At 41.1% G+C, this 144179-nt stretch overlaps 5 protein-coding genes across 14 annotated transcripts; 3 read left to right on the plus strand and 2 right to left on the minus strand.

Annotated features, from left to right (window-relative positions):
- Positions 1 to 11950: 11950 nt before the first annotated feature.
- Positions 11951 to 14284, minus strand: LOC131224891 (protein FAR1-RELATED SEQUENCE 5-like). Its single transcript, XM_058220336.1, has 2 exons — positions 14053 to 14284; positions 11951 to 13821 (listed from the first exon to the last, which is right to left on the minus strand). Exons 1-2 carry the CDS (start codon positions 14243 to 14245, stop codon positions 11951 to 11953), a joined length of 2064 nt encoding a protein of 687 aa, XP_058076319.1. The 5' UTR covers positions 14246 to 14284.
- A 5184-nt stretch (positions 14285 to 19468) lies between these two features.
- On the plus strand, positions 19469 to 50982 carry LOC131225918 (nuclear intron maturase 4, mitochondrial). 7 transcript variants are annotated; one of them, XR_009161616.1, is made up of 6 exons: positions 19469 to 19929; positions 22010 to 22953; positions 28274 to 28437; positions 28882 to 31409; positions 48009 to 48110; positions 50387 to 50982. XR_009161616.1 is itself a non-coding variant. In XM_058221531.1 (2 exons), exons 1-2 carry the CDS (start codon positions 28290 to 28292, stop codon positions 31182 to 31184), a joined length of 2451 nt encoding a protein of 816 aa, XP_058077514.1. In that variant the 5' UTR covers positions 25673 to 28289; the 3' UTR covers positions 31185 to 32163. The 7 variants fall into 7 exon arrangements, 1 of the variants encoding a protein (XP_058077514.1); XR_009161615.1 differs by lacking the exon at positions 22010 to 22953; XR_009161618.1 differs by lacking the exons at positions 22010 to 22953; positions 28274 to 28437.
- LOC131225920 (uncharacterized) lies at positions 40905 to 41991 on the plus strand. The gene is made up of 3 exons (XM_058221532.1): positions 40905 to 41184; positions 41311 to 41441; positions 41558 to 41991. Exons 1-3 carry the CDS (start codon positions 40947 to 40949, stop codon positions 41654 to 41656), a joined length of 468 nt encoding a protein of 155 aa, XP_058077515.1. The 5' UTR covers positions 40905 to 40946; the 3' UTR covers positions 41657 to 41991.
- Positions 50983 to 53607: 2625 nt separating the features above from the next.
- LOC131224819 (uncharacterized) lies at positions 53608 to 85085 on the plus strand. Of its 3 annotated transcripts, none has more exons than XM_058220222.1 (7): positions 53608 to 53826; positions 53958 to 54017; positions 70552 to 70576; positions 82800 to 82877; positions 84506 to 84610; positions 84694 to 84855; positions 84924 to 85085. In XM_058220222.1, the coding sequence occupies exons 2-6, from the start codon at positions 54013 to 54015 to the stop codon at positions 84808 to 84810; spliced, it is 330 nt and encodes a 109-aa protein (XP_058076205.1). In that variant the 5' UTR covers positions 53608 to 53826; positions 53958 to 54012; the 3' UTR covers positions 84811 to 84855; positions 84924 to 85085. The 3 variants fall into 3 exon arrangements, with proteins under 3 accessions (XP_058076205.1, XP_058076206.1, XP_058076204.1); XM_058220223.1 differs by having other exon boundaries at positions 84694 to 84811; positions 85010 to 85085; XM_058220221.1 differs by having other exon boundaries at positions 84694 to 85085.
- Positions 85086 to 96421: 11336 nt separating this feature from the next.
- LOC131225155 (UDP-glucuronic acid decarboxylase 2-like) lies at positions 96422 to 106512 on the minus strand. 2 transcript variants are annotated; one of them, XM_058220613.1, is made up of 7 exons: positions 105900 to 106512; positions 105252 to 105398; positions 102310 to 102389; positions 101995 to 102078; positions 101811 to 101885; positions 100463 to 100555; positions 96422 to 96923 (listed from the first exon to the last, which is right to left on the minus strand). In XM_058220613.1, exons 1-7 carry the CDS (start codon positions 106510 to 106512, stop codon positions 96723 to 96725), a joined length of 1293 nt encoding a protein of 430 aa, XP_058076596.1. In that variant the 3' UTR covers positions 96422 to 96722. The 2 variants fall into 2 exon arrangements, with proteins under 2 accessions (XP_058076596.1, XP_058076595.1); XM_058220612.1 differs by having other exon boundaries at positions 105252 to 105394; positions 105896 to 106512.
- Positions 106513 to 144179: the final 37667 nt, after the last annotated feature.

Genomic DNA, 144179 nt, shown 5'->3' on the forward strand with positions numbered 1-144179 from the left:
CCCTTTAACAACTAGCACCATGGATTGGGTAGAGTTCCTAATTGGTGCACATACACATCAGAGCCAGTTGTTAAATGGAACCTTATGGCCGGTGAACAAAATCTTTATGTCTAGCCGTGGACTTTGTCCGTGCAATTGACGTTCAAAACCTCATCGAAATCTCAAGAGAACAAACTCCTCATCATTTCAAGCCAATCCGAACAAGCATATATAATTTATTATTAAACCTATGTCAGGACGATCCTAGCAAACAGATGATGCGTGAAGGGAAGGGAGTTAAAAAATAAAATAAAAAATAAGAGAACCCAACTGACCTTCATAGTTTGTGACAGATTTGCATTGGAGCTTTCCATCCATACCAAATCCCGCAAAGTTAGTTCCCAAAACAGGAAATCTCTCCTTTCCATCCTTTCTTCCACTCTGAAAATCTCTTACCCTCTTCTCACTGTCAAAGATAATATACCAAAACCACCATAACCCAAAAGCCAGTAATTTCCACATGAAGTTTCATACACAAAACCAATGCAAACACAAAAGTTAAAGCCAAATGAGAAACAATTTCAACACAATAAGAAAACCTCCCACCTAAAATTCTCACACCAGAACCACCATTTTCATGAGAAATAAAGCAAAAAAGAAGAGCTTTTCAGCTTCTTCATTTAAAAAACCACTCAGCAAAAACTCAGCTGCGAAAAAAAAAGACTGAAATTCCACCCTAATCAGACCATTTCAACACCAATTCAAAGATTCAAAATTCCCACCTTTTTTTTTTCCATACAAAATCTTCTTGAGAACAAAACCCACATGCAAAAACATGAAATCCTTTTTCCATACACCTTTTTTTTTTCCCATACAAAATGTTCTTGAGAACAAAACCCACAAGCAGATATTTTCTATCCTTTTTTTTCCCCTGTTCCCTCTTTTATCATGTGCATGTGAGGCTGAATAGAACAAAACCCACAAGCAGATATTTTCTATCCTTTTTTTCCCCTGTTCCCTCTTTTATCATGTGCATGTGAGGCTGAATAACTGTATGCATACCAAATCAATACATATTCTGATATAGGTTAAGAATAGCAGCATTCAAAATCATGATTCATTGAATTACTTATCGTGAATGTATCACTTATAAAGATTCAGCAGTACAATACTAAAATTCTTATCACCATGGATTGAATGTATCACCTGTTGCACCATTAAAGTCAAATATCGGTTCATATTAACATGATATAGCTCATTGTTTTCCACCTTTGAATGTTAAGATAGAGTAATCTATAAATGGAAGAACATGTAATTCTGAAAAAGAAAAAATAAAATCAGAAATTTTGGAGAGATTGAAGAGGGATAAACACAAACCACAGAAATGAAAGAAGGAAAAAAAAAAGATCAATCTTAATATGAGGGTGCTGTTTTTTTTTTTCTTGTATATATTATACACACACACACACACACCCCACATGAGCAGTCGAAGCCATGATCTCAGTGTCTACCACTAAGCAACCTCCACATCATTCATCCGTTTTGACATCTCATTTCAGGGCATGAACCTCAAATGAAGCAGATCCAAATCTCTGGTTGACCATACAACAAAAAAACAGTGGTGATTGACCATTAAAAACTTCTCATGGGCCATGAAAGTTTTGGATCAAGCTAAAATCTGTATGGTCACTTCATCTAGGTCTTTCTGTCCTTATAAATAGGTGGATGTCAAATAAACATATCGGTGACCGTCAGGAAGTTTTTTAACTGTGGATATTCAATCGCTAATATTTACCGTGTAGTCTACCTAAGATTTGGATCTTATTCACTTATAGGATCTCAAAATGGATGGATGGCATAGATGTAAGGCACATATATCAAGGTTGGCCCCGGGATCCACCGAATTCGTCCGATCCAGGGATCCAAGGCAAGCCGGGTACTATAATTTGGGCCATAGTTTCAGCCATCTGAAACGCCGAAATCACGCACACTAACATAATCCAGAAAGGAAATATCACATCCATCGAATGATTGGTCTTTTCATTTGAATGTGACCATTGCTATCATTTCTTACTAACCATCTATTTTATAGATAGAAACAGGAGGTTAGAATTTTACCAAATATTATATTTTTAATTTGTGATCCACCATTGTGAGCCTTACTAAATCAACGGTTAGGATTACTGAATCATGTACCCAGTTGGTACAAAAAAAATTTTAAAAAAAAAATTGAAAATTCAAGCGTAATGCAAACGTTCGCGGAGCCAGGATTGTAGAATATTTATCTTTATAACCTCTTTCTTTTCCCTAAAGAACTAAGCACACAAATGATTTGGGTCAACTGATCAGGTTAATGGATCCCATCCAATGATAAAGAAAACATGCAGTAAGGTGCCTAGTTGGAAATCTATATTAAGTGAGAAACAAGAAATTAGAAAAAACCAACTTATACCAGTTTTGTATATAACTGAATCAGGTCTGATTTAAACTTGAACCTGACCTACATACACATTATTGTTAAAGAACTATGGTATGAAACCTTGGGGCCTCACATGTACCAATTGGCAAGACAAACTATATGGCAAAGTGGAAGATTAAGTTAGGACATTACAATGCTAAGAGTCTCAGGTTCGTGAGCTCCTTACTACAAAAGAACAATAGATGGAGAAATCAGGAATTAATTGCTGCTTTCAGCTTGTTTATGAAGAGAAAATGGATATTCTAAGTTTCTCAGCATTCCTCTAGTAATTGAATGGGCATTCAGAAGAAGACGATATGAAGAACGCGAAAAACAGAGATAAAATAAATAGTTAAAAACTTTACCATTTCAATATTGAACCTTGTAGTGGCAACATTGATCTATGCGGCTAAAAATACATCAGCCTGCATAGAAAAATATCAAGTTAGTTGGGCCTTTGAGGTCCTCAGATGATAGTAGAAGAAGCCGGAAAAACTCTTGAAATTAACCATCAAGCATTTTCAAAATTCCACCTAATGTGCATTTAGAGGGACCGAATCACATCTAATGTGCAAGTAGGCGCAAGCTCCTCCAAGGATTCTTCAATCTATAACCGAGGCAAAATAAAATTCATTTGTAATGATGAAACAAGTTGTTGTTTCAGGGTGATATTACCATGGAGGAAAATTCACATCTAATGTGCAAGCAGGTGCAAGCTCCTCCAAGGTTTCAACTAGGTTGCTTTTTCAGCTTGTACTTGTGATATTGATTTGCTCCTAGCAGGACAGATCATTATGAATTTCCAATACTGAAATATGACAATCGGAGTATTTAATCACAAAAGTAGCAAATAATGGAAATTCCAGCAAGTTTATTCAATTTCTATGATCAATAGTTGGACCATTTGGGTAAGACTACTAAAGCTAAAATGGACAATCCTGCAAGCGAACCTGTTAGAATCCTGCTCCATCATGTCCTAAATGCTTGAATCAATGAGTTGGTAAACCTATCACTAAAGATCAACTTCCCTATGGAAGAAGATACCTAGGAGGGCATGCACAAATAGATCTGAATTCTCTTAAATGCATTGATTGAATTGCAAGTCCTCTGGCACTGTAAATAAGGTCTGGAGAAAAACAGCAAAAAGAAACAAAAAGATCTGAATTTTAAGCATCACCATTACAAACAGATCAGATCTTTTATGTGTAGGATCAGATCTTTATATGTGATAAATCAGATATTTATTGAGTTGAATCATGCCATATCTGAATCCGATATGAATACAAACGGATCCTGATTTCAAGATTTGAATTTGATCCAATAGATCCCATTGATAATTCAAATTCAACACTTCAAACGCCGTCTCTTCCAGCGTGAAAGCAAATACTAGCAGTCAAGGTACTTCAATCACAAGACTTAAGATAATAAAGCAAATACTAACTAAAATATAGCACTTGCTTTGAATCTGATGTATACTAGCAGTAGATAAAGAAACAGATGATCTGTTCCATTCATAGAACCATTCCAAACACACATGAAGAAGAGGAAAGAGGATCACTAATCAACAAAGAAAATGAAAAAGAATTCACCCACATCAATCATCAGACACTACCATGAACATCAACACCATAGCTAAAACCTCTGCAAAACCAATTCATAGAATGAAAAAAAAAAAAAAACACTAAAAAAAGCATCTACAAATCAAATCAATCGAAGTTCGATCTCATTGGCATATCAACTGATAAAGTCAATGGTTACTTGAAAAACAATACCTTTGAGAATGATGAAGGCAAACTTGAAATGATGAGTTGAACAGAATTGTCTGACTGTTACAATATGTGCGCTATTGCCCATCCAAGTGGCAGGCCACCAGATGAAAAGACCCAATCAATCACCATGCATTTTAGAAATGTATATCATAGGTTCATAACAGCATTTCTCAATGAAACTTTATGCAAATAAATATAAAGAGGACGAAAAAAAAGGATACTTACAGCAATGAAACAACGAATGACAGACTCAACAGTAGGCTGTCACCTTGTTACTACCAACATAGCTAACAAATCATGTTACTACCTCTACTCAGCTTTACAAATCATGTTTCACCAATCATTAAGGCTCAAACAAGGAATTTGAAATAGGAATTCTCATCGATTTAGCAAAATCTTATAAATTGTTTGTCAATCTACCTTTTGGGATTTTTGAACCATCTTGAGAAGAGGAGTCCTTATCCCAAGTGGTCATGTCTCATCGTCAGCTTCATTCTTTATTTCTGTATTATTCTTTTCTTGATAAAATATTATCAGCTTTGAATATGGTCCCTTCACGGCCATCTTTTTTAGGCCATGGTTTTGGAACACGTTGAGATGGTGCATATTCTACAACAGTCATATATTGGGAACCTGAACAAAGAGTCAAACCTTGTTATATTTTTTTAAAAACAAGATAGAAACAATTAAAGAATTTATAAAATCTTAAAAACATAAAATACAATTTGACAAAATGATATGACAAGGTAAAAAGGATGGCTAAATGAGACATTAATTGAGAGATAACAAGGTCCTCATGATTTAGGACATGAATGGTGTCCCAACAAACCCATTTTGTTGAAATGGAGATGGTTCATCGATCTAGACTATTCAAGCATGACGGGAATGCACAAAATAATCATATCAACAGCAAAACTAGATCATGAGAAGTAGTTTCCCTATATCTTCCACAGAATGCACATCTCACCTCTCAACGACATTAGTTTTATTCAAGATCTTCAAAAAAGGTAGACAGCATAGAGCAGGTTTAGACTGGTTTGCATAAGCAGCTTCCTAATTCCTGAAGAGATTTCAAAAGCAAAATTAGTTCTATTGCCTTGCATTGAAGATCCTACAATTCCTCTGCTCTAGACCAAGGTGATGTTTCAAGATTTACAAGCAAAGCAGCAAGTTAATACTATAAACTACCTGCCTAAGATAATTCAATGCTTGTCTTTGGAAACATCTTTCTCAGGGACCTGAGATTCCAACCTTGGGTTTCATCTTCTCTGCAGCCCTAAAAAAAATAAGAAAAAAGAACAATCACAATGCAATGATGAGTTCTTAAGAGATGTTTATGGTGAAATGATTAAGTAACTGATCACAACCACGAGTTCATGCACAGCATTTGAGAGCCACACAAATACCAAAAATGAAAAATCTATCATCAGAATAAATTGTATAATCACTTCATGACATCAACCATGACCAACAGACTTGAGATCATGTCAAACCAAAATCCCTGAAAATTGTTCCATGGCTGGGCAACAAACAAGTATGACAAAAATCATCACCAAGAGTTCAAATCTTCATGGATATGAGAAATTTCACTTTTGGGATTTTGCAAAACATGAACCGTAGGGATGCCACAAATCTCCCAAAAAACTATGCATGAGTTGTACAGGTCAAAAATCAGGAATTGGATTTTGTTTTTGAATTTTTTTTTACTTATCGAAGAAAACATCATCTTACCAAAAAAAAATAAAAAAAAATCATGATAATTCCTCTTAAATCATCCTCCATTAGGTGATATGGTTCTTTTCATTCATGGAGACCACTGGCTGTATAGTGTGCATTGGCAATCTTATCGCATCTCATGTGTTTTCCCTTCACTTCAATGAACCAATTGTAACAGTAGTGATTAAAAGCAAAACGAGAGGCTCCTATTTCCAAATCCAAGATTCTTTTCTTTAGTAAATATCAACAATAGAATATATTTAAACATATATGGGGAATGCTAATGTCCCAACCTTCATGGGGATGTTAGCAATATCCCCAAAGCTCTTGAATGACACATGGAACAGCCAAACATGGATCAGGACTGCAAAATCAAACCAATACTACAATAACATCAACTTAGTTTTGTAAAATGGTGTTGTACATATACTAAATAATAAAAATGAAGACACAAGAACATATCAAATATCCTTTCAAATGCCATAAAACATCATTAGCCGTTGAAGACTAAACTCAAAACATGAAACAAGCAAGATGTGTTATACAAACAAAACCACATGACTGAGCATCTATAATCACAATAAATCTTCATAACCATCGCCACCATAAAAAGCACATCTACGTCAATAACAACTGAACTAAATCCTTCAATCTCTATAACAACTACAAATTACAGAAAAAAAGAAGAAGAAGAAGAAGAAGAAGATGAAGAAGATCAAGAAATAAAAAAAGACCCATTGAAAACAATGTATCCAACAATCTTAAAACTACATGATAACAAATCAAATTTCAGCATAATAGGAACTGATTATCACAAACTCTTCTCGGACAAAACTACCTCAACCACGACATAAATTTGAATCTTTAAATAAATTTCTACTCAATAAAAACACAAATGATGCATGCAATCCACCACCGAGTAGGAGGAACAACAAAATTCATAAACAGAATCAGTTCAATATATTGTAATTAATAATCTCAAATCTAGAAAAACAACTCAGTATCCTCTAAAGTTATCAATAAAAAGAATTACCTAGTAGCTCGAGAGAGGAAGACGGAGAGCCGGCGGAGGCAGCGCTGCTGAAGAGCCGGTGCTGTTGAAGGAGGTGTGAGGGCGTGGGAGCTCGAGAGAAGGGGAGGGAGAGGGAGAGGGAGAGGGAGAGTGCTGACGGAGGGAACAGACATAGAGAGGGGATTGGGAACAAAGAGAGAGAGGGATGAAGATGAGAGGACAGGTTAGGGTATGGAGTGAGAGAGAGAGAGAAATGGGGTGACACTTGGGCGCAGCCCCGTTTTGAGTGCGCGCCCAAATTTGGGCGTAGGGGCGTGGACGGTCCTCTCAGGGGCTCCGTGGGGCCCACCATGATGTATTTGCATTATCCATTCCGTCCATTAATTTTAATATATTATTTTAGCTCATCATCCCGAACATAATGTAGATTAAAGGCCTAAGTGGACCACACCATAGGAAGCACATGCGATTTAATCTCCATGTTTCCTACTGTGTGGCCCACTTTAGCCTTCGATCTAGCTAATTTTTGGTTTCATGCTTTATAATAATATTTCAAAATAGAAGGAAGGATTAGATAGAAATCGTATAATTTTTTAGGTTGTATAGAGGCCCTTACACTACTGTTGATTGTTAATGGTGTGGCACATTTTCAGCCACGGACTAAAATCGTAGTAATTATAACTACGGTTTATATCCGTAGCAAAAAAGTAACGTGGTCTGAATCCTTTGCCCCTTTTTTTGGTAGTGCAGCTTCTATTTAAAAAAAAATAATTTAATAATGGCTTACCATTGCTAGTGCATGCCCTGATACATCAACTAATCTAAAAATTTCGAATTCAACAATAAAAGAAACGTGCACAACAACTTTCATGAATCAGATCATCCAAGTTATTCCCAACTGTATGAAATTCTTTACCCGTTGTAAACACTTTACAAGCTAGCCAAAATAAATAATGACTCTCCCCCTTATCTTCTTTTTCTTTTCCCTCCCTCTCGTTTTCTTTTTTTTTGGTTTTTTTTTTTGGAATCCGTACTTTGCTTTTAGTTTTTTGTTTTTTTTTTAGTGAGTGGTGACGTGGACCAATCAGGACTGGGCAATTAGGGAATCCCTGTTTACCAAATAACAGAGGATCTATACTCATTTATATAATATTATCTTTTAAATTTTAAATATGTAAACAAAAAAAATGCACGTTACAATCAAATATAATAAACATTGGCCTGCACATATACAAACTTTTTACTGGCATTTCCACATGCCTTTACTGGCAGTTACACAAGCATTTACCGACTATTTCACGGCGTCCCAATGCAGGTAAGATAAATTGTTTTTTGTATTTTTTTATAGGGTTGGAAAATTTCCAAATATAAATAAAAGAAGTGGCAGACACCATGTAAGAGAGTACAATCTATATCAGAATAGGTACATGCATCTACGGAAGTGATACAGTTGATGGACTATTTGATGAGATTATACTTAAGGCATTGATATAATATTATCCCAGTATGATGGGGCTACGCTTGAGCATGTGATACAGTTGATGGACCAAGTGATGAGGTTACCCTTAAGGATATGATATAGTTGTGTGCTAGTGTGAAGTAGTTATACTTGAGAATATGATATGATTAATAGACTATATGATAAGGTTGTACTTGAGGATATGATATGGTTATGTGGTGGTGTGATATAGTTCCACTTGAGAATGTGATATAGTTATCGTACTATGTAATGAGGTTGCATTGGAGGATATGATATGGTTGTGTGATAGTATGATGTGGTTACATTTGAGAATATGATATAGTTGATATACCAAGTGATTAGGTTGCACATATGCATATGATATGATTATGTGACAATGTAAAGTGGTTCCAGATTGAAGAATGCGATACGGTTGATGGACTATTTGCACTTGAAAATATGATATGATTGTGTGAGAGTGTGATAAATGATCTTCACTTGGGAATATGATATGGTTGATGGACTATGTCATGACATTGGATAATCCATGGTTGTGTGACTGTGTGATCATGTTACACTTGAAAACATGATATAATTGATGGACTATGTGATGAGGTTACGCTTGAGGATATGATATTGTAGTGCGACTGTGTGATGAAGTTACACTTGAGAATGAAAGAAATTGAAGGACTATGTGATGGGGTTACACCTGAGAATATGATATGTGGTTGCGTGAGTGTGATGTGTCCACTTGAGAATGTGATACAGTTGATGGACAACGTGATGGAGTTGTACTTAAGGATGTAGTATGGTAGTGTGATAGTGTGATGAGGTATGTATTCACTTGAGAATGTGATACGATTGATGGACAGCATGATGAGTTTGCACCTAAGGATATGATATGGTTGTATGATAATATGATGTGGTTACACTTGAGGATATTATATAGTTGATAGACTATGTGATTAAGTTGCACTTGAGCACATGACATGGTTGAGACGATAGTGTAATGTGATTCCATTTGAGAATATGATACAGTTGAAGGACTGTGTGATGAGGTTGCACTTGAGGATATGATATAGTTGTTTAAAAGTTGGTGTGGTGGATCCACTTAAGAATGTGATACAATTGATAGACTATGTGATGAGGTTGTACTTGAGGATATGATATGGTTGTGTGAGTGTGAAGTGATTTCACTTAGAAATGTGATATGGTTGTTTATTTTGGCAAAGATTATAATTTATTTTTCTATTTCCAGTTTTCAATCTTCATTCATTTAAAACCCTTAAAAGAAATTACATTAAAAAAATAGCAAAAAAGTAAAAATAATAATAATAATAATAATCGTAGGTGATAAAGCAAAAGTAATGGTTACCTAGATAAATTCAAGTCACAGAATTTAGTTACATAAGAGGTCATGTCAGTTGGTAAATAAAATGTCATGTTTAGATGTTGAATAGAGTTATATAGGATACTGTACATCCCAAAACAACACCAGCCCCGACCTGTCGAATACTAATTAAGGAAAGAAGCATCAAAATCAAACCCAACAATTAAGATGACAAAAATTATAATTCAACACGTAAGCTTGGATATGTGATATTCATTATACAAGTATGTTGTGTTTGTAAATCATCAAAAGTAAGTACCGACTCAATTGAAGAGCCTCAAGAGCCTCCAATAATCTCTAAACTTGTCACTTGCATGACTTCAACTTCCTTGATCGTTATCGCATCTCAAAGGAAAAAATTCAATATGTAAACAGCATTTCATTACATCCATAAGTAGAATTTCAATATGTAATTTCATCATTTTTCAAAATTACTGTACATGAATTCTTGAAGACCCACAAAAAAGAAACATGCCTCACATATCATATAATGCATTTAAACAACACAAAATGTACATTAATTCAAGTGGGCCCCACAAAAAAAAAAAGGAAAAGAAAAAATAGAAATGGAGTTCACCTTCCTCGTGTATCGTATAATGGACCTATAGCTGCACAAAATGTACATGAACTAGGATAGGCCCCACAAAAAAAGACCCCACCTATCGTATAAGGCATGTATATCATACAAAATGTACATTTGTTATAAACCAAAAAAGAATAAAAAAATATAACCATTCTGAATTCTTAAAACATGCCAAAATCAGGGCATCCTTCGACTTGAACAATTATCCTTAACACAACTGAATTACCCTCCTGCAGCATATAACGAAGGAGTTGTTGCTTGAACTTCTTATCTGCCAAAGCCCATCCAAAACTGAATTGCCCTCCCGTAGCATATAATTCAAAATGAAGTTCATCCTCATGAAGATCCCATTAATAACAACACACCATTCTTAATTCAAAGCAATGCCTGAAAAAAAAAATGAATGAAAGTAACATATAATTACACATTTAATCCACGTTTTGTATATTTGGGTTATACACTTGGAGAAGTATATATTTATATTATACATGAGAATGCAAAGAGATTTGAAGACAAAGATGATAGGGTTTTAACGATAGTGTGATTAGGTTGCACTTGATCATATGATATGCATTTATGTAAATGTGATGCATTTACATTTAGGAGTGTAATGAAAATGAAGGTGTGTGTGAGTTGGTTACACTTAAGAATGTAATGTGGTTGTAGTATATATCTGAGTTAGAATATGTGATGGGATTACCATTGAGCGTGTGATGTGGTTGATTGGGATTATAACTTGGTTCCACTTTAGGATGCAAAGGGATTTTCAATTAGAGTGGTCCCATTACACTTGACAGTATCATATTGGTGATGAAGTGTGTGTTGAGGTTCAACTTAAGGATGTGATATGGATGGTGGAGTGTGATTGGCATACACTAGACGATCTGTTGTGCATTATAAGGAAGTGTGATGTGATTACACATAAGGGTGTGATGAGGATGGAGTATGTGATTATACTTAGGGGCTAAGATATTTTAGGAAAAATCTAAAAATGATATAAGAAAATATTAGATACGATGAACCTTACCATATTCTATTTCGATAAAGGTCGTTGTTCCTCTGTTCCAAATTTTGAATTACTGTCTCTTACCATGAACTGTTGGAATGCACCAGATGTAACAGGATACTACACAGTCAACATTTCATAAATTTCGAGTTAATTTCATTAAGATATAATTCAAATCAAAGTTCAAATTGAATAACAACTACTTTTTTAATTACTAAAATACCTAAGTTCACATATGCATACATTTTCATTTTACAAAACTAAACTATATCAGCTTTCCTTAAATGTTATTCATTACCTGGAGTAATTGTGTAAAGTTGAAATTATCAAGCATATGAAAATTTGAATCAACTTCATGCTGGATATATGGATGTGGTTGATCCATGGAAGGAAACAGCTGTGGTTGACACCAAGAAGGAGAGAGTTGCGGTTGAATCTGTGCTTCCGGTATATAGTATGTGGTCATGGAGAGAGGCCCGACATTATTGTATCCCTAACATAATGTACAAGTAAATATTAAGTTCATTGGAAAATTTCAATTTCACTATAAAATAAATTTTCATTACTCTTAAGGGTAATCAAAATGTTACCTGAGCAAATGGAGATTGAACATTAGAGCGTACTAATGTGGGCTGTTGACTGAGATGGACTGGATTTGGTGTATCTATTTGCTCTTTCTGTCGACATCTCTTCGATTTTCCTCTCTCCAAGCTATTCTTAATTCTACGTCTACCACGACAATTCTCTTTTCTTTTAATTTCATGAGCTTTTTCTCTTACTTCAATGATTTCAGCGCTTTTTCTTTTGATATAATAACTTTCCATTGCTTTCTCATGAGCTTCTTTTTTAATTTTAATGATTTCACTTCTTTGCTGCACATCACCATCTTCGAATTTTACCCGATAAGCTTGAATGCCTTTTTCATTACTCAGGCTTTCAACATATGATGAGGGTTCTTTTTCATTTTCTTTTGCTTTCAAAATCTTTTTCAAATCTTGCAACATCCATTCTAAATGCTTGGAAGCACATTCAAATGCTTCTTCACTTTCACAACCCATTGTTGCTAATTTCATAAAATTGCAAAGTAAACTATTGTAACGCCGGGATTGTGATTTCTTGCTTTTGTCAATGGAGTCACTTCCACTACTTAATGAGGAGAATGAAATTGAAGCAGCTTCTCGAGTCCACCTTTTCAAGATGTACTTAGCCGGGATATTTGTGAGGGTATGATTCGTAGCTTTTAATGCATGGGAACACAAAATACCCATGAATTCAAACTTTCTACAGCTGCAAGTGATGGACTCGTCCATTGAGTCAACGGTAACAATGTGAAGACTTTGATTTCTTCTATTCAAAACTTGATATTTTCTGACTGTACCAGACTCATCTACTTGTTCCACTATTTGATCAAGGCTATCACCAAATTCTGCTTGAAATAATTTGAAAATAGTTGGTGTATATACACTAGCTGCGTGCTTTAGGATGCTAACAGGAAAAGTTACAATTGGTGAACTTTGAGTCATTTTGAAATTGGCTTCTAATTCTGCATTTCGTCTATCATCCACCAAGCGTTCGAAATGTTCAAAAAATCTGATTATATTTTGACCAGGATGCAAGTATTTCTTCAAATCCTTATTTAAACTTTCACAACGCTGCGTGCTCTTCATATCTGCACAAAAACTATTCTTTCCATATACTAATGCCCACTTCTCCTTTTCATTGAATAACTGTTGTAACCATATATTATCTGTGAGATTATATTTCATGATCATTCTTTCCCACGCTTCAAGAAATTCATGCTCCTCATCAAAATCATATACACATCTACTAAAATCATTGCCAAACGACTTGGAAGAACAAAATAAATGACTTAGATGTTTGCAAGCATTCTGAAACATATGCCATACACAAATACGATGAACCGTTCCAGGTAACTCTATCTTGATGGCATTTGACATAGCCTTATCCTGATCTGTGAGAATGGTTTGGGGTTCTTTTTTACACATTGCATCACAGAATGTTCTAAACAACCATTTGAAAGAATCGATTGTTTCATCGTAGAGGAGTGCAGCCCCAAATATAACTGTCTGTCTATGATGATTAACACCAATAAATGGTGCAAATGGCCGTCCATACTCATTTGTTTTATACGTTGTGTCAAAGCAAATCACATCTCCAAAACGTTCATAATCTAAAATCATTCTTCCATCTGCCCAAAAAATGTTGGTGATACAATCTTGAACATCAAATTGAATACAATAAAAGAACATTGGATCTTCAGCTTGCTTTCTTTTAAAAAATATCAAAAGACCTTCATTATCAAATTTCTTCATTGCTTTCACCCTTTTCGTCCGTAAATAATTCTTGTAATCTACCAAATTATATCCAACATTCTGTCGACCACCGGCTTGTTTAGTCATGAAATCATATGTCGCTTTTGGCTTTATACCTGCATTATCACAATTATCGGCAACTACTTCTTGAGTAAATTTCCGTTGTGATCTCAACAAATGAGCTTCTTCAGGAGATGCAAGAATATGATTATGATCAATCTTAATATCAGTAACACGATATTTTCCGTCAACTCCCAATCTAATTTTCATATGTGCCTCACAACCTGTTCTTGTTTCATCCCGATGATGCTTCACATTAACATCACGTTTATCAAATGAACGTTTACCTTCTTTGGAACAAACAAAATCTCTCATTTTCAATACACCTGTCTTTTTGTCTTTTTTTACACTATGCTTTCGAATACTGAAACCGACTTTCCTTCCGAAACTATTGTAGAAATCATATGCATCTTTCTCTGTTTTAAACTCCATACCAATTTCTGGATTCGGTACCTTCTCATCCATGTCTGGATCATCCATACCAACTTTCACTGCTAAGTCGATCTCTATATCACGTCATGAATGAGGCAAAGAATCCACCAGGCATGGAATGCAAAAAAGCCATAAGAGCTCTATTTTCAATTGACCTATAATGTCAAGAGAAATTTAACATGAGGACTGATTAAAAAAAAAAAAAAAAGTTGTATAATATACATAACCCATCATCTAACATAAAACACTTCAAATAAATCTAAAAAATCTTTAAATAAATCTACGGGGTCACCATTAAGAGCAATCGATGAAAATTATCCCCAAATCCTATATAATCTGTGGGCCACTAGAGTTTTGAATGGCCTAATGAATGACCTAGAATGATCAATCAAAGTGGTCTTATGAACATTTTAAGAGGAGACATCCTTCTTTTGCGGCATGGTTTAAGTTGCAAATGATTTACAGGTGCCTGTCCTGTTTGGCTTTAAGCAGTAAATGATTTACAAGTAAATAATTGTGTGCATTTGGATAGCCTGTAAAGCATTTTAAGTCTTGTGAATGGAGAACCATTCGAGCTTGTAAATGAAATCCAAACTTTTTGCCTATAAATGCCGCAAATCATTTACAGTCTGTAAAATGATTTACGGGCAAAAAAGGCCATCCAAAAGCAAGAGGATTAGGCAATCAGGGAATCCCTGTTTACCAAATAATAGAGGATCCGGACTCGAGTTTTTTTAGACCTGTCTAGTTTTTGAGTTATATAATGAGCAGGACGTGGATCACCTGATGCATGGTTTGGATTCTTCACACATTAAAGTAGGCCCCACAAATTGAATTGAAATACGTCTGAGTATGTGATCATTCCCTATACTTATTATCCATACCATGATAAGTGCTTGGCTTTTTTTGTAATTTAACAAAACAATCAGGGCAATTAAGTTGGTTGGAAAAAACAATCTGGTTCCCTGTCCATCACATGGTGATACAGGTACAGCAATCCAGACCATTGAAATTATTGCTTCCTTTTTAAATGAACCATCCACATTCTTTTTTTTGCATGGCCCAGATATCCTACACACATGACATGTTGGCAGGGAACACAGGGCTAGATAATGCATGTGATCATTCCTAGCAGGTAAAAAATGTACTTGTTTAGCAGCACAAGATCCACATGCTACAACTGCTGCTTCACAACATCCATGCTTAAGATCTTGTGAAGTGATTCAACATCCACCACAACAATAATCCAATCCAGATTTATGCCGACTTCCTCTAACTCCGCTACAAACTTATCTGGCTTCTCAAGCCCGGATGTCTACAAAACACACCCTCCTTTAACTTTTTGTATGAAAATTTTGGAAATCCGAAAAGCATTGGACTAAACATTCAAAAAATTGGACTTTGAATGTATGCAAGTGAGGTAGGCAACGGAACCAACGGAGGAACAATACCTCTACGAGGAGGCAGTCGAAATTGTGCTTGCTATCGACAATCCGCTGCAGAAATTGTCTAAAAGGCCCGCCCACATTGCAACAACCGCAGCCTAATGGAAAATAGAAGGAAACATAAGGGCAATTTGGTAGTGAAAAAGGGAGGTGGTGAGGAATTTGGAAGAAGGAGAAGGGTATTTTGGGGATTTACTGACCGTGGGTGAGGGAGACTGTGGAGAGCTTGAAACCAGCGTTGAGGTGGGTGGAGTCGTGGAGGAGCGAGTCGACGTCCGAGTCGGCGAACTCGTTGACGAGAAGGGCGAGTCGGAGGTCACGAAACACACCCTCTCTTTCTTTTCCCTCCCTTCCCGTTTTCTTTTTCTGATTTTTTTTTTTTTCTGGTTAACTCGGCAGTGACGACTGGAAGTGGAAGTGGGTCCTTGGAAAGAGCCCTCTCTTCCCGTTTTCTTTTTGTGTTTTTTATTTTTCCTTTGTTTTTTTTAATAACGGTTTGGCGTCCGGAGCTTTCTTTTATATATTTTTATTTTTTAAGTAAGTGGTGACGTGGACCAATGAGGATCCGGGTAACAGGGATTCTCTGTTTACCTGGTAACAGAGGATCCGGACTCATAAAAATATTAATAAAGGTAGATAGGTGATGCGGTTTGCGTCCTACCCACAGTGGGGAACGGGCAGCAGCTTTGAGCAGCAACCTTGATGCATGGTTCTTATCCACATTATCCATTCATTTTTATTTTTTTTTAATAACAATTTAAGGTATCAGACCAAAAATGTGACAAATCAAAAGCTCAAGTGGACCACACCACGGGAAGCAGCGGTGATAATGATTCTCACTGATGAAACTTTTGTATGACGCACCGCGATGTTTATTTGCCATCCAACCTACTCATATAGTTACATAGACCTTATTAAAGAGAAAACACATATGTCAGCTGTAACCTACCCCAGTCCAATTATATATAGGTTGTCATGTTGAGGGTTGTCATATTGAGGACTACGTGGAATCCACGTGATATATATATTTTATCCAATTCAACTATTTTGACAAATTATTTTAAGACAAAGTTTGAGAATAAAAAAGGTAAACCAAAAGTTTGAGTACACCACACCATATGAAACAGTGAAATTTGAAATATATGACATTCACTTGATATATTTGTTGTATGGACTTATATTGGAATGCCTGCTTAAATTTTAGGTGAATTTAGAGTTAGATGAGTTGTTTTCCTTTTCACTCGGCACTAGCCTCACCTTTAGCTTGCCTGTTTTGATTTTTATTTCTTTCTCACTTCCAGCAAGTGTTTGAATCATGAATTACATAAGACAAGCTAATTATACCTCAAGCAACTAATATTGATTTCTAATTATTAAGCTAAAGTGATTAAATAACTTTATAAAAGGGTAATTTATAATTTTATCATAAACCAAAATCTCAGATAAGTTACTTCTTAAATGTTGTTAGTATAAAAAGTAACTTATTTGTCAGTATCAAGTTCTTGGTCCTTACCATGATGTGTGTATTATATCCACCTTTTTTTATCCATTTTTTTAATATCATTCCATGGCATGACTTAAGAGATGACCATGTGATAGAAAGCAGTGGGGAGAATGGCTGCCGCCTCGGAAACCTTCTTAAGGCTTATAATGATGTTTATTATCCAACCTATTCACAAGTACAAGCAAACTGATGAACAAAAAAGGAAAAAGAAAAAACAAATATCAGTTTATTTCAAAACTTCTTTAGCCCCTCCGAGAAGTTTTCAAGATTTCCCACGGCTTTTTATGTATGGTCCACATTAGGTTTGGATCCGTTTCATTTTTGGTATCACACCTTGGAATATTTTTGCGAAATGTATAGATAATTTGGACATTACATATACATCATAGTGGGCTGCAAAGCTTGGTAAAATCAACCAACACTACACAATAGTTTCCGTATCTACTCCCAGAGCGAGATTCAACCTTGGAACCAGCAATGTGGGTGAGACCCTCACAGTAGGGCCCACCTCCGTATATCCAACGTGTATCCACGCTGTCCATCTTCTTTGCCAACTATTTTAGGGTTTTTTTTCCCAAACAAGAAGCAGATAAAATATGAAATGGAGCAACCATAGGAAACAGTGGTCAGTCAATACCTACCATTAAAAACTTTATAAGGTTCGTTGTAATGTTTATTTGCCATCCAACGCACAACAAAAGGAAAACACAAATATTGTGGCCCACAGTTTTTAGTGCTCAGTGACCATTGTTTCCTATGATGTGATTCACCTTAAATTTCCATCTAATGCATTTTGGGACAATGCCTTGGAATAAGTTTGCAAAATGGATGGACAGTGTGGATATCCAACGCATACACTGAGGTGGGCCCCACCATCAGGGTTCCACCCACATTGTGGGGTCGCAGCTAAAATTCCATTTCCGGCTGTTTGGGCCCATCAAGGAGAGAGCCAGGGAGAGACGAGAAATATTTAAGGGGTCCTTTGGATGCCTGTAAATTATTTAAGTTATAATCGGAAATTCGGAATACAAGGAATCAAATTCTAGGTATAAAGTATTTACCGCCTATCTTCTTTTGCTTTTAAGTTATAACCTGTTTACACGTAAATAGTTACCTGAGTTTGGATAACCTATTAAGTGTTTACAGTATATGATTGGATATTCACCTATGACAAAGCCTGGAGTGGTAAATACTTTAAAAATTATTAATTAACATGTAAAGTCTTCATTTAAAATGTATTATTAGGATAAGCCTGGCTTAACAATGGCTATGCCTGATTCTTACAATAAATCAATCATTTGGTGGGCTATAAAAGTGAGCCTACTAATACAAATTCCATAAAATGTTGAAAAGCCATTGAGTATAAATTATTAACAATAAACCAACATCAAATTAATAGAAACTAATATGTTTAAACATGTCTTCGATAATCCAAATATAAAACAAGATTACCCCATGTCAAAAGTGGGTCCACACGTATCTCTATATGGCATTTAACCTGTGCACAATGTTGCCTTTACCCAAAATCAGGCTAATAAAAACATTGATTGTTGGACTGCCATGTGAATTTGGAATTTTTGAATGGTTGCCCATTGCTTTATGGGGCTAGGCCCACCATACCAAGTTATTCAAGCTGTTCATCATGGAGCCCATGTTGGGATTTTGGTACATACATAACCCATTCATTCAATTCAAACCAAATTGATGGTAGCGAGGGTCGCATATATTTTAGAAGATGACAACCTACCGTATCATGCTCTCCCAGGCATAAGAAACAGATGGACCACACCATACTAAATAATGGCGTTTGACTACTAAAAACTTCTTATGGGCCACAAAAGTTTTGGATCAAGTTGATGATTTTTGTTTTTAAATCTTCATCCAGGTCTGTGTGACCCTATCAATGGGTTCGATGGGAAATAAACATTACGGTGCCATTAAGGTGGGTCCTAGGAAGTTTTTAATGGTGGGCATTCAATCACCACTCTTTCCTATGGTGTGGTCCACCTGAGATTTTTATCTGCTTCATTTTTTTATCTCGAGCCTAAAACAATCTTGCAAATGGATGGATGGAGTGGATATACGACACATATATCAATGTGGGCCCCACAGTCAGGGCCGCACCTAATCCACTCCTTTATAACAACAAAAATAGATACATACGCTTGAGGGTTTCAGCCCATGGAAACTGAGAAACTGAGACAGTAGAATTTTCAAGAAGGTTTCTTACCCTGGATGAGGGAGGGAGAGAGAGAGGTCTGTTCTTCTTCTTCTTCTTCTTCTTCTTCTACTACTACTACTACTACTACTACTTCATTTTTTGTTCGTCTTGGCACCTTGCATCGACTAGGCGTTGGAAGAAGGAGAGGGTGGGAATGCCGAAGCCGCAGCTCTCCTCCCATCGGAAAATTTCAAAAATTAGAACCGTTGCCCGAAATCCCTTTACATGTAATCTGAAACATCCTTTTGCCATGTTTCAGATTACAGCCAAAAGCTGTAATCCGTTTACAGGCAAATGCACCCATCCAAACGCCCCATGTAATCTGATTACCTGTAATCGGATTACAAATTACGGATTTTACAGGCATCCAAACAACCCGTAATGAAAATTTCACGGAGTGTCCGACTTCTCTGAAATAAAATGGCTGGAATAGCTCTTTTCTTGGATTTACTGAAGAAGAATCACATCCTTGCATGCACATTCTCGGCAACTGCAGCTGCTTATGCTGCTGCCACTGTCCCGTTGCAGTAGGAAGGCCTTTCACTTCAAGATTCTTCGTTGGGTACGTCGATTGAATTTCATTTTTTTCTTTGCTTCTTTTATCGATTACTCTTTTTCCTGTGATTATTGTTTTTTCTTTTTCCCAGTTGTGATTTGATTCAAATTGGTTTTTTAGTAATGGTAAGTGGATTCAAATACTCTGCGTGAAAGGGTATTTGGCCAGAAATGGCATTTTGGAAACTGTGTCATCCAAACACACCTAAAACTCAAAATTTGGACGAAAAACGCGTCCATTCTTCCACGCAGTTTTTGGAGCCATCCAAACAGCCTTTCATGATTTGTAGATTCCAAACATCAAGAATTATTTTTCTTGAAGCCGAGCTGAATAGAGCATTAAAGTTGAATAGAAAACCTAGATTTTGGTGTCATCCTAATGAGGGAGGTTGGCTAATTCACACATGTATTAGGCAGCCGAGCAGCATGCTACTGCATGTGACAGCGTGGAATAGGAGTGTGAGATCCAAGTCGTCCATCAGGTGGGTCATACTGGGCATATGCCCCAGCCCAAAAATCAAGATGGCTCACTCATCGTATTGACGAAGGGGTTGTTAGGATCAATGTTCGAAATATCGGTATCGCATTACGTATTGCCTTATTGGGATACGGATACGTATCGGTTATCGCATGAGATATATTGGGTGTAATGTATCGCTATTGTTGGAAACATTAGGAAATTGGTTGATTTTTTCAATAAAACTTTACTAATTGTTAAAAAAAGACATCAATATAAACTTATAAATCAAAACATTACAAAAAACAAGTACATATAATGGGGTTTTCTTTGTATGTGGTCCTAATCTATGCATTGTCTAACTGAATTGATGCAAGTATATTCAATGTCTATTTATATAATTTATAAATGTAAGAAGACGTGGAAACACAAGCAATACATTCAAGCGCAAAAGAAGAATCACTAGATTAGGTTACATACATGTTTGATTTTATGTTTGGACACAAATTGCAAACAATTTGCGAGAAATTTGGAAATTTTGATTTTTTTCAATTTTCCACAACTCTCAGCCCATCTCCTCCAAATCTCAAAATCGAAGCTCCCAATCCATTATTTTTCATGCAAAACATGAAAAATCATGGATTTGTAACAATTTGACACTAATTTAACATGATTTGTAGAAAATAAAATGATCGAAATTCGAAAATGCTCACCAAATCGAATATGTGGGATATATCCTACTACCTGTGCGTTTCGTATCGCACATGTGGGATACAAGATATATCGGCCAATATCATCGATATTTAAAACACTGGTTAGGATGCCTGTAAGTTATATAAGTGTGGTGTTTGGGGGAGGAAATTCCCTTGTAAGTCACACATAGGCAAAACTGCCAGGAAACTTCATGGGGCTGGGGGTGAGAAGTCACGTCCCTGTAAGTGGCTTACAGCTGAATGTCACTTACAACTTAAAAAGCTTACATGCATACAAACAACCCCTAAAATCTTAAATAGGAATCGATGGTTTCTAAAAACTTGGCCAAGGCCAATTGGGTATATGCCCCAACCCCAACAGACAAACATATAGAAAAAAAGGCACTTTGACAGCCTCGCTGGTGTCTGTATCTCAAGATATAATGTTGAAAATTTCAATTTAATAGCAATATTATCTCTGGGAGGTATGATCTTTTTATTTTTTTTTAAAATTTTTTTTATATATAAAAATTTTGGAAAGGCAACAACTTTATTAATAAACTGCAAAGAGTGGGAAAGAATATCTTATGACACATGGCATACATGTAACTCAAATTTACCTGTTAAAATCCTATGAAACTGTAGATAGGAATAACCACAAAGTCCGAATAACTGACTGATCCTAACATCTGATTCATGTGCATTTGTTTGTTGAATTCAGACCATTGGCTATTTTTAATGTTAGCTGTTCATGAGGTTCCAATCAATCTCCAGGTAGAATATTAATTCAGCGTGATTGTAGTTGATTGACGCCTGTGAAGAATAATTTGAGCTATATTACTATTTATGCAACTTCTAATACATGCATTTGAACAATCGCATTTGGCGGTCACAAAGCTGGCTAGATTGCTCACCTTGCTGGATGTGATCTACATTAGGTTGAATGTGAAGAATAAGAGGTATTGGATTGCCCTCAGCATCATGGAGAGGAGAAGATTCCGTTAAGGTGACAGTTTTGCTAGTTGGCATGTTGAAATCAGATATTCACTGTGGATAATTTGAAGAAAAGAGGTTTTCATCTTCCGAATGGTTGCATTCTGTGTTGTGCCATGTGGATGAGAAAAGCATGGCCTATCTCCTTACTTGATTTCCCTTCACCAGCAGTTTATGGGATATGGTTTTAGCCAAGTTTGGGGTTATGTCAGTGCAGCCAGCATTGATTGGCGCAATGCTAGCGGGTTGAAGGATAGGGGCATTTGGGTCAACAAGTTATGGAAGTCGGTTGTGAAGTCCTTAATTTGGAGCATTTGGCTAGAGTGGAAAATCAGATCTATCTTTGCTTTCTAGGTGATTCTGGGCCAGGCTTATGAATGGAACAGCAACAACAAGACAATGTTTGGGTCGCAACTGGCGTTGGAGATCAGGAATTTGGGAAGGTCCGGTATCACTTGGATGGAATCCCCTGAAGTATCGTGAATCCTGGCAGCCTTCGCCAGTCTATGTGTGATGGTTGTTCTCCTGGCAACCCCAGGCCAGCCGGTGTTGGTGGAATTATCAGAGATCAGAGAGGCGTGATGTGTTTTTATTATTCAGGCCCAGCAGGTATCAGATCATCTAATTTTGCTGAAGTACAAGAGGTCACACACGGCCTTAGACTCTCTGTATCCTGGAAAGTGCTGCTCTTAAATTCTCAAAAGGGACTTGAGAACTGCCCTGGGCTTGCTTTCTTCAGGGAATTACCATCGGGAGTATGCAAATCTGTTGTATGAAGCCTCAGATTGTAGTTCCTCTGATTCAGTGTCTTTTAAACTTGTTAAGAGGGATGTGATGGCATTGTGGACAGGCTTGCAGAAGACAGCAATAGTGCAGATTATGATTTTGGGTACGCTGCTTTAGAGAGTTTGTTGTAGGCCCGTTGGCCTCCCTTGTATTTTACTTTTTGTTTTTGTTTTTAATAAAATGATCACCATTCATTAAAAAAGGAAAAAAATTGCATTTTGCTAGAGTAAGTGAATCACTCATGCATCTAGTTCTTTATTGGAAATCTTAGTAATTCTTGATGTTATTGCTATTGTTTTAGTTCCAATTCCAACCTAAAATGAATGTAATCATGATTCGTACTGGTTCTCTGCTCTGAAATGAAGTGTGGTAACTAAAATATCATGTTGCAACTTAATTATTGCAATCAAAATCAGTCTATACCCAAACAACGGCAGTCAGTTACAACACACGCACACTCACGTTGGGGTAAAAACTAATCCTTCCTAGTTTACTCTAACCTCCCACAAATTGAAAATATTTTTGGGTTTAGGATATGTCTCTCTCCCTGGGAATGTATCAAACTGCAAACCATGCACACAAGGTGATCTTTTATGTGAAAGTGTAAGTTGATCACTTAGAAACATTTCTTCAGTCTTAGAAATGGTGGGCAAGGTTACATTTGCCTCTTATTCAAGAAATGCTAAGGGGATTTGTTTGAAGGCCAATTGAAGAGGGGCCATTCATCAAGTGGGTGGTCCCACCGTGAAACATGCCCAGACCCAGAAATTAGGTTGGGTCACTCCTCAGGTGGGCCACGTGTATGTTGAAAATAGACCATTGGTATTTGATGTAGGACACGTGGTCTAAACTAAATATGATGCAAAGAGATTATAAATGGATTAAAGAGCAATTCAAAGCATAAAATATACTAACCTACCACAAATCTAAGAAATCAAATAAACAATAAAATTCAGATTTCAAACTAAATCACAATCCCACAATAAATTAAACCATATAAAACATGAATTTCAAAAGGTAGAACTTCCACTTTAGCATAGGCATAGGTCTAATTCAAAGGGGCTGATTTAGTCTTTATAGAGTTAGGGGCCATTTGACACGATGGGTTTGGGGGGATTTGAGGGGATTTCAAATCCCCTGATATGCTTGGCACCATAAACTAATTGGGGGTTTCAAATCCCCTCAAAGAGGGGGTTTGAAATCCAAGGTGAACGCTTGGATTACATCTAAAATCCTTCCAAGAGTTGCATGTGTAATATGTGTATCGCTAGGCTACTAATATATTGGGCACATGGCCCACCGATGATATCCCCAAACAAGCAAATTATCAACTGCATCACTATAATTACTTTAATAGAATAATCTGCGCCTTCCAAAGATTGTCTATGTAAATCGACGGTTAAAAATTGTTGGTTAGTCACTTGGATGTGATCCCATGCTTGTGGCCCATCCGAGACTTGGAATTTCATCATTTTCGGGCAAAGTATATATTTCAACGGGCTTATTACAACCACTGTGTCAAACATTACATACACACACTAACTAGAGATATTAAAGTTGATTTAGTAATTAAATTCAAACTCCTGTAAATATAATATGCACAGATACTTTTAGATTGCTTGGGATTCTGAATCCAGGGTGTCAAACACCCATGGATTCCGAATCCACGCTCCCAAACAAGCCCTTAGAGATATGGGAATCTAGGGTTAGGGTTTCTTAGGGAATTGGGGACTAGGGCTTGTGGAAAATTAAAAGAACTAGGGTTTATAGGTGAATAAGAATTAGGGTTTTAGGCTAGGGTTCAAGGGATAGGAAAATGGATTGCAGAAAGGGAAGAAAAACGGAGAGAAGGGGTTGACCGTACGGTTGTACGACCCTATCCGTATAGCCATACGGACTGACTAGTACGAATAGGTAATTCGTAAGTGTAGGGGCTGATGGTTATGGATTGAGTTGGGTTTGGTGGAGTGAGGAATAAGAAAAAAAGGGGTTTGGGGCAATGGGTTTAGGTTTACAAGGAAAGAGTAATGGCCTGTTTAGGAGCATGGATTTGGAACCCCCTGGATTTGAAATCCTCCTCTTGTGTTTGGCATCTTGGATTGGGAATCAACTTTATTCCAAAAGTAGCTATGCATGGTATATTTACAAGGGTTTGAATTTAATTACTAAATCAACTTTAACATCGCTAATTAGTGACGCATGTAATGTTTGACACAATGGTTGTAATAAGCCCATTGAAATATATGCTCTGCCCGAAAATGATGAAATTCCAAGTCTCGGATGGGCCACAAGCACAAGATCATGTCTGAATGACTAACTAACGATTTTTAACCATTGATTTACATGGACAATGTTTGGACAGTGTTGATCATCATGTTAAAGTAATTATAGTGATGCAATTGATAATCTAATTGTTTTGAGATATCATTAGTGGGCCATGTGCCCAATAGAAATAGTCCGGTGACACACATGTTACACATGCCACTATGGAAAGGATTTTAGATGTAATCCGAGCTCTCACCGTGGATTTCAAACCCCTATTTGAGGGGATTTGAAACCCCCAGTTACTTTATGGTGCCAAACAACCAGGGGATTTGAAATCCCCCCAAATCCATGGTGCCAAACGACCCCTAAAGGGATTTAGGGGTTGGAAAAGAAAAGTAAAAGAAAAGAAGGATGTGAGAAGAAGATGAGAAAGACGAGAGAAATACCTTTTCAAAGAGAAACAAAGAGGATAGATTAGGCTTCACACCTTGGCATCACACCTTCAATCTCCATTTACAAGAGATTTTTTTCATCTCAAAGCAAGAGAGAGTTTATTTATTTATTTATTTTAAATATTCAAAATGTTCAATAATAATGGGCTAGGGGTAGGGCTAGACATCCAAGCCTTGTATAGTCTCAAAAGGGAATTTTACAAAAATGCGTTCTTAGATGAAAATCCTCACATCAGGATGCTCAATAAAATAACATTTGTTCCTAACCCCCTAATCTCAACAAAATATCAAAATACATTCAACATGAATAATCAACTAAATAAAAATAATATTCTAAAACGTCCCAAAGTTTATTATCAATGTGATCTAAGATCACAATGATCCAACCGTCCGATCAAAGTGTCCTCAAGATCCAACCGTCCGATCAATGTGTCCTCGCAATCCAATAGTGCGAACTCCTAAATAAGCAACCCACACACATCTTCCTAGTATAGGGTCTTCGAAAATTCACAATCATGCATGTGGGGTCTTCAACGTGGCCCACCTGGGCCCATGTAGTGGGCACTAAGCCTTTCTGGTGGAGGATTGCCTTTTCTGGCATGGAGATGAGAGGACTTGGATCCCTCCTTTGAGGAGGGATTCTTAGATAGAATCCTTAAATTCCCTCATTTCTCTTTTGCTGGATATCAAGATTGATAAGGAATCACAAGACTCCATGTGTTGGAGGAAGGCAGCCTCAGGAGCATTTTCAGTTCGCTCTCTTTATGCCAACCTCGTGAAGGAGGGAGATCGCACTACTTCTGCCCCCACTTCGGAGATCTAGAAGTATGATGCTCCCCCTAAAGTTGTGGCTTTTGGTTGGCTAGCGGGGAGGAGCAGAATTCTCACTATAGATGATCTCCAAAAACGGGGCATGGTTCTCCCGAATATCTGTATTTTGTGCTTCAGTCAGGCAGAGACTGTGGACCATCTTCTCTTCCACTATCCGTTCTCATTCGGAAATTGGAATCAGATTCTCTCTCCCGCGTCGGTTACCTGGATCATGCCAGGGTCAATTGAGGATGTCTTCATTGCATAGCACGTTTAGGATGGAGGAAATATCAAGAGGAGGAAATGGCGTATAGCTCTTTTAGCGGTGCTTTTGTCAGTCTAGGGCGAAAGAAATGACCGTTGCTTTTGTAACAGGGGAGGATCTGAGGCTGGGGTTTTCTTGAGGATTACCCAATTCCTGCGTAATTGGGCTCAGTGATGTTTTGAGGGGTTCCTCCTAGTGGTGGCACTTGGTTGTTGTTGTAATTTTAGTCTTTTTAGGTTTTTTTCCTTTTGTCTTTTAGGTTTTCTTTGTTTTTTTTAGGTCTTTTCTGTTTTGTTATCTTTGCTTCGTTTTCTTTTCAATAAAGTATCACTTTTCAAAAATAAAATAAAATTGTAGTGGTCACCAAGCCAAAGTGAAACTGGAGTTGATCTCCTCCTCCTCTAGTATACTCTATGAGGTGCTTGGATGTCCTCATCAATATTTGTCTCCAAACATGCATTATTCTCATGCACGTATTGCGTACCTAATGAGCAGACCAGCCTAATTTGGGTCAGGGCATGTTCACAATGGGTTGAGAAGTTTCCTTTAGGTTGATAGATTACAAGCTTACTCTTGCATTAATACTGCAGTTTAATATATTTACATTGCCACTTTTTTTTTTTTTTTTTGAGAAGTCACGATAAAGATTGTATTAAAAGAAAGGAATTACAGGGAAGAGAGTAGATTGTCTGCTGAGAAAGCAGAAGAAACTAAACTCCAAGGAAAAGAAGGTCATAGCCCTTCAGAATTTCAACACGAACATTGCCACTTTGGCATAAGCATGACATTAAAAGCTTATGTCATGGAAAAATAAATCGTGGAAATTCACTAGTTTACAAATTACAATTGATGATTGTTTCACCTTCTCTTGCTAATGATAGTTATGCTACAAGAACTCTCTTGCAGTTTAAAAAATTGCCTGCCACCAATTACAGTGACCAATTACAGTGCTGCTGTAGTTTAGCAAATAAATCAGCTATCCATTTAGTGTCATCATGCATCTGCCATTGGACATTAACATTAATAGCTTAAAGCAAGGAGATATTAAATTGTCAATGTTCAAGAGCAGTCCTAAATCCTAATTGATATTTGTTTACTACACATTGTCTTTTGGGGTGTGTTCAGATTGGGTGACTAGGGAAAGTAAAACATAGTTGCTAATCTTTCAAAAAATAAAATAAAATAGTTGCTAACATAAGTGAGTGTAAAGTTCACATACGCATGGAGGAAAGGAAATACCTTTCACCTATTTTTTTGCTAGAGAATTGTAAAGTGTTGTGCTCTCCCTTTTCATTTTCTAGTGTTTGGGTTGCAATTTTGAAAGGAAAACCTCTTTATCCTCCGATTTTGACATTTAAAATATCATATCAGAGGGAAATTTCTTTTCTCACCAATTGATTTTTTGAAAAAAAATAAAAAAGGCTCTACTCCCTTGCCAAGGAAAGGAAATAAACTTCCCTTCTCTTTTTATGTTTCTCAAACTGGGGAAATGTCACATCAAAGGAAAACTGTTTGTTTTCCTTAATTTCCTTGGTTTTCCCTCAATCCAAACAGGCCCTTGATTGATCTTATTTGTGTTGATTATACTGCATTTGAGATTGTTATGTGTTTGCTATATTTTGGTCATGCAGGTCTTGATAAGCAACCATGGGTTCTCGATTCTTTCTAGCACAATTACTAGGAAGAGTGTGGTTTGTTGGTTCACCAACTGATCACAAGCGAGACTCAATGAAATGCATTGTCCATATGCTGCGGGGTGCATATCATGGTGCCAATTTGTTGATGGCTGATATGGGTAATTGTCTGGAAGCCTAAGCTTTTTTCTTTTTAGTCATACTTAACTTTGTCATAAATGTGGGACCCATTTTTTCGTGATCCATATTGTTTATATGGTGGGCCCAGCAGTGGATGGTAGACACCCCAACGATCTCCTCCACAGGATGATCCTAACTGTCTCTCTTCACCAGATGGCTAAGAGTATCTTATAGGGGATATACTAGGTCAACTCATTCCATGACAGGACCCACCTGGCCAACAGCTTGGGTTAGCAACAGCCAGGCCTCACCTGTGCCATTGCTGGATCCAACAAAATTCTTGCTGATTTCTTTTGATTGACCCTCATGCATACCTTGCCAAAGTTTTACAAACACACACACACACACACACACACACACACACAAAATAGTTAAATCAATCGAATGCATGAAACCTTATTTAATCTGTTCTACTATTCTTGCAGCAAGAGATGAAAGTGAGGGAAATGTTCATGCTCATGAAGATGATGTTTCCCATATATCCTTGGCAAAAAGCTTAGCCTCTCTGCCCGATGAATTCCCTATTCCCAATGAGAGAAAACCTCTCACCCGAATGGAGCTCAAGAGATTGATTGAAATCCGTATGAAGAAGAGAGTGAAGGAGCAACAAATGGACGGGAAGTTTCATGATCTTATGGCGAAAGTGATTGCAAATCCAAGAACTCTTCAGGATGCATACAACTCTATCAGACTCAACTCCAACATTGAATTAACATCAGACAGTGATGATCTCTGCTTTGTATCTTTGGCAGAACAGCTCTCAAGCGGGGTATTCGACATCAAAGCAAATATTTCGTTGTTCTCGACAAAGAGTGGAACGAAGGAAGTCTTGGTCCTTCCTAACTTGAAATTGAAAATCATTCAGGAAGCAATCAGGATAGCCATCGATGTTGTTTACCGGCCACACTTCTCTAAGATTTCGCATGGCTGTAGAAGCGGAAGAGGCCACCATTCAGCTCTACGGTACATATGCAAAGAAATCCGTAATCCCGATTGGTGGTTTACATTAAACATGAACAAAAAGGCTGATTCTGCCATTCTTAACAAACTCATCTCGACGATGGAAGAAAAGATTGAAGACACTGGCTTATATTCAATACTCCGTAGTATGTTCGATGCTCAAGTGCTGAACTTAGAATTTGGGGGTTTCCCGAAAGGTCAAGGCCTTCCGCAGGAAGGAGTTTTGTCGCCGATTTTGATGAATATATATCTTGATCTATTCGACTGTGAGTTTTACCGCATGCGCATGAGATACGAAGGTCTTGGTCAGGATGTTGATGTAGCCCAAGAAGGTGAACGGCAATCCAATCTACGCCGTTGGTTCAGGAGACAGCTGGATGATGATTGTGATGTGCATGCAGAGGAAAGTTCAGGTTTAAGACTCCATGCTTGTCGATGCATGGATGAGATATTCCTTGCAGTTTCTGGATCCAAAGAGATTGCTCTCAGTTTGAAGGTCGACATTCAGAACTACTTGACGAACTCTCTCTATCTAGACGTGGATGCCCAAGCAGAGATATCGTCATTTGATAGCCCTCATGGGGTGCAGTTTCTTGGCATGGTTGTTCGGGCGAGCATAAGAGAAAGCGCTGCAGTCAGAGCCGTGCACAAGTTGAAGGATAAGGTTCGGCTATTTGCAGCTCAGAAGCAGGAGCTCTGGGATGCTGGGACAGTTAGAATTGGAAAGAAATGGCTGGCCCATGGTTTAAAAAAGACCAAAGAATCAGAGATCAAGCATTTGGCGGATAGCAGCTCCATCTTGAACCAGATCTCCCATTTTCGCAAAGATGGCATGAAAACCGACCATTGGTTCAAATTTCTACTTAAGATATGGATGCAAGATGTGAATGCAAAAGCTGAGGATAATGAGAAGGCCGTTTTGTCCAAATATATTGCTGAACCGGCATTGCCTCAAGATCTTAGAGACTCATTTTACAATTTTCAGAAGCAGGCCCAAGAATATATTACATCTGAAACAGCTACTACTCTTGCACTGCTGTCGAGTTCTGGCATAAATGATGCCAGCTCAAGCTCTAGTGCTAAAAATATAACCTCCAAGACAGAGGTTTCTATTTATTTTATAAAGAAGAGTCTGGTGCGCTATGGTTTGGTCAACAGAGAAGGCTATCCTCGGCGTGTTTCCCCTCTTATTTTACAAGATGACATTCAAATCATATATTGGTTTGAGGGGCTCGTGCGCCGGTGGCTTAAATGGTATTGCGAGTGTGATAACTTTGGAGATGTCAAGCTCATGATTGTTGAGCATGTTAGAAATTCTTGCATACGTACGCTTGCGTCCAAGCATCGGATGCAAGAAATAGAGATCGAGAAGCAATTTGAGTCGGAGCTGAGCTGCATTCCTTCAACCCAAGAGATAGAATCTGATATGATGGCAATGGCATCAAAGTTTCAGCTTTATGATGGAGATGAGTCATTGATGTATGGAATCACTTACAGTGGGTTGTGCATGCTATCATTAGCTAGGATAAGTGATCCATTGCGGTCCTGCAATTGCTATGTCTTTGGATGCTTGGCTACAGCAACGGGTATCTATACACTTCATGTGAAGGAAAGGCAAAAATTCCCTGGTTGGAAAACGGGGTTTTTGATGGCAATCCATCCCAGCTTGCACAGAAGACGAATTGGGTTGTGCAAGTTGCATGTTAAGGATTTGTATTTGGGTTATATATCACTTCAATGTATCAATTTTGGCGCTTCATGCAGATGATTTTCATGATTGTGTTCATAAGTTTTACTTGGTGACCATGTTAATGCTATGATGCTCAACAATAAAGACATAGGTGTTGGACTCATTTTGGAATGTGACGGTATGGGTCTGACCTTGTTTTTGAAGATTCAGATATGGGATGGCACTCTTCTTCAAGTGTTTGACTAGCAGAAAGAGGGACATTTTAGAATCTCTCCCTTTTCCGCTTTTCTCTATTTAAAAGGGGTATGGGACAGCTCTACTGCTTATTTTTTTGGAGGCCCTTGCTACATGCTTGTTTTGTCCGTGTTTGGATTATGTGGATATGAGGAATCATATGACGCTCAACCTGATGCCTTGCATATTACTTGGGTTCTCAATTTGCACAAGTGGGTCCATGCTACATGGTTCAGTGCTCCAACCCATTGGTCTGTTGGGCCCCACCATGGATGGGCCATTCCCTGAAAATATCTTTCATTTGAAGAATGTAGGCACCAATTTGGGCCTTATTCAGTTGAATGTGGATTTGTGAACTGTTGATGTATATCTCTTGTCGTTTTGTCGGGCACAAAGTGAAAGGTTTGGATTGTTCAATTGATGAGATTTTCTGGGCAAGGTCCATCCTTGATGGATGCCAGCAGAGCACTCTATTGGATTAGTGAACCATGGGAAAGCTTCAATGGAGCCGGAGTATCTTTTAAAAGGATATCCAACTTTGTCTAACATATACATGTGGCTTGCCGTAGGTATCTATACACACACAGCCTTACACAACACAGTCTCCACTTATACAAATTGAAAATCCAAGTATCCTGTGCAAGACCTCGGGTAGAGGATCATATAATTCCTCTATAGATATCTATAAGGGTATTTAATGTATTCTTATTATCTTTAGTGTATTCTCATTATTGATTTTTTCCTTAAATTTAGCTTTGAATGCAACATGTGTTCACATATCATATATCTTAACATTGTCAATGAGAAGCAATGCATTCCTGAATATATCTGTACAAACATGGATCATCATCATCTAAGCCCTATCCCATTTAATTGGGGGTTGGCCTGTACAAACATTGATGAAAAGGAAAATTATGCATCTGCTGAAATTTTCCTTCGTCTTTTTCCATTTCAACTCGCCTTTAAGCCTACGTGCATTTAGGACCGGTGGTTAGCAATGGCAAGCAGTTGATCAAGAACTTCTCAATACACTAAGGGTGTGTTTGGTCTGTGGAATAAAATGGTATTGAATCGTATTAGATGGGATTAACATCGTTATTGCACAATGATGTTGTCAGACTTTTAAAAGTCTTCAATGTTTGGGGCTGCTTGACCGGTCAAGAGGCTGGCTCGACTGGTCGAGGGTCCACTCAACCGGTTGAGCACCACTCGACTCAAAGTCCAGCGTGCTACTTATTTGGGTGTCCGAGGCACCGACCGGTCGAGGGGGTCCCTCGACCAGTCGAGGCCTCGGCTCGACTAGTCGAGGTTACGCAGATTCTTGAGCGGATTTGGTGCGGACTGCGTAAATTTGAGGCGGTTTCGTAAGGATGTGAAAGGGAAGTTTCCTAAACTATAAATAGGAGTCCCTGGGGCTATTCTAAGGTATTCTAAGGCTCCCTAAAGGTATTTTAAAGGGTTCTAGGGTTATTGAAGGGTGTAGCAAGGGTGAGATTCGAGGTTGTTCGAATCGGGTAAGTCCTCTCTCTTTGTAATTTATGCTTTCATAGTGGAGATCTGTCGCTTTGTGCCATGGTTTTTTCCGCAAGGGTTTTCCACGTTAAATCTGTGTGTTCTCTTGTGTGTGCTTGGTGCCATTGGATTGCTATCCTAGATCTAGATTTGTGTGATTGTGCAACACAAATCCTCAACAAGTGGTATCAGTAATAGCACGTGTGTTATTCTCAATAATTTTAAATGTTGGTGTATATATCCATTCAATGTACCACCGTATTATCAACCAAGCATGGCATTAATCTTATCCATGGCAACGGGGGACAATCCCTGCCATGGGGTAATAATTATGTTTTTTTTAATCCCATCCCACCTAATCCCTTCTAATCCCACCGCCCAATTAGGCCCTAAGGGTGTGTTTGGTCTGTGGAATAAAATGGTATTGAATCGTATTAGATGGGATTAACATCGTTATTGCACAATGATGTTGTCAGACTTTTAAAAGTCTTCAATGTTTGGGGTTGCTTGACCGGTCAAGAGGCTGGCTCGACTGGTCGAGGGTCCACTCGACCGGTTGAGCACCACTCGACTCAAAGTCCAGCGTACTACTTATTTGGGTGTCCGAGGCACCGACCGGTCGAGGGGGTCCCTCGACCAGTCGAGGCCTCGGCTCGACTAGTCGAGGTTACGCAGATTCTTGCGCAGATTTGGTGCGGACTACGTAAATTTGAGGCGGTTTCGTAAGGATGCGAAAGGGAAGTTTCCTAAACTATAAATAGGAGTCCCTAAGGCTATTCGAAGGTATTCTAAGGCTCCCTAAAGGTATTCTAAAGGGTTCTAGGGTTATTAAAGGGTGTAGCAAGGGTGAGATTCGAAGTTGTTCGAATCAGGTAAGTCCTCTCTCTTTGTAATTTATGCTTTCATAGTGGAGATCTGTCGCTTTGTGCCATGGTTTTTTCCCGCAAGGGTTTTCCACGTTAAATCTGTGTGTTCTCTTATTTGTGCTTGGTGCCACTGAATTGCTATCCTAGATCTAGATCTGTGTGATTCCGCAGCGTAAATCCCCAACAAGTGGTATCAGAGCAATCGTTAGGGCACAGATCTGAATCTGAGGGATTAGTAATAATGACAAGCACCAGGTATGATATTGAGAAGTACTCACGAAAAAATAATTTTGAGTTATGGAAGATCAAGATGATGAGTTCCTTAATCAAGCAAGGCGAAAATAGTGCTCTTGAGGAGCGAAAGTCTACTATGACTGATGATGAATGGAATACTCTTGATAAGAAGGCTTTATCATCGATCCGTTTATGTCTCACGGATGAGGTTCTCTACAATGTCATGAGGGAGAAAACTACGGCTAAGTTATGAGTGAAGTTAGAGGATGTCTATGTGAAAAAATCCTTTGAAAATCGCATGCTCTTGAAGCGGCAGTGGTATAACTTCCAGATAACAGATGGTGGAGATCTGGAGGCTCACATCAACAACTTTAATAAATTGGTTTGCAAATTGCTGGATATGTAGGAAGTGATGAAAGATAAAGAACAAGCATGTATGTTGCTGAATTCTCTCCCGGCGTCTTATGAATCATTCAAGGACACAATGTGCTCCACGAATAAAACCCTGAGTGTCGACACTGTTATCTTAGCCTTTCAAGGGAAGGCTATGAGAAAGCTTAACGTCGATATGGGGATATCTTCTGATGCATTGGTTACAAGGGGTATGAATTCTGAATAAGGTACATGTTCTTCAGGTTCTAGATCCAAATCCAAAGGCAAGGGCAAGGGAAAGGTAAAGTGCTGGAACTGTGGGAAGGAAGGACATGTGAAGAAGGATTGTGAAAATCCTAAATTGAAGAGAGAAGATTCTGAGGCTTCATATAGGGAGGCCAATGCTGCCACGTCTGATGGATCGAGTGGATGTGATGGTGATGTTTTGTCTGTGTCTACTATCAGGCGGCCATATGATGATCATAAGAATGAGTGGATGCTAGACACAAGGGCATCTTTTCACATGACTCCTCATTGGAGTTGGTTCACCAGCTATAGGGAGTGCGATGGTGGACAGGTATTTATGGGCAATGACAGTGCCTGTAATGTTGTGGCTGTTGGTACGGTGCGTATTAAGATGTTTGATGGGGTGGAGCGTACCCTGACTGATGTCAAGCACGTTCCTGATTTGAAGAAAAATCTGATTTCTCTTGGTGTACTTAAGGCAAAAGGATGCAAGTACACAGGAATTGATGGTGCTCTTAAGGTATCTAAGGGGGCACGGGTAATCATGAAAGCGTAACAACTTGATAACTTGTATAGGTTTATCGAGAGCACTTCAAAAGGTGGATCTGTAGTGGATGTAGTGGATTTCACTTCTGCACGTGTGTGACATGTTGGGCATGGCCACATGAGCGGGCAGGGCAGGAAGGCTGAGACGTGCAGACAGGGATATAGAGCAGGTGGAGCAGCCACTTGTGAGAAGAATCACACAACATGATTGCAGGATATCGGCGAGGTACATAAACGACTCCAGTATCGCAGGGGATTCATCTTCTATTCAGATGGCTATAGGTGAGCCTGGTGCTGAGAAGTAGAAGGTGACTATGGGCGATATGATAGACTCATTGTATCAGACCGACACATGGGAGCGGGTGGAGCTTCCAGTGGGCCGGAGAGCGGTTGGATGCAGGTGGATCTTCAGGAGGATACAACATAGATACAAGACGAGGTTGGTAGCGAAGGGTTATGCTCAGAGAGAAGGGATCGGCTTCTCAGAGATATTCGCGCCGACGGTATAGTAGGTGTCTATTAGATCCGTGATTGGCGCTGGTTGGCCAATGTGATCTTGAGCTGGAAGAATGGATGTGGAGTATGCACTTCTGCAAGGGAAAGTGAAGACCAGATCTACATGAAGCAACCAGAGCGGTTCGAAGTTAAAGGGGCTGAGAAATGACTTTGCAGGAGATCGTGGTTCGACCTGTCACCTAGGTAGTGGTTTGATTCCTTCATGGTGAATCAGGAATTGATGACATGTAGATCGCCAATTATGACATGTCTGAAATCAATGTATTGAAGACTCAGTTAAGTGGGACATTCAGGATGAAGGATTGGGGGGCTGCAAAGATGGTTATCGGCGTTGAGACTGAAAGAGGAGTAGGCTTTGGTTATCTCAGGCAGAATACCTTGGGTAGGTATTGATCAAGGAGGTGATGGGCCAGGTAAAGCTGGAGAGCGTTCCCTACGCGTCTCTCCTCAAGTTTTCCTCAGGACATGTTCCAAAACAGATGAGGAAAAACAGGATATCTCATGAGCCTTATTCGAATGCGGGTGGCAGTGTATGCCATGGTTTGAAATAGACTGGTTATTTCACAGGCTATCAGTGTTGTGAGCAAGTACCCCGGCAAGCAATATTGGGTAGCGGCGAGATGGTAAGAAGACTACGTCTTTCCTTTTGAGAAGACAGGAGCAAAGGTGGTTGAACACGTGGATTTTGATCCGGCAAACATGCTCACCTAGATCGTTCCTGCAAAGAAGTTCAAGTTCTGTGTAATTTCTCTGGGCTTGACGATGGCATAAAAGGACGGAGTGTGCACAAGAAGCTATGATGCAGAGATAAGAGAAGAGGGCAGCAAGATACACAATTGAAGATTGAAGACTTGGTGGAGATTGTTGTCAGACTTTTAAAAGTATTCAATGTTTGGGGCTGCTCGACCGGTCGAGGGTCCACTCGACCAGTCGAGCACCACTCGACTCAAAGTCCAGCGTGCTACTTATTTGGGTGTCCGAGGCACTTGACCGGTCGAGGGGATGACTTGATTGGTCGAGGGGGTCCCTCGACCAGTCGAGGCCTCGGCTCAACTAGTCGAGGTTACGCAGATTCTTGCGCGGATTTGGTGCGGACTGCGTAAATTAGGCGGTTTCGTAAGGATGCGAAAGGGAAGTTTCCTAAACTATAAATAGGAGTCCCTAGGGCTATTCTAAGGTATTCTAAGGCTTCCTAAAGGTATTCTAAAGGGTTCCAGGGTTATCAAAGGGTAGTGTAGCAAGGGTGAGATTCGAGGTTGTTCGAATCAGGTAGTCCTCTCTCTTTGTAATTTATGCTTTCATAGTGGAGATCTGTCGCTTTGTGCCGTAGTTTTTTCCCGCAAGGATTTTCCACGTTAAATTTGTGTGTTTTCTTGTGTGTGCTTGATGCCATTGGATTGCTATCCTAGATCTAGATGTGTGTGATTTCGCAGTGCAAATCCCCAACAAATGATTGCATGTCTAGAAATACCATGGTATTTTAGCCATCTAATCTCATGTTTGGGATAAAATTCTTGCTACAGGAAAACATTGGTTTAAGCAAAATCTTGTTTGGTGGACCATGTAATTGTAATCAACGGACAAAATTCACAACAGATGTCATTCACTTGTACACACATATAACTAGAATGTCACGTGTAAACGGTGTATATGGATGAGCGACATAGATAAACGCATGCATAAATGTGGGGCCCACATGTGTAGTGGATTTCAAAATCTACGGAAATCCCGCATGGGACCAAATGCAATTCCATCCCACCTAATCCCAACCTTTCTCATCCTCCCCAAATGTTGGAAGGAATTTGCACGGGACCAAATGCAATTCTATCCCACCTAATCCCATCTAATACCCTGCGCCAAATGCCCCTAAGGGGATGGAATTATATGAGATTAGGTGGGATGGAATTGCATTTGATACCGTGCAAATTCCATCCAGCGTTTGGGGAGAATGGGAAAGGCTGAGATTAGATTAAATGGAATTGCATTTGGTTCCTCTTGGATTATGAGCACTGTAGCATTGCTTCTCGCCCTTGTGTTGGGAAAATTTTGAAAAAGTTTGTTAATGTCAGCAAGTTCTGTAGGTCCTGTCATTATGTCCGGGTAATATCCACACCGCCTTCCTATTTTTTGAGATCATTTTAGGGCAGGGGCCCAAAAATCAGGCAGATCTAAAGCTCAAGTGGACCCCAACATAGAAAGCAGTGTGGATTGAACGCCTGATGCAGGACATGAAATTCAAATATGATGTGCGAGATTTCAGGCTTAAGATCACGTTAGTTCAGAAACAATTACACAAATTCCATATCCCACATGAAATCCAAACCATTCAATTAAGGGGAATCTATGCGGGTCCAGGCCTACACAGGTTAGGGTTTGATTTGTTAAAATTATAAACCAAACGATGCTCAAAGATAAACAGTAATCAGTGTTGTCATGTGTGATCGCATATGCGAATATGCGATCTGCGGCAGTGGCATATGCAATCCCTGCACATATGCGATCGCATATGCCACATGCGCCAGCATATGCGATCACATATGCGATGTATGCGATCGCATACTGCATATGCGATCGCATAATGGCCAACGGTCAGATTTCTAACCGTTTTTTGACCAAATTTTTTTTTTTAAATCCGGATTTTTTCTCTATAAATATGCATTCTAAGCATTCCTACATGCAAAAGAAGCTCAAATTCTCTCTCCATTATCTATTTCTCTTACTACATCCTCTCTTACATATTTCTAATTCTAACTTCTAAGCACTCTACAGTACAATCTACATTCTACATCCACTCCTCTCCATCCATATTCAATTTCCATATTTCTTTTCTTTTCTTTCAACTTTGAAGAATCAAGAATCAAGGAAGGGTACAAGAATCAAGAATCAAGAATCCAAGATACATGATACATCATACCATCCATATTCAAGAGTCAAGAGACTCCTCACTCCTCTCCAATCTCCATCCACTAAGTTTTCTAAGTTCTAACTTCTAAGTTTCTAATTCTAACAACTTCTTTCTATCATTTTTTTTAAAAAAATTTTGTTTGTTAATTGATTTGTTACTTTGTTTGTTGTTAGTTGTTACAACTTACAAGTTTGAAGTTACAACTTATAAGTGACAAGTTACAACTTACAAGTTACATTTTACAAGTTATAACTTACAAGTTACAAGTTACAAGTTATAAGTACAAGTTACAACAAGAATTCAAGAATCAAGATCAATACTCAAGTGAAGGGGCAAAGGTGAAGAGAAGACAAGTAGACAACTTAGACAAGAATTTGGAAGTTGAAAGTTGGAAGTTGGGAACCTCTTTTAGATTTGTAATTTTAATTTTATTTGTGTAAATCTCTCTCTCTCTCTCTCTCTCTCTCTCTCTCTCTCTCTCTACAAGTGTAACTCAACTCTCTCTCTTTTTCTCATTTTCTTTTCCCTCTTCTTCTCCCTTTCTACAAGTGTAAGTGTGTAACTCAACTCTCTCTCTCCCTCTTCTTCTCCCTTTCTAGTTTCTACAAGTGTAAGTGTGTAAGTGTAACTCTCTCTCTCTCTCTCTCTCTCTCTCTCTCTCTCTCTCTCCCAAGTCCCATCTTTTTAGGCTCTTTAGTCTTTACTCTTACTTACTCTCTTAGATCTACTTCTTTCTTACTTCTTACTTCTTCTTCTTAGTCTCTTACTTTAGTTTTCTTTTTATTTGTAGTTTACTTTCTAGTTTTTAGTTAGTAGCCAGCTAGTTACTTTTTAGTGCTAATACACACACCACCATCCACCATCGTAATGTCTTCTTCCCAATATTCCTCTTTGAAGCCCAAGTCGAATGACCCGGGTTGGAAGTATGGGCACTACCGTAGTGCTACCGAAAAGACTCATATAGTATGTGAGTTATGTGGGTATATGAGTTCCGGTGGCATTGCAAGACACAAGCAACACCTTGCATATTTACCGGGGTCAAATGCAAAAGCATGCGATAAAGTTACTCCAGAAATTCGAAGGGAGATCGTTGAGTATATGGAAAAACAATCAAGAAAGAAATGCGATGGTGCCCTACGTCAGGAGGAATATATGGAACAAGATGCATATGAAAATATAAATGTAGTTAATGTAGATGAAGCTAGTCCCACTCCCTCTACTTCGACAGGCCGGTCTAGACCACAAGTACAATCATCGAAAAGAGCCCGAGGGCATGGGCCCATAGATAGATGGTGTGGACCACACCCCGAGGGTATGGTCGACCAAAGGGGTAGAGGGAAAGGGCCGGCTCAAACAACTTTAGAGAACCGGTATAAACAAAAAGGATAGGAAAACCATAATTCAATATATTGCTAAGTGGTTTTACCAAACCGGCGTTGCTTTCAACGCCGTTAAATCGAAAAGCTTCAAAGTAATGATTGAGGCTATAAGTCAATTTGGACCTGGGCTTAAACCTCCTTCATATCATGAAATGAGGGAGACATGCCTAAAAATTGAAGTTGAATATACACAATCCTTCATAGCTGAATATAGGGAATCATGGAAAATATATGGTTGTTCACTAATGGCCGATGGATGGACCGATAGATCCGATCGGTCTCTCATTAACTTTTTGGCAAATTGTTTAGCTGAGACAATGTTCATGAAGTTAGTGGATGCGTCGGGCCATTCACACACATGAGAATATTTGTTTAACTTACTAGATAGTGTAGTTGAAGAAATAGGTGAGGACTACGTTGTACAAGTAATTACAGATAACGCAGCCTCGTATGTAATGGTCAGTCGTCTTCTTATCGAGAAGAGGGGACGTTTATTTTGGACCCCCTGTGCGACTCATTGTATTGATCTTATGTTAGAAGATATAGGTAGATTATTTATAAATGTGACTCCAAGGACTAGAAGAATCACGGTCTTTATGTACATACACGCCCTTCTTCCCAGTCGAATGAGAAAACACATTGGGGGTAACTTGCTACGTCCAGTAGTCACCCGTTTCGCTACAGCCTTTTTAACACTACAAAGGCTGCATGCAAAGAAATCAGAACTTAGAAGCTTTGTAGTGTCGGTCGATTTTACAATTGGGCCTTGGTCAAAGAAGGTTGAAGGGAAACGGGTTCAACAAACAATTCTTTCTCAAAGTTTTTGGACTCAAGTGGTAAAGGCGCTAAAATCATCCGAGCCCTAGTCACTGTGTTGCGATTGGTGGACAGGGATGAGAAACCTGCAATGGGATACATATATGATGCGATGGAGAGGGCGAAAAATAAGATCATGGACCATTTTAACTACTATAGAGACCCTGATTACAGGCCAATTTTAGATATTATATATAGAAGATGGGGCAGCCAAATGTCATCCCCATTGTATTTGGCTACTTACATCCTTAACCCAGCCTGTTTATTCGTTTCTGCTGATCCAGCAGAAGCACTAACTATGCATATGGTTGGATTTATTGATGTCTTGGAAAGAATGATTCCAAATAGAGGAGAACAAGACAAGATCTCAACTTTGCTGGACTTCTACACAAAAAGTGAAGGGATATTCTCAAGGGATATCGTAATAAGAGATCGGACAATGAAATTACCCAGTAAGTACTTCTATGAATGAATGTTAGTGTACTGTTAACTGTGTACTGAACTCTTACAAAAAGTTTTTCTACAAAGTGTCTCTAAGAGACTAAGATTCTAACCTATACTTAAACTGTTTTTCTCAGCTGACTGGTGGGCTGCCTATGGAGTGGACCCGAACAGGAAGGATCCAGCTCTAAAGAAGCTGGCTATGAAGATTCTTGGACTCACGTGTTCTGCCAGTGGTTGCGAGTGCAATTGGAGCACGTTCGAAGCGGTAAGTTTAGAATGTTTAGTAATTGTTTTGTTTTTTTGTAAACATTAATGTTTTAGTGGCCTAAACTAAATTAATTACCTAAATAGCTAATGCCAAATGCGCTTTCTTTCTTGCAGATTCATACCAAGAAAAGGAATCGCCTTGAGCAAAAAAAAGCTCAAAGACTTAGTTTTCGTTCAATACAATCAAAAATTGCGAGAACGATTCCAAAGTAGGAAAGAAAAGCCCGGTTTCTTTAACCCTATCTACTTAGACGAGTTGGATGTAGATAATGAGTGGCTCGTAGAGACGGAGGACCCGGTATTTGCTGGAGAGGAGCTGGCATGGACACAAGTTGAAGATGCTGCATATGGATCGACACTTGGTGAAGGTAGTAGTACCACTCGAAGGCGAAGGACGGGGGGAGCCATAGGGCGACTAGTAGCCGTCAACCCGTTGATGAGATTGAGGAGATTGAAGAAGGAGAAGGTGATAATGATGATCAAGCTGAAGATCATCCACCATTGGATGTTGATGAAGTATTAGTACGTACATGATGATGAAGAAACGGAAGAAGAAGAAGCGTATGTGGAAGAAGGAGAGGACTCGAATGATGATGATGATGATGGTAGTGGTGGTGGACCTGGTGGTGATGTGCCACAATGGATGCTAGATCAATGTATATGATTAATGATTATTGATTAGATAAATAAAATAATAAATACATAACTTCTTAATTTTGTTTAATGCTTGTCTCATAAGTCTAAGTGTGTTGATGTTGATGTTGTTGATTGTTGATACTTGATAACTTGATATATTATGTATTGTATCATGTACATGTAGTGTTGAATGTTGAATATGGATATTTGATATTTGTTATTGTTAAATGTAAAATGTTAATTGTTAAGATTTAAGAAGTTAACTATATTGTAATTTGTAAATGTATCATTATCATATGTATGTAATTGGTTGGTTTTATTTTTTTTTTAACTTAAATTAAATGTAATTCATGTCCCAATGACATATAGTAATTTATTTTGATTTTTTTGATTTTTTTTTTTTTGAAATTTCAGATTTTTTTTAAAATTTTTTTGAAAAAATGCGAAAAATAAAATAAAATGCGACTGCATATGCGACTACAGGATTACATATGCTATTTGACAACATTGGCAGTAATCATCCACACATGCACAACAATCAGTCCCTAATCCAAGGAATTCACCAATTTCAATTCAAGGAACCTTAGGGTGAGAAAATGGGCAAATGGATTAAGGATAATGCAATCTAGGGTTAGGGTTTATGAAAAACAGGTATGAGAGGGTAAAATAAGAAGAAAACCTGAACTGGAAGACAGTTCCTGCGCGTGGACAACAACAATGGCCTAGATGCACGTGCGTGTAATTACGGCCGCACCTGTGTGGGACCCACTATTCAAAAAAAAATCACCTTGGCCCTGGTCGGCCAGGGATGGACTCCAAAACTCCTAAATTTCAGCTTGATCTGATGCACGGTTTGTGCGTGGTGCTCCGCCGAAGTTTCAGCCCTCTTGCAGGGCCATATTCTGGAAATCTGTTGTAGAGAGAAAAACGGCTGCAACTATTGATGGATTTGCAAATGGAATGCTTGTAGGAGGAGAAATATAGATGGAAGAAGGTGGGAACGAATCGGGATAGATGTGGCTTCACACCACGGTAGTTAGCCCTTCGAAGAAGAGAGAGCTTCGTTCACAATTAGGTTTTTATAACTCGGAAAGGAGCAGGAAAACGCAGCAATTTTTATTCATCTTCATTCAATTAAAAGAACTACAAAAGTGGCCTATTTATAAGAAAATCCTATACCCCAAAACTTGCGCCATGTGCGCAACCTATTACTTGGCGATGAAGTAAACTATAATAAAAACCAATCAAAGAAATCTAAAGCGTTCATGATGTTCTAAATAATATAAATAAGCAAAACCTAAAGTATGAACTTAATCCGACTAGTGGGTCACGATTATAAGATCCCATGATGGGCTTTTCTTGACTATCGGGCCCACTCTTTTGAATCAAAACTTCGTCTTCTAACTAGAAGGTCCTCCTTGGACGTCGTCATCGAGCCAAATCGATGGTGGGGCCCCCCCCTCTCCTTCCGTACATGTGTAGGGGGGCAGCGTGCGTGCGCGTGTGTGCATGATGTCCCCATCAATTCTCCCCGGCTGCGAAGATTTCGCCATTGGTGAAATAAAACTCTTGAATCGCTTCAGGATGTCAGGATCAAGTCTCTAAAGCTCCTCGTCAGTGAGCCACGCGCTGTCTGAAGTTGAGCGTGACTTCCCTTTAATTAGGTACTTCTGAAAATCGCCGTCCGACGTTGAAACTATCTGATGGTCCAGGATATCCTCTATTTCCTCTCTGGGTGTGTGAATGTTAGGTATGGGAGGCAGAGGTTGGGAAGAAAGGTTAGGAAGAGTAGATATGGGAGGTAGGGGTTGAGAAAATGGGTCGGGATGGGTAGGTATGGGACGTAGAGGCTGGGAAAATGGGTCGGAAATGGTAGGTATGGGAGGTAGAAGCCGGGAAAATGAGTCGGGACATGTAGGTACGGGATGTAGAGGCTGGGAAGATGGGTCGGAAGGGGTAGGTACGGGATATAGAGGCTGGAAAGATGGGTCAGAAGGGGTAGGTACGGGATATAGAGGCTGAGAAGATGGGTCGGAAGGGGCAAGTACGGAATATAAAGGCTGGGAAGATGGGTCGGGAGGGGGCCATGGATCAAGGGATAAATCTGGAGAATCAGGATGGGTGGACGAAGGGCCAGACAAAGTATCAATGGTCCTCTGAAAAGTAACTAGATCCTTCACATTGAATGTGGAACTAATTCCCATAGAAGGTGGAAGATCTACCTCATACACATTAAGACCGTTTCGTTTTATAATTTTGAAGGGTCCAGCGCTACACCCGTGTAACTTACGAACGACCCCCGGAGGATATCGTTCGAGCCTGATGCGGACCATCACAGAGACCTCAATATTGAATTCCTTGAAACGTTTATGCTGGTCTGGAGAAAATTTGTAATGTTCATTACTAGTAGTGATCTTCTGCATGATTTCTTGATGTCATGAATGAATGTGATGCGCAAGAGACTCTGCAGGCTCTGATGGCCTATGGGACGGTGACATAGGGACAAGATCAATAGATTTCTTAGGTTTATAACCAGTAACGACTTCATAAGGATTGAGACCTGTGGACCTATCGACAGAACTATTAAACGCAAACTTGGCTGTATGTATTACGGTGTCCCATGTTCTGGTGCGCTTTATATTCCTCCTAGGGGGAGACTCATACAATAGATTATTAGGAAAAACATCATGTAACTCATCCACTACTGGAATGGCCTTAGTGGGTAACTCTACACTAGCCTCTGGTGCACTCTCTCCAGCCACAAGGCTGCACATATTGTACCCCTCAAAATAGTGGTTTTGATGTCCCTCATGGGGTGGGTGCATGAGTGCACGCCCATAATTGATTCATTAACCAACTCCATTCATTAGTCTATCCTCCAGGCAACCTGCTTGAGATTGGACATCTACCCCAATGGTGGGGTTTGTCCTGGCGATGGTCTCCATTTCTAAGCGCTTATCCAAAGACTCGATCTGTTGGGACAACTTGTTTAGTGACTCTAGCAGTTGTTCCATGTTTAGTGTAGGGTACAAACCAAAATTCAGCAATATAGTTGTCAAAATAAAAGTTTTTTTTTTTTTAAAATAAAAATAAAAATAAAGAAACAACCTAGTTTCTAAAAACGAAAAAGTAAAGTTTCTGAAAACAAATTAGGAAAGTTTCTAAAAAAGCAACCTAGTTTCTAAAAACGAAAAAAGGAAAGTTTCTAAAAAACAAATTAGGAAAGTTTCTAGAAAAAAAACAAATTAGGAAAGTTTCTAAAAAAAGCAACCTAGTTTCTAAAAACGAAAAAGGAAAGTTTCTAAAAACAAATTAGGAAAGTTTCTAAAAAACAAATTAGGAAAGTTTCTAAAAATAGAAAGTAAGCTAGTTTCTAAAAAAGAAAAAGGAAAGTAAACTAGTTTCTAAAAAAGAAAAAGGAAAGGAAATTAGTTTCTAAAAACAAATTAAGAAAGTTTCTAAAAAATTAGTTTCTAAAAACAGAAAAGGAAATTAGTTTCTAAAAACAAATTAAGAAAGTTTCTAAAAAATTAGTTTCTAAACATAGAAATAGAAAGCTAAGTTAATTTCTAAAATAATTCAAATAAGGGGATAATAGAAAATTTCAGCAGCTTATGTCAGGGTTTACGGACCTCTGAATAGCCATATATGATGAGAATTGATGCGTAATGGACATAAACAACTAAACTCGAAGCACGTAATGCATTCCCCTATAAGAACCCTAAGCTCTGATACCAAATTTGATGTAGGACATGGAAAATTAAATATGATATGCAAGATCTCAGGCTTTAGATCATATTAATTCAAAACAATCCATATTAATTCTACATCCTACACAAAAGCTCAAACATTCAAGTAAAGGGAATCAGGCTTAAGATCACGTTAGTTCAGAAACAATTACACAAATTCCATATCCCACATGAAAATCCAAACCATTCAATTAAGGGGAATCTATGCGGGTCCAGGCCTACACAGGTTAGGGTTGGATCTGTTAAAATCATAAACCAAACGATGCTCAAAGATAAGTAGTAATCATCCACACATGTACAACAATCAGTCCATAATCCAAGGGATTCACCAATTTCAATTTAAGGAACCCTAGGGTGAGAAAATGGGCAAATAGATTAAGGATAATGCAATCTAGGGTTAGGGTTTATGAAAAACTGGTATGAGAGGGTAAAATAAGAAGAAAACCTGAACCGGAAGACAGTTCCCGAGCGCGGACAACAACAATGGCCCAGACGCACGTGCGTGTGATCACGGCCGCATGTGTGTGAGACCCACTATTTAGAAAAAAGCCACCTTAGCCCTGGTCGGCTAGGGATGGACTCCAAAACCCCCAAATTTCAGCTCGATCTGATGCACGGTTTATGTGTGGTGCCCCGCCGAAGTTTCAGCTCTCCTGTAGGGCTAGATTCTAGAAATCTGCTGTAGAGAGAAAAACGGCTGTAACTATTGATGAATTTGCAGATGGAATGCTTGGATGGAAGAAGGTGGGAACGAATCGGGATAGATGTGGCTTCGCACCACGGTAGTTAGCCTTTTGAAGAAGGGAGGGATTCGCACCTAATTAGGTTTTCATAACTCGGAAAGGAGCAGGGAAACACAACAATTTTTATTATATTCATTGAATTAAAAGAACTACAAGGGGTGCCTATTTATAAGAAAATCCTATACACCAAAACTCGCGCCATGTGCACAACCTATTACTTGGCGATGAAGTAAACTAAAATAAAAACCAATTAAAGAAATCTAAAGCATTCATGATGTTCTAAATAATATAAATAAGCAAAACCTAAAGTATGAACTTAATTCGACTAGTGGGCCACGATCATGAGATCCCATGATGAACTTTTCTTGACTATCGGGCCCACTCTTTTGAATCAAAACTTCGTCTTCTAACTAGGAGGCCCTCCTTGGACGTCGTCATTGAGCCAAATCGACGGTGGGGCCCTCCCTCTCCTTCCGTACATGCGTAGGGGGTGGCTTGCGTGCGCGCGTGCACGTGATGTCCCCATCAACGCCTACCACTGAAAACTTCTTTGGGGCTACTGAAATTTTAAGTCAAGCTGATATTTGTGTTTTCCCTTCATCCAGGTTTGTTTGACCTTATGATCAGGTTGGATGGTAAATAAGCATCACGGTAGACCCTAGGAAGATTTCATTAGTGGGCGTCATTGTCCCAACTGCTTTCTATGTTGTGGTCCACGTAAGCTTTGGATCTGCCTCATTTTTGGGCCCATGCCATAAAATGAGGTTGCAAAATGGAAGGTGCGGATATAATACACACATGTTATTCTCAATAGTTCTAAATGTTGGTTGGTATATCTATTCAATGGCCAACAAACGAATGACTGTATGCCACCATGACACAAACACGGCAAGGAGTTATGTTTGTCCCATGGTATCTCACGGTAATAGAAGACAATCCCTGTCACATGCAATAATTACATTGTTTTAATCCCATACCACCTAATGCCGTCTAATACCATGTGCTAAACACCCAACCAAAGGGGGCTTTGTTACATTGTTTCTGCTTTGATTCTATGCCATTTTCTTTCACTTACTATTTCCTTCTGACCAAATGTCTCCTTGTGATTGACTTTACCATATGATGCAGCTATAAAAATTTTACTCATGCTGAAATTACATTATCGAAACTCCTGCTTGGAAGTGATGCATCAGCCAATCCCAAGCTAGGTAGAGTAGGGTTGATGTCAGGTGCACAGCCAGTTGTAGAAATTTTGCCAATGAATCATGAAATGCCTATTTTGAATATGATTTACAAAATAGGATCCATAAAGCCAACCCCACATATCTGGGACAAGGCTATGATGATGGTAGTAATGCAAGTGGCTGTGGTTGTGATGATGATGATGATGGTGATTATGAATCTCTCCTAACGAAAAAATGTCTCAAATTGATGCAGACCGAGGTGGTGTCGCAATGGCAGCACATTGGGTTGCAGCAGTAGGATGGCACAATGGTTGGCAATGCCAGTTAATTACTTCCCTTGCAGACCATTGATCAGGTACATCGGTGGGCTTCCTTTTGATCTGCACGGTCCACTTGGTTGAGGATGGTCTGTGTGTCCTTGTAAAAAATAGTGTGAGCTGAATTCTTGCCACCAAACTTTGGTTGAGGCAGTCTTCTGTTTTTTAGTGATGAAATAAATAATCAATATGACAGCATCGTCAATGCAGACCAGAAGAGGAATAGGGCCATGAGCTAAACAATGAACAAATATGATCAAACCAACCTACAACAGTGTCTTACCAAACCAAGGAGAGTACCTTAAAACCAATAAAAATAGGGATTATGGGCTTTCATAAGGGTCCCCTTTGAACAAGGAGTCTGGGAGTGGAATATTTGATGCGAAGTCTGGATTTTGCGGGCTCACCATCTCACACGGAGCCAGCTCAGCTGACACTATCCATTTTGCATGGTGGATTGTGCCCTGCAAAATGCATGCAGATAATTTCCATTTTTCCCCCCATAAAGGCTTGATCCTGCAAACAAGAAGCTGGTATTACAGTGGAGGGGGAGGCTCTGTGAAACGTTAATTTTATGGCAAAAATCTACTCGCAGGATTCTTGTCCAAACAGACCTGTTTGGATTGGGAGGAAACAAAAGACGAGAAAGGAAAAAGTAAACACTTTTCTCATGATGGGACATTTCACTATGTTTGGATAGTAAAAATTGCAGTGGATCCCACATTGTAATCATTACACTTTTCCATAGTCAATTTTCCCGGCACAAGATATGAGGTGAGTATGATCTCACAAAAATAAGATTTTCACTTGCTATCCAAACAAGATCCCCAAAAATGGAATCTATGGTTCAAGGGTGCCATGGAATCCTTGGGAATCCATAATTGGATAATCACTACACTTCTCTTTTCCTTTTTTGTTCCCCCAATCCAAACATCCCTGGGTAACAAGACTGGCATTTAATAGAGAAGGCTTAGAGGTGGATGGATATGAACTTCCATACTACAACAAAAAAAAGTCTTCTTGATGTATATAGGATAAAAGCGAAACCAACAACAATGATATGATAACAGTCATCTTTGCAATTGGCATGCGTATCACTTGATAACTTCTCTCACACATTGTCTTTTAACTTCTTTCTCAGCCTGCATTTTTTTAATCACTTTTTCCATGCTTAGTTGATGTTTGTTTTGAAATTCTGGCATAGGCTTTCTTCTATTGCTTTCACTGGTAACTTGATTTCTGTGTGAGATGAATTTGAATGCAATGATATTGCTAGACATGGGTGTTTGGTAGGCAGTTTCTTGTTTGTTTTGCCTCTTTTTTTTTCCCACTTCCCACATGTTTCGGTTTGTTTTGTAGTCTTTTTTATATTGGCTGATGAAGTTGGTCCAGATTAATTGGATTGCTCTCATTTTTATGTTGTTTCTTAGATGAACCGTTTGGCATTGATTGATATAGTTCTTGTGCCATTTTTCTTTTTCATGTGGATGTTTAAATTCATAGCATTTGGGGTGTAAGTAGAGGTGTACACGAGTCGAACCGAGCCGAGCTTTGCCCAGCTTGTGCTCAACTCGGACTGCTCAAGTCCCAGCTCGTGCTCGGCTTGGCCTTTGAGCTTAGAACAAGAGCTCGTGCTCGGCTCGTCTGAGTTCGAGCCGAGTTCGAGCAGATTTCGAGTATGCGGCTTACCGTCGGTCAGACTCGGACTAGCAAGTTGCGGCAGGGGCAGGGGCGACCCCCAGACAGAGAGAGAGAGGGAAGAAGACGGAAAGGGCGACCGGGCAAGGCAGGGACCGCCGGACTGAGAGAGAGAGAGATGGAAGGAAATGGGGAAATGAGGAAGGGTTAGGGTATTTTTTGAAGGGGAAGGGAAATGGGGCGTGCAGCGTGCGGGTAGGGTATTTTTTTTGAAGGGGGTAAAGTAAATTAGGTTTTTTTTTTTTAAAGGGTGTATATATTTATTACACACACACACACACACACACACACACACACACACACACACACACCACCGAGTCGAGCCGAGTTCGAGTCGAGCAGGGGCAAGCTTGAGCTCGGCTCGAATACGTTTCGAGTACAAAAAAACAGCTCGACTCGGTTCAAACTCAGCTTCGATCCGAGTCGAGTCGAGCGAGCTACCGAGCTACCGAGCTTACTCTGCTCGTGTACAGCTCTCGGCGTAAGTGGCTTCATCTTCAATTTGTATTCCTGTGACTTAAACTTCATTTGGCTTTGGTTTCCGATGATCATTTTTTGTTCAATTCCTTTCAGCATTTGTTTTTTCACCTTTTGCCCATCAATTCATGTATTGCAGGAGCTGAAAAATGAAGCTCAGTCCAAGCAAAGGGCCTCCTCGGAAAAACACCATGCAATGTGCAAGGGTCTGGCTATGGGAAGCCTCAGATTACACATTGATGTTTGATACAGCAGGATGGAAGGCTTGTAGATGACACAAACCATGTCTTGTGTGAATTGAGTTTGTTATCATCTGCAAGTTGTCTGGATTGAAAATTCAATCAGTCAAGCGAAAACAGTAGGTACTGAAAGTGACAAACAGGACAAGAAACCAAGTTGAATATGACTGGCTTGGGCACCCATCTAGTCGTCTTGCTAAAAGCATACAAACACATACCCTTGTAGGCTATAGCTGAAGAGATGCGTCATACCAGTTATAAGCTTGCAACTGAAGAGATGTGTGGCCATCAGCTGCAAACACATGCAATGATTTGCAATATCTTTGCCCTCCCACCATTTGTCATCATTTGATCCAACAGGGATTCATGGTGAAAAAAAAAAAGAAGAAAGAAGAAAAAAGGATGTTCTCGGGAGATATGGATGTATAAATATCAAACATTTCTATTGTAGATTTTCATTAATCTATATATTAATACGTAACTGCCAGATTACTCATATGCTTTCTATTCAAATTGCTCATATGACTAATTGCTGTATGTTTGGACAGCTAATTATTGTTGTAGATCAATGTGGTGTGGATGTTACATTCCTTATCTTGAAGGAGCTCTTCGGCTGGTTTTGTTGCGACAGGGACCAGTAGTAGCCTCCTTTTATGTGATCCGTGCCATTTAGTCATTGGCAAATGGATTGGAATATGTTTGATATGGTTGCCTTGCATATATGAGAGCAGATTGGGTGAGACTCCAGTCTCACCCAAGACGGTGTACCGTGGGGTTACTGTGGGGCCTGCCTTGATGTATGTATTACGTATCCATATGTTTTTCCATATCATTTTAGGGCATTATCCCAAAAAATGAAGCAGATTCAATTATCAGGTGGACCATACCATAAGAAACAGTGGTTGATTGACCATTAATGGGCTACAAAAGTTTTGGATCAAGCTGATATTTGTTTGTTTGTTTGTTTTTGTTTTTGTTTTTGTTTTTTTTTTTTTTTAATAATAAAAAAAAAAACCCTTCATCTAGGCTTATGTGACCTTATCAACCGATTGAATGGTAAATAAACACTACGGAAACATTAAGGTGTGCCCTAATATGTTTTAAATGGTAGAATGGTCAATCACCACTGTTTCTTATGGTATGGTCCACCTGATAATTGGATCTACTTCATTTTTGAGATAATGCCCTAAAATGATCTGGAAAAATAGATGGATGGCATGGATACATAATACATATATCAAGGTGGGCCCCATGGTAAGGGCCGCACCATCTTATATGTAGCTGTCTGATTCAAAAGTAGAGCTTGAAGTAAAACCAGTAAAATTCAAGTCCAAGGTAGAATATTTGGTATGTAATTTCAATAGGAGAAGAAGGATATTCCAAAAACAGTTACAAAGTAAGGGCCATAATAGTACCATAACAACATTGTGATGATGTGGTCCAATTATATTGCAACAAGCAGGATTTCTTCGCTTGTGTCAAGTAGAGGATCGGGATTCATTTTGGTCCCACTATGCACCATCACAAATATGAATTCGGATCGTCTGCATGCTACAAACGGAAAAAATTCTACCTATTAAAGGATAAATAAACCACATCATCACATTGCATTTAATTTTTTCTACCTATTAAAAAATAAATAGACTACATCATCACACTGCATTTAACGCAGCAATGCTGACAACGTCAATGATGATTGACACCCAGATCCATGGCTCAACTGGCAGACTGAGTGGAGATTCCTCGTTTCAACACTTCAGGTCTTGGTATTGATCCCCACCGGGGTGGCTAACATGGAGTGTGTGTACTGACATGGGTGTGTACTGACAAGCTAACCCAAAAAGAAAAAAGCGTCAATGATGATTGGACCAATAACGATGAATAATTGCTGCAAGTAGAGGATTTAGATTGGACCAAAATATGTTTTTCGAAATTAAAAAAGAAAAAAAAAGAAGGAAAAAAAGCCGTAATGGCTGCTACGGAAATTGTAGCATCATGACGGCCTAGAGAGAGGGCGGTAGGCAATCGGCGTGATTTAAATGGCAGCAGATTAGGTGAGCTCAGGGTGGGGGCCCTAGTCCGCTTTGATGTATGTGGTGTATCCACGCCGTCTATTGGGTTTTCCAGCTCATTTTAGGACATGGTCCAAAAATTAAAGCAGATCCAAATCTCAAATGGACCACACCACAATAGACAATGGTGGTTAAATGGCCACCATTTAAAAAAAATTCCAGGGCCTACTCTAATGTTTATTTGACATCCAACCTGTTGATATTCTCACAAAGATATGGATAAGGGAAAAATACATACATCACCTTGATCCAAAACTTTTGCGCCCCCAAGAAGTTTTTAATTGTGGGAATTCAATCCCTATTGTGTGGTCCACTTAAGATGTGGATCTGATTCATCTTTAGGGGAATGTCCTAAAATGATCCGTTAAACTTGATGGACGGCGTAGATATATGACACATACATCAAGGTGGGCCCCACACTCAGAGAAACGCCCACTAACGTGTTACCCGGGCAACGCCTAATCCGCCACCGATTTACATGTTCACACCTTCGAGCCACCTGGTATTGGGTACCCGAGACCGGTTTGTAGGAAAAGTAGGAATGCTGACACGGAAATGTCCGACAGCTTGTCGCGATGGCCGTTGAGTTCCTGATACCAGACACGTGACATGCAGACTGTAGGATCCATGCCGTCCATCCAGTTGGTCCTGTCCGTTGATAGCTGTTAGCGTAGTATCCCTCTAGATGGACCATCACATGCATATGCATGGTGTCTTTCAAGTGGGCGGCTAGTGTAAAAATAAATTCAACCGAACAAACTGATGGATAAGATTGTCCAGTCAGAGCGGTTTTTTTCCTGTGGGACCAACCAAGGACAGGACCCATCAATGGAGGGCCCGGATTCATTTCCCACTGGCCAGGCAGTCACAAGTCCACGTTTCTTTCGATAGCGAAACGCCACTCCCTCATTCGGCGCGGTGGATGGGAGTCGTCCTCACTTGACAACACGTGGCACGCGTGCGCGAGATCTGGGTCTCCCATTAGGTGGGCCGCACTATCCACGTGCAACGGCCCAAAAGTCAGGCTGATCAGGTCATCAGGTGGGCCTCATACCGTCAGTCAATATTCCAACCATCCATTTCCCACTTGCATTGCATCGAGCTTCCACACGTGTAGCGTTTTCACGTGTGACCGTGAGTGTTCTTTCTACACAGGAACTCGCTCGGCGGGAAGAAGCGGGAGAGGAGTACTCGCATCGCTTCTTTAACGTTCCTCTGCTTTCAGAAAAGCGACATAACAGGGAAGAACCAAACCCTAACCCTCGCAGGTCTCGCTCTCCCCCAAAGCCCTAATCCCCCCCTCTCTGTCTCTTCCGAAAGCCCTAACCCTAATCGATATTTGCTTGCTAGTTCTGCTTTATAGTGTATAGATTCTCACTCTATCTCTTATTCTTTGCAGAATCTCTTGGAGGAGAAAGCTTAGAAAGGAAGATCCAGTCGTATTCATTACAACGATGAGGTCAGTAGCGTTCTCTTTATTATTGTTGTTGCTGTTGCCGCTTTTGTTGCTACTGCTGTTGTTGTTGAACTCTAAAACTGTGTTGATGCTTGAAACAAGTGGTGGAAGTAATTTAAGTAAAGAACTAAGAACCGTGCCCTGCTGTAGTTGTTCGTTTTGGGCTCAGATACTGGAGTAATCGTATGATTCTCTGGTGTCTTTGTGCCATGAGTCTGTACAGGTGGGGCCGGTCATGTTCCTGCTGTGGATGCGCCATACCCTGTAAATCTCTCAGATGGAAAGATCGTCGGCATTCAATGTTTGATCATTTGTTTCTGTTCAATGTCTATTGTTCTGTGTCCTTTTCTTAGTTGCCTGTTTGTCAGCCATCATCAGAAGGGCTAGATCGTTGCATCGGGGAAAATAAGAGTCACGGCCTATTGACATTGAGGCCATCAAAGCAATGGTCTGGATCATCAGACCATTGGCTCCACTTTTGCAGCCGTGTAATTTCCTTCCTTTTGTAATAAATTCATCTTTCATCATCATCATCATGTAAAACTTACTCTAACGATTTGGGATTGGCTCAAATACATGGCTGGTTGGCTGTGCTGGTGCCAGTTGGTGTTAATATCAGCCTCTACCATGGCTGGTTCCAAGATCCCAGGTAAAAGAGGAAACTTGATGCTTAGTTCACTGTTTATTGTAAAACTTTTGTAAATCTACTATTTAAAAGCCAATCCCAAAATTACTGGGAGAAGCTAAGATGATAATGTGACATTTTACCTCTGTATATTGACGCAATGCAAAGAAGAAAAAGAGGAGATGCAGTTGGAGGCCTGGTCTCAATCCCTAGAAGCAAATGGGACCTAAGGAGAGCCCATCTCGATCCCCAACGGAGCCTAGAAATGGTTCCAAGTTCCAACAACAATAGACAAAAAAGGTCACCGTGGGAGAGCCTTGTCTAGACCATAGTTTTCAGACCACACTCAGGACTTGCTTGACTCCACTCAGTGAGGTCATATCTTTGGGCCATGGGCCTGGAAAACTAGTCAGAACATGGTTTCTGTGTGACCTTGCCCTAGTTTTCAGAGTTAACTTGGACCAAGCAGGTCAACTCGAGACTTGTAATCTTCGCTTACTGGCATGGTTCAGCGTCAGCGGATGCGTCCCTGCATCTGCCTACTCCATGTTGGCTTACTGGCACGGCTTCAGGTTGGGTAGGGTCAAACCTAAGGTGTGGAAAATGGCGATTCTGGCTATTTGGTGGGCGATTTGGAAAGAAAGGAACGACAGATGCTTCAACAACTCTCATTCTCCCCATCACGTTGTGGGTTCAAGGGCTAAAAGATTAATTAATGAATGGGCAGCCAATGTTTCTTATCTTAGGGACTTTAATTTTCTTTTTCTAGGCTTGTAATCTTCGCTTCTGCTATCTCAGCAGTTGCCCTCTATTTTTTCTCATCGGTTTTTATATATTCTCTCGTTACTTTTATTTTTTATTTTTTAATAAGCAGGTCAACTCGAGACTCACTGGAGTCCATTGACTCCACTCAATGAACTCATATCCTTGGTCAATGGGTCGGAAATCTCGGTAGAATCTGGTTCTTAAGTGACTTGGCCCTAGTTTACAAAGTCGGCTTAGACTTAGTTGACTCGACCTGGTTTCAGCAAATCACCTGAGTTGACCTAGGGGCACTTTAGTGACTTTTAGGAGAACAATGGAAAAGCTTAAATTCCTTCTTTACAGTTTACGTATGCATTGGTTTACTTTTAGGAGTTTTGATTAGCTGTTGTTTTTAGGTTTAGTAAAGACACAACGCATGGCCACACACATTTGGGCCCATGTCCATCTATGTCCAAGCATTTCATGTGGGTAGAGCCCAATGTCTAGAGAGAGATGTCCTGCTTTGTAGGAGGAAGAGAATGCTCATCCACATGCCACCAATGCTACTACCCTACACCATGGAAATCACATTGCAATCAACCGGTCCTTCTAAACCTTGACCAATCATCATATATTGTTATGTGCGTGTCAAGTCTTATAGGGTACCTGGTGTTTGAAACCTCATGTCCTTGTCTAGGTTATGTAGATTGCATTGATTCCATAAGTTATGCATACTATTTACTCAAATATTTTGATGATTTGATTGGTTCAAAAACTGCCTTATATCTTACCCATTTTTCTAATTACATGCTCGTGTAAATCTCCTGGAGTGAAAACTTTCTGGTTAATTTTTGAATTCGTATATGCCAGCTCCAATTAACCATCTAATTTAGAGTATCAATTGAAAATTTTGATCCACCTTGAATCAAATGGGCAACTAATTTGCATGAAATCTAAATTGATTTGATTCACCCAATTGATAGGATCTAGTGTAATTCAATGAATTTTGCATCATTATTTCTTCTGCATTTCAAAGCACTAAATCTAAGAAGTTATGCTGCCATGTTGAAGTATCATTTCGGATGCTTCTTTACACTGGCCCTCAATCTAGTTTTCTGTTAGCCAGGCACAACCTTTGTGTCTTCTATAGGTAGGGCTGTCAAGGCCTAAAGTTGGCTTCGGCCTAGATTTTGAATTGTTTGGGCCAGGCTTGTCAGGCTAGGCTCATCATCATCACCATCATCATCTAAGCCTTATCCCAACATAAATCCTTTTCCACCATTCCACTCTATCAAGGTCCTTAACTTAGGTTAGACCATCTGCCGTCAAGTCTTTTCTTACTACCTCCACTCATGTTCTTTTGTTGAGCCCTCAACTTATACCAACTCACTCCAAACTTGCATAGTTCTTGGTCTCCGTTACATATGACCAAATCATCCAATCTTACTTTCCCTCATTTCCCCCCCTCATCTCGTTACCCATTGGTGCTACTCCTAATTCCCCTTTAATGCATTCGTTTCTAATTCTATCCCTCCTTTTCTTGCTACTCATCCATCTCAACATCCTCATTTCAACTGCACTCATCCTATGAATATGTTGTTCCTTAACTGCTTAAAATTTTGCCACATAAAGAATGTCTGGTCTTTCGCTTAAAATAAAAATAAAAATAAAAATAAAGAATGGCTGGTCTTATATCCATTCTATAAAATTTCGCATTCAGTTTAAGTGGTACCCGACAATCATATAAAACTGTAAAGGCACATCTCTATTCCACCTTGCTTGAATTCTATTTACAACATCCTTCTCAATCTCTCCATTCTCATGGATTATCAACGTAAAATATCAAAAGTAGTCAATTTGGAAAACTTCTTGATAAGCATTCTTAATTAATTCCTTGTTCCCACTCTTATTGTTACTAAAACTGCACTCCCTATACTTAGTCTTAGTTTGACTAATGTTAAATCCTTTAGATTCTAAACCACCCTTTCATAAATCTAGCTTGTGTTTACACCCTCCCTTGTCCTGTCAACCAAAACTAATTCTTTTTTTTTTTTTTTTTGAAAGGTGGAGCAAATTATTAAAAACAAAAACATGAGCTACAAATAGTAAAAAAGAAGAACAAAAACAAAACAAAAACCACAGAAAAAGGAAAAAGAAAAGAAAAAAGAAACACTAAAAAGGAGACAAAAAAAATATACATTAGACCTTAGACTCATGCCTAGGAAAACTCAAGATCCCAACACCACGCAGAAGACTAAGGGGCCCAGTCTCTAAAGAAAAGGAGCACCCTGTTGAAAACCCCAACAGAGGAAACACTCGTTCCAAAAGCAATACAAGTTTCTCTCATTCCACACGACCCAAAGAACTGTTAGGAGGAGAATTCTCTAGTTTTTCGTTCCAATCAATCCTCCTAAGTCAGCATGCTAGTTGCAAAAAAGGTTGCCAATGGACTCCGGCATTGCCTAGGCTACTCCAAGCGTTGAAGGACTTTGTGCCAGACATTCGAAGAGAAGGCGCAATGGATGAAGAGGTGATTAATGGACTCTTTCAAACTAAGCAAGGAAACATTCGTAAGACACATCCCTCTTTTCCTCAAGTTGTCTATAGTTAATACTTTGTTCCTGCATGCAAACCATGAAAACTCAACCACCGTAGGAGGGGCTCCGTTGGACCAAACCACTTCCATGTGGCAACAAGATGCTGATGGTCGGGAGGAGACAAATTTTTAGAAGGACTGCACTGAAAAGGAACCCGAAGGAGCCAGAGACCAGACTTTTTTTTTTTTTTTTTTGAGAGATAACGCATATCCATTAAAAAACGAAAAGAAAGAGCACAAAAGAAAAAAAGAAACAAAAAGTCTGCCGAGGTAGTAGACAGCGACAAAGAAAAGAAAATAGGAAAGGAACACAAACAGAAAAAAAGAGCAGCCTCAAACAACCACAACGACCAAGATAGAGAAGGGCAGAAACAAAGGGAACCCAAAAAGAGCTAAGTCCCCAAGAATAGGAGATCGCAATCTTTTAGTTTGTCATCAATGGAGGCCCATTCAATTATGTTGCGCTTGGCCCTGAAAGCAACCACCTGAGCCGAATTGGAAAAATCTATAAAGCATTTCCCGTTTCTTTCTTCCCAAACTGACCACCAGATTGCTAGAATAGCCATCCTCCAAAGACGAGTAATATAGTTGCCACATTCCACCCCATTCCACGTACAGAGCAGCATATCGACCGAATTGGGAAAACCTAAGACATGTTGAAACGCGAAAGGAGATCCGACCAGATTTTTGAGATGAAGGGGCAGCGAAGCAACAGATGGTCGACAGATTCCTCGTCCCGCATACAACATAGGCAGATGTTTGTTAAAGCCATACCTCTTTTCCTAAGGTTGTCAACAGTAAGAATCTTCTTTTTACAGACGAGCCAAGCAAAAGCCGACAACTTAGGAGGCACGGGATATTTCCAGCAAAAATGAAGAGTATCCTCAGCAGTGGCAGAATTGCTATTGATAAGAAAATTGTACAGGGATTGAACTGAGAAGTTGTTGGATTTTTCTAAATTCCAAACAATGGAGTCCTTTTCAGAAAGCATCGGGACAGAAGCATGGATGCATAGCATCATCTCTGAATACTCATCGATTTCCCAGTCGTTCAAATTGCGACGACATTTAATATTCCAAACAGCTTTACCTTTGGTGATAGTGCAATTGTTAGCTACCAAAATATCTCTGACAGGCGAGAGGCTGAAAATTTGAGGGAACTTGTCTTTCAGCGGCTGACTTCCTAACCAAGGATCCAACCAGAAACGGATTCTCTTCTCGTTACCCAACGCGAAACCGATATTAGTAATAACGGTCTTTTTCATTTTCGATATGCCTTTCCAAATGCTTGAAGCAGTACCCGTGGCTCCGTCTTTAGTCCACCAACTATTTTGCGAACTACCGTATTTGCCCTTGATAATACGATTCCACATATTCCCGCTTTCTAATCCAAGTCTCCATATCCACTTACCGAGGAGAGCTTGATTCATAACTTTTAGATCTTTGATCCCAGCCCCTCCCATACAAGTCTGGCTGCACACTTCCTTCCAATTGACGAGGTGAAATTGCTTCTTGTCCTCCTTTCCATGCCACAGGAAATCCCTCCTAATCTTATCTAACGAAGATAGCACTGCAGGCGGACATCTGAAGGGAGACATGAAATGAATAGGCAAACTGGACAAGGCTGACTTAATGAGGGTCAGCCTGCCAGCGAAGGTCAAGTACCTGCATCTCCATTGAGCTAGGAAGGATTGAAATCTGGAAACGATCTTGCTCCAAAGAGCCTGAGGAGGTGAGCCAATGCATAATGGGAGGCCCACGAATGCCGAAGGAAGCGAGCCAGCTACACAATCCAGAATTCCAACCAAAATAGCCGAATCTTCGTTGTCCAGATTGACCCCAATAAGCTTTGATTTGGCGAGATTAACACGCATGCCCGACACAACTTCGAAGCAACGAATAGTGGTGCGAAGGTTGAAAATGTTTTCAGCATTGGCTTCAAAGAATATGAGAATGTCGTCGGTGAACTGGAGATGGGTGATGGGCAAATGGACACCTTCCATGGGAATACCCTTAAGGATACCTTCCTGCTGACCTCTTAAAAGCATTTGAGAGAGGGCCTCCCCAATGATGAGAAAAAGAAAAGGAGAAAGGGGATCTCCCTGCCGCAACCCACGGGATCCCTTAAAGAATCTTTTTGGGGAACCGTTCAGGAGGACAGAGTAATGAGCCGAATTCAAACATTCAAGCATCCACGCACACCATTTACTGCCAAAACCCATTTTCTTCAACATGTAGTGTAGAAAATTCCAATCGACATGGTCGTAGGCTCTTTCGATGTCCAATTTACTCATCATGCTCTTCTGTCCAGATCTGTTGATGGAGTGAAGGCATTCATTAGCTATCAATGAACAATCGATGATCTGTCTTCCAGCTATGAACGCATGCTGGTTTGTGGAAATGATGCTTCCCATGATCTTCCTTAGTCTAATAGACAGGACCTTCGCGAGAATTTTATATAAACTCCCCACAAGACTGATCGGTCTGAAGTCTTGGATCGCTGCAGCCTCAGAAACCTTTGGAATAAGGGCTATGAAGGTAGCCCCCAAGCTCCTGGATAATTTGCCACGGCTGAAAAATTCAGTAAAAAATTCCATAAGGTCCTTGTGAACAAGATCCCAAAAAACCTGGAAAAATTTGATTGGGAATCCGTCGGGACCAGGCGCTTTGTCCCCCTCCATGGAGTTGATGGCGAGCTTCACCTCATCTATTGAGAAAGGGGATTTAAGGGACGCTGCTTCAGCAGTAGAGAGAGTAGCCATGGGCAGCCCATCCAAGCGAGGTCTGTTCCAATATTTTCCCTGCAATCGATCTCTGAAATGGGATACAACTTCCATCGTAATAGCCTCTTGGTCTTCCGTTCTCTTCCCGTTTACAATAATGTTGGTAATCTGGTTACAACGAGCCCGCATATTGGCAATGCTGTGAAAATAAGCTGTATTTCTATCCCCTTCCTTGATCCATCGGACCCTAGACTTTTGTTTCCAAGAAATTCTTTTTCTAGCGCCCTGGCAGAGAGAGATTGAATAAGAGAGATTCTACGGGCCAAAATGTCTGGGGGCATTGGCTAGAGTTCCGCATTCTCATCAATTCTTTGCAATTCCTCAAGGATCTTATCCAACTCCTGTTCTTTGACCAGAAATTCCTGCTGATGCCACTCTTTCAACCTGCTTTTTAGATGTTTTAACTTTTCAAAAAGTCTAAAACCAGCAAAGCCCTTTATTTGGAGTTCATCACACCAATTCGAGATTTTCTGGTGAAAACCCGCAATCTTTAGCCACGAGAGGTCGAATCTAAAAGGTTTGGGACCCCAGTTTGCACCCTCGAGAGTAAGCTTGATAGGCCTATGATCAAAGGTGGTTCTAGGAAGCGCAATTTGGGATGAGTGGGAGAAAAGAGCCATCCAATCGGAAGATACAAGAAATCTCTCAAGTCTGGAGAGGACGGGGGTGGTTCTACCGTTGGTCCAGGTAAACTTAGATCCCAGGAGGGGAAGGTCCACCATCTCATGTTCTTCGATCCAGTTAGAAATGGCGGCCATTAAAGGAGTGTACCTATTACCATGTGATTTTTCTGTGGGGGATCACAGGACCGTCCAATTCGCTTCTGATATTGCTTAACTTGTCCCAGAAGTCTTGTTTTTTGGCATCATCACTAGGCCCGTAGATGGAGGACATGAGAATCCGAGTACCAAACTGAGCAGACACAGAATAGGAACCCACCCAACTATTTTGCAGTGACCAAAAAGACGAGCGCCAAGCGAGCAAGATGCCGCCAGCGCTACCTTGAGCATTTAGAGTAATCCATTTGGCATCAGAAGCCCCCCTGAGACCAGACTCTTGAATCAGTTGCTTCCACTGGAATAGACCCTATAGATGAAGGAGAAGAGCCGTAAGATCCTAGACTTCAGAATCGAACATATTCTAAATTTTAGGAGGAATCCAAACACCTTGCTCTCCTTTCCCGGAAAAACAATCTACCACTGTGATGTCCAATGAAGGACATACAACCACTAGAACCGGAAAATCCCGAGCAAGAGAAGATTCACCACACTAGGTGTCAGACCAAAAATGGATCATCGACCCATCTCCAGGAGCAAACTTCAGGTTGGCAAACACTTTAGGGGCCACATTGGCAATTCCCTTCCAAAGGTTGGAAGCCTTGTACAAGGAGCCACTTTGGCAATTTCCCTTCAAAAGTTTTGGCAAATTTTAGCCAAAACTATTTCATTTGCAAACAACATGCGCCATGGGATCTATTCCTCCAAATGCCTCCTTAACCAATGTAAAAAGGTACAGGCTTAATGCTGACCCCTAGGGCAAGCCTACAGGGTCAAGGCCTAAAGTTGGCTTCGGCCTAGATTTTGAATTGTTTGGGCCAGGCTTGTCAGGCTAGGCTCATCATCATCACCATCATCATCTAAGCCTTATCCCAACATAAATCCTTTTCCACCATTCCACTCTATGAAGGTCCTTAACTTAGGTTAGACCATCTGCCGTCAAGTCTTTCTTACTACCTCCACTCATGTTTTTTTGTTGAGCCCTCAACTTATACCAACTCACTCCAAACTTGCATAGTTCTTGGTCGCCGTTACATATGACCAAATCATCCAAGCTTACTTTCCCTCATTTCCCCCCCTCATCTCGTTACCCATTGGTGCTACTCCTAATTTCCCTTTAATGCATTCGTTTCTAATTCTATCCCTCCTTTTCTTGCTACTCATCCATCTCAACATCCTCATTTCAACTGCACTCATCCTATGAATATGTTGTTCCTTAACTGCTTAAAATTTTGCCACATAAAGAATGTCTGGTCTTTCGCTTAAAATAAAAATAAAAATAAAAATAAAGAATGGCTGGTCTTATATCCATTCTATAAAATTTCGCATTCAGTTTAAGTGGTACCCGACAATCATATAAAACTGTAAAGGCACATCTCTATTCCACCTTGCTTGAATTCTATTTACAACATCCTTCTCAATCTCTCCATTCTCATGAATTATCAACGTAAAATATCAAAAGTAGTCAATTTGGAAAACTTCTTGATAAGCATTCTTAATTAATTCCTTGTTCCCACTCTTATTGTTACTAAAACTGCACTCCCTATACTTAGTCTTAGTTTGACTAATGTTAAATCCTTTAGATTCTAAACCACCCTTTCATAAATCTAGCTTGTGTTTACACCCTCCCTTGTCCTGTCAACCAAAAGTAATTCTTTTTTTTTTTTTTTTTGAAGGTGGAGCAAATTATTAAAAACAAAAACATGAGCTACAAATAGTAAAAAAGAAGAACAAAAACAAAACAAAAACCACAGAAAAAGGAAAAAGAAAAGAAAAAAGAAACACTAAAAAGGAGACAAAAAAAATATACATTAGACCTTAGACTCATGCCTAGGAAAACTCAAGATCCCAACACCACGCAGAAGACTAAGGGGCCCAGTCTCTAAAGAAAAGGAGCACCCTGTTGAAAACCCCAACAGAGGAAACACTCGTTCCAAAAGCAATACAAGTTTCTCTCATTCCACACGACCCAAAGAACTGTTAGGAGGAGAATTCTCTAGTTTTTCGTTCCAATCAATCCTCCTAAGTTAGCATGCTAGTTGCAAAAAAAGTTGCCAATGGACTCCGGCATTGCCTAGGCTACTCCAGGCGTTGAAGGACTTTGTGCCAGACATTCGAAGAGAAGGCGCAATGGATGAAGAGGTGATTAACGGACTCTTTCAAACTAAGCAAGGAAACATTCATAAGACACATCCCTCTTTTCCTCAAGTTGTCTATAGTTAATACTTTGTTCCTGCATGCAAACCATGAAAACTCAACCACCGTAGGAGGGGCTCCGTTGGACCAAACCACTTCCATGTGGCAACAAGATGCTGATGGTCGGGAGGAGACAAATTTTTAGAAGGACTGCACTGAAAAGGAACCCGAAGGAGCCAGAGACCAGACTCTTGAATCAGTTGCTTCCACTGGAATAGACCCTATAGATGAAGGAGAAGAGCCGTAAGATCCTAGACTTCAGAATCGAACATATTCCAAATTTTAGGAGGAATCCAAACACCTTGCTCTCCTTTCCCGGAAAAACAATCTACCACTGTGATGTCCAATGAAGGACATACAACCACTAGAGCCGGAAAATCCCGAGCAAGAGAAGATTCACCACACTAGGTGTCAGACCAAAAATGGATCATCGACCCATCTCCAGGAGCAAACTTCAGGTTGGCAAACACTTTAGGGGCCACATTGGCAATTCCCTTCCAAAGGTTGGAAGCCTTGTACAAGGAGCCACTTTGGCAATTTCCCTTCAAAAGTTTTGGCAAATTTTAGCCAAAACTATTTCATTTGCAAACAACATGCGCCATGGGATCTATTCCTCCAAATGCCTCCTTAACCAATGTAAAAAGGTACAGGCTTAATGCTGACCCCTAGGGCAAGCCTACAGGAATTGGGAACTCACTTGTCTTTCCACCAGTGGTCCTCACATTTGTTACTGCTCCCCCCTACATATCTTTAATCATGTGAATATATATCTTTTTAAAAGTCTTTTCTTTTCCTACACCTACCAGATTAACTCTCTAGGACCCTCTTGTAAACTTTCTTTTAGTCAATAAAGACCATGTGGATATCCTTCCTCCTCTCCATACGTTTCTCCATCAATTGTCTTAGTAGGGAAATAACTTCAGTGGTTGACCTCCTTGGCATGAGACCAAACTAATTTTCTGATACATTCATTTCGTGCCTTAGTCTTGTGCTCAATCACTCTTTTCCAAAGTTTCATAGCATGGCTTATTAGTTTAATCCCATGATAGTTAGTGCAGCTCTGTATCCTCTCGTTTATTTTGTGCCATGATACATTTCCTCCATTTGTCTGGCTATATATATTATATTATATTATATTATCATTATCTTACAATCTTGATGAAGAACTTAAACCAAAATAACTTAGTATCCCTTATAAAATTCCAAACCTCAGTTGGTATACCATTTGGTCCAAGGGCCATTCCTGTTTTCATCTTTCTCAAAGCTTCTTTCACTTTAGATATCCTAATCCTTATGAAAGTATCTATGGACTTTGATGCCGTTTAAGTTTATGGTACCTTCTATCCCTATGCTTTCAGAGTGATTGTCGTTTAACAAGTTCTGAAAATAGCTTCTCTACCTTTCATTGATCTCATCGTCCTTAACTGGAACCCTTTGGTCATTACTCTTTATGCATCCAACATGATCTAGGTCCTCCTCTCTCTCATTTTTGTAAGTTTGAAGGCATCTTTTTCACCTTCTCTTGTCCCCGATCTATTGTAAAGATCGTTATAAGCTTTAATTTTAGCCTCGCTTGCTACTTAGCAAATCTTTTTACATTTCTAATGTACTCAACCATCTCATTGTGCATGACTTTTATTACTTCTTCAACATTCCTCTTTCTTTCTTCCATCAATTTATTTATGAATAAAATGTGTTCTCCCCTTTTAAATTCTACCATCTAGTTTTTGGAGACCTATTAATTTCATTTCCTTTCTTCCATCTCTTAATGTAAACATCCATAACTATTAACCTATGTTGCACGGTCAAACCCTCTCCAGGTGTCATATTAATCGTTCTGTCTTCCTAAGTAGATAAAAAATCTATTTGGCTTGTATATGATCCACTTTCGAAAGTTATTAATTGTTCATCTCTCTATTTGAAGTATGTGTTTGTTGGAGCTAGATTGTATGCCATGGAAAAATCAATGATAGCTTCCTCCTTGTCATTTCATCTCCCAAAACCATATCCTCCATGTACTCTCTCCTATCCTTTACTTTCTTTCCCTATATGGCCATTTAAGTCTCCTCCTAAAAATATCCTCTCTTTGTTCGGAATTTCTTGCATTAGTCCATCCATATCCTCTTAGAATTCTCTCTTGATTCAATCCTCTAACACTACTATGACTCATATGCAAATAACATTGATTATCTCCTCTCCTAACATAAGTTCTATTGATAAAATCCTATCACTTGCTCTTTTAACATCTACAACTTCTTCCTTTAAATCTTTATCTACCACTATCCTTGCCCCATTTTTATTATTGTCACGTCCTACTTATCGAAGCCTGTGTTCATCAATTTCTCTAGTTTTGGCTCCTTTTCACTTGGTCTTCTGAACATAAGCTATGCTAAATAATCTGTAGTATATCTTTATTATTTTTAACTTCTTTTGCAATATGATAATATGCCTAAACCATTTGAGAAGCAGGAGCATGGCTATGGCTATTACAAAACTTTGCATTATGTGTCTAGGAATGGGGAAAGAGTGGAGCGCCTGTTTATGCATCGTGAGTATTTGGATGTGCAGTCTGACATAGGTCCTTTTTGACCTCTTTTGAATGGTTTGGTGATGCTATGGGCGGTTGAAGTCTTTGTCGAGGCATGGCATGGGGGTGTACCTGAAAAATGAGTAAAATCTTATGGTGCCTTTCCATGTTGATCACATAGTTCCAATAATTGGTGACTCGATTTGACTGAATGTTGAGCCGAGTCACGACGAAACTCAACCTTTTCTGTGACTTGATACTGACTTGATCAGACTCGTTGAGTTAACTCGATGATTTGGTTGACTTACTCAGAATGACTTGAAACGAGCTGATATCGAAGCTAAATTCTTTGGCCGGGTGGTGGTCGATGTGCAAGGAATGAAACAATAGATCATTTTGTAATAATAAAAAAAGGAGAATATGTTCCAATGTCTACTTGTCTTTGGGCTTCTATTCTTTTCACTCCGGCGTTTTTTTAATAAAGCATTGTTACTTCTCAAAAAAAAAAAAGAGGTGAAAAGAAGAAGAAAAAAGCAAAAAAAGAAGAAGAAAAGATTAGATTGTCTACTTGTGTATATGATTTATCATCATCATCTAAGCCCAAACCCAAGGAAATGGGGTTGGCTACATGAATCTATTTCCACCATTCCACTCCATTGAGGTTCATTACTTCAGTTAGACCACAGGTCATCAAGTCTTTTCTTACTACCTCCACCGACATCCTTTTGGGCTAATGTTTGTCCCTTTAGAACCTTCAACTTGTACCAACTCACTCCTAACCAGCGCAATTCTTGCTCTCCATGGCACATGACTAAATCATTAAGTCTACTTTCCCTCATTTTATTACCTGTTGGTGCTACTCCTAAGTTCCCTTGAATTCATTTATTTCTAATCTTATCCTTCCTTGTTTTGCCACTCTTCCATCTCAACATCGTTATTTCAGCTACACTCATCCTATGAACATGTTTTTCCTTCCCATAAAGCATGGCTGGTCGCCATCCTATAAAATTCCCTTTCAATTTGAGTGGTACACGATGCTTACATAACTCCAGACATACATCTCCATTCTTTACTTTGTTTTTTTTTTTTTTTTTGTTGTTGTTAATATCTATCCGTGTTTGTTTCTATCATTCTCACATGTATGCTTACAATACGTGCTGCCTCTGTAAACCTTTATTGTGTCCATTTAATTACAGTTTTGTTCATTGTTCCACTCCTTGTACTAATACAAGTGCCTATTTTGTTTTCTGCAGTAAGCCAATGGAGGAGGATGCCAATGTAAGTTATCTCAGCATTTAGCTCTATAAACATGAGGTTTTCAAGCCCCACAGATCCCCCCACAGGTACCTCTACAGGCAGCTACATTTGCTACCATGGCCTAGTGTGACACTTGAGCTGTGCATCAGATGGGATCCACCATGTAGGTCGTCCATCGAGAAACTCTCACTGGACAACAATCGGGTAGGCCACAGAGGAATGGAAGCTTTTCTAAGTCGTCCATTGTTTTTCGTTAATTTATGGCCTACTGGATATTTGGCTGGCCTGAGTAAGCCTGATGATCAAGGTGGTGGTTGCCATCCTGATGCATGGCATGAATATCATACATGTGCTGCTCATGTAGCTGTGTGTGGAGGTGCATCAGTATGCTTTTAAAGTTATTACTAACACAACGACAATTATTATGTAATTGATCTTATCGGTCACAAATACTCTGATATTTTTCTGATGTTTGATGTAATGATTTTTTCTATCGTTGGGACAAGCTATGATGATGATTGTTAGCATAGTTGTTCGGCCATGAGTCTTGTTTCTAGACCTGTAAACAGCGACATGTAATTTCTAGGGAAAAATATGCATTTAGCATTTTATTTTTTTTAAATTTTTTTTGAGAATTAACTGCGATTTTCATTAAAGGAAAAAAGAAAACAAGAAGGGGGAAAACCTGCTGAGATAGCAGGCCCCACACCTATCAAAAAAGAGAAAAATTTCAAGAAGACAGATTAACGACATTCGAGGCCCATTCGAAAATAAATTGGTGCACCCTTAACTATAACCTCCACCGAATTTGAGACATCTCTAAAACATCTGTTGTTTCTTTCTTCCCAGACTGCCCACCAAATGGCTAAAAGAGACATTCTCCAAACCACAGTCATATCTTTACCCAGGGACACACCATGCCAGGCTGCGAGAAGACGATCCATAGAATGCGGAAAAGACCATGAGACCGCAAACAAGGACAACAGGACTGACCAAACCTGTTGGAGGAAAGGGCAATGAATGAATAGGTGGTCTGTCGTTTCTTCATTTGGCATGCAACAAAGACAAATGTTTGATATTATCATACCCCTTTTCCTTAGATTGTCAACATTAAGGACTTTCCTTCTCCCCACTAACCAACCAAAAACTGAAATCTTGGGAGACACTTTGTATTTCCATACTTTAGCTGTCATGACCTCATCAGGCAACACTGATTTTCTGCCAATGCAAAGATATAAGGATTTCATTGAAAATAGGCCCTTCTTATCCGGGCTCCAAACAAGCCAATCATTTTGAAGAATATTAGGATGCCAATTACTGATGTGTTCGAGAAGAGCCGCAAATTCTTCAATTTCCCAGTCGTGGAAATTCCTTCTACATGGGGGATGCCATACCACTTCATTGTCGTGAAACGAGTAGCAATCAGCGACCGCGATGGAGCAGTTGGGAGCCAGACGATATACAGAGGGAAAGTCCTCCTTCAGGGCCGAAGTACCAACCCAAATATCTTCCCAAAATCTGGTCTTTTCTCCTTTGCCTATAGAGTGCCCGATCCTATTGCAAACTTCCTTACTAGAGCTTAGCACCCCTCTCCATAGAGAAGAAGCTCTATAGGAGGACTCCTTGGACCACCAGCCATCGGGTGAGCGCCCATATTTACATTTGATTAGCTTGTTCCAAAGTGCCCCTTCTTCAGTCCCAAGTCTCGACCACCACTTGCCTAATAAGGCCCGATTCATATCTTTAAGATTTCTAACACCAGCCCCACCTTCCTGATATTGCTGATACATTCATTTCGTGCCTTAGTCTTGTGCTCAATCACTCTTTTCCAAAGTTTCATAGCATGGCTTATTAGTTTAATCCCATGATAGTTAGTGCAGCTTTGTATCCTCTCGTTTATTTTGTGCCATGATACATTTCCTCCATTTGTCTGGCTATATATATTATATTATATTATATTATATTATCATTATCTTACAATCTTGATGAAGAACTTAAACCAAAATAACTTAGTATCCCTTATAAAATTCCAAACCTCAGTTGGTATACCATTTGGTCCAAGGGCCATTCCTGTTTTCATCTTTCTCAAAGCTTCTTTCACTTTAGATATCCTAATCCTTATGAAAGTATCTATGGACTTTGATGCCGTTTAAGTTTATGGTTCCTTCTATCCCTATGCTTTCAGAGTGATTGTTGTTTAACAAGTTCTGAAAATAGCTTCTCTACCTTTCATTGATCTCATCGTCCTTAACTGGAACCCTTTGGTCATTACTCTTTATGCATCCAACATGATCTAGGTCCTCCTCTCTCTCATTTTTGTAAGTTTGAAGGCATCTTTTTCACCTTCTCTTGTCCCCGATCTATTGTAAAGATCGTTATAAGCTTTAATTTTAGCCTCGCTTGCTACTTAGCAAATCTTTTTACATTTCTAATGTACTCAACCATCTCATTGTGCATGACTTTTATTACTTCTTCAACATTCCTCTTTCTTTCTTCCATCAATTTATTTATGAATAAAATGTGTTCTCCCCTTTTAAATTCTACCATCCAGTTTTTGGAGACCTATTAATTTCATTTCCTTTCTTCCATCTCTTAATGTAAACATCCATAACTATTAACCTATGTTGCACGGTCAAACCCTCTCCAGGTGTCATATTAATCGTTCTGTCTTCCTAAGTAGATAAAAAATCTATTTGGCTTGTATATGATCCACTTTCGAAAGTTATTAATATAACTCCAGACATACATCTCCAGGTGGTACGCGATGCTTACATAACTCCAGACATACATCTCCATTCTTTTTTTTTTTCTTTTCTTTCTTTTTTTTTTTTTTTTTTTTTTGTATTTTTTTGTATTTTTTTGTTTTTTGTTTTTTGTTGTTGTTAATATCTATTCGTGTTTGTTTCTATCATTCTCACATGTATGCTTACAATACGTGCTGCCTCTGTAAACCTTTATTGTGTCCATTTAATTACAGTTTTGTTCATTGTTCCACTCCTTGTACTAATACAAGTGCCTGTTTTGTTTTCTGCAGTAAGCCAATGGAGGAGGATGCCAATGTAAGTTATCTCAGCATTTAGCTCTATAAACATGAGGTTTTCAAGCCCCACAGATCCCCCCACAGGTACCTCTACAGGCAGCTACATTTGCTACCATGGCCTAGTGTGACACTTGAGCTGTGCATCAGATGGGATCCACCATGTAGGTCGTCCATCCAGAAACTCTCACTGGACAACAATCGGGTAGGCCACAGAGGAATGGAAGCTTTTCTAAGTCGTCCATTGTTTTTCGTTAATTTATGGCCTACTGGATATTTGGCGGCCTGAGTAAGCCTGATGATCAAGGTGGTGGTTGCCATCCTGATGCATGGCATGAATATCATACATGTGCTGCTCATGTAGCTGTGTGTGGAGGTGCATCAGTATGCTTTTAAAGTTATTACTAACACAACGACAATTATTATGTAATTGATCTTATCGGTCACAAATACTCTGATATTTTTCTGATGTTTGATGTAATGATTTTTTCTATCGTTGGGACAAGCTATGATGATGATTGTTAGCATAGTTGTTCGGCCATGAGTCTTGTTTCTAGACCTGTAAACAGCGACATGTAATTTCTAGGGAAAAATATGCATTTAGCATTTTATTTTTTTAAATTTTTTTTTGAGAATTAACTGTGATTTTCATTAAAGGAAAAAAGAAAACAAGAAGGGGGAAAACCTGCTGAGATAGCAGGCCCCACACCTATCAAAAAAGAGAAAAATTTCAAGAAGACAGATTAACGACATTCGAGGCCCATTCGAAAATAAATTGGTGCACCCTTAACTATAACCTCCACCGAATTTGAGACATCTCTAAAACATCTGTTGTTTCTTTCTTCCCAGACTGCCCACCAAATGGCTAAAAGAGACATTCTCCAAACCAAAGTCATATCTTTACCCAGGGACACACCATGCCAGGCTGCGAGAAGACGATCCGTAGAATGCGGAAAAGACCATGAGACCGCAAACAAGGACAACAGGACTGACCAAACCTGTTGGAGGAAAGGGCAATGAATGAATAGGTGGTCTGTCGTTTCTTCATTTGGCATGCAACAAAGACAAATGTTTGATATTATCATACCCCTTTTCCTTAGATTGTCAACATTAAGGACTTTCCTTCTCCCCACTAACCAACCAAAAACTGAAATCTTGGGAGACACTTTGTATTTCCATACTTTAGCTGTCATGACCTCATCAGGCAACACTGATTTTCTGCCAATGCAAAGATATAAGGATTTCATTGAAAATAGGCCCTTCTTATCCGGGCTCCAAACAAGCCAATCATTTTGAAGAATATTAGGATGCCAATTACTGATGCGTTCGAGAAGAGCCGCAAATTCTTCAATTTCCCAGTCGTGGAAATTCCTTCTACATGGGGGATGCCATACCACTTCATTGTCGTGAAACGAGTAGCAATCAGCGACCGCGATGGAGCAGTTGGGAGCCAGACGATATACAGAGGGAAAGTCCTCCTTCAGGGCCGAAGTACCAACCCAAATATCTTCCCAAAATCTGGTCTTGTCTCCTTTGCCTATAGAGTGCTCGATCCTATTGCAAACTTCCTTACTAGAGCTTAGCAACCCTCTCCATAGAGAAGAAGCTCTATAGGAGGACTCCTTGGACCACCAGCCATTGGGCGTACACCAAGGTGTCCCGTATCGGTATCAGTTGGCGTAACGGTGCCCTCCAAAACCGATACGGATACGGGCGGTGCATTTTTTTTTTGCCAAAAAAATATGGATTAAATCCGGAATATTCTAAGCATTCCAAATATGCATTCATTTATAAATTGAAACATGTTTATGGTGGTGTAACGGTCTACTCTTTGGTGAGAAGTTGTATCGGACTGTCTGATTAATTTTTGAACCAGGTAACCTGAATTTGACCACAAAATTCATATATTTAATTTTCTAAATATCTAATTTATATACTTAACAATTTGATATCATTTCTCCCAATAGTTCTTTAAAAAAATGAGATTTAATTCAGGTAGATGGCGTTGCCAATTTCGGGCCGACTTGGAGGACCAATCTATGCCCCAAATTGGCCTCAAATTCATGCAATTTATTGCCATTATCCCACTTATGAATTGGTGGACATTTATTGGATAGTGAATCATGAAAAAAAATCAAAAGGCCCTATTTTAAAAAATAAAAGTCCACAAAATAACAATTAAAACTATTCAAATAATTTAATTTTGGCATTGTGAGTTAGCAATTGCAGTTCATAATTTAATTGGTAAATTTTAAGTTAATATGTCTCGTGTTCAATTTTTTAAGGGCCCGAATTAGGCGGGACTCGGATTGTGAAGTGTAGCACATGTGTCAAAGTTTTTTGGGCCCCACCCGTGATGAATGTGTTATATCTAAACCGTCCATTCATTTGACGAGATCGTAATACAAATCTAATTATGAAGTGGACCACACTGCAAAAACCAGTGGGGGATTGAACGTCTACCATTGAAACCTTTTTTGGGATCACGGAACTTTTGGATCAATATGAAATTTGTTTTTCCTCTTCATTGAGGTCTTTTTGACCTTATGAACAGATTGGATGGAAAATAAATGTTATGGTGGGCCTACGAATTGTTTAATGGTGAAAATCATCATCTCCGCTGTTATTTTTGGTGTGGTCCAGACGATCTTTGGATACGATTCATTTTTTGGGTAATGCTCTAAAATGATATTTAAAAATAGATGAACGGTGTAGATATAATAAATACATCATTGTGGAGCCCATATAACTTTGATCTCCTTTGAACCGTTCGTACCACTCGAAGCTCGAGGAGTGTCAGCGCTCGTCTTAGCGTGACACGTACCTACAGTAGGTAAGCTGGTGGTGTGGTAAACCTGCAAGAAAAAAAGAAAAAAAAGGAAAGGAGAGGGAAACCGAAAAGAAAAAAGAGGGAAAGAAAGAAAAGAAAAAAGAGAGAGAGAGAGAGAGAGAGAGAGAGAGAGAGAGAGAGAGAGAGAGAGAGGAGGAGGAGGAGGAGGAGGAGGAGGAGAAAAAATAAGAAGGCCGCGGCCGCAGCCGCATTTGTCCAAGAAGAAGAAGAAGAAGAAAAGAAAGTAAAAAGGTAAGTTTTTTTTTTTCTTTTTCCAAGGCCCGTCCGTAACGGCCGTTATGGCTCGTAACGGCCCCGTAATGGCCGTTACAATCACAGAATTCTGTAACGGCCGTTTCGACCCCGTATTGCGTAACGGTGTCGGCCGTTACCGTTACGTATCAGCCGATACGGCCGTATTAACGGATACGGGACACCATGGCATACACCCATATTTACATTTGATTAGCTTGTTCCAAAGTGTCCCTTCTTCAGTCCCAAGTCTCCACCACCACTTGCCTAATAAGGCTCGATGATATTGCTAACACACCTCATTCCAATCGAGTAAATGAAATTTTTTCTTATCCTCCATCCTATGCCAAAGAAAGTCCCGTCGTAGTCTTTCCAAGATTGCAAGAATCTTAGCCGGACACTTGAAGAGACATGAAATATAGGGGAAGGTTAGAAAGAGCCGCTATTATCAAAGTAAGACGCCTACCTAAAGATAAATATCTGCACTTTCACTTGGCTAAGTAAGATTCAAACCTATCGATAACTTTGTCCTATAAAGCCAACGGAGGTTTACCTACGCATAACAGGAGACCAACGAAGGTTGTCGGAAGCGATCCCGTAGCACAACCAAAAAAATCAATAAACACTTTAGATTCAGCAACATCCAAGTTGACACCAATCATCCTTGACTTTGTCAGATTCACTTTAAGGCCCAAAACCGCTTCGAAACAACGGATAGAGGTGCAAAGATTACTGACTTTATTGAGATTTGCCTCATAAAATAAAAAGGGTGTCGTTTGCAAATTGGATATGAGAAAGGGGGTGCCTTTCACCTTGAACCCACCAATAATACCTTCTACTTGACCTTTGCCTAGCATGCTTGAGAGGGCCTCACCCACTATAAGGAATAAGAAGGGGGAGAGGATCTCCCTGCCGCAAGCCCCTTGAACTCTTTAAAAAACCTTAGGGGACCTGTTTAAAATTATCGAGAAAAAAGCTGACCCAATGCATTCCTTCATCCAAGATATCCACTTGGTCCCGAACACCAACCTATGAAGCATATACAGGAGAAACTGCCAATCGACGTGATCATAGGCCTTCTCTAAATCAAGATTGCATAAAAGGCCCTTAGCTCCAGATATATGACTTGAGTGAAGATATTCGGCAGCAATGAGGGCGCTGTCAATGATTTGTCTTTCAGGAATAAACGCACTTTGATTATGGGAGATAATCTTGCCTAAAACCCCCTTCAATCGAGAAGCCAAGACTTTGGCCAGAATTTTATAGGGCCTATCAAGGAGACTGATCGGCCTATAGTCTTGCAACGATTCCACTCCACTAATCTTAGGAATAAGCACAATAAAAGAAGCCCCCATTGATCTGGACAGCCTACCGTTGATGAAGAACTCATTGAAGAACGCCATAAGATCGTTCTTTAAAACATCCTAGAAAGGCTAATAAAATGTACTCGGGAAACCATCAGGACCGGGAGCCTTATTGCCTCTCAGCTCATGGACTGCCACCTTAACCTCCTCAATTGTAAACTCCGATTCAAGAAACGTCGCTTCCATCTCAGAGATACATTGGAACGAAAGAAAATCCAGGGTCGGTCTACACCAACCTTCTGCCTGAAGAAGATTTCTGAAAAAAGAAATGGCCTCCTCTGTAATACGGTTTTTCTCTTCAATCCGCACTCCATTCACCAACAGACTACTGATCTTATTCTTTCTTGCTCACGCACTGGCCAGAGAATGAAAATATTTAGTATTTTTGTATCCTTCCTTTATCGACTTACTCCTGGATTTTTGCCTCCACGAAATCTTGTCTTCGGACACCCTGGTTGAGAAATCTTGAATTAGCTTGGCTTGTCTGGCCCAAATTGTACTATCGGTAGAGGTGAGCATCGAGTCGAGTCGGACCGGATTGAGTTCGACTTGACTCGTTCCGAAACTTTCGCTACCATGACCGAACTCAATCCGATCCGGGACCGAGTCCGGGTCCTTTGACTCGATCCGATCCATCATACTGCTAGCCTGACCCGAACCGAGTCAGACTCGGTCAGGGAAACCGAGTCGGATCGGGTTGGGTACAGTTCGGATCACATTCTCCATTTCAATGGTAGACGTTCAACCCCCATTGCTTTTTGTAGTGTGGTCCACTTGATCTTTAGATTTGTCTTATTTTTCGGCTCAAGCCTTAAGAGGAGCCCGCCAAATGGATGGACGGTTTGGATATAACACATACGTCACGATGGGACCCACAGAACTTGCTTACGCCGATACACAAACCGGCATGGTGAATGGCAGTCTCTTACGTGCGGAGTACTCCTGCCAGGGGGGTTATGTACTTACGTTTACCCTCCCATTAAAATATCACGATCCTTTTTTGGGCCCACTTAGGTATGGTTCACAAATCCAGACCATCCATTATGTGTCCCACTTAGATGAGGGGTCAGACCAAGTTTCAGATGCATCCAAATTTTAGGTGGGCCCCACCAAGCGCTTTTATATGTTTTTGGAATGTTTTTACATGATTTTAGATGGTATGGCCCACCTGAGTTCCGTATACGGCTGATTTTTGGGATATCCCATAATTTAAAGGGGACACATCAAATGCACGGTGTTGATGTTTGACACATCACGGTGGGGCCTGCACAGCTCAACTCACAGAAAGTTCCCATGAGCTATACGCATAGAAACTATTCGGCTACCCCTGCTGTGTAGTTCGGTGCTCGATGCACCTCGAGCCTTGAGCACAACAGAGGTAGGATTGGGTACTCCTTTCACCCACCAACGGTGGATGGTCGGTGCTCCGTGGACCCCAGCATGATGTCTTTATTTTATCCATGCTGTCCATTTATTTTTCTAGGTAGTTTTATGATATTAAAGTAAAAATGAGGTATATCTCGATCTCAAGTAGACAACATTATAGTAAATAGTGTTGAATGAACATTGTCCGGATCGGATCGAATCGGATCCATTTGGATCGGATTTCGAATCGGATTGGTCCGGAATGACCATTGATCAGAACTCGATTCGATGAACGGTCGGATCTGACTGATCCTACTCGATCCGCACTAATCCAGGCCGTCGGTTCGGTTCCGAATGGTTCAGATTGAGTATGATCGGATTGGATCCACCGGATTGGGTCAGGCATGCCCAGCTCTAACTGTCGGTAGGCCTGTCTTCAATCGCAACATATATGGACTGAATCTCGAGTAGAATGGCCTCAGTTTCTTCCTGCCTTCTATGCAGATCCACCTTCTTCCAAGCTTTTATCTTCTCCTTAAGCATATTTAATTTTTTGCTAAATCTGTACCCTGCAAAGCCATCGATCTTGAACCCTTTCCACCACTCTGAGATAAGCTGCGTGAGGCCCTCGATCTGCAACCAAGAAACATCGAACCTGAACAGTTTCGGTCCCTAGTTGTCCTCCATAGAATAATTGGACTGTGATTTGAAGTCGGACAAGGCAACACATTGTGAAAAAAGAGGGAACGCTTCGATCTGTTCCCCTGACAAAAGAAATCTGTCCAGGCGCGCCAGAGTCGGGACCGATCTCTGATTAGACCAAGTGAATCTTGAGCCGATCAGACGAGGATCCACCAATGCATGAAGCTCGATCCAACGAGAAAAAGAGCGCATGACAGGAGAGACTCTACCATCCTTGGATATCTCTTCTGCATATCGCGTGATGTTGAAGTCTCCTCCAATGCAGTAGGGGCCATCAAAGCTTTGCCTAACTACATTCAATTCATCCCAAAAGGCAGATCTACGATCTTCTTGGTTAGGGCCATACACCGAGCAGATTAGACAAGAAAGTTCAGAACTGACTTGTTTGAGAATAACCGAAACCGAGAATGAACCAACCCAACTACGCTCCAAGGACCACTGAGACGACTTCCAAGCTACCAGGACACCACCTGGGCTTCCTATCGCATTTAACGGCACCCACTTCGCATCTGTTTCCTTCCATAGAGAACCCATTAGATAACTGTTGAAGGCCTAGACTTTAGTTTCCTGAAGGCAGATAATTCTTGCTCTACTCCTGCCAATGATATCTTTTATCAGACTTCGCTTCTTCTTTGAACCCACCCCTCTAACATTCTAAGAGAGAATTATCATCTAAGAAACAGATCTTCCCCATCGCCCTCTCCGGACCTGCCCAACGTAATCTCGTTACGGCTAAAAGAGCTGGATAGGAGACTCTGTAGTTATTTGTTTCTTCTTGACTTGGGGGATTGAATTCTTGGAGATTTAGAACCTTGAATGGGGTGCCCGCGAGTCTCAATACAGTGGAAAAGCGCAATAAAGTCTTCAGGATGGTCTCCAAAGGAGAGACCCAAAGATCTCCCTACGTGGCCCAAAGCTTCCCTTATCCACCTTTTGTCCTGAATAGATTCAACAAGCTTCGCCCTCTGCGCTGCCGAAAGCATTTCCGCCATCTCAGCTTCCCCAGAGACATGTATCACGGTCCCCAATCTGATCTGAAGGGGCTCTGCTTTGATAATACCTTCCCCATCATGTTCCTGAAAAAGAGCTAACATGGCTGAATTGGATAATATCTCTCATTGGGAGGCCGAGCAGGGCGAAGAGCAGCTCAGCATCTCGGCTTGCTCTGAGAATGAAGATTCGGTGCTGTTATCAGTACTATTTCCACCCTCCAGCGCGCTACCAGATGAGAAGTGGAGAAGTCGGGAGAGTTGGAGACATTTGCAATCGGGTCTTCATCTCTATGACGATTAGAAAGAAGTTGCAACGAGAGCTTACTGAGAAGAAGATTAGCTGCTGAAGGAATGAAGTCTGGACGCGTAGGATCAGATACGAAATGATGATCGGCATTTGGATCTGGCCTTAGGGACAGGTTCAGATTCAAAGAGAGCTGGTTCGGGACTTCCGGAGCCTCGAGCTGATGGCTAGTTGCGGACTCGAGCCTATAGATGGGCAGCCGAGCCTCTTGCTGGGTTCCATCTGTCTGAGAATGGCATGCGATATCGACGCGTGTCTCTACCGGGCTGTTGTGATGAGATAAAGAGGGGTTGGCACACGTGCGGAGGTAGAGTCGCTACCCGCCGTCCATCTATGCAGGAGAGAGGGATCTCTGCCCTGAAGGGCTTGATCGTGTCACTAAAGGAGGGAACTATGTCGACATCCCTGCTTATGTTGACATCCTGCCTGCTCTCATCGACTCGATCTACACCTTCCACGTATCGCTCATCTTTGTTGCGATGTTGACAGGTGTTCCAAGAAAAAACAGGTGTTCCTGCAGCGCACGCTACCTCACTGTCTCGCTATAATGGTGGAACTGAGGAGTATCGGAGGCGTACTCCATCTTCTACTTCCCCGACTGTTACAGCTGCTGACGGCGACTGCCAGCGCTCTTTCGACCTGCAAAGGTCACCCCATCTTGGAATGGGAGCATCTTTAGCCTCCTATTGAACTGGGAGACTCACCACTCTCTGATCAGCCGTTACTTGGATGAAAAGTGGTAATGGCTTCCCCTTCCTCCTACGAATCCTTGCTCTAATTACACCCACCTCCTCGCCCTTCAGCATTTTGGGATCCAACTCGATGAGTTGACCCAAACTCGCGGTGGCAGACTGGAAGAATTCTTCATACCATAATTCCAGAGGGACCGACCATATTAAGATCCAAACCTCTTCAAACCCAAACATCGAAAATTCTTCCCATCTTTGAATAGCAACAATCGGACCTTCTTTGTGAAGAACTCCTGCCATAATTAGAAGATCTAGGATGTATCCTGGACTCATCCTGATCCACAGCTCGTTGAAACCGATGGGTTTGATTGTGTAGCAGGAAGTCGGAGCTCTACAACAATCATCAAGCCACTGTTGAACTTGAGGTAGGGAGGCACCCTCCTTGGCGATGGCTACCACTAAATCCTGAAGTGCTACTTTTGATTTTGCAAAGGCTGCCGGATTGACGGAAATTCCTATGTCGTCATTTAAACCCGATTTGTCACTATCCCTGTCCTTCATCTTGCGAGCTCCATCTGCAGTATTTGGATCCGCCTCGCGAGATGAAGAACCACCACCATTGTTAAGCAGGATCTCTTCGAAGGAGATATAACCCTGCTGGAACGTTGTACTGTTGTAGCTTTTCCTATTCGAGGTCTGAGGAGAAATAGGCCTCTGGGGTCTTCTTCCTGGTTTAAACCTAAGTTCTGGGCCGAATCTCGCCCTTTGAACTCGCATTTTGTCCCCCCCCGAAACTCTCACCATCTAAAGATTGAATCGCCTTCCGTAGTTCTGCGTCCGAACTCATTCTAACCAAAGCGAAACCCGTATATGATCCATTAGCCTTGTTCCTAGGCATTACAACATCCATCGCAATACCAACCCTTCCAAATTCCCTAGCGAAATTAATGGGAAGCCATCCTGCTGGGTAGCCTTTAACGAACAAGGTAGGGTAGCTGGCTACATCTCTGTTCTTCTTAGGGGCCATCTCTTTCCTTTGTTTCTTAGCAACTGCAACCCAGTCTTCCCGTTTATCTTGTCCAGTCGAGGGTACCATGACTCACTTCCCTTTTTCACTGATTCGGTGCGGTTCACCTTCGGCCATCGTCGCCATTATCGGATTTGTGTCCTCGCCCACCTCTACTGTTACTTCCCCCTCTTTTGCTATCGGCCCGTCATTGCTCGTCGCTCGTCATTCATCTCGTTGCTCGTCGCTACTCGTTCATCTCGTCCCTTGTCGCTCCTCCCTTCCAAAATTATAGATATATAAAAGCATGCTACTTGATGTTTATGATTTCCATCCAGTTCATTGGTCGATCATCATCGTCATCGTCATCTAAGCCTTATCGCAACTAATTGGGGTCAGCTACACAGATCCTCTTCCACTATTTCAATCTATCGTGGACCATATCCTTAGTTAAACCATAAGCCCTCAAGTCTTTTCTTACTACCTCTACCCACGTCCTTTTGGGCCTTCATAATTAAGATATATAAAAGCATGCTACTAGATGTTTATGATTTCCATCCAGTTCATTGGTCGATCATCATCATCATCGTCATCTAAGCCTTATCGCAACTAATTGGGGTCAGCTATACAGATCCTCTTCCACTATTTCAATCTATCGTGGACCATATCCTCAGTTAAACCATAAGCCCTCAAGTCTTTTCTTACTACCTCTACTCATGTCCTTTTGGGCCTCTTCCTTGTCCTTCTAGCACTTCGAACAAACTCACTCGCTCTAACCGGTGCAATTCTCGGTCTCCATTGCACATGGCTAGACAAAATGGTTTGACAAGTGCATATTATCATGTGGATATTGGTTAGAGGTGTACACGAATCGAGCTAGCTCGGTTAGCTCGCTCGACTCGACTCGAAAAGGCTCGATTCGACTCGGTTCGAAGCTGAGTTTGAGCCGAGTCGAGCTGATTTTTTGAGCTCGAAATTGAGTTCGAGCTGGCCCCTGCTCGACTCGACTTGGATCGAACCCAGCTCAAATCAAACTCAGATCGAGCCAGTTCGGTCACTCGGTTACTTTGATATTGATGTTGCTCACCAAGTGTTTGATGAAATGACTCAAGGAAGTGTGGCTGGTGGCAAGGAAGGTATGTATATGAAACCAACACCCTTTTTTTCTTGATTTTTATGTTGCTTAGAAGGTGTTTGATAAAATACCCGTAAAACCATTGCTGCTGTCTCAAATACAGTGAGATTTTGAAGGTGCAGTCCAGGTGTTTGTGAAAATGCTGCAATGGCGAACTTGGCTCGAACTGGCCCGAGCTGCTGACCAAACCGAGCCGAGCTGGCCCGTCAGGCTCGAGGACCAAGCCGAGCCGAGTTGAGCTGAGGCCAGCTCGACTCGGTTCGACTCGATGTACACCCCTAATATTGGTCATCCATGCATGTATGTGGCTTTCCTCAACGCTACTAGAAATGTGGTTCATTATTAATCATCACTGCCCTGTCCCAGCTGCCCTGCCGTTTATGGTTCCTGTTTCGCCAACTGCAAGATTCAGGCTGGAATTTCATGATTGCTTGGCAATGTTTGGGGACCAGCTACCCACTTGACATCAACCCACTTAACCAGACTTATAGCCAGCTGGGGTGTTGCCACCAGGTGGAGACCTAGACTGCAGTGACATAATTACTTCACCATCATCTGCAGTTGCATAATTACTTCATCATCGATCATCATCATCTGGAGTTACATAATTACTTCATCATTTTTAAAAAAAATATTATTTGCTATAAACTGAGCTATGGTCATTGGCCTGGACCATTTTAAGAATTTAATTAGAGCGATATGAAATAGATTTTAGGTAAAAAGATTATTTATAAAAAAATCAGTAACAAAGTTCTCAAGGAATAAGTGCAAGTTTTCCTGTGACATAGCTTAGACTTATTACTACTCATCAATCTCTAAGTGCCAATAGGATTGCCCTCTTGACATGTTGCAAGTTAATGGCACAAGCATGGCCTTTGAGCCTAGAGAAAGTGCGAGATAGCCTCAAAGCTGTTGAGGTGAGAGCCAAGTAGTAGAATTTGAAAATAGAAGAAAAGAAATGCAAAAATTAGATTATGTAAGAAGGGCGGGAAATATGTTGGAAGCATGAAAATGTGCTAACTTGAGTTTTCCACATAAAATAGGAACACAAATCAAGCTAACTTTGGACAATAGAAAATCCTAAGAATCCTTCTATGTGAATCTTAAGTGGTCTTCATCAATAATAACGGAGCAAGGAAAGAAAAACGAAGGAATGTATTTACTTGTGTAAGAAGTTATATAATATTTGACTCATATATAATGTTTTGCATCATGTCTAAGACATTTGAGAATATCCGCAACATGCAAAATTCAACTGTGCTACACTATTATGAGTTCCTGTTTCTACAATGGTCTGAATTTGGTGGCAATTGATTCCCTCTATTGTTGATCAAATGTCCTTCCCTTGGGAATGGGGAGTGTTGGATATCATTATTAGCGACCTTCAAAAATTTTCTTCCCTTAGATCATTTGCTTCCCTTCTCAATATGGTGAATATAGTAGCTGATGCAATTTCTGGTCAAAGTGGTGTTTGTTGCTTAGCTTAAAGCAACTGACATAATTGATCTTAAAATGATTAAAGTTTGGCTGAACTACAACCACTCGTATTATGCATATGCAATCTGCTACCATTATCATTTGATGCTCACTAAACTTTTTCCTACAGGGTGCTAAGACTGAGGAGGAAGAATTCAACACGGGTCCACTCTCTGTATTAATGATGAGTGTTAAGAATAACACCCAGGTAAAGAGTTTTTTCTGTTTTCTAATTTATTAACTAGGGACTGGAAAAACAATAGAAAGCACATGAGACCCACTGCCAATTTGCCAAGGCAATTTTGCTGTTACATTGCCACTCCAGATTGAGCTGTTCCATATTGCCCATTAAATGTAAAATGGAAGTTACGGACAGGGGTACAACATCCGATTTGGAGTGTCTTTGTAACGCAGGAGTTATCAACCCATTATGTTGTGGCATGACCTAACCCATTAATTAATCGGTTCAGGCTTGCTCGACAGACCTGACCCGCCCCAGCACGGCCACTCTTGGGTTTTAAGAATGGAAGACCTAAAGGTATGCTCAGCCTGGCCCAATTAGTGGATGCAAACATACATCATTTGTATGTATCTGTACTTAAACACAGGTTTTGGGCCAGTTGGGACATTTTGTATAGACCATTTATAAGCTACATGAGTGGGTTGGGTAGTGTGGGGTTCAGGCCTGGCCTATTTCCTTAAACGGTCCACATTTTCTAACACGATCCCGACCCATTACCCATTTAGCTTTGGCCCAAACCTGCCCTAAAGAGGTCGAGCCAATTCACCTGTGAGCTGAGCTGACCCATTGCCATTTGCCACTGCTAAGTGGAAATGAGATCCAGATATAGAGAGACAACTTACCAACATCTTATTCATCTTGCGTGTCCTCAAGGTTGTTAGCTTCTCTTCCAACAAGAGCCGTCCAGATCCTTGACCATAAAGCCTTCTGAGAAAGAATCAGAAAAGAGTCGATGCCCTCTCAGACAGCTTCTGGTTCCTTTTGTTTCTTTGAGCTACTATGTAAAAAACCACGAGTCTTTTGTCAAGAACAGTCAAGTCCAAGGCTAATTGATGCATGTATTACATTCTTCTTTTTCTTCTTCTTCTTCTTCATAGGAAAATAGGTGAAATACCATCCTTACCTCCATATTTTTATCCATATGGAAAATAGGTGAAATGCAACCCTTACCTCTTAATCCACGCCCACCTTCATATTTTTATCCACATGGATGATAGGTGAAATATAGCCTTTACCTCATAATCCACACATGCACGTGCACGCCCACTCACACACAGAGGATACCTAACCAAGCCCCAAAACAAATTATCTGACTCTTGATTTTGAAAAGGCCACTTTAAGGCTTCAGGCATCTTTGATTTGGATCCTGCTACTAAAATCAAGCAAAAAGTTTCAACTTTATAGGTGAAAAATGATCGATTAAACGAAACAAAAATCTTAATTAAAAACAGGAAATGTGGTGGCTACTCCTGCATCTCTACTTGCGAAACCTACTAGCTCTGTGTGTGCCACAATAGCACAAGTATGGTAGGTCTAGGTGTCATCTAGTAGGAATAGCTGTGTTTGTTCTGCATAAGTTGTGCCACGCATATACGTGGAATGTTGATCTTTGCTCAACTTTTTACTTTTTCATTTTGTATATGTGCGGCCTTCCTACCATGCAAACTAGGCTGATTTTGGGCCAGGAGCACTGCCATATGAACGGCGTGGATCTCATGTGTTCCTCATTGGTGTGGGGCGAGTAGGTTTTGGAATAGCAGTTCACGAAGCACTAGCAAACAAAATGAGCATTTTACTAAATTCTGGCTCTTCAGGTGCTCATCAACTGCAGAAACAACAAGAAGCTTCTTGGCCGTGTGAGAGCCTTTGATCGTCACTGCAACATGGTTCTTGAAAACGTGAGAGAGATGTGGACAGAGGTAAGTTTCTCTCAAAATGCAACCCTCTATTTCCTTGTTTATCGACAATTCATCTTTCAAGTAACAATTGATTCGCTGTGCAGGTACCCAAGACAGGGAAAGGCAAGAAGAAAGCTCTCCCTGTTAACAAGGACAGATTCATCAGTAAGATGTTCCTTCGTGGAGACTCTGTCATCATTGTTCTCAGGAACCCCAAGTAAGGTAATTGGATCTGCAACATTCCCATCTGGAGGTTTTGGTGTTTGGATGGCTGATGAATGGCAATAGAATTCTCTATTCTGTTATAAACCATCTGCCTTAGAACTTTCTAGATGCTCTTCCAATAACACTTGTCTCCTACCCGTAGTCCTGGATTCACTGCAGCAACTTAGATTGTCTTTTCTGTTGATTTTTCCTTAGGTACTACAAAGCACTGATGGTAATATACATTAGCACATCCGTGTAAAAAGAAAATGCAAATTGAGGTCTTTTCTTTTGGAGGGGGGTTGCAATGGGGTGTGCCACTGGACCTGCCTGGTGATAAACAGGACTGCATCTAAAAATGGACATGTAGGATGGGTTCAAAAGATACCCTATTTATTGAACGGGTTGAGCCTGCTGATTTGACCTTTAAACTTCCCACTTCTCTAGGCTTTGAAACTTCTAGCCCGAGGCATAGTTCTAAAACTTGCTGGTTTTACTAATTGACATGTTGATTAGTCACTGGGAAACACAGCTCGTGAGAGTAATCCAGTCCCTTAGGGCCCGTTTGGATACTACCAAATAAGTTACTTTTTCTACTTACAGCAGTAGATAAGTTATTTGAGATGAGTTTGGTTTACGATCAATTAGAAGTAGCTTTATATATATATATATATATATATATATATATATATATCACTTTAGTTTAATAAGTAGAAATCAAGATAATCTACATAAGACATAAGTGTCATGGGTATCTAATCTGAACGGTCCATGTGATGCGGAATCCCATGAAACCCCCTGTGGAAAATTTTTACCCAGCTCTAAATATCTGGTGGGCCATAGCAAAGAGAAATATAAATCAATGGAGGAAACGTTTTTCTTTTTTCATGGCCCATAAAAGTTTTAGATCAAAGTAAACTTGGGCCTGGGGGGTTTCATGAAGTGCTGCTTCACATGGATCGTTCAGATTTTGGATTCACAGCTCGTGAGAGTAATCCAGTCCCTTAGGGCCCGTTTGGATACTACCAAATAAGTTACTTTTTCTACTTACAGCAGTAGATAAGTTATTTGAGATGAGTTTGGTTTACGATCAATTAGAAGTAGCTTTATATATATATATATATATATATATATATATATATATCACTTTAGTTTAATAAGTAGAAATCAAGATAAGCTACTTAAGGCATAAGTAACTTACGATCCAAACGCCCCCTAATTGACCATACTGGCTGAGTTGGTTTGCTGGCTCTGCCACTCTTCGTGGTGTGTAGTGACTCAGAGCCGATTCACTCGCTTGATCAAACTTTTTTGGGCCCAATAAAAACTTGAAGTGGCAGACTCACATCCTTTGCTGAGAAAGCAGAGGTCTGTAACCAGTACACAAGCTCAGGTATTATTAGCTGTTAGTTTTGCTTGGTTATTTTATATATTTTCCATTAACACAACTATTCTGGATATTTATCATTAATTATTATTTTTTTAGTTTAATTATTAAATATTGAGCAGAGTCCAGTAAAGACTCAGTCTAGACTTCGAGTTGACCTGACCCAGTTGGACTTAAAGGGGAGCTGAGAAGGGTTTTTGAACTATGGCCTGAAGTACCTGTGATGGTTGGTTATTTCATTTCTTTGGTGTGGAAAACTTGGTCTCAACTCATCACTTTGTGAAGTTGGTGTCATTGTTAGGATTACACAGCTTGCACCGAGTTAGGGTCCCTGAGGTCAGCCCAAAAATATGAGTCCGGAGCTCGAGTCCAACCTGGACTTGAAATGGGCCAGGTTTTCTGCCGAGCCCGATCCAATCAAAAGTCTGTCAAGCCCATGCCAGGCTGTTTAGCAATTTCTACACATATATGAACGGCAAGCATCGCACATGTACAGACGTATGTTAATGTTATCATGATTTTACCGGACTGCTTGAACCCGACCCAATGGACCAATGAGCTTGACCGAAACCCAGCTTGATTTTAAATCAGGACCGTGCTTTTAAATGCAGCCCAACCTGATTGACTTCATCAGAATATATATATATATATATATATATATATATATATATATATATATGTGAGAGAGAGAGAGAGAGAGAGAGGGGGGGTTACCCTGCCATTAAAACATTCAAAATCATTTATTGGGCCCACTGAGATGTGGTTCACAAATCCAGCTCATCCACCGTGTCCCACTTGGAAGAGGGGTCAGACCAAGTTTCAGTCCAAAACTCAAGTTGGCCACACAAGTGCTTTTGTATGTTTTAGGCATGTCTTTAATGGTTTTATATGTTATGGCCCACCTGAGTCCCGAATACAGCTGATTTTTATGATATCTCATGAACTATAGGGGACTCATCAAATGCACGACACACATCACGGTGGGGCCCGCACAGCTCGACTTCATGGGATGTTCCCATGAGGTACACACACACACACACACACACACACACACACATATGGAAAAGGTTCTATGCGGTTGAGCTCATGGGAACTTCCTATGAGGTCGAGCTGTGTGGGCCCCACCATGATGTATGTCGAACATCAACACCATCAGTCAGATGCACCATTCCATGGTGGACCTAGGGCTTAAAAAATTCAAGTCAATCTGTTACTTGTCTGGGCCACACCACATACAAAAGTTGAAAGGGGTTATTCTCCATTAAAACATTCATAATAATTTTTTGGGCTCACCGAGACGTGTTTCACAAGTCCAGCCCATCCATTATGTGTTTCCCACTTGTATGAGGGTTCAGACCAAGTTTCAGACGCATCCAAATTTCATTGTTTTCTGTGAAATGGGGAGTAAAGGGATATGATGTGGTCCATCTACATTCAATGGCCAAAAGTCTTTTGATAGTTTGATGAGATGCCCTCAATGGTCCAAATGTTGCCAGATGCTTTCTCTAAATAAGATTATTGATTTTCGACTATTTGTGGTGGGAACTCAGATGGACGGTAATTACGTGGTGGGCAGAAGAGGCGAGCAGTCTGAAGGAGAAGCGACTGTTTGCAAGTGGCCTTTGATATAAACATGCTTCTGCTCTGGAATGTGGTAGTTTATACACACGCAGTTCAAAATTGTACACGTGGCATGAAGTTATATAGAATTAGACTGTCCAATTCCAAATTGAGGCCTGTTTTGGATGGCTCTTAAACCGAAATTAAACTGATCTGACATCCTACCTGCCTTATTGATGGACGGTTAATATGAGGAAGTACATGTTTGAACTCGGGAAGCGTACTAACGGTTCAAAGGAGATCAAAGTTGCATGGGCCCACAATGATGTATTTATTACATCCACACCGTTCATCCATTTGGCAATATCATTTTGAAGCATGAGCCCAAAAATGAGTCATATCCAAAGATCAACTAAACCACACCAAAAATAGCAGCGGGGACTGATTCTCAGCGTTAAAATATTTTGTAGGGCCCACCATAACGCTGATTTTCCATCCAACCTGTTCATAAGGTCACACAGATCTGGATGAAGAGGAAAAACAAATATCATATTGATCCAAAACTTCGATGACGAATCTCCCACTGATTTTTGCAGTGTGGTCCACTTTATTTTTGGATCTGTCTTATTTTTTCGGCTCAAGCCTTGTGACGATCTTGCCAAATGGATGGACGGTTTGGATATAACACATACCTCATGATGTGACCCACAGAGCTTGGCGAGTCAACACACCAGCTAGCTCGGTCGTGTGTGGTACACCAGCCAATCCGCTTCCAAAGAAATGCCCATTTCTCAGAGGCCCTGGTTCTGTGGACGTGACATTCGGATTATGACATATCTAAAGTGGGTCCCACCGTTTGGACGGTTCGGTGGAGGTAGGTGAGCAGTTTCTGGGCACATGCGTACGAAACCATTACACTCCCACCTTTTTTATGGGCCAGGATTGGGAAGCGGATTGGCTGGCGTACCACACACCAGCTATATAGCTGCTGTAGGTACGTGTCGTGCGAAGACGAGCACCGACACTCCTCGATCTTCGAGTTGTACAAACGGTTCAAAGGATATCAAAGTTACATGGCCCCACAGCTATATATTTATTATATCTACACCCTTTATCTATTTTTATAAATCATTTTGGAGCATTGTCCAAAAAATGAATCATACTCCCAGATCATATCATTTTAGGGCATTATCCAAAAAATGAATCATATTCTAAGATCATATGGATTACACCACAAATAGCAGTGGAGATAATGATTTTCACCTTTAAAAAATTCGTAGGGCCCACTATAATGTTTATTTTCCATCCAATCTGTTTATAAGGTCTCAAAGACCCAAATTTAAGAGGAAAAACAAATTTCATATTGGTCCAAAACTTCTTACCCTAAAAAGGGTTTCAGTGGTAGATGTTCAATCCTGCTCAATCCCCGGTGTGGCTTCACTTGATAGTTACATTTGTCTTATTTTTCGTCTCAAGCTTTAAAACGAGCTAGCCAAATGGATAGGCGGTTTCGATTTAACACATACATTATGATCAGACCCATGGAACTTGCTGACGTCAATACAATAGCTATATATATATATATATATAGGTAAAAGGTACTATGCGGTCGAGCTCATGGGAACTTCTCATGAGGTCGAGCTGTGTAGGCCCCACCGTGATGCTTGTCGACCATCAACACCGTGCATTTGATGGGTCCCCTTTAAATTATGGGATATCCCAAAAATCAGCCGTATAGGGAACTCAGGTGGGCCATACCATCTAAAAGCATGTGAAGACATGCCTAAAACATATAAAAGCACTTGGTGGGGCTCACTTGAAATTTGGATGCTTCTAAAACTTTGGTTTTAACCCTCATCCAAGTGGGACACACATAATGGATGGGCTGGATTTGCAAACCACAACTCGGTGGGCCCAACAAATGATTATGAATTTTTTAATGGAGGGTAGCCCCTCTCAACTTTTGTATGTGGTGTGGCCCACACAAGTCACGGATTGACTTGATTTTTGAAACCTAGGCCCACCATGGAATGGTGCATCTGACTGATAGGGTAGATGTTCGACAAGCATCACGGTGGGGCCCACACGACTCGACCTCATGGGAAGTTCCCATGAGCTCGACCGCATAGTACCTTTTCGTGTGTGTGTGTGTGTGTGTGTGTGTGTGTGTGTGTGTGTATAGCCAATCTGCGAAAACGAATTGGCTACTCCCCTGCCACCAGCCCTGTGGCTGGTGGTTGGTGATTCGTGGGCCCCACCATGATGTATGTGTTTCATCCATTTTGTTCATCCATTTTACGGATCATTTTAGAGCTTGATCCGAAAAAATGAGAGGTACATAAATCTCAGGTGGACCACACCACAGGAAAGCAATAGTGATTGGATATTCATCATTAAAATCCTCCTAAGGCCCACTAATCTGTTTATTTGACATCTAATCTGTTGATTAGGTCATACAGGTCAGATGAAGGGAAAAAACAAAGATCAGCTTGATCCAAAACTTTTATAGCCCATAAAATTTTTTTAATGGTCGACGCTCATTCAACACTTTTTCTTGTAATGTGGTCCACTTGAGATTTTGATATACCTCATTTTTTGTTTCATACAATAAAATGATATGGAAAAATAGATGGACAACATGGATGGAACACATACATCATGGTAGGGCCCACAGAGCACCAACCACCAGCCATTGGCTGGTGTCAGGGGGAGTAGCCAATCCGTTTCCCGCCAGGACATGGTCATGGGTGAGGATTGGGTACTAGTATTACCCCGACAGGGCATCGCTACATACGGATATCCCTGTCAGGGGTTCTGCGGGGCCCACCATGATGTGTTTTATCTAAATCCATTTTGAAATATCCTATGCCCCGCCGTGATTTTTATTTTCTATCCAACATGATAATGAGGTCACATTGAACCGATGATCGGAAAACATAAATAAAGAGTGTGGAGTCCACAAAAGGGAGGATTCAACCACTCATTGACCAATTTGATCCGTTCATCTAGTTGTACAAATGTGATTTCAAATAAGAATTTTTCTAATTTTCTATTTGAAGATGTATGTGGCCCACAATTATACTAATATTATGCATTAATTTTAAACTGTTTCCTCTGGTGTGGTCTATTTATGATGAGTTTTGTCTTTAAATTTAGGATGATGACATAAAATTAAAATCCCTTACATGTGGATAAGTTTGATTTATTTCACGACAATGCAGTGGGCCACACTTAAGATGTGGATGGGTTGAAAATATGAGGCCCTTGCTGCATGAGGGGCATTTGTCCGTTTCATTCTTCCTTTTTTGGTTTTTTTATTGGAGGGAAAGAGGATGTGAAAGGGAGGATGATGTTTCTTCTTTCTTTTTTCCTTCATTCTTTCGTCATTCTTTGGTTCCCTTTATAGTTGTTTTTTGATTTTTTTTTGGTTGGGTATCAATGGTGGGAGTTTGTGAAAGGGAGGAGGGTATGAAAGAAGGTTGTAATTGATGAATTTTTATGATAGAAGAATCTTGTAATGGATGAATCTGTAATAGATGAATTTTTGTATTGGAAGAATATTGAAATGGAAGTATGTTGTAATGGATGAATGTTATATGGTGGATCATCGATATGTATTGTGGATTGCCGATATTTAGTTTGGATCGCAGATATTTTCACTATGGATTATCGATATTCATTGTGGATCACTGACATCACTGTTGATCGCCGATATTCATCGTGTATCGCCGATATATTCATTGTGAATTACTGATATTCACTATAGGCCACGGATTCCACGAAAATGGCCATAACTCATTCCTTACATGTTTGATTTAGGTGATCTTGTGCTTGTTTGAAAGATAATTTGATGATGTTTCAAATGGCTTTGGAATTATCTAATTTGGACACCATTTGATTATCGAAAAGTGAGCCTAAAATTCATCATTCATTGTGGTTCGCTGATATTCATTGTGGGCCATTGATCTCACGAAAATGGTTACAACTTCCTCATTACATGTCCGATTTAAGTGATTTTATGCTCGTTGAAAAAATAATTTGATGAACTTTCAAATGAATTTAGAATCATCTCATTTGGACATTTTTTGATCATCCAAAAGTGAGCACAAAGTTTATCATTTATTATGGATCATTGATATTCATCGTGGGCCACCAATCTCACGAAAACGGCTATAACTCTTTCGTTACATGTCTGATTTGGACGATCTTATACTCGTTGGAAAGATAATTTGATGAAATTTCAAATGACTTTAGAATTATCTCGTTTGGACACTATTTGATTATCCAAAAGTAGGCCCAAAGTTCATCATTTACCATGCATCAATAATATTAAAAGCAGAACACTGATATTCACTGTGGATCACTGATATTAATAGTGGACTACTGATATTTACTACAGGCTACTGATATTCAATATGGACCGTTGATATTCACTGTGGACTAGTGGACAACTGATATTCACTATGGAACCCTGATATTAATAGTGGACAGCTGATATTCATTGTAGAACATTAATATTAACTATGGACTGTTGATATTAACTACAAACTAAATTTAGTAGTCCACTATTAATATTAGTGGTCCACAATAAACATCAGTTGTTCACTGCTAATATTAGTGGTCCACGGTGAATATCATTGGACCACTGTTAATATCATTGGTCCATAGTGAACATCAGCGGTCCATAGTGAATATTAGTAGCCTGTAGTAAATATCAATAGTCCATTATTAATATCAGTAGTCTATAGTGAATATCAATGGTTCACTGTTAATATCAACAGTTAGAGTTGGGCATCGAGTTAAGTCGGACCGAGTTAGGGCTGACCCGACTCGATCTGATTTTGAAATATACCTAACCCGAACTCGATTCAACTTAGTACCAAGTCTAATATGCATGAACCGATCCGAGTCTGGGTCTGGCCTGGACTAATTCGGACCGAGTTGGGTTGGGTGCAGCGGGTATCTACGACTGAAATCTAAACTCACCTTGGTGCATTTGCTGGAATTACAGCCTCTTCATCAGCTACACGATATCTCAGATATGAAACATTAGATCTGAGTTACGCGCGCGCGCGCACACACACGAATGCATCGAGTTTTGGATTGAGTCGAGTTAATATTGAGTTGGATTTCAGGTCGAGTCAAGTCGAGTTACTAGGTGGCCCGAACTCGACTCAATTTGAGTTCGGATTGGATGGAGTCTACTCAGTTCGGATCAAGTCAAGTCTGAACAAGTCGGACGAGTTGAGTTTGTTGAGTCGTCCCGTGCCCAGCTCTATCAACAGTCCACAACAAATATTAGTGGTCGACAGTGAATATCACCAATCCACAGTAAATGATGAACTTTGACTCCACATTTAGACAATTAAATGGTGTTTAAATGAGATGATTCAAAAGTCATTTGAAAGTTCATCAAATTATCTTTCCAATGAGTATAATATCACATAAATAGGACATATAAGGAGGGAGTTATGACCATTTTTAGGGATCAGTGACCCATAATGAATATCGGCGATTCACAGTGAATATTAAATTTTGGATTTGCTTTTGGGCAACTAAATGGTGTTCAAATGAGATGATTCTAAAGTTATTTGAAAGTTCATCAAATTATTTTCTAACAAGCAAAAAATCACTCAAATTGAACATGTAACAAGGGACTTATGACCGTTTTCGTTAGATCGGTGGGCAATAGTGAATATCTACAATCCACGGTGAATGTTGAACTTTAGGTCCTCTTTTGGGCAATCAAATGGTGTCCAAGTGAGATGATTTAAACCATTTAAAAGGTATTCAAATTATCTTTCCAATAAGCACAAGATCACCAAAACTGAGCATAAAACGAGAGAATTAAGGTCGTTTTCGTGGGATCAGTGGTCCATAGTGAATATTAGTGATCCATAGTGAAAATATTAGCGATCCGCAATGAATATCGGCGATCCACAGTAAATATCGATGATCCACACTAAATATTAGGGTCCACATTGAAAATCGACGATCTACACTAAATATTAGGGATTCATAATGAATATCGACGATCCACACCGAATATCGACAATTTACAATGAAAATATCGACGATCTACACTGAATATTGATGATCCACAGTGAATATCGACAATGCACAATGAATATCGACGATCCGTACTGAATATAGGCAATCCACAATAGATATTGGTGATCCACCATACAACACGTATCCATTACAATAGACTTTCATCTCAACATTCTTCAAATACAAAAATTTATCCATTACAATAGACATCCATTATAACATTCTTTCATTACAAAAATTCATTCATTATAACATTCATATATACTTTATTCTCTTTTACAAACTCCCACTATTTATATATTAAAAAAAAATTAGAAAAAATCTTTCTATGGGTTGATGTCTATCTGATAAAAAAAATACCATCTTTCTTTTCACACCCTCCTCTCCTCCCGTGAAAAAAACCAAGAAAGAAGGAAATGTCCAAATGACCTTCATGCAACTAGGTTCCACATTTTGAACATATCCACACCTTAGGTGGGCCCCACTGGGTTGTCATGATGTAAATCCAACTCGTCTACATATAATGAATTTTAATTTCATGTCATTGATCTTAGTTTGAAGTAAAATTCATTACAAATGGATCACACTCAAAGAAATAGTTTAGAATTAATGCATAATGTTAATGTAGTTATGGATGACAGACATATTCAAATAGAAAATTAGAAAAAATCTTTCTATGGGTTGATGTCTATCTGATAAAAATGAAGGATCATATCGGTCGAGGTATGAGCAAATCCTTATTTTCAAGGGAGTTCGCGCCATTTAAAAAAAAAAAAAAAAAACATTTCTCATTTCAAGTTAAGTACCGGTAGTAGGGCTAATTGTGGTACGGGAACAATTTTGTCCTCCGAAAGATGAAAAAGCACCACCAAGAATAAAAATACTTGAGCTTGGTCTGGACAGGCTACCAACCACATTACACTACGAGCACATTTGCACTGATATCCCCCGGTAGTACCCAATTCCGGCTTTTTTATACTCTTGCAGAGTGTTGTGATTCAGCAATCTTGGCATCCGATTAATGGACATTTTTCATCCTAGGTTGGCTACTTTTGGTTTTAACCGTCCATTATTGCCAATCAATCACTTCGTCGCATCTATCGACAGATGGGTCGGGGATACTGAATCACTGAATCCCCCGTTAAAAACACCTTTTTGTTTTTTTGAATGGTTTTCAGCAAAGAAACAGAAAGAATAAATACAAAAAAGCAGGTGGTCCACTCGTCCCAGTCCACAAAGGAGTTTTGCGTTATTTGATGCTCCCGCGGAGCATGGGGCTTGATACAACCAATCCGACATTCAGATATTCACTTAGGAAGCAGATTGGCTGGTGTAGATACGTGTCGTGTGAAGACGGGCGTCGACGCTCCTCGATATCCGAGTTGTACGAACGGTTGGAGATCAAAGTTACGTGACCCCACGTTGATGTATATATCCACACCGTTCATCCATTTTTCGAGATCATTTTAAAGCATTAGACAAAAAATGAAGCATATCAAAACTCAATTGGACTACACAAAAAATAGTAGCGAGGATAATGATTTTCACCGTTAAAAAATTCATAGGGCCCACCATAACATTTATTTTCCATTCAGTCTGTTAATAAGATGAAGAGGAAAACAAATTTCATATTGATCCGAAATTGTGACCCCAAAAGGGTTTCAGTGGTAGAGGTTCAAACCCCTGCTGCTTTTTGCAGTGTGGTTCACTTGATCTTTAGATCTGTCTTATTCTTTTGCTCAAGCGTTAAGAATACACAAGCTATATAATTGGTGTGGTACACCAGCCAATCCACTTCCATTCACATAAGTGTATTTTTCCAACGCAGATTGGCTATTGAACCACACACCACCGACCTGGATGGTATGAGTACATGTTGCGAAGACCAGCACGTTCCTTGGGCTCTTAAGTTGCACTAAGTTGCACCAAACAGTTCAAAAGAGATGAAAGTTACATGGACCCACAATCATCTATTCATGTATCCACACTGTTCATTCATGTGGAGAGATTATTTTAGAGCATGAACCAAAAACGAGTCATATCCAAAGCTCAAGTGGACCACATATAAATAGCAGTAGGACAATGATTCTCACCTTTAAAATATTTATAAGCTCACCGTAACTTTTATTTTCCATTCAATCTGTTAATCAGACGAAGAGGAAAAACAAATATCATATTGATTCAAAGCTTCTATGATGCTAATAGAGTTTCAATGGTAGACATTCAATCTCTTAACTACTTTTTGCAGTATGGTCCATTTGATCTTTGGATCAGTCTCATTTTTTGGCTCAAGCCAAATGGAGGGAGGGTTTGGATATAACACATGCCTCGGGATGGAACCCTAGGAACGCCTCGTGATGGAACCCACGGAACTTGGTGACGTCAACACACCAGCCAAGTCAATGGTGTGTGGTACACCAGCCAATTGGCTTTCGTATTTTTCTGGTGCATGGTACGTCCTAAGTGGGACCCACAATTCAGACTAATTAAATTCCATGTGGCATGTTTGTAAGCGCCTGTGTATCATCCATCACACACTGGCAGACTATCAAAGTACTTCTCAAAAGATAGATGGTCTGTGGGACCCAGCCATCAATCAAGGCAGGTCTGGACCACTAAGAGTCCCAGAATGCTAGGAAGGGCAGAGGGATGATAGTGATATGGAATGGAAAAGACTGTTGATATGCTGACATCACTGCTACACTGTTGTCTACGACGACATACAAAATAAGGGCAATATGGGAACAGGAAATTACAAAAATACCCCCAAAGGGAGGAAGATACGAAAATCATACATGAAAGAAGAGGTAGAATGGGACTAGAATCACATACAATTGCAATGCTTCCGGATTACTATTCTCACTAAAAAAAAATGCAGTTTGGATGTGGCATTTTGATGAGGATTGTAATCTGTAAGCATTACAATTTCTCCTAAGAGGAAGCATGATCGCCAAAGACACGGGTCCGGAAATCAGAGACCATGAGAGGGAGCCCCTTCCGGAGCGGGACGACGGGCTCCCACCCAAGCAGCTCCTTTGCCTTGGAGATGTCCGGCTTCCTCTTGTGCGGGTCATCCTCCGTGTTGGGCCTAAACTCAATACGGGCGTTCGGGTCAATCGTCTCCTGGACCACCTGGTTCAAGAGGGCAAATTCATCAATTGGGAAATTGCCCAATGTTGTCAGGAAAACACCACACCACATGGGCACTCAGACCCATGACCTTATCTTTGAAATAGACTTGTCTACCACTCACACCACATAGGCACTCAAACCCATGACCTCAGTGTTGAACTAGACTTGGTCTACCACAGAGCCATGGGTTGAACCCGATTATGGTGACTCAGCTTAAAACCCCATAGCAAAAAACTTGGGTAAATTCCCCCATTTTAGCATTAAATCTTTTGTACCATCATGTCTCCACACTTTATACTCCTGTGTCTTAGTCAATATGGTTTATGTTTGCTAGCAGGAGGGAAAAAGAAAAAAAAAAAACACAAGAATTATATGATCATTGAAGTTGGTTCCTCTGCAAGTCCTTGTAGAATAAGCTTGTCCTACACGGGTTGGAGGTGGGGCCCACTTTGTTGTTTGTGTATATGTCATCCAATACATACAGCTGGGTCTCCCCACCATGGAAGCCAGGACTCCCGAAATATCATGTTGATCCAACCATCGTGTGGGCCACAGTGTTAATTTGGAAGTTTTTGGATGGCTGTTCATAGTTTTCTATGGTGTGGTCCACTTATTGGACATACATGTTTTTGGGCCTGTTTTTGGGGCATCATGTCAATGTGTGGTCCATTTAATACATGGGCTAGGTGGCATACACATGACACTTGGAGCCACACGGGCGAGTGTATAACTAGGTGATTAAGTGTATGAGAATTAACTTTTACACACAAATGAATAAACATTTACAAGCATGTAAATATGCTAATTTTACGGGGAACTGTAGATGAATAGGCCTCACTACCATTTACAGTATTCTCATGTTTTTAAGCTGTAAATGTGGGTCCCTAATTCAGTGATCAGCAAGGTGTTCCAAAATGGTAATGGTGGCCGTAATGGCCACCACCATTACCATTATGATACAGGCCACAACAGCCCTTTTTTACTTTTTGAAAAAACTATTATAGGATGTTACAGGACCGTTACGGGACCTTTATGATCTGTTTTTTCAGCAATGGTCGTTTCAACCCCGTAACGTATAATGGTTATGACCATTACCATTATGTAATGACCGATTTTGAATACCTTGGTAATCATGGGACACTGATTCTGTTGGGCCTCACTGAATAAGGATCCTGCCCCATAGTATACTGGATTGGAAGAATCCTAGCCACCAATCTTGGGCCGTCTTAAGTCAAATGTCCACTGCTGGTGTATCTCTTATCTACCGCTTACTTGCGAGAAAGAAATTGGAGGGTTGTGGTTGTCCTAGATAAGAGATTTTTAATCTATTATCCATAGTGCGACCTTGGAACCAGCGATGTGGGTGGGACCCTGACCGAAGGGCCCACCTCGGTGTATGCATTTATATATTGATGGAGCCCATCTGTTTTGCCAGCTTATTTTAGGCTATGGTCCCAAAAATAAAGCAGATACAAATTTTCAGGCGGACCACACCACAGGAAGCAGTGGTAATTGACCATTAAAAACCTTTTGTGGGCCACATAAGTTTTGGATCAAGTTGATATTTGTTTTTTTTTACTTTCATCCAGGTCTGTGTGACCTTATCAATAGGTTGGATGGTCAATAAACATTACAGTGGACCCCAGGAAGCTTTTAATGGCAAGTGTTCAATGACCACTGTTAATTGTAGTGTGGTCCACCTGATTTTTTTATAAACTTCATTTTTTTGGACCGTGGCCTAAAATAAGCTGGAAAAACAGATGGACAGCGTGTATATACAATGCATACATTGAGGTGGGCCCTATGGTCAGGGTCCCACCCACATCACTGGAACCGGGTCGCAGCGAAGTCATGCTCTTTTGTCCATTGACAGCACGGTCCACCAGATCAATGGTCTGTGTTGCAGACCACCCGAACATAGACCCACTTGTGCAACTGAAAGCCACAAACCCAAAGATGTGCAGTCAACTCAGCTTTTCCATTTATACAAGCAGGGCCCATGGCTCTGTGATCCAGACCCTTTATCTCATAGGACCCATCATCAATGGTCCATACCCCAAAAATCTCCCCAACAGGGGGAACCGATTAGATGCGACCCCATATCCACCCAGGTGGGTGGGACCCATGACTGTGGGGCTCACAGTGATGTATGTGCCTTAAATCCACACATTTCAACCATTTTGAAAGTTCATTTCAGGGCATGCATGATCACAAAAATGAAACATTTACAAATCCTAGGTGGAACACACAATAGGAAACAGTTCCTAATTGAATCCCCACCATTAAAAACTTCATGGAGTCCACCGGAATGTTTATTTGCCATCCAACCTGTTGATAAGGTCACAAGGACCTATATGTACAGACCCACACAAATATAATCTTGATCCAAATCTTTTGTGGCCCAAAAGAAGTTTTTAATGGTCAATTACTACTGTTTCGTGTACTATAGTCCATCTAAGATTTGGATCAGCCTCATTTTTTGGATCATGCTCTAAAATGAGTTTTCAATACAAATGGATAGATGTGGGCAGGATCTGAACCAACTCTTCGAATTCGACTTGATTGAACCGGTCGGATCCGATCCAACTTGAAATGAAAGCCAGGGTCGGGTCGGATTGAGTAGACCCACTTGGATCCGATGCCAAATCGAGTCGAGTTCAAATCATGTAGTAACTCGATCCGATCCAGACCGGAATTAGGTAGTATAAAGTCAGATTTTACTTCTTTTTAAAAAAAAAAAAAACCTTTACCTTTTTTGTACCTGAACCCTAACCCTACCTGAGCCAACACCAGATGAACCTATGCGGCCGACTTCCTCTCCTTCCCTCCTCCTTTCTTTCTCTTTTTTCTCTCCCAATTTCCTTCATCTACTTCTTTATCTCCTCATTTCTCTCCCCCTTTCTCTCTCAATTTTCCTCTTGTTTCCTTCATAGCACCAGAGTCTCCGATTGAGCTTAACTCAACCCAGTCCGAATCGACTGGACAGAATCAATTCGATCCGACTCGGTTCAGATCAAGCTAGCAAGGAATCGATTCGGATCGAATCAGCCCTTCTGGACTTGGTCCCGAATTTGATTGAATTCGAGTTAGGTACTTGCAAAAGCCGGATTGAGTCGAGTTGGACCTAATCCGGTCCGACTCCACTCGATGCCCACCTCTTCAAATGGAAGGCATGGATGTAGTCACATACATCAAGGTGGGTCCTACAGTAAGGGGTCCCACACACCTAGGTGGGTCCTGGGTCTCACTTAATCCGCTCTCCCAAACAAGACACAGATAACCTTTGGATGACTCTCATTCAACTCTAAAAATCAAAAGTCAAGATCATCATTGAAGCATGATTTACGGGAAATTAGCTCACTTATGTTAGTAATGAGAATATGTACGGTTCTAATAATCGGACCATCTAGCATCTGGGCCCCAACGGATAGCAAGACAGTGCTGGGTCTTGCGCTATTTAGTATCCTTTCTCGAAAATGTAGAAAAGTCAGCGTAAAAGGACTTGATCATAAATTAGTTGAAAGATGAGGGTCAAATACCTGGGCAAGTTCGAGCATGGTAAATTCGCCGGGATTTCCGAGATTGAAGGGCCCCACGTGTTCCCCTTCCATTAGCCGCATCAGACCCTCCACCTGCACCTCAAAATTACCAAATTACCCTCTGTAAATAAGTAAATGATATCTACGCCCACCCAGAATTTATGATAGAAAAGCCCCTCTCATTTTACTTTTCGGGAATATGATAGTACAATTTCGTCCAACGGTACGCGATAGAAAGAAAATAGATGAGTGCGTCAGTACAATCAGCACCATCCACTCATGGGATGGGCCGGAATCATCTACAACACCTATTCTTTGCGCCCACCATATCGTATATGTGAAATCTACTCCGTCCATCATGCGATAACAGTCATTTACACCGTACATACAAAAATATCAGACCGATAAAAACCTATGGGCCTCGCCGAATGGGAACAATGTAAAATAGTGCCTAAAACCATTAAGTTCGAGCGTTGCTGACTGCAGGAATCATGGATCACGATCATTTTTGTGAATTTCGTTCATCTTGATGAAGACCGTGGACCCAAACACAAACCGACGGTTGGCTTTCCATCCACATAGTTCCCTGTGTGTGATCCACCTAAATTGTGTGAAAACGTCTGATTTTATTTCACCCTTTAGCGTATCATTGAAGATCTCACCTGATGGACGGAGTGGGATTTCACATTTACAGCACGCTGGGGCCAAAGCGCTTGGGTGTTTTACTGGCTGCGTAAAACAGATGTTGGAGGGGGATTTCGGTCCCCACTCGCACGCTATGCCTATGTTCAGGTGCGGCACGCGTGATATGGGACAAATCAGTAGAAAGACTATCAACCGTCCAACGGAGGCGGATTGCGTACTAACTCGGTGTGGCCCACCTTGATTTACGTATTTTATAATTTTAGGATTTGAGCCGAAAAAATGAAGCATGCGTACAGCTCAAGTGGACCACACCACAGGAGACCGTGTGAATTGGGGGCTACAGAAGTTTTGAATCAAGCTGATATTTGTGTTTCCCCTTTATCCATGTCTTTGTCATCACGTGAACTGGTTGGATGACAAATAAGCATAACTGTGGGCGGTAGGAAGGTTTCAACGGTAGAAATTATTCCTAATGTTTGCTGTTGTGTGGTCCACCTGAGCATTGGATACACTTCGATTTTGGGCTCAACCCCTGAAATGAGCTGCAAAAACGGATGGACGGCCTGGATAAACCACATACATTCACGGTGGGCCCAACATAGTTTACTGGGTTGTGGCCCACATGATGAGTGAACGTGGGTGTGGCCAGGCAAACCCAACGTGGGCCCCACGTAATGATGAGCGTCCCATGTATGATTCGTACCAGATCGGAAACATATTGGAAGCTCCTGGTCTGCTTCCCGTCGCCATAGACCGTCAGTGGCTCCTTCCTCAAGGCCTGAAATTTAAAAATAAATAAATAATATAAATTTTTTTTTTACGAAATCGCACTCGCAGTAATGTAAAAAAAGTATGGTAGTCCGCGGAAACACCGGTGAATCCTGCACCTGAGCAACGAAGTTACTGACGACACGACCGTCATCTATGCACATCCGAGGGCCGTACGTGTTAAAGATCCGAGCAATCCTCACCTGCATATATCATATATTAAAATAACCGGCAAATATCAACATCCGTACACGTGGCACAAATTTAGACCGTTCATATAGTCTGCCCTAGTACCATGTACTAGCCGCACACCAGTCGGATAATCCTGGCCATTGATCCGACGATTTTCACAACAGATAGCAAATGAAAGGTCCGGAGATCTTGTACAGATGCTGGACACTATCTTAAATCGAAAAGGGCATTTTAGTAATAACCTCGACATTGGCTCCCCTGTGATAATCCATGGTCAGTGTCTCTGCCGTACGCTTTCCTTCGTCGTAGCAGCTCCGCACGCCTGCACAGCACTGTCTGTGTAAGATACCAGTAGTCAAAGGCCAAAACTCTGATACACCTGCAGAGTGTGATGATCCGTGCACTTGCACGTGCATCTGGACACGTGGCATAGATTTACCTCATCCAGACCGTCAAATTGCGGGCAGCAACTGTAAAAGGTTCATAATGACAGGAAATTCACACTACACGTCATCAACTGCCTACCTAGCTGAATAGCGACATCTAATGGACGGTTAAAACTTAAAACTACAAATGTCCGTTAACCAGAGGTCAGAACATCCAATGGATCTGGTATTCGGGCCCATCTCCACCCGCATATGGTCCCACTATTTTGGCCACTTTGGATTTAGTTCCATGCATGCCGTCCGCTGAGTGCACGCGCATGGTTTCAGAGTCTGCCAGCCGTTCGTATAGCTCCTGGACTGAAAACCTCAGTACCATGTACCGCGTGTCAGATATGAAGAGGCCACGTAGAGAATAACCTCTGCGAGCCAGGTCGATAGATATATAACCGAAGCAGATTCCCTGTGGCAGGCGCTGTGGGGCCCACCGTGATGTATACGTTTTATATCCACGCCGTCCATCCGTTTTGCCAGCTCATTTCAGGGCATGAGCCAAGATCAAAAGGTCAAGCTGACCACACCACAAGAAACAGTAGAGATAATGGCAGACACCGTTGAAACCTTCCTGGGGCCCACCGTGATGCTTATTTTACATCCCACCTATTCATATTTCATAAGGTCATACAGACCTGGTAAAGCACAAAAATCAACTTGATCCAAAACTTGTGTGGCCCCAAGAAGTTTTTGACGGTGAGCGTTCAATCACCGTGTTTCCCTTGGTGTGGCCCACTTGAGCTTTAGATCAAGCTTCCGTTTTGGGATTATTCTCTAAATGAGCAGGAATAATGGATGGACGGCGTGGATAAAGTCCATTCATCACGGTGGGCCCCACGGCGCCTACCATTAGAGATCTCTAGTGTGGCAGGGTCAGGAGGCACCCGCTTCCGAAAATGTAATGGCCACTGTGAGCCAGATGCAGATTGGAAAACGCTTGGGTACCTAATGCTGTGTGCCGACAGGGGCTTTTTTTTTTTTTTGTTTTTGGGTTAGCTTGTTAGTACACACCCATGTCAGTACACACACTCAATGCTAGCCACCCGCGCTAGGGATCGATACCAAGACCTCAAGTATTGAAACGAGGTATCTCCAAAGTCTGACAGTTGAGCTTGTAAGACGGGTTAATTACTCTACCGACTGGGAAACGAATTAACGTTTATGAAATCCATGCCGTCCATCAAGTACAACACCCCTTATTTGGACTTGACCTAAAAAATTCAGGATGACTCAAACACTCTGGTGGGCCATTAATATATATATATACACACACACACACACCTAAAAGCTATAAATTCACATGGTATGGCGCATCTGTGGTTTGAAATACCGTAATTTTTTGGTCAATTCTTTCGTCCTGTTGAGACACGTCAGATGAATGGACTGGATGTCATATAAACACCACCGTCGGCGTTCCAGTCAAACTGTAAACTGTTTTCTATAGTGTGTTCTACCTAAGTTTTAGATTATCATGATTTTTTAGTTCAATGGTTAAAACGAGGTAACTTAACAGATGGGACGGGGAGGATCCAATGAAAGTTCCACCCACGTGGCTCTCCGTTCGTCACCCCATTTGTATTGGAAGCGAGGTTCGCCAGCGAAATTCATGCAGAATCATGTTACCCCATTTGTATTGGAAGCGGATTGCCGGTGACCCCGGGCACAGAGATATATGTGTGCCGGGGCTGTGCGGGGCCCACAAACATGTTCGTGACACCCAAAACTCAGGTGGGCCACACCAACGAAACAGTGGGAAAAGAAACGTCCACCGTTGAAACCTGACCATGATGTTTATATGACGTCCAAACCGTTCAAAGGGTTATTACCACTCAGATAAACTGCAGGAACAGATATCATCATGATGCAAAACTTCTTTCACCCCTTGGCGTTCAAGGATCCCCACTGTTTCGTGTGGTATGGCTCACATGAGTTTTGGATCTGCTGATTTTTAGAATCCTGTCCTATTGTTGTCTTTCAAAACAGATAGACGGAGTGGATTTGTCACCGGATCTCTGTGGGCCTCACGCGACCCCGGGAACAGTAATATCTCTGTGCCCGGAGTCACATTGAAACACCAATAACTTATGCCCATACGTACTCGTGCACAGATCCACTATCCATGCATCCGACGCACGTAACCCAATCCAGACCGTTCAAAAGCATGGAATTCACCGATGGAGCATCGTGCAAAAATAATACCGTTTGATCATCTTAAGTATGGCCATCAAAATGTACGATTCAAATGGAAAATCTCGATTCCACGAAAAAAATCCATCAATCGAAAGGTACGATCGTCCAATAGATATGGGTTGTGAAATTGTGAATATCCCCATCTACACTGTCGCCTACTTTATGGACGGTATGGATTGAAAGGTACGTGCACCACATGCAGTGTTCCGTACATCAGGGGCGAGCGAGAGTAGGATTTTAATCCAACTCCCGCGGAATAGCCTCCCTTTGTTCAAGTGATCAGATACACGGCCCATGTATGTGACCCTTCACACACAGCCATCTTTTTCCCGCCAGAGTGCCACGTATGTACGACCTGTCGGATCCATCCAAAAGGTAGACCACACCACGAACATCAGCTAGAGCGGAAACCACGCAGTCGCCGGTAGGAAGCATGAACAAAACCAATGGATGTGACTCAACGCCAGGTGCGGCCCACCCACGTGATGTTTATTGTAGGGCCCACCTTTTGGACGGATCGGACACGTGAAGGTTAGGATGGGAGTATGAAGACGGACCGATGGGATTGACGTTGCCCCAGTACGTCTCAACCTGAGGGTGCTGCAGCGGATCACCGTACACCTCGCTCGTGCTCGTAAGCAAAAACCTGGCCCCCACCCTCTTCGCCAACCCCAGCATGTTCAACGTCCCCACCACATTCGTCTTGTGCTCCCGCGAAACACCGAATCAAGGAACCCCAGCACACCAAAATGTAAAACAGAGGGAGAGTTCTTTGATACTCTGAGAGCGTACGACGCTTGATACACAGGTTGAACCGTTCAATCCTCTGGTTCTTGGACTGTAGTGTGGCGCCTGTGTATCATCTATCACAGTCCCCCAGAGTATCAATTTTTTCTCCAAAGAAAAATAAATAGGCCTCATCCCGTAGTCCGCGGACTACCAAATTGTATTCGTAGTCCGCTAGTTAGGTCGAGCCTACGGCCGAGAGGCAGTGCCACCATGAATAAGCCATGGCCGCAGTAAGATTTACCACAAACTACCGTATTCGTCCGATCCTGTGGACAGATAATGAGAAACGTCCATGGACTATCGATAGTGGGGCCCACCTTCCGCAGTGGGTCTTGAACTGATCCACCTGGCTTTAAACCTCCAAATTCAACTTGGAAAAAGAATTAAAAAAAAGAAAGAAAGAAAGAAAAAGGATATGATGGTCTTGACCGGGTTGAACTTGTAGTGCACCGGCGACGCGGGACACGCCAAATGGTAGATCTGGTCCACCTCCAGCAGCAGCGGCTCGACGACGTCGTGCCGGATGAGCTCGAACCGCGGGTTACCGAAATGGTGGACCACGTTCTCCTTCCTCCCCGTGAAGAAATTATCGACGACGATGACGCTGTCCCCGCGGGCCATCAGACGGTCCACAAGGTGGCTGCCGACGAACCCGGCCCCACCCGTCACGACGATCCGTAGGCCCTTCCTCTTCAGTCCCAGCGGCACCTTCGCTCCGGAATTCACAGCGGACAGTGCGCCGAATGCAGCGCTCTCGTACGCCGATCGGTGGGCCTTTCGGATTCCAGTGGAGAGGATCGGATCCGGGAATTCTAGGGTGGCGGAGCGGGCGGTGCTAACGTGCGCCGGGGCGAGGGAGAAGATGATGGAGGCGATGGTGATGCCGATGAGGACGAAGAGGAGGCGCTGCTCGCGGAGAATGTAGTGGATTGGGCGGGAGACGGTGAGCCAGGGTTTTGGGGTTTTTGGAGAGTAGGATTCCGAGCTGCGCTCCGATTCGTGCCCTCTGTAGATCAGCCCGGAACCCATCTTCTTCTGGTTTTATAACCCACTTCTCTTCTTTTGAGTTCTAGGGTATTTCAGAAGCGAGGGAATCCAGATCGGAGGAGAGAAATTTCCCCTTCTGAATAGGACTAGATTTCGAGATTTCCTGGAATGGGATAATGAAAGGGAGCAATTTCAGAAAGATGGCCTTTTTGAAGAAGAACAAGCTGAGATTTCTCGACTTTTTGAAGATTTCTTGGATTTTGGAGATGGGTCTTCGAAAGGGAGAGAAATGCAGGAAATTTCAGATCGGTGAAGAAAAATCGCCCATTTCGAAAAGAATCCAGATGGAATTTCTGGCTTTGAAAGGGAGGAATTTCAGATCAAGGAAGAGAAATGCTCTGCTTTTTAAAGAGGATTCAGATAAGAGTTTTTCACAGAGAGAGCTTTTGCAGGAATTTGCACCGGAAAAAGCCTCTGTTTTCTATGCTGAGGCTTTGCATGTCGCTTTAAATAAACTTCCCGGTTCTGGTGGAATTCCCAAAATGCCCTCCTTTCACGATGTTGTGTTTTCAATTTTGCATGTGCGTTTGGTTGTCCCAAATATCATGAAATATCTTGAAATTTCATGCTATTTTGTACAACCAAACGTTCTGCGGGCCTCAGTCGTGTACGTATTCGGATGAGGGACTCGCGGTAGCTGAGTCGCGTAGATCCACCCCGTCCATCAGGTGCACCGACATATTTTCATGACGGTTCCCTAAGATCATTCTAATCCAAGAAATAGATGAGGCACACCATAAGGAAATGTGTGAAATCGTGCCTAAAGCATCTAGATTCAAGTGGTGTTTTTTGGAATGTAGTGATTTTCGTCGTGTCCCTCTATCCTGGTGTTATGCTTCAGATGAAGGGACTGGATGTCATATATAGATGACGATGGCCCCCAGACCCAATTTGGATGATTTTAACGGTGGGGATTCCCATCTCAACTGTTCTCGCGGTAGCCCACCTGAGTGATGAATAGGTCTAATTTTTAGGCCCCGATCCAAACACAAGGTGATCCACCTGATAGACGGAGTAGATCTCATCGACATCAAGCCTTTCCATCCACGTCAGCGAAATTCACGCCGTCCCCCTTTTACATGATGGGAGCGGATGAAGTGTTATCCTTACCGTGGGGCCCACCTTGATGATTTTTTTTTTATATCCACGCCGTCCATCCGTTTTTCCAGCCCATTTTAGAAGGTGCTACCAAAAATTAAGGAGATACAAATCTCAGATGGACCATGTTACGGGAAACAGTGGTGATTGAACGCTCACCACTAAAAACTTCCCAGGGCTCACCTTAAGAAGATCAGTAATATTTTTATTTTCATCCAATCCGTTGATATGGTAAACCAGACATGGATGAAGGGAAAATACAAAGATAAGCTTGATACAAAACTTTTGTCGCCTACAAAATTTTTTAAATGGACAATCACCATGTTTTCCTGTGGTGTGTTCCATTGGAGATTTGGACTTCTTATTGTTTGGAATAACATCGTAAAATGATCTGAAAAAATGGATGGACGGCGTGGATATACTTTAAATTCTTCAAGGTAGGCCTACATGGTAAGGCTAACACTTACAAAGGTAACACATAATCCGTTCGGTGTCAATGGGCCGGGCTCGGGTTAGAATGATATTTTAATGGGAGACTGCCCTGCCCGAAACAGTTCAAAATCCGGGCCGAGACCTACCCAGGCCCGTTGACAGTCCTAAAATGATGACTGAAAAACCCTGATTTTCGGCATAATTCCGGAAATGCGCTTTACGCAGCGACTGTAAATTGATGGTTTCAGAATTCCAGAAATGCCCTTCGCGGAGCGACCGTAATTGGTGGTTTTGGCCCGACGGCTGAGTCGTGCATTAGGAGATGGGAGAGGCTATTCACGGGACACGTGCCTGTATTTCACACGTCTGAGAGATCTGTTCCATTGATCATGCCAGTCCCATCGTATCCATACCGTTGACAGAATACGGACAGGTCTCCTAAGAGAAGGGATCAAATTGTATAAGATAACTGGAAAAGTACCGATATAACGTCATTAGGGGATGAGTGGACTGGCTGATTGTTATCCATAGACTGCTTTACAGCTGGTCCCACCTGATGGATGTTACGGATTCATAGTTTTGGAAGCAAATTGGCTGCTGTACCACACAACAGCGATATAGCTGTTGTATTGAGGTCAGAGAGGTATTTGTTATATCCAAACCGTCCATCCATTTGGAGAGCTAGTTCTAAAGCTTGAAACAAAAATAAGATAGGTCGAAATGTCAACTGGACTACCCTCCAAAAAGCAGTGGAGGAATGAATGTATACCATTGAAACCCTTCTTGGGGTCATAGAAGTTTCGAATCAATACGAAATTTGCATTTCCCATTATGCATGTATTTTTGACCTTATTACCAGATTGGATGGAAAAACCTTATTAATAGTGTTGATGCAAAAATCTGGTTCGTCCTCTTAGACCTTCGTATACCTGCACGGAAAGAGGACAAAGGAGACCCTGGCTTGAGCAGGGGACCCTCCGATGCCAAAGTCAGGCCTGGATTCTGGGTCTTAAAGGTATTAAGGGGTTTTGAGAAAGAAGTTTTTTGCCTACCTCACAAGACGATGGAGGTTCCTCTTTTATAGCTGCTGGAGCATTTAATCGTACGAGGATTCTCCTCCTGATATCGCGCGCGGGATCCTCTCCCGGTATCACGGAGATAGGATCGTGCCCATCTTCAGTCTTCATCCGATCCCGTGAGCTTCGGAGTCGGGGATCTTATCCCAAGATATTCGGGATGAGGCTTTATTTTGCGCTGGCCGATCTGATAAGAAGATCGGCCCGATGCATGCCCGGATCGCTGATGTGTCGTCCGAACCGACTTAACTTCTGTCTCGGTTTAGTGAACCATGCCTCGGATCTGACACATCCTTTGGCGACCCGAGGCATTAAGTCCGAGTCTCCGAACTCTGTATCTTTTGTCCCCAACAAGAAAGAAAAGAGGAAGTTGATTCATATGACACTTAGGAGTAGCGAGTTTTGAGTCGGTTCATAACTTAGTCCGAGACAATAAGTAGTCATTTAATGCATTCTGTGTCGCCTTTGACGGGAGACGGTTCAGTTTCTGACATCGCATGCGCCGACAGCCCTCAAATCGCTCACCCCGCCAATGAGGGTTGGACACGTAGCAAGGGCATTATTGTCGTCAGTCGACGTGCGCCACGTGTCGAGTGGGGGAATCGATGCAGGCGTCGAATCATTTCCCCATTAATTACTTCCGCCACATGACAATCTTATAAAATGGTGGGGGTCCCGCATTTCGAACTTTTACTGCCATTCCCGCTTCGCATTTCCTTTGGAGCTTTTTCGGTCTTTCGTCTTCTTCCTTTCCTCTTTCTTAACTGTCAGCGGCTCCTTTCGCCATTTCCGTTTTCCTTCCTCCCTCCGGTGAGTCTCCCCTTCCTCTTTATTTAGTGATAATGGCGGCTAGAGGTTCCCGAAGTCCCCAGGAGGGAGTTTCCGGAGATGAAGGCGAAGCGCAACGTTTTTGGAACGTTGCGGAATCGCCTTCCTTACTGACAGAGATAGCAGTTGATGCGAACACTGCTTTTCTTTCTGAGAGGGTCACTGAAGCTCCGGCGGAGCGCCCTGCTTCCGTTGATCCTTCTCGTGGTGGGTCGTCTTTAATAACCCGCCCGAGAAGGCCTAATTTTCCAAGGGACATGGAGGAAGAAGAGGAGGAGGAAGAGGAAATACTGATTGCCGAGGGAACCTCTGGGCCGGTTCCTGTTGATAAGTCGGCACACGCCGAGTCTGAAGGAGAAGGATCGGGGGATGATCTAAGCGGCCCGGTTCCTTCAGTTTTAACTGAGGCAGATTTAGACAGAATCCGAATCGGGTATCACATCCCCGAATCGGTTATCACTTATCTCCCCCGTCCGAATGACTTGCCGGATCATCCTCCTGCTGGGGCGGTCGCGATCTACCAAGTCTCGATGCAATGGGGCTTGCGTCTGCCCCTTCAGGCCATTGTTCGGGGAGTTTTATCTCGTATTCAGATTGCCCCGGGGCAAATAGTTCCGAATGGGTGGAGGAACTTATTCGGGTGTGCGGTGTTGTGGGTTGAGATGGAGCAGCTACCGCTAACAGTCGACGAATTTCTCCACTTATATCAAGTGCGCGTGAACCCGAACTACTCCGGCTTTTATGTCTTCGCTGCTTGGCGGGGCGGAGGCGGCTCCCTAATAACTGACCCTCCCACTTCCAATAAACATTGGAGAGAACGTTGGTTTTGGGCCTGTGGTCGCTGGGAGACGGCTGAGTCCGGGTCTTGCGAGGCTCGTGTTCATCGGGCGTTCCAGAGAGCAGGTGACTTGGGTCTTTTCTCTTGCCCTTCTTTATTTTTGTAATATTCTGAGTCTGACGGGCTTGTGTCTGGCAGATATTCCGAAGAAGCGGCAAAAGCTCGGCTCTAGTGTTTCAGCTCGGATCAAAGAGTTGAGAACGTTGGATCCGGCAGATAGGTCCTGGAAGGTGCTCTTACAGCCGGAGCGTCTTCATCTCGCAGGTCTAGACTCGGCCGTCACAGGTAATTGAAAAATGTATCTTCATGCATCTTCTGAATTTTTCCTGACTTCATTTTTTTTTTTTTTTTTTAGATTTGCCCGAAGCTCGACCCCATCTCAGGATTGTTCCCTAATCGGCCCCTCGAAAATGACTGGAGCTCGTCCTCCTCTTAGGGCGGTTTCGAAGTTAAAGGCTCCTCCGCGATCAATTCTTCTGTCGGAGCCTCGGCCACCGAAGAGACAAAGAGTGGTGCGGAAGGAGAAGGAGCCTGCGAGTTCTTCTGCCCCTACTGTCGTCGTAATTTCTGACCCGGAAGAAAAGGTGGAAGTAACGGTGGCCGCAGCCTCGGAACCTCAGGCGGCGCCCGACTCAGGATACGTTGCGACGGATGTTCCGAGACAGGAGGAAGATACTAGGGCTGCGTCTTCCAGAGGGGAAGAAGAGACGAGGACTGCATCCTCCAGAGGGGAGGAAACGAACCAGGAAGGGCCGTCCGTCCTGCACAAGGTGGTGTCGGGGATGGTTCCCTGGGCCTTAGCCCATGGGAGCGAAAAAGAGTTCATCAGTCTCTACAACGCTCCTTCATCGCAAACCATCGGCCATGGAGCAAGGGTGCTTTTTGAACTCGCTCCCTACTTGGTTAAGGCCAGCAAAGAGTTATCTTCGACTCATTGGCTGCAGACTCTTCTGTCGGAAGCCGAAGGGCGACGCGAGGATGCCGAAACTCGGGTCGGCGTTCTGATAGGCGAGGCGGCCCTTGCCCGGAAAGCTGCCGAAGACGCAAAAGCAAAGGCGGCTTTCTCCAGGAGAGCCCTTGATGAAGCGCAAGCCGAGGTTACTCGGGTATTGGCTCTCCTTTCCAGGGTTGAAGAAGAGAACCGACGAGTTCTCGCAGTCCATGCTTCTTGTGCAGATGACTTGGCTCGGGCTAAGCTTGAGGCGGCGGGGTATATTCAGCAGGCCAACGAGAAGATTCGGGAGGCTGAGAAGGCTAGGGACCAAGCCGTCCAAGCTTTCCTTGAGTCAGCGGAGTTCGAGGATGAGAGGGATCGCTTGTTCCAAAGCGGATTTCTGGAATGTATCAAAGACATAAAGAAATCTTTTCCTGACCTTGATCTCTTAGAAATCGAGGGTGGAGGAGCCTCGGAATCCGAGAATCCGGACGCCGCTGCTGAAGTCACTGCTGGGGATGAGGCCGGTACATGCGAGAATGCTTCGGGTACCGTTCCTACCGGAGGACAGTAACCAGGGCCCCTTGTGTTTTTTTTTTTTTTTTTAAAATCGATGTATCCACATGTTGTACTCGCATGCGGTTGATGAATGAAAGAAAACGCTTAGTTTTATTCATTTGACTTGGCTTTAATCTTTCTTAGTTCATAGTCTTTAAACATTGAGTACCGAGCTAAGGATAGTAAATCTTGAGGTGCTCAGCGTTCCAAGGATGAGGCAATGATTGTCCGTTTAGATCTTCTAGCCGATACGTTCCTGGTCGGATGGTGCCCGAGACGATATAGGGTCCTTCCCAATTGGGTCCCAACGTACCCGATCCAAATTCCTTGGTATTGGAAAATACTTTTCGGAGAACCATATCTCCCATTCGAAACCTCCTGACCTTAACTCGGGTATTGTAGAACCGAGCCACTTGTCGTTGTCATGCCTCCGTGCGCAGCCGCGCCACTTCTCTTCGTTCGTTCAGAAGGTCGAGCCCGAGTGTAAGGAGTTCTTCATTTTCTTCCGCATTGAACGAAGTGATTCGAGCCGAAGGTAATCCGATTTCAACGGGAGTGACGGCTTCCGAGCCATACGCGAGCGAAAAGGGAGTTTCTCCTGTGGCGGTTCGAGCTGTAGTTCGGTAAGCCCAAAGAATTTTCGGGAGCTCTTCGGCCCATGCTCCTTTGGCCCGGTCAAGCTTGGTCCGAAGATGTTGCTTGATAATCTTGTTAACCGCCTCAACTTGTCCATTAGTTTGAGGATGATGAGGTGAAGAATAGACGTTTCTGATTCCGAGGTTGTCGCACATCTCGCGAAAGCTCCTATTATCAAATTGCCTTCCATTGTCTGTAATAATGGTACGGGGTACTCCGAATCGGCAGATAATGTTTTTCCATACAAACTCGGTGATCTTCTGCTCGGTTATTTTAGCTAATGGCTCTGCCTCGGCCCACTTCGTGAAATAATCCACTGCTACCACAGCAAACTTGGTCTGACCTTTTCCCATAGGGAGTGGACCTATGATGTCGACACCCCACTGTGTGAAGGGCCAGGGACCAGTCATCGACGTCAGTGCCTCGGGGGCTTGCCTCGGAATTGCCGCGAACCGTTGACATTTGTCCCATTTTTGGACGAGCTTGCGAGCGTCGTGTTGGATAGTGGGCCAGTAATATCCCTGTTGTAGGACCTTGTGGGCAGAGATCGCCCTCCAGAGTGGTTTCCGCAGATTCCTTCATGGATTTCACGTAATACATAGTTCGCCTCACTGGGTTTGAGGCACCGCAGCAACGGAGCGTAGTAACCTTTCTTATAGAGGATTCCGCTGAGTATGGTGTAACGGGAAGCTCGGATCTTAACTCGTCGAGCCTCGGCACGATCTTCAGGCAGCTTTCCCTTGTCAAGGTATTGGCGGATTGGATCGATCCAGGATGGTTCCGAGTCGATTGTATTGACGGCCTCGCTAATTGGTTCATTTATACTCGGCTTATCGACGTATTCGACAGGGACGAACCTGGGTATATCGTTTTCATCGGCGGAGGCGAGCTTTGCTAATAAATCGGCTTTGCCGTTTTCTGTACGAGGGATCCGAGTGACACGACAGAGTTGAAATCCATTGATAAGTTCTTTCGCTTTCTCCATGTATGCTCTTAATTGGTCTTTCCGTGTCTGGTATACACCGGTAACTTGATTAACAACCAACTGAGAATCGCTGAAAACACTTAGGTGCGTGACTCCTATGCTAGCGGCGAGTCGGAGGCCGAGTAACAATGCTTCATATTCTGCTGTATTGTTCGACGCTTGGAATCCAAGTCGTAAGGCATACTGTATATAGGTATGATCGGGGGTTTCCAGCACAACCCCAGCCCCACTTGCCTTCGAGTTGGAAGAACCATCGACAAACAGTTTCCAGGGAATAGGGCAGGGTAGGGTCGGGGGAGCGGTTGTTGTTGGGACTGCGACATCCTTTGGCATATCGTTGACCGGGAGTTCGGTTGGTGGTGTTCCTTCGGCAATAAAATCAGCTACGGCTTGCCCTTTGATTGCTACCTTTGGTCTGTATTGAATGTCAAACTCACTCAGTTCAATAGCCCACTTCGTGAGTCGGCCGGAAGCTTCTGGTTTCTGCAATACCTGGCGAAGCGGAAGATCGGTCATCACGATGATGGTATGGGCATGGAAATACGGCCTGAGTCGGCGAGAGGAAGTTATTAAAGCCAAGGCCACTTTTTCCAAGTTTGGGTATCTCGTTTCTGCTGGCAATAACGCTTTGCAGACGTAATAAACCGGCAGTTGCTTTCCTTCGGATTCTCGTATCAAAGCCGAGCTAACCGCTGCCTCGGATACTTCTAGGTAAAGGAGCAGGGACTCCCCTGATTCGGGTTTTGATAAGAGAGGTGGAGAATCGAGATATGATTTTAATTGTTGGAATGCCGCTTCACATTCTTCCGTCCAACCCATTGTTTGTCTTCCTTTCAACTGTTTGAAGAAAGGGAGACATTTATCTGTGGCTCTGGACGGGAACCGATTAAGTGCTACGACTCGTCCAGTCAACCTTTGGATGTCCTTAATGGTTTTAGGGGATTCCATATCAATCAAAGCCTTTATCTTCTCAGGGTTTGCCTCTATTCGTCGCTGACTAACCAAGAAACCGATGAACTTTCCAGAGCCCACCCCAAAAGCACATTTACTCGGATTCAGCTTCATCCGAAACTTCCGTAGGATGAGAAACATTTCTTCCAAATCAATCACATGATCTGCCGCGTGTATACTTTTGACGAGCATGTCGTCAATGTATACTTCCATGGTTCGGCCTATAAGCCGAGCAAAGATTTTGTTAACTAATCTTTGATAAGTTGCGCCGGCATTCTTCAGACCAAATAGCATCACTCGGTAACAATAAAGGCCTTTGTCGGTGACAAAGGTAGTTTTTGATTTATCTGTTTGATGCATTGCAATTTGATTATACCCTGAATATGCATCCATGAAGCTAAGGAGCTCATGTCCGGCGGTACTATCTACTAGCTGGTCTATCCTAGGAAACGGAAAGCTATCCTTCGGGCAGGCTTTATTTAAGTCAGTATAGTCAATACAGACTCGCCACTTCCCATTGGATTTCTTTACAAGCACGACATTCGCGACCCATTCTGGATAGTGTATTTCTTCTATGAAATTAGCCTGGAGGAGTTTGTTGACTTCTTCTTCAATGATGGCGTATCGTTCAGGGCCGAGCGGTCGTCGCTTCTGTCGTATCGGTCGATATGACGGATCGATGTTGAGTCGGTGAGTCATCACAGAGGGGTCGATCTAGGTCATATCTTCATGACACCAGGCAAATACGTCGGCGTACCTACGGAGCAGGGCTATCAGCTTTTCTTTCAAGGGGGACTGTAAAGACGAGCCAATTCGTACCGTCTTGGATCCATCTGTTTCGACCAAGGGGACTGAGATAAGATCTTCGACCGGCTGCCCTCGTTCATGACTCTCGCCCCGAGGGTCCAATGATTCGATCGTTGATATGTTGATCGGACTTTTGTCGGCGGTTCCCTTTACAGCTATCATGTAACAACGCCTCGCATCTTGCTGGTCTCCTTTGACAATTCCTACTCCCGACTCAGTCGGAAATTTCAGTGAAAGATGGTATGTGGATACCACGGCATGGAGGAGACTCAATGAAGGTCGGCCGAGTATTGCGTTGTATACTGAGGGTTGATCGACGACCAATAATTCGACCATCATCGTCGTTTGATGTGGGGCACTACCAGCAGTGAGTGGTAACGAGACAATCCCTTCGGGCAGTACTTGTCCTCCAGAAAAACTGATTAACGGGGTCCGAACTGGGCGTAGCATGGATCGTTCGATCCCCATTTTGTCGAACGCCTGAGTAAACAACACGTCTGCAGATGACCCCGTATCGACGAGTATCCGGAACACTTTTCGGTTAGCGATAGTCAGGGTGACAATCAATGCGTCATCGTGGGGGTGATAGATACCTCGGGCATCTTCCTCTGTGAACGAAATGCAATATCTTTCCCTTTTCTTCTCCTTTGGTGGCCGATCTATAATCATAAGCTCGGACTTAGGCTGACTAAGTTTTCTCACATGATTCCTTCGAGCATTGTTTGAGTCGCCCCCACCTCGCGGACCGCCGATAATTGTCCGGATTTCTTCCATAGGCTGACTCTCGGTCGGACGTCCCTCAGCTACCCCAGCTTTAACCACATGTTCTTTGAGTCGGCCGTCCTTTATGAGTCGTTCGATCTCTTCCTTTAGGTGACGGCAATCACTTGTGTTATGCCCGTGATCACGGTGATAATGGCAGGATTTATCATTGTCCCGCCGATTAGGATTACTCCTGAGCTTCTTGACAAAAGCCTTCGCTTTTGATTTCCATTAATACCTGTTCCTGCTTGTTCAGGGGGTATATGTGGAAAATCTTCGATCTGAGTTTGCCTGACTTTCGCTCATCATGCGCTTGATCATCCTTGCGTTTCCTTCCTCGGCCGAGTCGGCTTCCTTTTGGCCGACTCTTTGACCAAAGTTTTAGTTTCACGCAGTCGCGTTTCTTCGGCGTTTGCATACTTATCCGACCGTGCCTAAATTCTGCCGGAGTATCGGGCGGAGTTTTGTCTAGAGATGCGAAATGGCTTATCTTTAACGCCTTGCATGAGCGCATTGAGAGCCGTTTCTTCTGAATGTTTTCGAACCTGAAGGGATTCGAAATTGAAACGCTTGATATAATCTTTCAATAGCTCTCCCTGCTTTTGAACTATGTTGTTCAGATGTGCAGGGGGCTTCAATTTCTTTTTTCCGCCGATGAAGTTGGTGAGGAAGGCGTCGCTCAGCTCAACGAATGAGCTGATGGACTTTGGTTTCAACTGTTTGAACCACAGTCGAGCTACATCGGTCAATGTAAGAGAAAAGGCCCGACACATTACTGCATCCGAGGCATCGTGGAGCTCCATATAGGTTCTGAAGCATTCGATATGCTCCGTCGGGTCGGTCTTGCCGGTGAAAGGAGTGATTTGAGGTAATCGAAACCTCTCGGGCAACCGAGCCTTCATTACCGAGTCCACAAAGGGGGACGCCTTTGCTTCGGATCTGGTCGAATACATATTCCGGCCATGCTTCATGTCCGCCATCTCTTTCGCCATTTCTTCCCGCACTTTTCTTTTAAAATTTTGAATATCGGCTTTCCAAGGTTCACTGCTCTCTGCCGTGCCTTCCATGGAAGGGCGGTTGCGCCTTCTTCGCTCTATCTCGTGTCGAAGATTGGTCGGGGGCAGGGAAGCGTTGGCCGACTGCGCCGGAGATGGTTTTGATTCGCCTTGGGGTTGGCTCGGCCGGAAAGACTGCGGCGCGGAAGGTTGAGGATCAACCGCCGCAGTCGGTACGTGCGCTGTTTCCCCTTGAGGATGCGGGAGTGGCTGCATTTGCTGCTGATACATTCGTTCCAGCATCTGCTTCATCATATTCATATCAGACCGGATTTCTTGAACCTCCTGGTCCAACCGCCCATCGTTGCGACCCCGCTGATTGTTGCTTGTTCTGGTCGCTCCTCGTTGGTGGTTGTTAGGTGCGTTCTGGGCTGCGGGGACCGCGACTGGACCCGCTGGCCCTGTAGTCGCGATCTCATTCAAATCTTCTTCTGGGACCGTCCTTCTCGTCATCACCATGGAATTCAATATAGAAATATGAGATTGCTTTTTTGTACGGATCTCACAGACGGCGCCAAACTGTTGATGCAAAAATCTGGTTCGTCCTCTTAGACCTTCGTATACCTGCACGGAAAGAGGACAAAGGAGACCCTGGCTTGAGCAGGGGACCCTCCGATGCCAAAGTTAGGCCTGGATTCTGGGTCTTAAAGGTATTGAGGGGTTTTGAGAAAGAAGTTTTTTGCCTACCTCACAAGACGATGGAGGTTCCTCTTTTATAGCTGCTGGAGCATTTAATCGTATGAGGATTCTCCTCCTGATATCACGCGCGGGATCCTCTCCCGGTATCACGGAGATAGGATCGTGCCCATCTTCAGTCTTCATCCGATCCCGTGAGCTTCGGAGTCGGGGATCTTATCCCAAGATATTCGGGTGAGGCTTTATTTTGCGCTGGCCGATCTGATAAGAAGATCGGCCCGATGCATGCCCGGATCGCTGATGTGTCGTCCGAACCGACTTAACTTCTGTCTCGGTTTAGTGAACCATGCTTCGGATCTGACACATCCTTTGGCGACCCGAGGCATTAAGTCCGAGTCTCCGAACTCTGTATCTTTTGTCCCCAACAAATAGATTGGATGGAAAATAAACATTATGGTGGGCCCTACAAATTTTTTAATATTGAAAATCATTATCCTCGCTGCTAATTTTGACATAGTTTATTTAAACTTTGGGTATGATTTATTTTTTGTCTAATGCATTAAAATGATCTCAAAAAATGGATAAACAATGTTGATATAATAAATACATTACTATGGGGTTATGTAACTTTGCTATTGACACTGTTCATCTATTTTTAGATATTAATTTAGAGCATTATCCAAAAGATGAATCGTGTCCAAAGATCATATGGACCACATCATAAATAGCAGCAGACATAATGATTTTCACCATTAAACAATTTGTAAGGCCTATCATAATATTTATTTTACATCCAATTTATTCATAAGGTCACAAATATCTGAATTAAGAGGAAAAACTAATTTCATATTTGATTCAAAACTTTTATGACTCCAAAAAGAATTTCAATGGTAAATGTTCAATCCTCCACTGATATTTGCAGTGTAGTATACTTGATAGTTATATCTATCTTATTTTTCGTCTCAAAACTTAAGACGAGCTCGCCAAATGGATGGTCGGTTTAGATATAACACACACCTCAAAATCAAACCGACTAAACTTACTAATGTTAATACCGCAGGTTAATACAGCAGCTATATAAATGGTGTGAGGAACAGCAGCCAATCCGCTTCCATATCTGGTGCGGTGTGTGGTACACCAGCCAATTCGCTTCCCATAGTTTGGCATGCGCACCGCGAATCACCTCTTCAGTCTCTTCTTACATGACCAAGGGTATTTGCGTAATTTAATAGATGGCCCCTATATAGCTGCGTCCGGGTCCACGCAACATATTAGTGGGCCTAGAAATGATGGGACAGTCAGTCCTTTGATCACTGTAGATGGGGCCCAGGCATAAATTTCAAACGGGGCGGGCTAACTCAAACATTCACCTGTGGCATTTACAGCGCAATCGATTCTAACCCAGATGGATGCGAATTGACAAATGAGTAAACTCTGTGGGGCCCACCTTGATGTATGTAAATTATCCATTCCGTCCATCCGTTTTTCCAGATAATTTTAAGGGCTGAGGACAGAATTGAATTATATACGAAGATCAAGTGGACCACACCCCAGGAAACAGTGGCAGTTGAATGCTTACTGTTGAAAACTTCATAGGGGCACGGAAGTTTTGGATCAAGCTGATACTTGTGTTTTACCTTAATCCATGTCCGTGTGACCTTATGAAAAGGTTTGGATGACAAATAAACTTCACCGTGGGCCCTAGGAATGTTTCAACGGTGGATGCCATTATCCCCATTTTTCCCGTGGTGTGGTCCACTTGAGGTTTGGATATACTTCAATTTTGGGCTCATATCTGAAATGATCTTTTAAAACAGATGGACGGCGTTGATAATGATAAACACATTATGGTGGGTCCCACAGAGTTTACTTGGGGTAGTGAGCTACTGAGTACGCAATCCGCGTCCAATCCGGATGTGGTGACTCTTCAACCGGACGCGTCCAAACCGTCCAGAAGGCTGGCCCACCAGAAAGAACACGTAGCCGAGAATCATGCCAAGCCACACATTAGGTACGTCACACCATATAAAAGCAGTTGACAGCCATTCGTAAGGTTATTTTCAGCGTGACGGAGGACAGCGATCGTTCAATTTCCACTGTTTCTTGTGGTGTGGCCCACTTGAATTTTGTATCTGTCTATCTTCGAGATCACGGCCAAAGATGGGCTGGCGCAACCGATGGACGGAAATGATTTAACACAGACATCACGTCCTACCATGGTTCTGCAATCTACTCGGTCTTACTTAATTAGTTCTTGCCACGTGTACAATCTCAAAGGGGAGCGGGATAGGTGTTACCCTTACCGTGGGAAAATATTAATGATTTTTTGTGTATCCACGCCGTCCATATATTTTTCCATCCCATTTATGCACTTGGTACCAAAAATTAAGTATAGCCATATATCAGATGGACCACACCATAGGAAAGAGTGTTGATTGAATGTCCACCATTAAAAAAACTCCTAGGGCTGTAATAATATCCAACATAATGTTTTTTTTTCATCCAACCCGTTGATAATATCAATCAGACCTGGATAAACTGAAAATATAAATATACGCTTGATCCAAATCTTTTGTGGCCCAAAAAATATTTTAATGGTCATTTTACACTGTTTCCATTGATGTGGTCCACTTGAGATTTGGATATGCTCATTTTTTTGGAATCAATTACTAAAATAATCTGGAAAAACTATGGACTGAATGGATATACAAAAGATTAATCAATATGGGCCCCACACGGTAAGGGTAACAGCCACTAAGGTTTTACCCGGGTAACACCTAATCCGCAACCGTCTCAAAGTGCCAGCATGCGAAGATTCATAACCTGCGGGAGCGACTGTACTGTAGCTAGGATCCAGGTGAACGTGCCAACCCTTAACTTGAGATGTACCTCTAATCTCAGCCGTCCAAATAGTGGGACACTCTGTAGATGGATTGTATCTCAAAATCTGTACTGAATACATGAGATTAACTAGTCAATCGGTGGACATCTAGTGTACCACAAACAAAAGTAGTAATCGGTCCAAATTGAGAAACAAAGTCCATTATTTATTGGTCAGGATTTTCCGGTCAATCAGATTTTGAGCAAAGGAGTAGAATAAAGTAGTCCCTGCTTTTTGGACGGTTCGGATTTGAGGTACATGATATGATGCAGCCTATCACGCTCCATCAAAATCCGTCACTGACTTAGAGATGCAATTTGGCAGCATCCGTAGTCATGCGGCCAACACGTCATACCATTTAAATAATTTTGGCGGGAATCCAGCAGCATTTCAAATTGGAAATTTGGAAAGTTAATTATGAAATGCGTATTGAGAGGACTGGGATTGCATGTGATCCAGCACCACCTACCCCGGTGGTGTTGGAAGCCGATTGGCTGATGTACCACACACCAGCTCTATAGCTGATGTAGATACGTGTCGTGTCGTTCGAGGACGAGCGCCAACGCTCCTTGAGCTCCGAGTTGTACGAACCGTTCAAAGGAGATCAAAGTTACATGGCACACGATGACGTATTTATTATATCCACACCGTTCATCCATTTTTCAAGATAATTTTGGAGAATTAGAAAAAGGAGCCCAAGCATATCCAAAGCTTAAATGGACCACACCGAAAATAACAGTGAGGATAATGATGTTCACCGTTAACAAATTAGTAGGGCCTACCATAACGTTTATTTTCCATCCAATCTGTTAATACGGTCACAAATACATGGATGAAGAGTAGTAAAAACAAATTTCATATTGATCTGAAACTTTTTTGACCCCCAAAAGGTTTTCAATGGTGGCCGTTCAATCCACCACTACCTTTTTCAATGTGGTCCAATTGATCTTTAGATCTGTTTTATTTTCAAGCTCACGAGTTAAGACAAAGCTCTCCAAATGAATGGCTGGCTTAGATATAACACACACCTCATGATAGGACCCACAGAACTTGCTGATATCAATACACCAGCTATATAGTTGGTGTGTGGTACACCAGCCAGATGGTGGGCCCACTGTCATATATGTTCCTTACATCCCCTTTCCATTCACATTTTAGGGCATAATCCAAAATATGAAGAGATTTAAATCTCAGGTAGACCACACCATAAGAAAAGTAGTGATTGGCCGTTGGAAACTTAAATGAGCCACAAAAGTCATGAAGCAAGCTGATATTTGGTCCTTTCATCCAGGTCTTTGTGACCTTATCAATAAATGGTAAATAAATATTTTTGTGGCTTCAAAAAAGTTTTTAATAATGTTATGGACCTAAAATCCACCAAAACTATGCATGCTCAACGTACCAACTCCCAGACAGCACATGCTCTGTCATGGCCTTATTTATGAGAGAAGCACATGGGCCCATCTCTAAAGGCAGCACGTGGCCTAATGGATACACAAGACCTGACAATTCTTCATCATTCATAAGCAACACGTGGCTTAATCAAATCTTATCTTTATACGTGCCATTAGAATTGCTGCAAATTCTGCATCTATTTTAGGACAGGCTTTCTCCCCTTATTAAGGTCCTAATGCCACTGACACACGTGGCATTAGAGTTGCTGCAGAATCGAGTACCTTGGGGAGGACAGGCTTCTCCTCTCATCATGAGGAAGCGGACTAGGGCTTTGGCTCCTCGGAGTTCAAAGGAGTTCAAAGTTACATGGGCTCCACAATGATGTATTTATTATATTCATATTGTTTATCAACTTTTCAAGAACATTTTAAAGCATTAGCCAAAAAATGAATTATATCTAAAACCCTAATGGATCAGGGATAATGATTTTCACCATTAAAAAATTGGCACCATAGCATTCATTTTCTATCTAATCTATCGTAAGGCAAAAAAAAATACTTGGATGAAAAGGAAAAACAAATTTCATATTAATATGAAACTTCAATGAACCTCAAAAGGGTTTCAATGGTAGACATTCAATCTCTCACTGCTCTTTGCAATGTGGTTCACTTTATCTTTAGATCTATCTTATTTTTCAGCTCAAGCCTTGCGATGAGCTCGCTAAATGGACGGATGTTTTGGATATAGCACATACCTCATGATGGAACCCATAGAACTTGCCGATATCAATTCACCAGCTATATAGCTGATGCGTGGTACATCAGCCAATCCACTTCCTTATTCTCAATGCGGGTTGGTTTCTCATCCGTGACTTAGATATACAATGACCTCAAGGAAGGAACGCAGAGACGGGCCTACCATGACGTATTTGTTTATCCATGTTGTCCGCCTCTTTATTAGAATTATTTTTCTAAAAATGAGGTAGATTCAACGTCTAAGTGGACCATATCACAAATGACTCTTGCATTTAATGCTTTGTACATTTAATGAAATCCAAGTACCAATTTGATGTAGTCCACTTGAGCGCTTGTTCTACCTTATTCCGAGGCTCATACCTTAGAATGATCTTTTCTAAAATGAATGAATAGCGTAACTGATACATCGAGGTGGGCCCCTCCATAGATATGTCTGGATGGTAATCTGTCCACTTAGGGGCAAGACGCAATCCACACTCCTAATGAAGTTGGTCCAAGGCGCACTCTACCATAATGCATGTATTTTATCCATGTCATCCATCACTTATTTTAGGACATAGAGCCAAAAATTAGCAAATCCAAATTTCAAGTGAACCATACCACATGTAACAGTAAGTGATCGGATGGCCACCATTAAATTTTTTTCAGCTCGATTCTAATAAATTTTTTGCCATCCAACCACTTGATTAGGTCATATGGAATTGGATGAAGGGAAAACACAAATATCAACTTGATTCCAAAATTTTGTGGCCACTCAAGAAGTTTTTAACAACCATCATCTAATCACCATGATTTCTTTTGATGTGGTACACCTGACATTTAGATGTGCTTCATGTTGGTGCTCAGGCCCTAACATGACGTCGTGAAATGGATGGACAACATTGATAAAACACACGCATTATAGTCAAGCCCACAGAGTACTGACCAATATCTAGGTCATGGCAGAGTCCTAGTCCCCACCAGTGGGACCCAGTAAAGCTTGCTTGAGTTGGAAGGACGAGGTTGGGCTAATGAATCCTGCACCAGCCAGCAGCCAGCCAGCGCAACAAAGCTCCTTGGGTCCCACCATGACATATGTGTTTTATTTTGTCAGCTTATTTTAGTACATGAACCTAAAATATGAATCAAATCCAAACCTCAGGTGGACCACGCAACATGAAAACAGTAGGAATTGGTACCACCATATAATGTTTATTTGTCATCTAACCTGCTTATAATGGATAAATGAAAAGAAAACATAAATATCAGATTGATCCAAAACTTCTGTAACTTTTAAAAAGAAATTCAACAGCAAGAGTTCAATCTCCACTGTTTCCTATGGTGTGGTCCACCTGATATTTGAATCTGGCTTGTTTTTGGACTGATGCAGTAAAAAGAGCTGGAAAATGGATGGATGACGTGGGTAAAACGCATATATCATGGTGGGCAGATAGTTGTGATACCTAACTAGCTAGCTGGTGCTGGAGTCACTAATTAAACTGCATACGAATTGGAAGGGTTGTTTATGGGTACCAGATGGGGACAGGATTAGGTGAGGCCTAATCCCACGAGGTGGGTGGAACCCTGACTGTTGGATTCATATTAATGTATGTGACTTAAATCCACACGGTCCAACCCTTTTGAAAGCTCATTTTAGGGAAAGATCCCAAAAATGAAGTAGATCCAAATCTTATGTGGACCATATTACAGGAAACAGTAGTGATTGAATCCCAACCGTTAAAAACTTCATAGGGTCATTGGATGTTTATTTTCCATCCAACCTGTTGTTAAGGTCACAAAGATATGGATGAAGAGAACACATAAATATCAAATTCATCCAAAATTTTTGTGGCCCATGATAAGTTTTTAATGGTTGATTACATCTGTTTCATGTATTATGGTCCGCCTGAGATTTGGATCTGCTCCAATTTTTGAATCATTCCGTAAAATAAGATTTCAATAGGGATTGATAGCATGGATGTAACCACATACCTTGCAGTGTGACCCATGGTCAGGGGTCCAGTCACCTACATGGATCCGTGGTCTCACCTAATCCGCTCTCACTTGGATGGGTAACTGCGGATCGGGTTGGATTTGGGTTTTGCCTTTAAGTTAAAATTGGGTCCAAGATGATCCAACTATTGGTAGCTAGCAAATTAATCTAAATAATAGCAAGGATATTGAAAATTTTGAGGCTCGACTGATTATCTCAATGATGAGTGCTTCTCGGATGACGACTTGCTGATCAAAGAGCTCCTTGCTACATCAAAACTGTTGGAAGAAACCCCACCTAATCTTGAAAAGGCAAGGGTGGTGAATTATCCGAGTATTGTACTCTCTGCCAAGAATGCTAAAGAACGACTGAATTTGTAGATGCTTGAGGGTCAATGTTCAAATTCTGTGATAGTGTTGGGATGACTACCACCAATCGTAGTAGACTGCAACATGGTGCTTACACTTCCATCAAGTTTTTAGGCCAAGCCATCTCAGTATAACAAGATGAGAGAAGATGTAGAGGAGATTCGCCCTCCGGTAATAATGAAACACGTTTACTTATACCCAGAGGAGGAGACCAGGAGTGTGTCTACCATCGTTGTCAAGTCAAGTACATCCTCCGAGAAAGTGATCATAGAAAGACTTACCTTTACCATGACCCAACACTTGAAGCCGTGTATATATTCGTCCATTTAGAGGGATATCCAGTTACCAGAGTCCTGGTTGACAATGGGGTAGTTGTGACCATCCTTCCCATAAGAATGATGGCAAAATTAAGGAAAACCATGGCTGACCTAATTGCAACTGAAGTCACAGTTAGCAATTTCACCGTAGGTATAACGAAAACACATGGCATCCTACCTGACGAGTTGATGGTGGGAATTAAGAAAGTATTTGTCATTTTCTTCGTGGTCGAAACCTCATAAAATTACAATACCTTATTAGGGAGATACTGGATACACTCTTTCTCACATATCTTGTCATCTCAGCACAAATTCATAATTTTCTAGAATCAAGACAAGGTTAAATTGGTGATGGCTGACAATAAGCCATTCATGGCTACATTTAACGTAGACGAGCCTTATTTCTATAGAGATAAAGTTGGGCCAATACCTTTCCCTGGGAGAAATAAACATGGGCGCCCAACTGAAATATCTTCTACAATTCATCCAGACAACATGGTGTACGATATTGTTATCGTGATATGCCTAGATGGTGAGTTGTCGAAGGCTATGGTACCATGTTGGGTAGTTTTGCACTGTATTATAGAAAAGATCCTATGATAAGAACGACAGCATTTGATGAGAGGATGGTCGAATATACGACCAAAATAAAGAGGCTCAAGGAGAGCTTAAGATAATATCGCAACGACTGCTTTGTCAACTTAGCCGAAACTGTTATACCACTCGATGATGTAGCCGAAGATGACATAGATCTGAAGGATCTAAAGATGGCTATAGAAAAGCTGGATAATTCTTAGGGTCCACGATCCCTTAGTCAAAGTAAATTTAGGGATAGAACAAAATTCCAAGTCGACTTTCATCAGTGTTTGTTGGAACCACAAATCTAAGGCGAAATCACTGACTTACTTAGAAAGTTTGCTGATTGTTTTACATGTGATTACCATAAAATCTCTATTTTAGACTGAAACCTAGTCAAGCACTGGTTGCCAATAAAAGAGGAGTATCAACTTTGCAAACAGTCACCTAAGTTGATGACAACGCAGGTTATTCAGAAAATAAAAGAGGAGATTGAATGCTCGTTGTTGAAACTCAAATATAGCATATTTTTCCTAATTTATATCTTGGTTTAATGAATATGATACTACTTAATGTTATGTCTTATGCATGTTTGTGTTGCAAGGTGAATATGAGAGTTTAAATTGAAAAGAATGTTAAAGCATGGATTTAGTGCTCAAGAATCATCAAGGCAAAGGAGGGATTTTAAGAGACCAAGAATGGAGAATTCTCATACCAAATATCCAATGAAACTAAGTATAAAGGATAATGAAAAGATTGGCAAAAACACAAGTTAAATAACAGAAAAACAAAACATTTCGGTGCCACTTAATGTGCACAAAACAGTCCAACAAGAAAATAGCTTAATTCAGTGCCACCAAAATTTCGGTGGCAAATTAGAGTTTATTTTTGAATGTAACCGAGCTAGGCTATAAATAGAGGTTTCCTACGAACTTCTAAAGCATACCTAGGGTTTTTTCGAAGCACAACTAGGGTTTTTGGAGAGCTTTCTAGTTTTTTTAAGAAAAGTTTCAAGTTTCATAGTTTTAGTTTTAGTTTTTCTTTACAAGTTTTTTTTTTATCTTTATTTGTTTATGTACTTCCTTTATATTTTCTTTGTTTTAATTATGTATTTCTAGTTCTCTCTAACCCAAGTTAGAAGGAAAACACATGGGTTTAATGATTCATAAGTTATGATTGATTGATTTATTTTTAACGATGAGATGAATGGTGTATGCATGTTATCAATTATTAAGGTTTATCCTCATGTGAGATCTATATGTTTCTATCATGTGAGATCCATAATGATGGATAGGCTTAACATGGATCATTAGATTTCCTAGATGGGAGATATTTTCAACCTGTTATATTGTTTGATTCATTATCTCATGGATATTGAATGCTTATAATCACTAACGCTTGAGAATATATGTTAATGGTGCAAATCTATGATTCTCTAACCTCTCATATCATTTATTAAAAAGATTTGAACTGTTTTATTTTCTGATTAGGCTGATCATAGTGCTTGGATCCTAATTGTGCTATTAAAATCGTCATGATTTATGGGTTATTAACCTATGTGTGGAACTTTGAAGCTTGAGTGTTGTTTTTAATTTAATTAAATTCCATTTAAAAACAAAACCTACAAAATCATTGCATCCATTAATTAGAATTCTTATAGGTCAGTTTCCCTTAGTTAGTTTTGCATTTGATTTGTCATACTCCTAAACCATCTCCCTGTGGGATCAACCCCATATTCACAGGATACTACTTATGAACCTCTGCACTTGGAGGTAAGTAAACAAGTTTTTGACGCCGTTGCTGGGGAAACGACAAGAGATTGGATTTGTGCAAGATAGCTAAGGCAAGTTCTTTTCTAAAACCTTTAAAATTTTCGTATATTTTTTGAATATTTCTTTTACTTTGAAAGTAAATTCAATTGAATCTTTCAAGTGCTAACTGTGACATAAGGTTGCTTTTGCTTGAGATTTTATTACCCAAGTGTTGTGGTTGTCTTACAGTTGCTGTTTGATCATAAGATCATCCGCTAAATTTATTTTTCAGATTAGCATAGTTTAATTTCTGCATTAATTTTACTTTCTTTTTATTTATTTTGCTTGGTTTGAACCCTTATGGTCGGCTCTGCCGCCTGGGTTATTGGATAAGTTTTTGTTTTTACTCTAAGTATCATACTTGCTATTTAAATTTGTAATTTTTGTTGTGTGGTGTGGATAATTTATGTCCTGTTGGAATAGAGATTAAAACAATTGGCTCTCCTTCGAAGGTGGACTAGTCTTAGGCCTTGATCATTCATTTAGGAAAGGCAGTCAACACCACTTGGATTCTATGGTAGACCCAGTTGATCATGCAAATCCAAATCTGCCAGATCCAACTCTAATCCAAAATAGAGAAAATCAACGCAATCCTCCTCTTGAGGATGGGAATGAAGTTCATAGGAATGTGTTAAACCAACCACAGACTTTATGTGAACATCTACACCTTGAAAGATCAACTTTACTAACTTGCATTGTGTTCCTTGATCACACAAGGAACATTGATTTTAAACCAAGTGTGATTCAATTGATTCTTAAATTTTATAACTTAGATTCTGAAAGGCCCTACTTGCACCTCAAGGACTTTGATGAAGTGATTGCAACATTACAAGTAAACAATGGCCATAGGGATGCCCTCAAACTTAGGTTATTCTCATTTTCTCTAAAGGATCGAGCTAAAGCATGGCTCAACTCTCTAAGACCTCATACCATCACTACATGACAAGCTTTAAGTAGAGAGTTTTTGTTCTTTCCTGAGCACAAAACAAATGCGCTAAAACAGGAAATCATGTCATTCTCCTAAAAGGGCAATGAACCGTTTTTTCTAAACTTAGTTGCACTTCAAAGACCTTCTACTCATTTGTCCACATCATGGTTATGAACCATGACACTTGATTGATGCGTTTCGAAAGGGGCTCACCATGGATACCCGTCAGTTCATAGAGATGATGTGTGGTGGAACATTTCTTGACAAAGATCATAATGAGGCTTGGGATGCTCTAGACATGTTAGCAGAGAATACTCAGACATGAGATGTCTTTGCTAAACCGGACCAAACTATACCCATTCTTAGAGAGAAAGCGGGGATGTATATCCTAAGAGAGGAAGGCGACCTTAATGCAAAATTCGTTGCATTGGCTAGAAAGGTCGAAGCCTTGGAAATTAGAAAGGTTAATGCGATTAAAGTAAACACCTCCCTAGATAATTTTTGTAGTATTTGTGGTGGTACCGACCATGACACAAATGATTGTCCAACAATCCTAATTGTACAAGACATCATGCATGAGCATGGGCAAGCAAATGCTATAAATAACTACCAAAGGTCAATTGTGCAACTAATTGGAAACATGTACAATCCAAATTGGCGTAACCATCTTAATCTTAGTTGGAGGAGTCAACCACAAATTAATGCACCCAACGCACCTCAAGGGCCTTCACAAAACTTCTTTGGAGCACCTAACAATGCACCATATGTGTTCCTACAAAAGCGATCATCTATGGAGGATGCATTGACCCCATTCATGAACTCTCAAGCTCAAATAAATTAGCCTTTAATCCAATAAAATTAAGAATTAAAGACGGCCGTGGTTAGGATTGAGACTCAATTAAATGCTAGAAAAAAGGCACACTTCTTTCTCAACCTGTGCCAAACCCTAGAAATACACATTTCATTGGAGATGCAAATCCAAGTGAGCTACATCATAAACAAACTAAGGTCATCATTACCTTGAGAAGTGGAAAAAAGGTCGATAATAAGATAATGTAAATGGTAGAAATACCAGAGGATGAGCCACCTTCTGAAGAGAATGATGAACCAGCTATGGTTCACGAGCCGTAACAACAAAAGGATAAAGAGACTAAGTCACATGAGCATCCAGTTCTGTTCCCATTTAGACTTCGGAACCCGACTGTTCCCATGAAATATCAGGAGGTGTTGGATGTGCTCTAAAATGTGACTGTCAATATTCCTCTACTTGATGTCATTAGACAAATTCCATCATATACTAAATATCTTAAGGACTTGTGTACTGTGAAGAGTAAATTAAATGTGCACAAGAAGGCCTTCCTCACTGAGAAAGTGAGTGCTATCATTCAGAAAAGGGTTGTACTCAAATACAAAGACCCGGGAAGTCCCACCATTACTTATATTATGATCTACAAGATCCAAACCGTGTAGAATCATTACCGCTACATTACTTTAAAACTTAGGATCAATCTTAAGTCACAGTTGCTCTCGGGAGTACATCGAAACTCCGTGTCGGACCTGGACCGCACGTCGAAAGTCCGATAACTACGAAACTATACGAATATGACTGCCTCATTGGACTTGACAACCATTCCGAAAATCAAGTCCTAATAGTATCCAGAAATGCACAACTTGAGCCCGGAGCAAAGTGTATGAGAAACGCGAATATCTTTAAGAAATAAACCCAAACTTAAGTAAATTAAGTCGTTCACTTGTAGATTCAAATATAAGAATTCAGACCGTCAAAATCTGACCCAATTATAACATCAAATCAGGAAAAATTTTCCACACATGTCAGTACACTAGTGGCCCTGATCGAGCACCGGTGACCGTTGAACTGAAACTGATCCGCCATGGTCGATCTGTAAATCCAATCGGATTGAAAACTTAGCCTGACCTAGATCCAATGTTAGGGAGCTTAAGTTTGACCGCACGCAAAAGAATGGCCACTAGAAGTGCTGCATTGGACTGAAACAGACGCCTTTTGGATATAACTTAAGTATACCTTAGCCCTGGGGCTATTTCCATCAGACCTGGGCCTATATAAAGGCCTAGACCCACTTCTCTCTCACCACATACGAATTTTCAAACCTTTGGAAGAAAAGAGAGAGAAAAGATAAGGAGAAAGGGAGCATAAATGAGTGAGAGTGAGAGTTAGTTGCCGGGATCTTTCCCTGACGCTCCACGTGCTTAACCACGATTCCTGTATCGCTACACATATTCCCTGTTATAGGTTGTTGTGGTGCCGTAGATAAAGACTTGGTGTACGAACTGAAGTTGTTACGAGTCTACCCGCGAAAGGTGTGGACTATAAATGTTTAGGTTATGGTTTTGAAGGCTTTCAATGTCAATTAATGATTTATGACTGACTTGAATGCTGTCACATGCTTAACTGCGATGTTTCCTGCACTTTACACACATATATAACTACGTTGAATATAGTGTATTCTACGTGTTGTTGATATGTCTGAATGAATATGAAATTTGAATTTGTGCTTGCCATGATTATTAGCTATGGATATATGCTTGTTGTGTATGTGGAAACTCTTTTGAAAAAGGGGCTTACCGGGATGTACGTTGTAACTAGTCTATTACATGTATGTAATATGTGTAGTCTAAGTGTTTAACAAAATGACTGAATGAGTAAATGTTTGTTTAATGGTATGACATAAGGGCGTTGAGACAGGATCCTCAACCCCCTTATCTATACTTATGGTTTCCTTATGTAACATATCTACTATTACGTGATTTGTGATGAAATGACTATGTATACACTATTCTCGGATCCCGACACCCATTTACCAGGTTCCGATCCTGGGATACTACAAGGAGGGTTTCAAATCATTAGTCTGATTCATAATGAGCATAACAAAAGCATAACCCACAAACAATAAGCACAAGAACACCACTACAAAATCCACTATGATCAAAAACTTTTTAGTACAATGCGACAGAAAGGAGAAATACAATGTAACAAAAGAAGCAAAACTCCAGAAGCTCAGCTGCACGCTCCAACTACAGCGAGACTATGGCTGCGGCTGCGTCCTGGCGTCACCTGCACGCATCAATCGTGCATAAGCTTATGGAAAGCTTAGAGGGTGGTGTAAGTGTGTGCGCAATATAAACGTGCTCAAAATACAAGGTCAGAGTGATGCGAAAACATGGTCCTTGGGCTGGACTATTTTTGACATTAAGGGTATAAGCCCTTCCATATGCACCCATCGGATCCACCTCGATGAGGATGCCAAATTAATTAAACAACCTCAAAGGCATCTCAATCCAAACATGATGGAAGTTGTAAAAAATGAGGTGATCAAATTGTTGGACGTGGGAATCATCTACCCAATATTTGATAATGTTTGGGTGAGTCCAACCCAAGTAGTTCTAAAGAAATCCGGAATAACTATTGTGCAAAATTCTAATAATGAACTTATATCAACACGTGTCACCATAGGTTGATGTATTTGCATTGACGATAGAAAATTGAATACGATCACAAAGAATGACTATTTACCTCTACCATTCATTGATCAAGTTTTAGAGAGGGTAGCAGGTCACTCCTTCTATAGCTTCCTTGATAGATATTCCAGATATAACCAAATAGAGATAGCCCTAGAAGACCAAGAGAAAATAATGTTCACTTGTCCATTTGGTACGTTTGCTTTCAAACGGATGCCATTTGGATTATGTAACGCCCCAACAACTTTCCAACGGTGTATGACAAGTATTTTTTCAAATATGATTGGGAAGTTTCTTGAGATTTTCATGGATGACTTCTCTGTATTTGGGAGTAGTTTTAGGAATGTCTCAATAATTTATCTCTTATCTTATCTAGGTGTGAAGAGAAGCACATTGTCTTAAATTGGGAGAAGTGTCATTTCATGGTTCAAAAGGGAATTGTTTTGGGCCATATTATCCCCAAAAATGGAATCGAGGTGGATCGCTCAAAACTCAACATTATTGCTAATTTACCTATTCCCCGAATTGTTAGAGATATTAGATCACTTCTAGGGCACGCTGATTTCTATAGAAATTTATCAAGGACTTTAGTGCCATTACTAGACCCTTGACTAATCTTCTTCAAGAGGATGTCCCATTTAAGTGGACAGATGAGTGTGCAAGTGTCTTTAATAAAATTAAATCATCCCTTACCACTGCACGTATCATGTGTCCACCAGATTGGACACTTCTTTTTGAACAAATGTGCGATGTAAGTGATTATGCCATAGGGGTTGTTTTGGGCCAAAGGAAAGATAAACGGCCCTACGTTATTCACTATATGAGTAGAACTCTAAACTCGAACCAAGTGAATTACTCAACAACTAAAAATGAGTTACTTGCAGTAGTTTTTGCTTTGAATAAATTTAGGTCCTACTTGCTGGGATCCAAAGTGGTTATTTTCACGGACCACTCGACTTTGAAATATTTGCTATCTAAGAAGGATGAAAAGCCGAGACTTTTGAGATGAATCTTCCTACTCCAGGAATTTGACTTAGAGATAAAAGATAAGAAAGGAGTAGAGAACATAATGGTCGATCACCTTTTCAGATTGGTGTTAGATGATTCCATTGAGGAGATGCATATCTAGGACACTTTCTCTAATGAACAATTATTTGCAATCTCTAAATTGTCTTGGTATGCAGATATAATGAACTATCTTATGACGAAAAAAATGTCATATCATTAAAAGTCACAAGATAGGAAGCGTTTTGAAAGCGAGGTTAGGAAATTCTTCTGCGATGACCTTTTAGACGTAGTATTCTAGAGAACGAAGTATAAAGTGTTATTTCCTTTTACCACATGGAAGCATGTGGTGGTCATTTTTCTACTAAGAAAATCATTACAAAAATCTTGCAGTGTGGGTTTTACTGGCACACCATGTGTAAAGACACCCACGCTTTCTATGTTGCATGTGATATATGTTAAAGATTGGGAAGAGTGTCCCGGCACAACATGATGCATTTATCTCCTATTTTACCATTGGAGATTTTTCATTGTTGGGGTATTGATTTTATGAGCCCATTTTCATCTTCTTCTTTTTTTAATTTCTTTATATATTGGTTGGTGACTATGTTTCCAAGTGGATTGAGGCAGTTCCAACTAGGACCAATGACAACAAAGTGGTCATACGATTCCTTAAGGAAAATATTTTTTCTAGATTTGGAACCACTACTAAAAAAATGGGCAAAGGATCCGTAGCCACAACCCTATGGCTACGGTTCTAATCCGTAGCACGACAGTAGTCGTAGATGCCGTAACAATAGGTCTGGAACCTATAGCTACGAATATAATCCGTAGTTATAGGTTGCAACAGCTACGGATATAATTTGTAGCAATTATATCTGTAGCTATAAGCATAAATAGATACGGATATTATTTGTAGCTAAAAGTCCGTAGCAATATGCCAAATTTAATAATGGCTACAGCTGTCAGATTACTGGCTACGGTCAATATCCGTAGCTATTTCATACATTAAAAAATATATATAATCATTTGTTCATTCAATTACCACCTGCATAATCATTCATTCATTCCATTACAATCAATTACAATCATTCATTCATTCAATTACAATCAATTACAATCCTTCATTCAATCAATTACAATTACAATCAATTGCAATCCTTTCAATCAATGACAATCCTTCATTCAATTAATTACAATTATAATTACAATAATGCTGAAAATACAAATCTTTGGCTTTATTAGAGAAATTTGCTCGACTTCACCTTGAAATTTCAATGATAAAGAATTGAAAGAGAAGATATATTTTGACGGTATGATATTTTTTTCATAAGTAAATAGGCCTTTTTCAGCCATCACCCACCTGAAGAATCAAAAACCGATTATTGTCCAAGTCCACTCCTTTTCCTTTCAATTTCTTAGTGACCTCTGTAAAATTACTTCCACAGTCATTTATGTAGTACTTTGAAGAGTTGTCTCGAAATGCAACTCTAGTAATGACAAAGTCAGTTCCTGCAACAGCTTCGTATATTCCATCATCCTACAAATAGTCATGGTATTCATGAATCAAAATGACCATTGGGGGAAAGAAAAACAAAGTGAAAGAAGTGCATCATGTATAACCATTTTCTTTTCTTTTTTTTCTTAATGAATTAATAAAAACTCAAAGAAGAATGAAATTGACACAAAAGGAATGGTCTCACCATATGGTTTGTAGGGCCAAAATAAACGTCTGGACGATTTCCGCAAGGAGGATCATCGATAGCCACAAGTACCCACTTCCCAAGAAATGGTCTCACCATATGGTTTAAGTTATAAGTTTATGTTAATGTCGTAGGTTATAGGTTTAAGTTTAAGTTTAGATTTAGGGATTTGAGAATACATTTACGTTTTAGGTTTAGGTTTAAGTTTAGGTTATAAGTGTAGGTTATAGGTTTAAGTTTAGGTTAGGTTATATGTTAAGGTTTAGGGAATTGAGTTTAGGTTATAGGTTATAGGTTATAGGTTAAGGTTTAGGTTATAGGTTAAGGTTATAGGTTTAGCTTTAGGTTATAGTTTTGGGATTTGAGAATATGTTTAGGTTATAACTATAGGTTTAGGTTAATGTTGTAGGTTATAGGTTTAGGTTATAAGTTTATGTTAATGTTGTCAGTTATAGGTTTAGGTTTAGGTTTAGGTTTAGGTTTAGGGATTTGAGAATACATTTAGGTTTTAGGTTAAGGTTATAGGTTTAGGTTTAGGTTATAGGTTTAGGTTATAGGTTATAGCTTTAAGGAATTGAGAATAGGTTAAGGTTTAGGTTTAGGAAATCAGGTTCGGGTTCGGGATCGGGTTTAGGTTTGAGTTTTCAAGTTTAGGTTTAGGTTTAGGTTAGGGAGTCAAAATTAGGATTAGGTGTAGGTTTATGTTTAAGGATTTGAGAATACATTTAGGTTTTAGGTTTAGGTTTAGGTTTTAGGTTTAGGTTATAGGTTTAGGTTTAGGTTTAGGTTAATGTTAGGTTATAAGTTATAAGTTTAGGTTATAGGTTAAGGTTTAGGTTATAGGTTTTGGTTTAGGTTAAGGTTATAGGTTTAGGTTTAGGTTAAGGTTTAGGTTTAGGTTATAGGTTTAGGTTAAGGTTTAGGTTTAAGTTATAGGTTATATGTTATAGGTTATAGCTTTTGGAAATTGAGAATAGGTTAAGGTTTAGGTTTAGGAAATCGGGTTCGGGTTCGGGATTGGGTTTAAGTTTGGGTTTTCAAGTTTAGGTTTAAGTTTAGGTTAGGGAGTTGAGATTAGATTAGGTGTAGGTTTAGGTTTAGGGATTTGAGAATACATTTAGGTTTTAGGTTTAGGTTATAGGTTTAGGTTTAGGTTAAGGTTCGGTTATAGGTTATAAGTTTAGGTTATAGGTTATAGGTTATATGTTAAGGTTTAGGTTATAGGTTTTGGTTTTGGTTAAGGTTATAGGTTTAGGTTTAGGTTTGGGAGCCTTTAGTGAGTGAAATAAAAAGTTGTGATTGGTAAAAACATTAATTGAGAAATGATCCAGTGGGTTAAGTGCATGGGAACCTTTCTATGTACATAGTTGCATATGGACTTATTGGTATCCATCTCTCTTATAAGGATTAGGGACTGTCCATCAGGTCTAGTCCACTCTTCATAGGTTGTACTAAAAGAACCATTACTAAACAGATGATCCAAACCATCCATTCGATGGCATTCAAAAATGGATGAATCAGATCGTGAATAGAAGATAGGTCCAACCATGGATATTTAGGACTATCCAATTGCTGTATTGCATGGTAGCAGAGGAAGGGTGGATTGGACCTGATGGAGAGGGTCCAGATTGTCTGGTTTTTCTTTCTTTGCAAATTTCTTTCACAATAATGCTTTCATTATCATTCAACATAAAAAAGAAAAGAAAAAAAGAAAATGAAGAAGTGGATGTAGAGTAAATGAAAGCAAAATTTTGAATCACCTCAAGTCAATCTACGACAACCTTTGTTGTTGTTGTATCACAGGAAACTGAATGTTGTATGGAATTCTCTAAATTATTTCTCTCTAAAAACCAAGAGTTTTCTTCAAATGAGGGCTTTCGACATGCAAAAAGCAAAGGATATATATTTAAAGATGCTGAAGTGTCATAGTCACTTCAACGTTGATATAATTGAAAAGGTGTGCCCCATACCAAGCTCTACAATGATTTTTGCACAAATGAGAGGTTCTAATGAAATTTCAGTTTGAAAATTTACATTAACTTATCCTTCTCTTGTCTATCATGTTGTATCAAAGCTTCAAGGTGACTGTGGTAGCTTTAGTATTTGTTGTGCCCAAAAAAAAAAAAAAAACCATTTGTCGATTCTAAAGATACTTAAATGTGAAAAACACAAAGTATGAAATGAAAGTGTCATGTTCTCTTTGTGTAGGACCTTTTGTCCATGTAGCCAGAAAACATAATCGAATAGTAAAAGTACATTAAAATTCAAAAGAAAGATGCCAATTCTAAATGACCCATTTAGTAGTAGAATCCATTGTTTGTGGAATTGGTTGTGATTGTGAAACAATTACTTCCTAGAAGTTTGAGATCACAGATTTGCTGTTTGGTTGAACTAAACTCAATTCCTAGGATTAGATTTCTTTTGTCTAGTGGCCCTAGAATTTGTTTGAAAAGTGTGTAAAAGAGGGATGGGTGAAGAGAGAGAGAGTTGACTTTGGAGAAAGAGGGATGGGTTGTTGTACTTGAGATAAGGTTGTATTTAATGGTTGATTGATGGGACTTATTGCGTAGAGATTCCCTCGAAATCCGCAATGCGCGGTGTTTCTTCGGAATAAACGCTGATCGGCATCTTCTTGCCTGGGTATCGGTTCGGTGCGCAAGTCACGGCGTTGAAACCGCGGCGATGACGCGATCGCCAAGACATAAGTTTCGGATTGAGCCGACGTCGGTGTGCGGGACTCAGCTTAGGATCGTGCACAAACACCGGATATGGTGCGAAGGTTGCCGGAATTTGACCGGAAGGACCGCGGAAGCCAACGGAACAGAGACAGGATCCTCAACCCCCTTATCTATACTTATGGTTTCCTTATGTAACCTATCTACTATTACGTGATTTGTGATGAAATGCTTATGTATGTTAGCATGTACACTATGTGTTTGTTAAAATGCTTAAATGATCTCTCTATGTGGATTGATTATTACATGTTGTTCTTGACTATCACATGTGAAATGAATTGTTTGGAGTGTGTTTGGGACTATGGTACAGTCCGGGCAATCGGTGACAGGTCCTGGGTTGGTGACTGAGGCTGTTTCGCCACATCGGACGTGTTCGATGAATCCGAGTCGTACTTGGGTTGTTGACAGTGGTTAGGCCACGCGGAGTGCTTATGTGCTCCATGTCGATCGGCTCGACGTGCGCTCGTATCGGTCGTGGCCTCCACAGACATATCATGGATGGCAAGATGGGACATTGAAAATGCTTGGTTCTAGCATTATGGGCACGTAGGATGTCACGCCCCGAATTCGAAAACCGGGCTCACAAAATTCTCGATCGCCGAATCCGGTGCCGACAGCCTTCATAGAACCCCATTCTTGGCTCCCAGCACCCATTTACCAGGTTTCGATCCTGGGATCCTATAAGGATGATTTTCTAATATTAATTTAATTCGTAACGAGCATAACTATAAGCATAACCCACGAACAATAACTACAAGAACACCATCACAAAATTCACTATGATAAAAAAACTTTTAAGTACAATGCGTCTGAAAGGAAATACAAGATGATGATAATAACAGAAACTCAAAAGCTCAACTGTACGCTCCAACTCTGACGAGGCTACGGCTGCGTCCTGGCGTCACCTGCACGCATCAATCGTGCATAAGCTTATAAAAAGCTTAGAGGGTGGTGTAAGTGTGTGCACAATATAAGCGTACTCAAATGCAAGGTCAGAGTAATGTGGAATCATGGTGATGAGTACATGAATGCAATCAGCCGTACCAAGGCTATGCGGTGCAAGATATGAATGCTATCGGCCATAACACGGCCATGCGATGCGAGATGCAACTCAAGCATGCCAATCCTCATCATATATCAGTACAGTTCTCATTCTGGATAATCACCGGGGTTTAATACACTCCAAGTGGCACTGCCGCTCTCCTAGCCGCACAGTCCAAGTGAGCGTAAGAAACCTCACTATCCGCCTGGCCAATAGTTTGCTAATACCTCTCCGGCATGTCGATAACAAATCCATTCGTGAGCTGGTTAACTCAGGCTAGTATTACCCCCTACCCTCGTGCGAGTAAGGCTACACCCCTTTCCAACAGCCCACAACATAGTGGGAGACGCGGCCTCCTGGTATTCGGCCCTCGTGCGCTCATATATCCACTTGGTCTCGATGTTGGAGTCATCTTCTGGTACCATCGGGTTTAAGAATTTTCACCCAGGGACATCTATGGCTTCCGTATGCTAGAACTAAACATTTTTGGTATCCAACCCAACCACCCACGATGTGTCTGTGGAGGCTATGACCCTGATGTTGCTAGGGCATACAATAATCATGATCACACAAATGCAAGTGCATGAATCACCCTACCAAACATGTAACAATCCTGCGCGTACCGAGCGCTCATGTGGGGCGACTCCGCCTATCAGGGAGCCCATAAACGATCTGCCCGAAGGCATATGCTATGATCAGTCACTTCTCATATCAGGCATACATATGATGCGTATGATCATGAATCATGGATCTATGCTATACATGTTATGTGGTGATGGGCTCTGATCAAAACGAAGATGGGCCTAGACGGCCTACACACTGCAAGTATGGGCCTATTAATGGGCCCTAGGGAGAGTGACAATGCGGACATTTAACCGACATCATCCTTACAATGTGGGCCTCTAACCATCATTGTTCCTAAGGCACTACCCATTATAAACATCATTATATACACCACGAAGGAATCACGCATTGCAATGGACCTAATTGCGCCCCATTGGGCCTTAAATACATCAATTGGGCCGTATCATATGGGCCTTATATTCATCAAGTGGGCCGTATCAATGGGCCGCACCAACGGGCCTTACGTACATTGCAATGGGCCATAACCCATGGGCCTTGCATACATCACAATGGGCCTCATAATATGGGCCTTACACAAATCAAGGTGGGCCTTGTATGTATCAAGGTGGGCCTCAACAGACGGCCCATAAACACACCAAGATGGGCCTTATCACATGGCCTTAAAATATCCTCCAAAATGGTTGGACGGTTAGGATGAAACATATGCATCATGGTAGGTCCCATAGGGATGGAAGGCATAGATAAATCACATACTTCATGGTGGAGGTCCACACTGATGAAAGGTGTGGACACAATTCATACACAAGTGGGTCCCAAGTAGGACCCACCATAATGTTTATTTCCCACCTAACCTGGGGCCCACCGAAATGTTTATTTTCCACCCAATCTAGGACCCAACATAATGTTTATTTTCCAACCAACCTAAGGTCCAACATAATGTTTATTTTGCAATCTAACTGTTCATAAGGTCACGTGGACCAGGGTAGAGCCCACTGTAATATTTATTTATCATCCAATCTATTCATAAGGTCATGTGGACCGGGGGGGCTCACCGTAATATTTATTTATCATCCAATCTATCCACAGGTCACTTGGACCTGGGTCCACTGTACTGTTTATTTGCATCCAATCTGTTGATAGGGTCACGTGGACAAGGAGTCCACCTTGATGTGGTTCACAAATCCAGCCCACCCATTATGTGCGTCCCACTTGGCTGAGGGTCCAGACCAGGTTTCAGCCGCATCCAAATTTCAGGTAGGCCCCACCAAGTGATTTTATATGTTTTAGACATGTCTTCACATGATTTTAGATGGTGTGGCCCACCTGAGTTCCGTATATGGCTAATTTTTAGGGTGGCCTCCTGGTCCAAGGGGACCCATCAAATGCATGGTGTTGATGGTCGACACACATCATGGTGGGGTTCATGGCTGGGACCCGTGGGTCCCTGCCTAGGCGCCCGTCCGTCAGGCACAGGTGCTGCCTGCGTCTGCAGCATCTCTTTTGTTTTTTTTTGATTTGGGGTTTTCTTGAGGTTTTGCATAGGTGGGGCCCGCGTCAGGGAAATTGGACCCCGCCATTGGTTTTCATGTCCCCATTCACACCTATCAAGCCCAATATTGGGTATATTTTGGTGTGCAGAAGTGTCAAGGTGTATTTCAACGGCAAAGATTATTATTCTTAATGCTGTGGGCCGCTAGGAACTCAGATTCAATTTATTTTTTTGGCTCAACGCCTAAAATGATCCGAGGAAGAGGATGGACGGCCTGGATTAAGCACATGCATCAAGGTGGGGCTTGCATGAGTGGCCCACCCAAGTCTAGCTAGTTAGTACACACCCACGTCAGTACACGCCTCCATGTTAGCCACACTCGTCCAGTGTCTAGGGACACTAGATGGTCATGGATAAATACTACATCATGGTGGGTCCCACATACACGTGGCCCACCTATTCAAATCATCATAATATTTGTGCTTTTCCATCATCCAGGTCCAATAGATGGCCTAGATAAAATAGGTGGACAACATCACTAAAATACACCCATCATGGTAGGTCCACGATCGGTGTGGATCTAGTGGGCCACACCCATCATAAAAGAGAGAGAAAGAGAAAGAGAAGGAGAGAGGAATAAGCGGAGTAGATGGAGGGACCCCACCATTATGGGTCCCTCATATGATTGTAACACATACATCAAATTGGGTCCCTCATACAAGTGGGTCCCCTAATTATGAAATCAACGGTAGAAATTTAAGATTACCCACCTCTAGGCCTCCTCCTTGCTCCCTTAGCCCCTATGCTTCTTGCCTTCACTTTTGGTGGTGGTAGATGATGTTGATGGTGTGAATGAGAGATGAGAGGGTGGGCCACACTTGTGGTTTGGGAGAGAGAGGGAGGTTGGACATGGGATGTTGCTTGGGAGAGTTTTTTGAGAAATGAGGGAGAGAGAGAAGTGATGGGATGATAAGGATGGGTGATGTGGTGGTTGTAAGAAAAAGGTGATGGGAGGTATGGTTTGGTTTGAAAATTGGTAAAAGAGGGATGGGTAGGGAGAGAGAGAGTTGACTTATGGAAAAGAGAGAGATGGGTTGCATGTACTTGACTTGTACTTGAGGTATGGAGTGTACTTGATTGATTGATGGGACATGTGGTAGAGATTCCCTCGTAATTCGCAACGCACGGTGTTTTTTTGGAATGAACGCAGGTCCACATCTCCTAGTCTGGGTATCGATTCGGTGCGCGAGTCGCGGCGTTAGAACCACGGTGACGACGCGGTCGCTATGATACAAGTTTCGGATTGAGCCGACGTTCGTAAGCGGGACTTGGCTTAGGATCGCTCGCAAACATCGGATACGGGTCGAGGATTGCCGGAATTCGACCGGAAGGACCACGGAAGCCAACGGAACGGTACGGACTGGGACACGGGTCTTACAACTTGGCTAGTATGGATTGGTTCATACGTTTGTCTGTACAAGATCTCACATTCTTTCTGATAACGTAGATACTAGGCAGACTTGTCCGCCTACGTTGTGGTGACGAGCCTCCCCGTAGTGACCAGTGAGCAACCCAAATTCGTGAGCCGAATACGGTGATATGGGACATTGTATTCGAGTTGTCGGGCTACGATCAGGTGACGATCCTATAGTGACCTTGAGCATACTCTAAGACTGCGCTGAGGTGACGAGCCTTGCCGCAATATACGAGAGTATAAACCAGGCATGCATCGAGGTGACGAGCCCTTCGTAGCAACCTATAACTGTAACATCATATGAGATTAGCTAGGACTGACGACCTTAGAATGGATCATTGTTTAGAAAATAATATAAGGGCGGTACCTTAGTTTTCCAATTCTGCTGTATGAAAAGGCCTAATAAAAACTTAGTAATCACGCTCATGCACCACATTGCATGTGCCGTTTAGCGTTGGGTAGAGCACTGAGGAAGTGACTGACATGCCGCGACCGTGAGATAAAGATCGCAGATGGAGTGCAAGAGATGGCATGCATCATTATTACACACCATTCTTGCATTAATCACAGTACTTAGGGATGTTTGATTGTATTGCTTTATCATTACTGCTTGACTGAATTGATAACATATTAACCTTTGCTCTATAGCTTCACTGAGTTGATCACTCACTCCCACGTTCTAGGATGGTGTTTTAAACACCAACCGAACTGTCTTATATGCAGATTCTAGCGCGACGTATGAGGCCGAGCTAGACTTCTACGATGATGAGGAGGAGTTCTCATACATGCAGTTATCAGGCGGGTTTTCGTAGGCCGCTCTGACCCACGGGATTACAGGGATATATGATTAGTTGGACTTTCACATTTTGTCATTTGGTAATCTTTTGAATCAGATATGTATTTATTCAGCTCAGTAATGCCATCATACTCGGGAGGTTGGAAAACGCATCTATGCACTTTATATATCTATCGCAGTCTTCCGCTTGTAAAGTCAATTGTCCTGAGTATGATATGCCGATTTAGCTTAATTTTATTCATAGTTTTATGTAATAACATGGACAACATTAAATCATCATTATCTATATTGCATAAGTGATGCGTTAGAACTCGAGAGTTGGGTACCTGCTGACCCCCGATTTTCGGGCGTTACGGAAGAGTAAATTAAATGTGCACAAGAAGGCCTTCCTCACTGAGAAAGTGAGTGCTATCATTTAGAAAAGGGCCGTACTCAAATACAAAGACCCGGGAAGTCCCACTATTCCTTATATTATTGGAAAATTTCAAATTGTGCATGCTTTACTAGATTTGGGTGTAAGTGTCAACTTATTACCTTATTTGGTTTACCAACAAATGCTGTTAGGCGAGCTTAAACCAACCACGATTATAGTTCAACTCACTGACCGCTCCATTAAGGTACCAAGGGGAATTATAGAGGATGTGTTAGTCCAAGTGAAGAAATTCTACTTTTCCATGGATTTTATTGTTCTAGACATTGAACCATGTGTAAATGCTAGCGCTC

Source organism: Magnolia sinica, chromosome 14 (genome assembly GCF_029962835.1).
Source record: "Magnolia sinica isolate HGM2019 chromosome 14, MsV1, whole genome shotgun sequence".
In the NCBI taxonomy this organism is placed as follows: domain Eukaryota; kingdom Viridiplantae; phylum Streptophyta; class Magnoliopsida; order Magnoliales; family Magnoliaceae; genus Magnolia; species Magnolia sinica.

What these genes read in the sequence shown, in the direction of transcription:
- LOC131224891 (XM_058220336.1), bottom strand. Translation starts at nt 14,245, where the DNA reads ATGGATGATCCAGACATGGATGAGAAGGTACCGAATCCAGAAATTGGT. An exon ending in TTTTGTTTGTTCCAAAGAAG is followed by an intron (nt 13,822 to 14,052) that starts GTAAACGTTCAT and finishes GTGATAATGCAG; the next exon opens with GTATAAAGCCAAAAGCGACA.
- LOC131225918 (XM_058221531.1), top strand. Translation starts at nt 28,290, where the DNA reads ATGGGTTCTCGATTCTTTCTAGCACAATTACTAGGAAGAGTGTGGTTT. An exon ending in TTTGTTGATGGCTGATATGG is followed by an intron (nt 28,438 to 28,881) that starts GTAATTGTCTGG and finishes CTATTCTTGCAG; the next exon opens with CAAGAGATGAAAGTGAGGGA.
- LOC131225920 (XM_058221532.1), top strand. Translation starts at nt 40,947, where the DNA reads ATGTCATCCCCATTGTATTTGGCTACTTACATCCTTAACCCAGCCTGT. An exon ending in TCGGACAATGAAATTACCCA is followed by an intron (nt 41,185 to 41,310) that starts GTAAGTACTTCT and finishes TGTTTTTCTCAG; the next exon opens with CTGACTGGTGGGCTGCCTAT. An exon ending in ATTGGAGCACGTTCGAAGCG is followed by an intron (nt 41,442 to 41,557) that starts GTAAGTTTAGAA and finishes TCTTTCTTGCAG; the next exon opens with ATTCATACCAAGAAAAGGAA.
- LOC131224819 (XM_058220221.1), top strand. An exon ending in CAATGGAGGAGGATGCCAAT is followed by an intron (nt 70,577 to 82,799) that starts GTAAGTTATCTC and finishes TTTTTCCTACAG; the next exon opens with GGTGCTAAGACTGAGGAGGA. An exon ending in TGAGAGAGATGTGGACAGAG is followed by an intron (nt 84,611 to 84,693) that starts GTAAGTTTCTCT and finishes TTCGCTGTGCAG; the next exon opens with GTACCCAAGACAGGGAAAGG.
- LOC131225155 (XM_058220613.1), bottom strand. Translation starts at nt 106,512, where the DNA reads ATGGGTTCCGGGCTGATCTACAGAGGGCACGAATCGGAGCGCAGCTCG. An exon ending in GGGCAACGTCAATCCCATCG is followed by an intron (nt 102,390 to 105,251) that starts GTCCGTCTTCAT and finishes AGTGCTGTGCAG; the next exon opens with GCGTGCGGAGCTGCTACGAC. An exon ending in TCAGTAACTTCGTTGCTCAG is followed by an intron (nt 101,886 to 101,994) that starts GTGCAGGATTCA and finishes TTTAAATTTCAG; the next exon opens with GCCTTGAGGAAGGAGCCACT.